General features: G+C 37.7%; 1 protein-coding gene across 1 annotated transcript; it reads left to right on the top strand.

Moving 5' to 3' along the window:
* The first annotated feature begins 22,323 nt into the window (after positions 1–22,323).
* Positions 22,324–136,475, top strand: EML5 (EMAP like 5). The gene is given in 45 exon segments (XM_075711926.1): positions 22,324–22,520; positions 43,713–43,872; positions 47,022–47,120; positions 47,685–47,753; positions 50,212–50,397; positions 57,952–58,087; positions 61,504–61,705; positions 62,803–62,940; positions 63,206–63,462; positions 66,489–66,701; positions 68,546–68,713; positions 70,566–70,672; positions 71,063–71,181; positions 81,675–81,861; positions 83,655–83,760; positions 85,039–85,132; positions 87,117–87,217; positions 89,114–89,316; positions 90,460–90,571; positions 91,607–91,734; positions 93,427–93,568; positions 95,376–95,528; positions 96,369–96,500; positions 97,538–97,626; positions 98,341–98,517; positions 99,459–99,660; positions 101,339–101,465; positions 103,047–103,061; positions 109,538–109,546; positions 115,765–115,843; positions 116,908–116,943; positions 116,945–117,038; positions 118,540–118,638; positions 120,768–120,788; positions 123,659–123,832; positions 125,410–125,618; positions 127,486–127,643; positions 129,803–129,917; positions 130,367–130,555; positions 130,754–130,926; positions 132,204–132,366; positions 133,283–133,386; positions 135,070–135,223; positions 136,008–136,108; positions 136,439–136,475. Coding segments are annotated over 45 exon segments (5,934 nt in total).
* The last annotated feature ends 2,635 nt before the right edge of the window (positions 136,476–139,110 follow it).

The raw sequence follows: 139,110 nt of genomic DNA, 5'->3' as shown, positions 1-139,110 counted from the left end.
AGCTATACTCAAGCACATGGAGGACAGGGAGGTTGATTCAAGACAGCCAGCACAGATTCACCAAGGGCAAGTCCTGCCTGACCAACCTAGTGGCTTTCTATGAAGGAGTGACTGCATCAGTGGACAAGGGAAAAGCAATGGATGTCATCTACTTGGACTTCTATAAAGCCTTTGACACAGTCCCCCACAACATCCTTCCATCTAAATTGCAGAGATATGGGTTTGATGGGTGAACTGTTCGGCGGATAAGGAATTGGCTGGATGGTCGCATCCAGAGGGTCGTGGTCAATGGCTCCATGTCCACATGGAGATGGCTGACAAGTGGAGTCCCTCAGGAGTCTGTACTCGGACCACTGCTGTTTAATATCTTCATCAATGACAGAGACAGTGGGGTTGAGTGCACCCTCAGCAAGTTTCCAGATGACACCAAGCTGAGTGGTGCGGTTAACACACCAGAAGGACGAGACGTCATCCAAAGGGACCTGGACAAGCTGGAGAGGTGGGCCTGTGTGAGCCTCATGAGGTTCAACAAGGCCAAATGCAAGGTCCTGCACCTGGGATGGGGCAACCCCCGATATCAATACAGGCTGGGGGATGAAGGGATTGAGAACAGCCCTGCCGAGAAGGACTTGGGGGTACTGGTGGATGAAAAGTTGGACACGAGCCAACAATGTGCACTTGCAGCCCAGAAAGCCAACTGAACCCTGGGCTGCATCAAAAGCAGCGTGGCCAGCAGGTCGAGGGAGGGGATTCTGCCCCTCTGCTCTGCTCTGGTGAGACCCCACCTGGAGTGCTGCGTCCAGCTCTGGGGCCCTCAGCACAAGAAGGACATGGACCTGTTGGAGCGGGTCCAGAGGAGGGCCACCAAAATGATCCGAGGGCTGGAGCACCTCTCCCACGAGGACAGGCTGAGAGAGTTGGGGTTGTTCAGCCTGGAGAAGAGAAGGCTGCAAGGAGACCTTATTGCGGCCTTTCAGTACTTAAGGGGGGCCTATAGGAAGGATGGGGAGAATCTTTTTAGCAAGGCCTGTTGTGACAGGACAAGGAGTAATGGTTTTAAACTAAAGGAGGGTAGATTTAGACTGGATATAAGGAAGACATTTTTTACAATGAGGGTGGTGAGGCACTGGAACGGGTTGCCCAGAGAGGCAGTGGAGGCCCCCTCCCTGGAAGCATTCAAGGTCAGGTTGGACGGGGCTCTGAGCACCCTGATCTGGTTAAAGCTGTCCCTGCTCACTGCAGGGGGGTTGGGCGAGATGACCTCCAAAGGTCCCTTCCAACCCAAAGCGTTCTATGATTCTATGTCATTGGCAATTTAACAGATCATTCTGGTTTTATGGCTTCTGTCTCACCTAAACTATCAGTTTGTCCAAGATCCATGAAATGGATATCCAGGCTGGCAAGATCAATGTTGGGTGGAAAGATGGAGAAACAGAAGTACCAGTCCCAGGACTATGGCTTATTCTAATACGGGAGTAAGTGGCTTGAACTGAAGTAGTGGCTATAGACAGCTGAGTTTTGGTTTTCCCATGGAGAGTGCACAGCTGTATTGCATTTGCAAGACAAGGTTTTTGTAGCAGGGAGGGCTACAGGGGTGACTTCTGTGAGAAGCAGCTAGAACCTTCCCCTATGTCTGATACAGCTAATGCCAGACGGCTCCAAGACAGACCCGCTGCTGGCCAAGGCTGAGCCCATCAGTGATGGTGGTAGCACCTCTGTGGTAACATATTTCAGAAGGGGAAAAACAACCTGCGCAACTGCAGCCAAAGAGAGCAGTGAGAATGTGTGAGAGGAATGTCTATGCAGACACCAAGGTCAGTGAAGCAGGAGGGGGAGGAGGTGCTGCAGGCACTGGAGCAGAGATTCACCTGCAGCCCCTGGTGCGGCAGCTGTGCCCCTGCAGCCCATGGAGGCCCACGAGGGAGCAGATATCCACCTGCAGCCCGGGGAGGCCCCCACACCAGAGCAGGTGGATGTGCCCGAAGGAGGCTGTGACCCCATGGGAAGCCCACGCTTCAGCAGGCTCCTGGCAGGACCTGTGGACCCATGGAGAGAGGAGCCCACACTGGAGCAGGTTTGGTGGCAGGACTTGTGACCCCGTGGGGGACCCACGCTGGAGCAGTCTGCTCCTGAAGGACTGCACCCCGTGGGAGGGACCCACACTGGAGCAGTTAATGAAGAACTGTAGCCCATGGGAAGGGCCCATGTTGGAGAAGTTCATGGAGGACTGTCTCCCATGGGAAAGACCCCACGCTGGAGCAGGGGAAGAGTGTGAGGAGCCCTCCCTGTGAGGAGGAAGGAGCGGCAGAGACAACGTGTGATGAACTGACCGCAACCCCCATTCCCCATCTCCCTGCACTGCTCAGGGGGAGGAGGTAGAGAAAACTGGGAGTGAAGTTGAGCCTGGGAAGAAGGGATGGGTAGGGGGAAGGTGTTTTAAGATTTAGTTTTCATTTGTCGTTACCCTACTCTGATTTGATTGGCAATAAATTAACCTAATTTCCCCAAGCTGAGTCTGTTTTGCCTGTGATGGTAATTGCCGAGTATCTCCCTATCCTTATTTCAACCCACGAGCCTTTCGGGTATATCTTCTCTCCCCTGTCCAGTTGAGAAGGGGAGTGATACAGTGGCTTTGGTGGGCACCTGATGTCCAGCCAAGGTCAACCCACCACAACAGGGAAACAATGATCCAAGTGAAGTCTTTTCTGGGACCCATGTCATCCCTAGTTAAGAAGGGTGGAAAGGAAATACTACAATAGTTTCTGTCCCTTCTCTGTTTTTAAGTCATCGTGGGAGTCTGTATGTGCTGCATTCCCACAAAACATATAGGAGACTTGCACAAGGAGACTCATTGTGTACCTCATGTTGGTCAGAGGAGTGAACAGTATTTCTTGTTGCTCTGTCAGACCATCTGCTGTGATACCGCTATGCAGTTGTAGTACTGTGGCTGAGTAACTATTGAGCTGTATGATATTATCCCATTTTGTTTACAAATTCTTTTAAATGGCAAATCCTTCAGCATGTTTTACGGTCAGGCTTAGCACGATGAGCAGGATGTGCTGTTCAGAGACATTGTGAACATTGATCAAAAACTACTACTTATTAAAAATACTAACTTGAAGTTCCTCCACTTTTGTGTACGTTTATGAGACAATCTGTTTTTAAATGCTTGCTGTTACCACGTTAGGTAATTCAGCATGTCTGGGCTGTTACTTTTTTATAGGACAGAATGTGAATGGCACTTTCAGTTTGTAGAGACACATTCTGAGGTCAGTGCATTAGCTGCCAAGTTGTTAGATTAAAATGCCAAACTGGTGTTAGTTGGTTTACTGAAGACAAATAATGCCAGAATGTTTTATACTTGCTGTTTTTAAAAGGCAGTTTTCTTTTGTCAGCAGCCTACCACATCAGTTAAACACATCATTTATCTGCACAGGAAAACAGAGGAGACCAATAGCTCCTAAATTTTACTGATTCCAACACTAACATCTTAAAAACCTCATAATTAAAGTGCTACATGTAATTTTTTTTTGTGAACACCTATTTTAAGCCTTAATATCTTAATGACTACTTCCAGACTACAAAGTAAATTAAATGTCTAAGGATGCTGAGAATGTTTGATTACAACAGTCTTTTTAATTATTTCCATTTTGAGATAGTGAATCAAAACAAAAACAGTGAAGCGGCGATTCTGGGCAGACACAACGGATTAAGGTTTCCAAGTACTCTGTCAACCTGGGAGCTGTGCATTCAGGGTAGCAAGTAGCAGATTAATCATAGATATCATCGACTATTCCATGCTCTGGCTCACCTGAGGGTGTTTCATTTGACAAGGAAACAGTGTTTTCTGTTTCCTGAGAAAAGAAAGGATCTTCAATGGATCTTTCCAGCAGAAAGTAGTGGAGACCCAGAAGGAGGCATTCTTTATATGGGGGATGAACTTGGTGTTCTTCTGATGAAAGCTGATGACTTTTCAGAAGTAAAAAATGAGATGAGGCTGTGTGACTAGAAACCAATGGGAACAAGCTGTGAATATAAATTGCCAGTATTTGGTCCCTGGTCATGGGAGGATGCCCCTGAAAGCAAGAAAACCAGTAAGCATTTTGAATAGCTCTCTTGGGAGGAGAGGTGGAAAATGAATGCTTTTCATATAAAAGAATTGCTGTATATTTAATCGGTAATACACGTATTACTGGGCTTCAGCCATAGTTTTATAGCACCAAGATTCTATCTATAACAAGAAAGGTCACAGTCTTCTAAAGTTAGCCTGTTAGATGCTGCCATATGGCTTCTCAGCAAAAGAAAGGGGAAGATGGTCCTGGAGCAATTTTTCTTTGTTACACTGTTGGGAAAGGTATTCATTGCAGTTAGTGATCAAGCTGAAGTAATGTTGTCCTATGGTAGCAATTAGATCAAGATGATCTTCAGGTTTTTTACAGTAAGGAGATTTTACAGTGTTGAGAATGACAGGAAAATTCTTTTTCCTTCTTTTCAAGCTGTAATGTGCAAGGGGTTTTTGCTCTCTGTTTGGCTGCAGATATGAGAAGGAGTTTTTTCAGTTTCTACATGATGGTATGCATCTAATTCAAATGTATGAAGCCAGAAAGAGTTGTCCTGGCAAGCCTAATTCATCCACCCATGGCAATGTGAACACTCAGAACTAAAAGCAAAAAGCAAAAAACTTTACCTTAGATCAAAGTTCAAAGAAAGATGAATCTATATAATAATTTGTCAGTAATACTTACATGAGCAAGAGCCTTTCATTATTTCCTTTTTATAGCTCCAAATGTAAAGCAACTGTGATTCTGGAATTTTAGCTTTTATCAAACTGTTTACTTTCATGGCCTACCTGCCAGCATATAGAATAGAAACACAATGTCAGTCTCCTCCTGCTTCCAGATCACATTGCAGTTTTGTCTGTGTTCCAGAAGCTGTGCATGGTGCATTGAACATGTCACTGATAAGTGCTCTAGACAGACCAGTTTGTGTAATGGTAGGAAAAATTAAAGATGCACAGAGAAAGGTGTGTCCACCCAAGTCAGCGGTTATGGTATGTGTAAGTCCCTGCTCATGTGTTGCTTCTCTGCGTGCACTATTCAGAGGATGAATACAGACTGGCAAATATCTATGTTTGTCCTCCATAAAATCTTAGAGAATGTCAATTCTCTAAACCGTGGCACTGTTTTATTCTCGGAAACAGCTGTCTAACTACTATGTCCTGATCCTGGAGGAACATTGCAAAGACGACTCAATCCAATACTGACAGATTTCTGTATGAGCAGAGCACTTACACATAAAATTACACATGATTCAATCTGTCCTACCTTTCAAGTAAGGCAAATCCCCTGGTGCAGACGCTATTTGCATCCCTGGAGTCCAGTCCTACCTCAGTAGCAGGCATAAAAATGCATTCTGTCCATCACAGCGGGCTGCTGCTACTAGGTGAGGCCAAATCCCCAAGTGTGCTGCTGGTGTGCCTTCTCGGCATGCTTATATCACAGCCTGTCTCTGGTATTGGCACAGAGATCATCCTATGTGTATCATCTTTGAAGTCTTTTGCACTGATAATGCTGGCTTTCACTTCCTGCATAGGGGAGTGTTCTGAGCTTTTTAATATGGGGACTCTCATTTGTCTTGATTATCGAAATCCCCAGATTTGAACCTTTTAACCAGCCTAGTACTTCCTCAAAATAGTAATGTCTGTGGGTAGCCAGATTCCACTTTTCTAACTTATTAAAATCCTGGAATAAGACACACAAAGTCCCTGTGTCTGTCTTCGTGTGCCTTGTAGAGCTCTGTATGGCAGTCCCCCTCCAGTGTAACTGCATGAAAGCTGAACAGCCAGGAATTATATTCAGGGCCTATGACCAGACTACCCTCAGGGAAAGAAAAAGACGTAATCCATTGCAGCTGAAGTTAGGTGACATACAAAATGGGGAGAAGTTTCATACCTGTTCAACTGAGGAACTCACCCTATCCATCTGCCTATGATATTTTTTTCCAAATAAATCTAGATCTGAATACTTATTTCTGGCATGTGTAGGGGCACTCTTGCACACTTGTGTAATTCTCAAACACAGCATAGAAGCCAGATGGGTAGTCCAGCGAGTATTTGTAATACTTGCCACCCGCTTTCTGGGACACTGATAACAGAATTTTGGAAGCCAGTACATGGCAACTAGTACATTAAGGAGTGTGTCAAATAGGAAAACTTTACTTGCAGGAATACAGAAATCCTTGAAGGCATGTGTAAACTCCCTGGATGACGTGGGATATAAACAAATCCTGATCATGGTTTAGGACTAACTGTAGGGCTGGTTGGTAGTGCTGATTAATTATCCTATGGCATATGAGAAAAAGAGGGGGAATTGGATTGATAGGGGGAGTAAAACAGGAGCTGAAAAACTGAGCCACTATAGCTCTGGCTGTCCTTTCCTGGACTCTGAGTTGCAGTCCTCCCAGACTAATACTGAGATGAGTAATGGAAAGAGACTACAGAGGAATTTTCATATCCTTTTTTCTATGTTTCTCCTAGTTAACAGCAACATTAACTTTTACAATAGGCCATCAGCATGGGCAGCCATGCACTTCAGTTAGCCTCAGCTCATTTTGCACAGTTCAAGCACAGGCTTGTAAATAGACTTTTCCATGTCACCTTCTGAGAAGCATAGATTAATTTAGAGTATTTCATGTCCAGCTACCTAATTAAGGTGGTTTAGAGCCCTGTTGTAAGGCCTCTACAGTAGAGAAAAACAAAACGTAGGTTATTTTTTGCTCTATTTTCTTGAGGGTCTGCTGCTGGCCTCCTGGCCTTTAAAGACCCTTGCTCTTTTTCATTCCCTTGAAGTCAGGTGAGCAGTATACCTTTTACACATGTATGCCTGGTTCAGAGCTGCTGTGTTTGCTCTGGCAATGTGGCCTTCCTGGATGCTAATGAGTCCAACCTGCCTGCTGAGGTATCTGGTTCCAGCCTCTATTGCAAATGCTGATGCTTATCCCAAAAAAGTGTACCGTATGCATTTGGCTGATGCCAACGGTAAAAGGAAAAAGCCCAGCAGTTGCCTTTCTGCAGAGTTGAGGTGTGTATAAAAGAGCGAGTACAGAAGGCCAGTAACAAAGCTGATCAGATGCTGGCCTAAAATGCAATCTCCTGCTCCTGCCACCACCTCTGGGCAGTTGCCACTGCTGTTTGGTGTGAACATGAAAAGGGAACTTGCTCCTCTCATTTCCCACAAAGACAAATTCCTGTCTAGCGCATAGTTGTGCAATGCACCACGTACCCCACTTTTCTAAAGCCATTCTCTATCTCAGAGTTGGACTGGGTAAGTCTGAGCCAAAGGTCAGTGGAAATTTGACTGCAAAAGTTTTCTATATTAAACGTTTTTGTTCTCAGGGCTTTGTGTGGTGGCAAGTCTGTACGCTAGTCCTTTGTACATATGCCTTTCTACGCATGAAGTGAGCCACTGGTGACTTGCGAGTTAATCATAGTCATTTAAGCTGTATATGCTAGATGTAAAAAGAATTCAACCAACTGGGCAGCAAATGAGTGTCCTGTGTCCCCTGTACATAGCCATGCTACACAACTGGCCTGTGAATAAAATGACTCTGCTGACAGAAGCCTGGAGAGCCTGTCTGGCTTCTCAGGAGTTTTCTCACACAGGGTGCAGTGCATGAAATAACTTCAATCGCACTCGGATGATATTTGTTGTTGTTGGGGGTGCACAGCCACAGCTTGGGAGACTGAACATGCTGGCCCTCCTCCACAAAAGCAAGAACACGGTATCTTTCAGACTGGCATTAAGAGCTGCAAGGTATTAAAGAGTGGTTTTCAGCTCGGGAGCATTTCCTTCATGACATCATTTATTCAAATGTATATCTGACACCCCATTTGAGAGCTGGAATTGTTATCTATCACAAGATAGCTGTTCAGTAGCTTATGGGAAATTAGTGGTTTGTTTCAGTAAAATTAGTAGTGCTTAAATCTCCATGTAATACTTCAGGAATTATCACTTCTGGCATACTTGTGTGTAGTGTGTGGAAAAAGAACAATTTTGAATGTGTGTGGAAACTGCTTAGTGTCTTTCCCATAGCTCAGGGCTAAGACACTGAGTAGCTTGCTAGAGCTATCTGCTTCTTTCACCCACTCTCTCCCAAAATGAAGATAATTCACTGTATGAAAGTTGGACAAAATAAATTTGGGGAATTATACTTCAGATGTACTTGACTTGTGGGAGAAGAACAAATTATAAATTTCCTGTTTAACATTCATAGAAAAAACCCGTAATTTAGTAACAGTGACATCCTGGGAGAGATTATCTAGGTGGAAGATGGGTTTCACTGTGTGAAGTGTTACAAGTAGTGTTTATGTGTGATATTATGAAAGGAGGAAGTTGCTTGGCTTGAGTGCAATATAGGCTTGTCTGCATGCTTTATTCAAAAGTTTTGTAGTCTAGTGGTTAGTCCCTTCCATTACTTTAAGTAGAAGTGCTTAACTTGGTCATAATATTCAACTGTCCTCCAACTATAATGAATCCAAGCTGAGTGGTGCAGTTCACGCGCCAGAAGGATGAGATGTCATCCAAAGGGACGTGGACAAGCTGGAGAGGTGGGCCTGTGTGAACTTCATGAGGTTCAACAAGGCCAAGTGCAAGGTCCTGCACCTGGGATGGGGCAACCCCTGATATCAATACAGGCTGGGGGATGAAGAGATTGAGAGCAGCCCTGCAGAGAAGGACCTGGGGGTACTGGTGGATGAAAAGCTGGACATGAGCCAGCAATGTGTGCTTGTGGCCCAGAAAGCCAACCGTATCCTGGGCCACACCAAAAGCAGCGTGGCCAGCAGGTCAAGGGAGGGGATTCGGCCCCTCTACTCTGCTCTGGTGAGACCCCACCTGGAGTACTGCGTCCAGCTCTGGGGCCCTCAGCACAAGAAGGACATGGACCTGCTGGAGCGGGTCCAGAGGAGGGCCACAAAAATGATCCGAGGGCTGGAGCACCTCTCCCACGAGGACAGGCTGAGAGAGTTGGGGTTGTTCAGCCTGGAGAAGAGAAGGCTGCAAGGAGACCTTATTGCGGCCTTTCAGTACTTAAAGGGGGCCTATAGGAAGGATGGGGGCAAATCTTTTTAGCAAGGCCTGTTGTAACAGGACAAGGAGTAATGGTTTTAAACTAAAGGAGGGTAGATTTAGACTGGATATAAGGAAGACATTTTTTACAATGAGGGTGGTGAGGCACTGGAACAGGTTGCCCAGAGAGGCAGTGGAGGCTCCACCCCTGGCAACATTCAAGGTCAGGTTGGACGGGGCTCTGAGCACCCTGATCTGGTTAAAGCTGTCCCTGCTCACTGCAGCGGGGTTGGGCGAGATGACCTCTAAAGGTCCCTTCCAACCCAAAGCATTCTATGATTCTATGAATCTCTCCATGTTCATTGTATCAATGCTATCTTGGGACAATGATAGGTATGTGATATAAGTATAGAAATCACCAGGGTTTATTAAAGAAAAGTCATGTGCTTGTCTTGTATAACTATGCACATTCATTGTATTAGAAGTGACCTGACCTTAGCTAGTATGTTTTGAGAGACTATTCTCATCATCTGTGAAAGGACAGGAAATTCAGTGGTGCTGCTTTATTTACAGCTGGAGTATTGTGATGATATCACTGTCTCATGGGTAATTTGAACCTTGCCTTCATTTATTTGAACCAAGAACAGAAAAATCAGGAATCAGAAGTAAGGGACAGTTTAATTCCTCTTCTGTCTATGGTTTATTCTTCATTTGCAAACTAGATGTCCCTGAGACAGGCTACAATAAGAACTCTTATTATAATTATTTCTAAATGGAAATATCAGGGAGCTCTACTGAATATCAGGAATCTGTTGTTATTTATCTTCATTCATAAAACACATGGGTTTGTATAATTGCTTTTTACAAAACGTAGGTTTTGCTGACACCTATATCTGTGTACTGGATTTCAGTTGTGTTTCAATTAATTGTTCAATTACTTGTCAAGACAAGTGTTGCTTAGAGATTTAAATCTGCTTTGCATTTTCACCTTTTATTTTAATAAAGTTTCTTTCTTTCTGCTGACAAGGGCACTTTAAACTGATACTGAATACTGGCTCTGAAAGGATTGAAGTATTTAATGTTTTTCTCCTTTATGTACTCCTCCAGAATAAACTATTGGTATGCCTAAAATGCTTTGCATTTTCCAAATGTTCTTATGATGTTTCTGCATCAGTCTCTTAACATTTAAACTATGAGTATGAGATAGATGAATTAGCTTCTTACAAAGTGTGTATGGAAGAGGAGAGTAGGACAGGACCCACTGACATCTAAGACCCCTTTAATTTTAAAAACATAGATGCTATAGGCTGACTTTGCCTTTCTCTGTAAGTCTCCCATGGGGGTCTTCTGTGCAACAAGCAATCATACTTGTTTCTTGAACTAGGAATGCTAATTCTCAGGCCTTATCTCTCATCAAGAACGCACATTTTTATGATAAAACAGGAACAGAACCTAAAAACAGTCCCTAAAATTCTGTTGGTATCTTAAAATTACTTATGCAACTCTGTGGAGAAACGTCCTGTATCCCTCAGTAGCTAAGTTATTCAGATGCAGGCTACTGCTTTTGTCAGTTACTCATCTCTCTCAAGATGTAAGAATACAGAACAAAGATGTAATTTGCTGCTCAATACAATTAATAAGGGCTTGAAAATGAACATTGATGTTACCACATGTCTACCTGCAGATTGCCTCAGCTAGAGACATCTGGCTTGCCTTTGAACAAGAGTTGGCATCATGAAAGATGACATGCAAAAAGGGTTCATTCTAATGATTCAGATACATTTGATGTTGTGAGAATTGACAGCAACAGAGTGGAGAGTGAGTTTTGTTTTGTGTGCTTTGAATGAACCTGAACAGGACTACAGATCGGGCCATGCCAAGTGCCTGCTTTTTGGGAAGGCATGTAGCTGTGGCAGGAGAGCACAAAGAGGAATTTCCCTCTTTACATGCTATTTTCAGCAAGGACACTGCCATTGGAAGTTGAGTTCACATAATACTTGCTTGTAGAACCCATTTCTAACTGACTGTAGAAAATTAGGAGTGGTCATGCAAGTGAAATTGCATTAAGAGCAGAGTTTTGTGCTGAGGCTTAGATTCAGCATTGGGGAAAGTAATTTGTAGTAACAGCTGCAGTTTTCATTCTATGACCAGCCAAGACAACAATATGCATCAATACCAACTATTGCTATGACAAATAAGAACACTGCTGCTTCTTGCTGATCATACGTGATACCCTAACCATGGTTGCCATAGTCTAGCTGAAACACGATCATCCAGCAGTTGATAACAGGACTTAGGTGGCAATACTGTTCAGGTCCCAAGCCATTGACCTTCATATGACTTTAGGTCTCGCCTGTTCTATTTACACATGGACTGAATACAATCTTTGTGATCAGATCCACACCTCCTTCAGTGTACAGGATGAACAGGATGTTTTTCAAGTGAGATTGTTACCTTTCTTTTTATCTTTAGTGTTTCATATGAGGCACTATTTCCTGTTTGATGCAGATGCTCTGTATGCTGTGCTGAATATAGGTTGGTGTTCATCACACTAGCAGGAATCAATGCAGCTATAAAAAAACCCAGTAGCCTATGAAAAAGGCTAGTACATTATTTCCATTTAAAGATAGGTTGCAAAAAATTGCAAAGGATCCACTGATGACCAGATGTTCAGCTTAAAAAAACCTCGCTTGACTCTTTTTCTTTCTTTTCAAGTTTAGAGCAGCTAGAGTAGCACACTTTTTTGCAGTGGATCCTAAATATCAAAGTAGGAACCCTTGTAATAATACTAAGTTAACAGTCATATCTGACAAGCTTGATGTAAATGGGTAGTTTGATGTAAATGGGTTTGCTCATGTATATAGATATGTATACACACATACACACAGTCACATATATATGAAAGCAGTGGAGAGAGAATACAGATCTCCTGATACTCAGTCTACTGTATTAATTACAAAGCCATTCCAGCATCATCATTTGTTACATACCTGTTAGTTGCCACAAAGAGTGATGTAGGTGCCCTACAAATCTACTTTCTTCCATTTAGCAGTATTAGTCTGTTTTGTTATTAATTTATCATTTTAGAGCAAAAATGTAGGGAAAAGATTTATTTTCCTACTGTGAGGAGTGGCTATGTTATAGAGAGGCTTGTGCACAGGAAGTTACTCTAACGAGTTATATCATGTAGCAGTCTCTTGCCCATATTTTCTTTTACAATTGGAATCACTTAAAATGAAGCATTTGCTGTCCTTAAAGCAGGCTTACTTTACTTCAGTCAGTAGACTGACTTAAGTGCAGTATGACTGTAGGAAACCAACCTACAGAACTGAGTATCTAAATCAGAGAATGATTTAAGTTGGAAGGGATCTTCGCAGGCTGTCTGCACCTGCATTCAACCTCCCACTCAAAACAGGTTTAACTTCAAAGTTGGATGAGGTTGCTCAGGGCCTTGTCCAGTTGAGATTAGAGAATCTCTGAGGATGGGGAATCCACAGCCTCTTTAGGCCACCTATTCCAGTCCTTAACCAATCCGTTCCAGTGCTTAGTCAAATCTGATAGTATGGAGTCATACAATGAAATGAATTAATTCAAGGTTTGCATTCCACTGCTGGATTAATAGTGCTATGCTATTTTTTAAGTTTCTCAGCATTATGAGAGTCAATACTGTTACTTTTTTCAATGTTTAAATATTTTATTTCCTTTGGTTCTTCTGAATATTTATATTATCACTGGTAAATGATGTCATATTTGATAAACCTGCATTATTGTATGTTGATTCTATGTAGTGACTTACAGCTAAGCTCTGTCATGATTCCTTTTGACAGCTAAGCTTTCTGAGAGCTTTTGCAAAGTCAGTCCTGTGCATTATATTTTGAAAACCTTGTCAACTACTGTGTAAAAAGATGTCATCTTGACCTGACAATTTTTAGTCTAATAATTAGCCAGCTGAAATATTAATTTGTCCCCCCCAAAATGTTAACAACATGCTTTGGGGCTGATCATCCTACACTATCCTAGTTGTAAAGAAAAAATTGAAAACAGGTAGAAAAATTACCACTGCATGAAAACAAGGTGTTGCTTCACATTGGTTTTGATCATATCATAAGATGGAGCCAGAGATAGCTGTCACATAAGCAGAATTTAAAATAAATGGCATACTATATTTAGTTTAGTCAACGGTTGAAATCAATTGATTTTGAGAGTTCAGAATCAGATTTCCATTATAAGTCTATTACTAGAAAATGCATTGAGATTTGGTCAGCCTCTCTTTATGTTTAGGTTGTCATATGTTTTATCAAGTGCTGGTGCTTGATGCAAGTTCTCAAATCACCTAGATTAATTACTTCAGTACACATATAATTGTGCATAAAATGCAAGCTGAAAAAAAGCTGTTTAGATCCAAGTGTGTCTGTGGTGATTAGACCCGTGTTGTATAAACACAATGTCATTGCTGAAAGAAACTGAGTGCTCCATTGAGTGGCTTCAGAATGCATTCTGGTGTCAGATTGTTGGCAGTCTGAATGCAGCAGTTTTTTCATTGTTTATAGAATAAAAAGAATTTATTTTAGTGAACTGTTCCCATGTGCTAACACAGATTTTAGGGCCAATTTTTAAAGTTTGTGATAGACATTTTAAGAAAGAATACAAATGCTAGTGCCTAACTTCTGAGACTAATAGTAAACATCATTTTACTACAGCAACTTCAAATCTGGAACTAAATGTACAACTTCTTTTCCATTTGTTTGGAAAAAAATAGGTGCTGTAATGGATATTCTTAGACTGATATTTTTGCCATTGAAATCATGGTAGAAACCCTTCTCTCAGTTTCAAAAGAGAGGATTTGAAATTTGGATTACAGGAGAGACCTTAAAACAAGATCTTTTGGTAAAAATGTCATGGCTAAGGAAGCCAGTACACTGTTTTCAGTTCCCTCTGCAGTTTCAGCTGGTATTGTTTACTGATGTACTTGTGTCGTGGCTTAACCCAGCTGGCAACTCAGCACCACACAGCCGCTCACTGTGAGAAGAGTAAAAGTGAGAAAACTCATGGGTCAAGATAAAGACAGTTGAATAAGTAAAGCAAAACCATGCACGCAAGCAAAGCAAAACAAGGAATTCATTCACTACTTCCCATTGGCAGGCAGGTGTTCAGCCATCTCCAGGAAAGCAGGGCTCCATCTTGTGTAGCAGTTACTTGGGAAGACAAACACCATAACTCCAAACATCCCCCCCTTCCTTCTTCTTCCCCCAGCTTTATATCTGAGCATGACGTCATATGGTATGGAATATCCCTTTGGTGTTGGGGTCAGCTGTCCCTGCTGTGTCCCTGCCCAACTTCTTGTGCACCCCCAGGCTACTCGCTGGTGGGGTGGGGTGAGAAGCAGGACAAGGCCTTGACACTGTGTAAGCCCTGCTCAGCAGTAACTAAAACATCTCTAAATTATCAACACTGTTTTCAGCACAAATCCAAAACACAGCCCCATACTAGCTACTGTGAAGAAAATTAACTCTATCCCAGCCAAAACCAGCACAACTTGCATCACTTGCTGTCCTAAACAGATTTATTTCCTGATTAGAATGTCCAGAAGAAGTTGCTGCTTTCTATACTAATGATGGGTTAATTTAATTTCAATAATGTTTGTATCTTGTCCATGCCTTTACCAGCCCTACGCTAGGAAACCATTGTGTGAGGACATTTCTAAATCAAATTTCCGTAAATAAATGTATTGCAGCCCTAGTTGCTGCCTGCATTGTAAAAATCACATGTTCATTGTCTTTTCAATAGGGTGCCTATTTCTTCCAGTGCCCAGAAGGAATGTTTACCGAATGAATACAATTCATAGAATCATAGAATGCTTTGGGTTGGAAGGGACCTTTAGAGGTCATCTAGCCCAACCCCCCTGCAGTGAGCAGGGACAGCTTTAACCAGATCAGGGTGCTCAGAGCCCCGTCCAACCTGACCTTGAATGCTTCCAGGGAGGGGGCCTCCACTACCTCTCTGGGCAACCTGTTCCAGTGCTTGACCACCCTCATTGTAAAAAATGTCTTCCTTATATCCAGTCTAATTCTACCCTCCTTTAGTTTAAAACCATTACTCCTTGTCCTGTCACAACAGGCCTTGCTAAAAAGATTCTCCCCATCCTTCCTACAGGCCCCCTTTAAGTACTGAAAGGCCGCAATAAGGTCTCCTTGCAGCCTTCTCTTCTCCAGGCTGAACAACCCCAACTCTCTCAGCCTGTCCTCGTGGGAGAGGTGCTCCAGCCCTCGGATCATTTTGGTGGCCCTCCTCTGGACCCGCTCCAGCAGGTCCATGTCCTTCTTGTGCTGAGGTCTCCAGAGCTGGACGCAGTGCTCCAGGTGAGGTCTCACCAGAGCAGAGTAGAGGGGCAGAATCACTTCCCTTGACCTGCTGGCCACGCTTCTTTTGGTGCAGGCCAGGATTCAGTTGGCCTTCTGGGCCGCAAGCGCACATTGCTGGCTCATGTCCAACTTTTCATCCACCAGTACCCCCAGGTCCTTCTCTGCAGGGCTGCTCTCAATCCCTTCATCCCCCAGCCTGTATTGATATCAGGCGTTGCCCCATCCCAGGTGCAGGACCTTGCATTTGGCCTTGTTGAACCTCACGAGGTTCACACAGGCCCACCTCTCCAGCTTGTCCAGGTCCCTTTGGATGACGTCTCGTCCTTCTGGCGTGTCAACTGCACCACTCAGCTTGGTGTCATCTGGAAACTTGCTGAGGGTGCACTCAACCCCACTGTCTCTGTCATTGATGAAGATATTAAATAGCAGTGGTCCGAGTACAGACTCCTGAGGGACTCCACTTGTCAGCCATCTCCATGTGGACATGGAGCCATTGACCACTACCCTCTGGATGCGACCATCCAACCAATTCCTTATCCACCGAACAGTTCACCCATCAAACCCATATCTCTCCAATTTAGAGAGAAGGATGTGTGGGGGACTGTGTCAAAGGCTTTACAGAAGTCCAAGTAGATGACATCTATTGCTTTTCCCTTGTCCACTGATGCAGTCACTCCTTCATAGAAAGCCACTAGGTTGGTCAGGTAGGACTTTGCCTTGGTGAATCCGTGCTGGCTCTCTCAAATCACCTCCCTGTCTTCCATGTGCTTGGGTATAGCTTCTAGGAGGATCTGTTCCGTGATCTTCCCAGGCACAGAGGTCAGGCTGACAGGTCAGTAGTGCCCAGTGTCCTCCTTTCTTCCCTTTTTAAAAATGGGCACAATGTTTCCCTTCTTCCAGTCAGCAGGGACTTCACCTGACTGCCATGACTTTTCAAATATCATGGAGAGTGGCTTGGCAACTACATCAGCCAATTCCCTCAGGACTCTGGGATGCATCTCATCAGGTCCCATAGACTTTATGTACATTCAGGTTCCTCAGGTAGTCTCGAACCTGATCTTCCCTTACAGTGGGAGGGGCTTTACCCCCTGGTCCCCATCTTGTGGTCAACTGACTCGGGAGGGGCGAGGAGAGAGGTTGCCGGTGAAGACTGAGGCAAAAAAGTTGTTGAGTACCTCTGCTTTCTCCTCATCCGTTGATACTAGGTCGCCATTCGTGTTCATCAGGGGCATACACTTTCTTTAATCTTCCTTTTCTGGCTGACATACCTGTAGAAGCCCTTCTTTACAGTTATTCTTTACATCCCTTGCCAAATTCAGCTCCAGCTGTGCCTTGGCCTTCCTGACCCCATCCCTACACAACCGGATAGCTTTCCTGTACTCTTCCCAGGATACTTGTCCCTGCTTCCGCTGCCTGTGCAGTTCCTTCTTGGTCTTTAGTTTGACCAGCATGTCTTGACTCAGCCATGCTGTTCTCTTCCCTTCCTTGCCTGATTTCTTACACCTAGGGACTGAGAGCTCTTGTGCTCTATGGAAGGTGTCCTTAAAGATCTGCCAGCTCTGTTCTGTTCCCCTGTCCCTGAGGACCGTTTCCCAGGAGGTCTTTCTGACTAACTCCTTGAAGAGCTGAAATTTTGCTCTCCTAAAATTTAGGGTCCTGACTATACTCCTCGCTTTTCCCATGTCCTTCAGGAGTGTGAACTCCACCAATGTGTGATCACTGGAGCCCAGGCTGCCTCCAGTCTTGGTGTCACTGATGAGCTCACTTGCACTGGTGACCATCAGGTCCAGTACTGCATCCCCTCGGGTAGGGGTGTCTATTACCTGGCTTAGGAAGTTATCCTCAATGCATTCTAGGAATCTCCTGGATTGCCTACAGCTAGCTGTGTTGCTATGATTATCAAGGTGTAATTTATCTTGCAGAAGCAGGACAAATTAATGTCTGTGCTATTTAATTTCATACACATATAACTGTTTTATTTTATTTCAACCATTGCATTTAGTTTATCAGTCAGTAGCAAAATTAAATATATGGTTTCATACTTACCAAGTTTGTAATAGAACTTGCTTTTAAAGTGGTTACAGTATTGGATGATGCTTCAGCATAGGACATGATTTTAAAGAGTAATTGCATTTTTCTCTTCAGAGCATGTCAGCTACAACATTTTGAAATGGTCAGAATTTTTGGACGTGCAGTATAATGTACTTGTGGCTTGTTGCTCTTTAGGTCCTCATTTGTCAGCACCTTGTTATAAAGATATCTCCTTCTGTGACCATACCGTATATGTGCTCCCATCTTGTATTTCCCAGACTCTTCTGTGTTGAGGAGAGATGTGAAGAAATCAATAACTATTTTTCTGTGCCATTTTCTTAACCTTAATTGGTTCCTTTGCTTCTTGATGATGCAGTAGACTTACTGATTATTTTCAAGGCTTCCTACTTCCAATGTTACTTTAAAAAAAATATATCTCCCTATTGTTAATTTAATAATATATCTTAGTCCTTTAAAATTTCTTAATAACTTGCAACTTATGTGTTGGCTGATATGGTATACAATCTCTCATTACATTTTCCATTTTCTGAAGGAAAATTAACTCAAACAGTGTTTGAGTTTGCAATGCTGTTTTTTTTCCTTGACTTCTTATTTTTATGTAGTAGTAAACAGGCCTTTGTGATCCTTAGTGTTTGCCTCAGTGCTATTAAATGGTAGCAGGTCATTCTCATTACTTTCTTTCTTAAATAGGTTTCTTAGTTTTGCAAAACGTTATTTTCAGACATCGTGTTCCCTTAATAGACTGAGACCTTTTCATCCCCAAGGATGTTGAAATTAATGTTGTCACTGTTGCTCATCTGTTTCATATTATATAATTACTACTTGAACCAGCTACTCTGTATTACCTCGGACTTAACAGAGAATAATCCCTCATCTTGTGTGCTCTGGAATTAGCTGTTCCAAGAGCATTTGTTTAAGAAATCACTTCTTTAAGCCTTGTTCCATTTAGCAGGACATGAGATGCATTGTAAATATATTTACAATATGCTAGGAAGTACATCTTCTTATAAGTACACTTTGTGAGACATTAAAATGCCACTTATTTGATTTTATTTAGAGAAGTGATGTACTTGTGTCACTGTATACTAATGAAACATGATTTGCAGTGATGTATCTGACATCATAGGAAAGACATAAAACCCATCATAGGCAGCTGAGGCAAAACAGCTAAACACCATGTTTCACTTGTAAAATGCCTTACTGGAAGCACATAAAATGTCTTATTTGGCTAAAAGCTCGCTTATTTCCCACTAAAACCATAGGGCTAATAAAACATACCTTTCCTCTCCCTGCGAATACCGCCGGGCCTCCTGGATCCTGCCTACCGGGGTCAGCACCGTGGACAGCGCCGTGCCCTCCGCCCTGCTCGGCTGCGACGACGGCGGCAGGATGGGGCTGGAGGGGACTCGTGGCTGCGAGAAGAGCTTGGAAAGGACGGGCCACGCTCAGCATGTCTATCTACCAAGAAAAAGAACGGAGAGGGACTGGTGTCAGAGTCCTAGGGTACATGTGCAATGCATACAAGGATGTAACGCTGACGGGGGGCTGTCCTGGGTCCCCGTGGTTCCTGAGGCGTTGACTGCCTGGTACCCGTGATACTGCGAGGAGACGCCCGGGCTGGTAGAGGCCAAAGGAATTATGTGTGTCAGAGCTGAGTGGGAACGCTAGACAGGCTAAGGGTAGAGGAAGAGGTTGCGATACTACACTGCTTCCTATTCCTGGCAAAAATAGATGCCGAGTGTGTAAAACTTCGCTTGCACCCCTCACGCGTAGGCGTAAGGTTAGCAAACTACAACAATGAATAGTTTTCCTCTCGGGATTTTCTCCCGGGCATTTCCTCATCTTATAGATGGTAGTCAATTCTGGAACAATCAAAAGGAAATAATGGCTCTTTGCGTGGTGTGTGACATGCAGCTCTTCCCGTCCTCCCTGCATTGCATATATGTAGTTTTTCTGACTACAGTTCTGGGTTCTCCTGTTCATTACGGGAAATACGACCTGCAACTTCCAGTTAGAGCCAATGTCATTACATATTAAAGTTTCTTCCTGATTGCCGTTTTCTCTTTTCAGTTTTAGTAACAGTGGTTTTGGAATGCGCGACTCAAAACAGCCTGTTCACTTTCACTAACCAAATATTCCCTTGTTCTAATTTCTGAGTTGCAAGTAAGACCACAAGATTAAAATTTTAGCTCCGTTGAAGTTAATACCACACATTAGTACTGATCTCAAGAGGTCCAGAATTTCACTCTAAGGAATAACCCAACAAAAGTATATATTTATATAGAGTGGAAGAAAGTAGTCACACCATAATTATGTATTTTTGTACATTTGTGTTTAAATATGAAATAAATGTCCAGTAAAGAGAAAATTAATATATTCTTAATTTATATCACAAAAATACTCCCACTTTCAAATGAGCTTTTACAACAGCAGAAGTCAAATATGTATCAAATGCCTGGGTCTGTTCATAATCCAATTAACATTTAAAAGCTTGAAACAAGTTATTTCAGTCATCATGTACATTCTGTATTTTTCAAACCTACTTTCTCATAAGCTTCAGCTTATGAAGGGAACAATCTTGCAGTCGTAATCTTATTTTTAGCCTCAATATATTTGTAACTTTATGGAACTGCACAAAGTCTTACTAGTAGTTTGATTAAATGTATCTCGACATTCAAAACATTCTGTGGAATTCAAGGGGAGAAATGCAAATTTTTTTTTGTTTTATTTTTCAAAAGGAAGCCAGTATTCATATCTTTCCCATATTGTTTCTGGAATGACAATAAGCATCATTGTTACAGACTTTTTCTGTAACTACCTTTCCCATGAAAAGAGCTGGGATAGCAACACAGAACAGCCATTGCAGAGTTAACATCAGACTAGAAAGAATAATACGTTTTGTACTTCTAAGACAAACTAGTTGGGAATTTTCCAGTCTGTTTCCCTGGCTAGTCTCCCATCTTGGGGACTCCTGAGAAACTGCAGCTACCCAAGTTGCAAGGTGCTCTGGCTGTTTCGTAAGCAAATAGAAGGGAAAACGGCTGCTTAATGATTTTTGTGGAAGTAACATTTGCTTTATCTGTTGGTGAATATGTATGACTTCTTGTCCTGATTAGGGATAAAAGCCATTTTCTTTCTTTCAAAAAATTTAAATTTTTCATGGAAGGGGAAGTTTCCTTGGCTGTATATTTAAGTCAAGTTTCAGGCTGCATGAATCTCTCTGCAGACTTCTGCTATGTGTCTTGTGTTCTTTTCAATAAATGTGTGGGACTGAAAGCTGCATCTGATCCTGGTGTCGTGAAAATCCTTATCATCAGAGCTTGAGAAAAGTATCATCTCTCGGTGTTCTAGACTGTGAAAATATGTTAATATAGAGCTAATTGACTAGAATGCTTAAATGCATGTTTTTACAAAATTATTTTTCTAAAACAATGAAAGTAATAATATAATATTAAGTTTACTCAATAAAGATTTAAGAGGAAAAACTCCCACTAATTAAAACGTAAATACAGTAGCACGGAAAAATGTCTCCAACATGAAGCAACTAGACAAAAGTAGATGTTTTGTGGAAGAAATGCCAATATGACTGACTAATGAAATAGTAGAAGAGAAAGAGAAATGAAAGAAATGGAGATTTAAAAAATAAATCCTGACAAAATACAGACACTTGGGAAACCAAATCTGTGCTGAAAGTAACAGGAAAATGGTTGGGTTTATTTTCAATTGTCAGACCAGGCTAGTTATCCCGGAGCTTTTCGAACAAGTATTTATAGTGCAAAACTGTTAGCATGATCATGTAACGTACATTTATTTAGCCAGCTAGGTACTCTATACTGCGACAAAGCTGGGAAGGAGCATGTTCTCCTGGCCAAAATTTTGGATGTGGCAGGGGGGTTCCCCTGCACTGCTGCCTCACGCAGCACAGAGAAGTCGCTTCCCCATCTGGGAGATCGGAAACCGGTGACTCTCCCGTGTAAAACGCTTTGAGATGTCAGGATGAAAAGTTGTGTCACGGGGAAATGAAGGCACGGATGGGGGAAGTGACTTTTGCGTGGCGTAAGAGGCAGGCGGAGGGGTTAAAGGGTTAAATATTGGTCATTAAAAATGACAGCTGACATTTGCTTCTTGGATGAAACGGAGCTGGCGTGCCGCTGGGCCCCAGTGAGAGCGGCGTGGGGGGTGGTTTCCACCCACGGCCGAGGCGCGGCTCACCCAGCCCCGGCGGCTGCCGAGAGCCGGGCGGCAGCGGGCCGACGGTGAGGCACGGAACCGGTGTGTTCCCCGAAGGGGCAGTGAAAATGCAAAACTACACCTGGGGAAGGGGGAGAAGACACAGCCTCGCCTAAAAAAGAAAAAAAAAGGGGGGAGAAAAAGACAGGTGTAAATAGAACAGCCCCCCCGAACCCCAGGAGGCGCGACGGCGAAGCCCGTCGCCACCTGCCCCCTCCCCGCGCCGCCATCTCCTCACCGCTCGCCTCGGCCCGCGCCCGTCCCGCCGCCGGCCGCGCAGGCCCGCCCCGCCGCCTGGCGGCGCTGCCCTGGGCGCAGGCGCAGGCGCAGGCCGGGGCGCGGGGGGGGGCCGGCGCGGCGCCGCGCCCTCGCTCCGCGGCCCGGGCGGTGTCTCAGTGCAGCCATGTCTGGCGGCGCGAGGCGGCGAGGCGGGCTCGGTCGGCGGCGCCCTCTGTGAGGCGGCGGCGGACGAGCGGCGGCGGCGGGCATTCATGTCGGCGGCTAGGGATTAGCGCGGCGGACACCGAGCCGAGCGGGGGGGGGGGGCGCGACCCGTCGCCCCCTTCCCGCGGGGTCTCCGGCCGGAGGGAGCCGTACCCGGCTGGCGGGGGGACATGGCTGACCGGAGCGCGCCGAGCTGCCACCTGCGGCTGGAGTGGGTCTACGGTTACCGGGGTCACCAGTGCCGCAACAACCTCTACTACACGGCGGCCAAGGAGATCGTCTACTTCGTGGCGGGGGTCGGCGTGGTCTACAGCCCCCGGGAGCACCGGCAGAAATTCTACCTGGGGCACCAGGACGACATCATCAGGTACCGCCGCCGCCGCGGGCCGCCGGGCCGCATCCCGCCGCCGGCCGCATCCCTCCGGGCGCCCCGGCCCCCAGCCCGGCTCGTCCCCCGCCCGCTCCTCCCGCCCCCCCTGGAGCGGGGCGCCAGTGTCGCCCCGCCGCCGCCTGCCCAGGTGCCGGCCCGGGCTGCGCCGGCAGTCCGCCTCCGGCGCCCGGTCAGCGCTGCGGGAGCCGATCGGAACACACCAAGGACGGGTAGCGCTTCCTCGCCCCCTCCGCCCCCCCCCCCCCCCCCCCCGCCCGGGCTTCGTCGTAGGTAGAAACGGCCTGCAAATGGCTTTTGGCTGTCGTGTTTAGCGGGCCGTGTCGTCGTCGTGCGTCCCCGTCGCTCCCCGCCAGCGGTGCGCGGTGCCGAAACTTGTACGGGCGCTTGTGCGGCGGGGGGCCGGCGCGGCACGGCACGGCACGGCACGGCACGGCACGGCAGCCTGCGGGTCGCTGCTCGGTCCCCGGCCGCCCCTGGATGGCAAAGGGCCGGCGGGAGGAGAAGGAGTAATCTCGTGTGTGCCCTGAAGTGCCGGGGCTGCGGAGGAGGTTAATCTGCAGCAGGTAGACCTTTGGCTCGCGTTTGAAAGGCGACGATTACGTGGGGAATTAGGGGCCTCCCTGTAACTCGTGCAACTTTTAGGGTAATCTTAAAAGATCAGACTTCCTCGCAAAATTGAGGCTTCTCCTGTAGCTCAATAGTTCGTTTGGCAGTGAATGTTATCAGGTGCTGAAGTTCATTAAAAAGCATTTCTAAACTGATGTTGCAGAAGAAATGTGCTGGTGTTATTTCTTAAATGTATTTTCACTCTGAGGATGCTTTTATAATCCTGGTGGTGTTGTGAGATCAATGAGAGAATTTGAGGAGTATGAAGGGCAGATATGAGCCTGAGTCATCAATCCAGTCCTTTCCCTTCCAGTAGGTGTCATTGCGGATGGATTTTGAATTCCGATTTCCTTTGCTCTTCCTGTTGGAGTAAGAGCTAGCAGTAGACGATTTTGTACGTAATTTGCAGCACAAAATTTGTTTTTATGATGCTTAGTGCTCCAAGGCATACCTTCAGTATACATTACTCGTATGAGCAATAGGTATTGCCTGTGGAGGGCAGAATAGATGCTATGTATTTCATTTAAGCTTTTAGACACACTAGGAAACTTGGTCATAATGGCCACTTTTTTTTCTTTGTTTAGATCTTCTTCTTGAAGAAACTTAATTAGTTTTGAAGTATGGCTGTGAATGTCCCTTAGAAGGGTGTCATGTCTATAGTGTATTTCTCCTTGGTGCTAAAAATGTGAAGAAAAAAGTAGGCAGACAACGTACCGTTATAGACCATTGTACTAGGGGTGTTGAATCACAGGTTTGAATCGCTGTTATTTGCATCACTTAATGCTTTAACATTCTCATTTTAATCCAGGAAAAAGTGTTTCTTAAGAGCTGCTAGCCATCTCTGATGTCAGGTGTTGCGGGAAATCCAGATCCGCAACTTCCCATTGTGTTAAGGAAGCGGTGGCTCGTTACTTGTTGTAATCTAAGGTCCAAGGTTGCCGTAGTGTAATATTACACATTTAATACCGCGTATTCGTGAATTCTTCCGAATGACACCATTCGTTTCCCTAGGACTTCTCATAGTATAAGAATTACGTGGTTTGAGCTACAGCTGGGGAAGTTGTTTATGTTTTCCTGTGGTAACAGTTTTTTGCTCACTCTCTCTCGGTTTTGGTACCATGTGCTACATTTGGCCAAAATGTGACAGAACTCATTATTCAGAATAGTACTAAAACAAAAAAATCTGTCAAAAGTCAGCAAAGCAGGGAGAAAGAATATAATGACTTTATCTGATTTGTATGGGGATGTACTTTGATTTGTATGGTACCACAACCCGGTATACTGGAGTTTCTCCTGCTTTGAATTGTACTGATGTTGAGACAATATAATTCTAAATGTGTTAAAGCATTACAGTTTTATGCAGTTAGAATTTTGCATGCTTCCTAAGTGCAAAAGCTATACAGAAATGTTAGTATGCTTAAAGAAGAATGCTTGATTTAAAAGCAGCATGGCTATTTCTAATAGTAAGATTAGACTTGCCGTGATCAGTGTTTCATTTGCTGCTTTTTCTAAAAGCAACATGGTACCACTTAAATGTCATCATCCTGTACTTTTCCGGACTAAACCTGGGTACCTAGACATGTTAGTTCTCAATATTTAAAGCAGTCATAGTAATCGGTGTTACTAGATTTTCTCTCCGAAGATAGCAAACTCAGCTGTTGTATTGCAAAAAAAATTTGTATGTTTTGTGTTTTAATAGCCTTGGCAAGTACTGTCTGAATGCTGAGGCATTTCTGATGTTTTAGTGAAAGCAATGGGAGGATTGAGTGTCTTTTTACAAGTATGGGATCTCATTTGTGAAAGCAGGTCTGGCATCTGAAAATCTTACATATTTAAAGAATCAAACTTTACAAACACAGCTCCATAGCTACAAAGACTAAGCAGTATATATTGCACGCTACATGGTGATATTATTAGTATTCTTCATTATAAGAACTTTTATATCATTAGCATGCTTTGGATGACATTATCATTTTAAGCATCTGTCGGGAAGAGAGGAATTGCAATTCTTAAGTCAGAGAGCAGTTCTTAGTCTTTAATAATAGAAAATGGTATTAGATTAATGGACAGCTAGAGGATATTTTCCTTTGGAAAATTTCTTTCTAGCACTAGCAGTTAGTTTGTTTTCTGCTCTGAAGTTTTACCTCCTTTTATTAAACAAAAACCTATAAACCTGCTGTAAGATTTTTTATATGATTTGATGTTTTAACATAATTTATTTCCAGTATAAATGTCTAATCTGAATTTTAATCACAGTGTCCACCCCCCTTCCCCCCCACCTCAGTTAACTGTGTACTGAAAATATGAGACCTCTCTTTCAGTGTTTTGTCCCTCAGTTCTATCGAATGGTCTTTTGGAATAGAGAGGGTAATTAGGATCACTTGGGGCCTCTTTTATCAGTCTGGTTTTTGAATTGAACAATCTCAGTCATTCAGCTTCAGTCTGTCTCTAAAAAGGACTTCTCTTGCTTTCTGGTGATCTTTTTTTTTATCTTTTGTTTTTTATCTCTTCTGAGAATTACTTTGTAGAAATCAACCCACTCTTCTGGAGGATAGAGAGTATCGTGTTTTCGATCTTATTTATCTCCCATTTCTTATGCATCTGCACATTTTTATTGTTGAGGTCCTGGGTGTGTGTGGACACTTGTGGAACACGTCACTTAGATGCAGAAGTGCTTTGGAAATTTGCATCTTTTGGGAGTCCTGATAACTGAGTTTTTTTCTTGCATTTTTAGGAATAAAAAATCTATTAAAAAAAATTAGGAGTAGGAAAATCTTGTACATGTAATCTTAGGTGACTTGCTTTGATAGTGCTATCCATTGCCCGCAGCATAACCTGGACGTCCACCATGTTTGCAGAAGACAAAATCCCCTATCCAGCCTGGGCTGTGTATGTGTAGGAGATACTAATTTTGAATGAACATGTGAATTATTCCTGCAAAGTTACTGATTTAAACTGTGTGTTCTGTAGGATTTCATAAATCACCAAACTAGCTTGTGAGGTGTAGATTGGTTTGCTTTACAGTAGAGGAAGAAGAAACAGTGTCTTGGTGTGTTCAGGTTAGATCTTTCCTTTGTTTTCTCTTTGTAATTTTAGTGGTTTAGAGGAGCACGGGTTATTTAGTGTAGGCTGTCCTTCCCTTGTCTGAGGTGGAGACCTTAGGGGGATCATATTTAATCCTGATCTGTATAAACATTTCAGAAGATGCCTCCTCAGAGTATTAACTTGTCATACTGGAAAGTGATGCTCATGTTGAGGCTCCTTATTTGTCTGGGCTAGCTAAAGTGTGTTTATGCACTTTACTTTCTCTGATGGAAAGTGAGAAAATGGGAAACCCTGAACTCATCCACCTTTTTAAATAGCTGTCTGCTGGCAAAAGCCTTTGATGTTACCAGGACTATTCTCTGTGCTGACATGCTCCAAGGAGACTGTTAGAATCATTTTTCCTTTTGATGCATTTTTGCCTTCTCCTCCACCCTTAATGCTAGCTCTGTGACTGTCTTTTTTGTGAGCTTCAGAGTATTGGAATTTTACTGGAAATTAACTTTTCACCTGGCATTGATGATGCTATTGAAAAGCAAAAGCAAAACCTGAGATTAAACCAGTGCATCTTTTTGCGATCTTTAGTAGACTTGGCAAAAATGCATATTTTGCTTTCCATGACATCTGTTCTTCAGCTCAAACTTTAGCATTCATTCATAAGTATGTCCTTGTGCGCCATTATCTCTATGCTGGTGCAAAACAACTGCACAACCATGCAGGTCAAAGAAAGAAGAGGAGCTATGTTTCGCTGTCAAAGGGAGACAAGTTAGGAAGAGTTGTTTATCCCTCTCCTACTTTTTCAATATCGATCATGTGAGTTAGCTGGCAAATAATAGTGCTGTTGTATATTCTTCCTAGAGCTTTATTGTGAGTAAACTGTGACTACTTAATTAATATGTCTGTGACATATGTCTGTGACACATTTAGGTTTTGTTGCTAAAGGTAGTAGCCGACGCATCTTACACTAGAAAAAATGCGTGAATTTCTGCTGATAATGCCATCTTTAGCTCTGCTGTAGAGCAACCATAGGTGTGTCTAATAAGTTCATTTCCCTTCTTGTCTAGAAATCTGTGTATTTTACCTTGTCTCGGACTAAGCTGGGGGAAAGAAATTATGCATCATATGCCATAGGATTCATGTGGAGTTCTGTTTTTAGGGCAGATATAACTTAAAAAATTGTTCAGAAAACATTAAAATTCTTTACTATTAGGAGTTCTAGTACCACAAACTAACAGATTCCCTGCTACAAAGACAAAGGAGAAAGAAATTGGTACTACCTTCAGTTTGGTTAAAAACAGCTGGTTCTTTCCCCCTTTGTGCCCCTCTGTATCCAAGACTGTAGAGAGGTAAATTGCATGCTTACAGAAAGCACAGGTAGAAAGAATGACAAAAGTGTTTCTTTGTATTCTGACAGAGATAGGGTTTGGCTGTTTTCAGCAAAATAGTTTACTTGTCTAAATCACAGCTTTTTTAAAGACAGTTTTTCTTATTTGTTGCTGTGAACTCTGTAGGAATAATCTTGAACTTTGTTTCACAAGGAACAAAAAGAAGCAGCCAAAACTCTGGCCATTCTGAACTGTGATCTTTCTGGGCACTTTATTTAAGACTGTCATCTTCTTATATTTCAGAATTTGGCTCAATCTCCAAGAGATTGTCCTGCCTGAGATTCTGTGATCTTGCTCCTGTATCCCAAGTCAAAATAAACCATTTCTTTCTAGTGTCAACATTTCTGAGGTTCTAGTGAAAATCAAAATCACTAAAATCATGCCTGCTCCCTGGTGTTAGTGCTGCCCACCAACTCTGTTTGAACGAGATTTTTCTACCTATTGATGCACCCTCAATGTTAGTCTAACCGTCAGCATCAAAGAAATTGTTGGACTCTGTCAGCTGCTTTCTAAGACTGCTACCAGATAATGCTCTCCAGGAGGCAGGTCCAGGCTTCCTCTGTGTGGCTGTCAGCTGTGGTTTGCAAACAGAAATTCTAGCAGTGCAGTGATTAGTCACATCCTAGTTTTGAATGACAACTCTGGTCTTTTCCTCATCCTCTCTTTTTGTTAACTGTGCATTGTTATGACTTTGTATGACTAGCTGTTGGACTTTTTCTGTAAGGATGCTGTGTATTTCTACCACCTTGTATCATTCTGCCTCTCTTTGTTCCCTTTTCATTAGAGCCATGTCATGAGAAAACCTTGTGAAAGAAGAGAGTATCTTTTCTCAGAAGAAGAGCCAAGCAGAAGGTTTCTCAAGAATGTAGAGGGAAATTATTTTATTTCCATCTTTTCTGTTCCTCCAGTAGATTGACACCGTAAGATCCATCCTAGTTTTCAAAAACCTCAACAAATAATTCATCAAGTAATTGAAAGTTAGGGTATCTGCTGTCAGGTTTATTGTCTTGTTCTTGTCTGGAATAGATGGTGTATGTCTCTGATCTAACTCCAGATAACAGTAAAGCACAAATGTTAAGCAGTAGATATTATGTACAGCTACAAAATTTTATCAGATGGAATTCTATCAATTGGTTTGGCAGCAGATCTATGAATTTTCACCAGGAATTTCATGATTAGTTGTGTATTTTGGATTCCAGGGAATGTAACTGAATGAATACCACAGTTGCCACAAGAGGAGAAATTTGTTAATTTTCCATTACATGTGCAACCTCTTCTGTCTTTTGAATTACTAATGTGGTGGAGGAAAAACAAGCTTCAGCATGTTCTGGTGAGGAATTCTTTGTATGCCCTTGAGTTCTATGCAGTCCAGATCTTTCTTTCTAGAAGAGAACTCTGTTGTTTGTTTATTTGCAGAAATGTAATCTCCCAAATTATTTTAACAGTTATAGCCTTTGAAGAAGGCCAGTCATCCCACCTTGGATCCTCTAATGACTTTACTGGAGGAAAACATGAGCAAAATCCATCTTACAGTTATGCCTCAAATGTGAAATGGGTCATGCATAGAAACACCTGTAAGTGTTGCTTGTATAGTACTGAGGAAAGCTACAAGGTGCATACTTTCTGGATTATTAGGGGTAGTCCTGGGAAACCACTCTTTGTTCCTAAGTCCCAAAGAAAGTCTTTGGTAGGAATCCTTGCCCTCTACTCGGCACTGGCCACACCTGGAGTACTGTGTCCAGTTCTGGGCTCCCCAGTGCAAGAGAGACATGATACTACTAGAGAAAGCCCAATGAAGGGCCACTAAGGTGATTAAAGAACTCTCCTGAGGAAAGGCTGAGAGAGCTGGGACCATTTAGGCTACAGGAAAGAAGGCTCAAAGGGGATCTTATTAATGTACATAAATACCTGAAGAGAATATGTAAAGAAGATGGCTCAGGCTCTTTCCAGTGGTGCTCAGTGACAGGTCAAGTGACTTCCCAACCAGAAATCAAAATTGGAGCCCCAAGCTGAACAGTGGGGGCTTCCAGAATTGGAAGTTCAGTTCCAAAGCTTCAGGATTTGGACTACAAACATCCATTTATGATCTTCTTCCCACATGCAAATTCAAATAAAAACAGTTTCCTGTAAGTCTATAGTTAAGGAAATTATTTTTTAAGTTATTGTTTCTTGAAGAAAATCGGACATTGAGAAGAGATTGTGCAATGGATGTTTACTGTGCAATGATTTCTGATGTTCTGATTTCTGAATGTTTACTGTGAAACCTAATAGCATTAATAGTTTGTTTTCTGCAAAGAAGAGCAAGCTTTGGAGTGTGTGCTGGTGCATCCCTGCTCAAACGTGACAACTGGGGTTCATTCTGCATTCGCACTGGATGAGGAAACTGTGTTCTTACTTTAAAGGATGAAAGCAATGTAATGCTGAAATAATGTAATGTGTACCATTCCGAGAGGTTTATTACAGCAACCAAACTGCTTGAATAGATTAATTCACCAAGCTAATGTACTTTTGTGAATAAGGCATTTTCCTTTTCTGAATACAGTATTTTGAGGGACTGTTGGGTTCCCCCCCCCCCCCCCAAAAGTTTAGATTTGCAACTTAAAAATCAAGTCTTCACCTTAGCTTATTCTTAGGCTTACATGGTGCCATGTTTGTTTTGCTTATACTAAAGAGAAATCCATCTGCTCTCACTTTGTCACCTCCAGATGTTCTTTAAGGGCATAATCAGTTTATGTCCCTCCGTTAAAGGACTCATGACTTAATGGGACGTAAATTATGTCATAAATAAACTAATCAGTCCTCCTATGAGCCTCTAGCTCAAGTATCTTTTGACTGTCTATCAGTCAAAATTGCATTTCTTACAGCAGAAGTAGTTGCTAGGACAAGGGGTGAGATAATTACTCTGCTGACTGCTTCATTTTATTCCATGGTTCACACAGACAAAGACTCAGTTAAGCTCTGTCCAGCTTTTCATGTTAAGTGATCTCAAATTGTCAAATATGTAAAAAGTCTGGTGGTAAGATTTGTGTTCATATCATAAACAGATTGGAGGGAGAGAGAAGAGGGAATGATCTGCTTTTTCCTTGAGGAAGACCAAGTTTTCTGGGTAGTTCTAGAGCTGTTCTGGAACACGCCTTGTACTGGGCTGGAAGATGTTCTTTGAGGGATTTATTGTTGAATCTTCATTACAAGTTTTGGTTTGGGTTTTTTTTTTTTTTTTTACTGAGAGCTTTGTGTGTTGTCTTTTTAAAATATCTTTTGCTTGCATTTGGTTTGATAAAATGAAAATATTTTTAGGAATACAGAATAAAATAATTGCTGGATTCAGTTTTGAAATGGAACTAGGGTGTGCCTGTTACTTAATGTGCCTGCATACCATTGAAAACTTTATTTTTCCTAATTAAAACTCCATGAATAGAAATACCAAAAATACCCAACCAGAATTGAACATCTGAAACACACTAGAAATTGATTAAAGTAGATCGACGCAGCAAAGAGCTACAGGCTTACAAGCTTGCCTTCGTGCATCATGTTTTTCATAGCCAGCAGTCTCATCACCTTCTGATCTGATTCTGTCAGCACTCAGAGGCAGGGTCAGGTCAGGTCAATACTTAAATGAGAAAACATCTTGGTGCTGTAGAAAATGCTTTTCTTGATTTGGTAGTTGGCTCTTTTTCTCAGAACTAATGCAACAACATGAGGCTCTAGGACAACGTCACAGAAGAACAGTAAATATAACCAAAGGCTTAGTAATGTTTGATCATTAAAAGTTTTAAAGGATTTTCTGCAGAAATTTTGAGGTCTGCCCTAATCTTTTAGCTTTTCCAAATTGCAGTCAAAGCAATTATGTTTCTGCTTAGTTATGTTTTCGATGTTTTAATTTGTTAGTCATCCTCTTGATATAGGTAGGAAAGTAGATCATGTTCCTGTCTGATTTTTTAACAGCATTATGAACTTAACTTATTATTGTGTTTACAATGTTATGATGGTGATAGCCAGTAGCTTAGCATGTTTGAATAAAATAATTCTTTTGAAGTGTTTGTCTGAAGTCAAATGCTTGGGTTTTTTTCATGCAAAATTTAAACTTTCAGTTAAGACATAAAATAAACTCCAGGGTTAAAAGTTAATTATTTAAGAGTTGATTTATTTTTTTTTCCCCCTCTAAGTGTGTTAGATTGAGAAACATAGTATCCTAGTTCTGTCTGACACATCAAAAAATGAGTTTAGATTTTGCTGTAGTTATTAACACAAGCACTGTAGGCTTTTTAAAAGACATACATCACTTGAAACAAAACCTGAAATAATTATAAAACCTCCCCCAAACAACAAAAAATATAAAAAGTTATTTCTGGTTTTATGTCATCTACAATTTTTGGTTTCTGAAACTTAAGCTGACATTGACATAAAGCTAAAAAAGCTGGATAATTTAGTTTTACATTTTATAATATCTTAAGGGTTTTATTTTCTTCTAAATGTAGTTTACCCAGTTTTTCAAAATACTGTTATATCACAGAGTTATGTTTGTGATTTAGGACAGAGCTTTTGTCTAGCATCTAGGACTAAAAGAAAAATAATTTATTGCTCATAAATGTGGCAAAGTGGTCTAATCTGGACTGACAAGGATCAGTCATATGCTCAATTTAAAATTTTGATTTCTTAAGATACACTTAGAATTATAATGCTGTTATAGTATTATCAAGGAAGTTGGTTTATTCACAATATTTGACTTGGAATAATCTGTTGCTTTTGGTACTTTCACGTGGTAGACAAAGTTACTGAGCACTTGAAATAATTTGAAAAGGAAAATAAAGTTATAATTTTCCTTGAACTTCTGTTGCAGAGTGTGAAAGTTCCCCTGACCATCTTAATAATTCAGTTGAATGTTTAACTTAGATGCTATTGAATGTTCTCTTCAAAATACATATAGTCAAGCTTTTTACATGGTGAGATTCTGGTGTGAGTGCCGTCTGGTGTAGTATGAATTTCCCCTGGTGCATCAGTGAAGCACCTTGCAGAATGTTACAGATACACATAAATTACTTGCATTAGGGAGCGGATTGCTCTGATTACTCCAGTGGCTACAAAAGACTTTCATTTCTACATGAAATAACCAATATTATTATTTGTATTGCTGTTGTAGCTATTATGATAGTAATAGACTTTCAAAATGCAGTGCTTGATTTGCACAAAAAAGGTCAGAATCAGCCAAGATTGCCTTAACTCTTGGTAGCAAAAGATATGATTGAATTTTTAAGCCAGGCTTATGATACCTATCAGTTATATATTGCAAAAGATAGAAGCCACAAAAAATTCCAGTGTGTGCACCATCTGATAACAAATCCCTGGAACATTTTTGGTGTTGACCACCTTTACTTTCATTTCAAGTTTTTGTCTTTCTGCTTCAATTTCGGTCATGAAAATGGCAAAAGTGATGTCAGCATTACTAAGAAGGAGGGCGAACTTTGATATCCATTAGTAGCTGATACCTGACTTGAGAGAAATCACTCTTGGAGACATCTTCATCAGCCTGTGAACATGAAGACAATCTGTCCTTTGAAGGCCCCATCCTGACATACCTATTACTTGGCGATAAGTGAGATGCTCCACTTCTACGCTGCATTTAAAGCAAGATGTCTTTGTGTGACCATTTCTGTTAGAAAATCAGTTTTCCTTGTTATTTTACCTAGCTTCTAGAGGATACCTGTATTATTAAGTCTCTGGAGAAATATTATATCTTTTCTTCAGAATAACTTTCCTCGGCCTAGTTGAAAAAGACTTTGCTTTAACTGGGAATCCTCATTACTGTTGAGAGGCTTCCTGGTAGACTCCTTTTCTTTTGAATAGGATCTGTAAGATGGTGCCTGATGCTTATCCTTCTACGAAAGCCCTGGGTATTCAGATACTACTTCAGAAGATAAAGTGGACAATCCTTCCAGCCATTTTTCAGAGTTTTCTAATTTCATGTCATTGCTTGATCTTCCAAGTTTTTTCAGGGGAGTTTTTGTTACAGTGCCTATTGCTTTGGCCTGCAGCAGGATGGATCAAGACCTGTATCTTTATGCCCAGATCAGTCTGATTCTTTTGCTTTGAAGACACATGTAATTTCCTCTCATTTTAGCCAACACCTCCTCCCCGCCTTTTAAATCCCATCCTAACAGCGACGTCCAACTTCTTATTGCTTAAATATTCATGGGGTCATCTTTGACAAATATTTTTGGGAGCTCACTTTTTTTGGAGGTATCTTGGTATCGTTTGCCTGTGGTTTAGCATTGTTTTTTTATCAGAATGATGCTCCTGTGATGAAAAGCAGTGGGTTCATACAACGGGAATAATAACTCCTCTTGAGCTGTGAATTGAAATGCCTCTTTTTCTGAGCTGAGGTAATCCAGTTTGTTCACAGGATTTTTTTTGCTTTAGGCTGTCCAAATATAAACAGAATTACTAGGTTTTAAGATAGGTATGTGGAAATAAAAGAATCTTAAACATATGCTTTAGATTAGTTCCAAGAGACTTCTCTGCATTCACTTCAGCTAGCAAACTGCTGGGATGCATATCCAGTCTCAGAACCAGGACCCTGTCTTCAGAAAATCCTCACCTACACATCCTTTTAGAACAGGCTGTGCCTAATCAGTGGATGGTGGGTATGGTTTGTGGCTGGCACAGGAGGACACCTGAGCAGACCCTAGCATTCTGTTCAGATTTGAAGTTTCCTCTTCACAAGGATTGCTGTGACTTGGAGTGGGTGTTTCTTGGGGGTTTGAATTCAAGCGTCAAGACAAATGTGTCCAAAGATTTAGTGCCGTAACTTTGGAGAAAATAATGTCATTTTGAACAAAGTGATCAGCTTTATAAGTATCACAAATGGTACTTCCACTGATGGTTTAGCCAGATCTGTGACATGCAGGGAAATTTTTCATTTGCTTTTTACATTGTGTTGACTATAGGATGTATTACAATTTAAACTTCCTTTGGCTTCATACAAGGTACATTGGTTAGATATTTGACATAAAATTATATGTTAATAAAATGCTTGATTCAGGTGAAGAGTTCAGCTGAACAGAAGACAAACAAAACTGAGGCAAAGGACCAGACCTAGTAATAAAGCAAATGTGTCCAAGCTGAAAATCATGTTTATAAAGTGCTCATAGTTATAGTAAAATCATTGTGTTCTCACTCGTGCTCACAGTTTTCACTCCTGCTTACGCATTGTATTTTTTCCTTACCAGAATTGGAGAATGAAACTTGTAGATACAACATAGTTTTATAACTATGTTCTAAAAGACAGATAGGAAAGACTTGTTTTACTGCTTTGCTTCTTTCTATTCATGTAGTACATTTCTTGTGACTAAATCTAGTTGGATATAATGTTAAAAATAACAGTAACCCTTCAATTTTCTGAATTATAGGGTAACTTATTTTAATAATAAAGCTCCTGAAAATGTCAGACTGTGATACAGGTGCATGCAAACATTATACATATATACAATTGGGGGGAAAAAACCCAGAACATACTTAAGGGTAGAAGTCACTTAGAAGCATTTATGCATTTTAGTAATTTAAGGTGGGTGGTGGTGAGATGTCTCCGTTTTATCAAGACAGCATGTACGCAGAATGAGTGGATTAATTCTATGTTTTGGTTAGCTGACAACTGTATAAACCTTCTCCTGACTTTTAGAACTGTGTTAATCCTCGTTCCCTGCTTATAATCCCTCTACAAGAGCAAGCAAGGTGAATGCTTTATCTTAGATCAAGACAAGGCATCTGACAGCATTTGGAAATTGCCTCAAGATTTATTGTGGTGAGTGTGACATTTTAAGCTAAATAGTCTTCCAGAGTACTTAGGGAAATAACAGGAAAATTTGAAGAACTGGTAAATGTTTGGTTTGGTGTTTTTTAGATTGAGGTTGCACTTTAGATGGTATTTGCATTTTTAGTTTCAGGTTCCTCTTTTAATTATTGCTTTATCAATTGCTGTTTCTTCTACCATAGAAATTAATACTGTAAAAATGAATAGCCTTTCGAACATTGTTTAGTAATAAATTGATTTATAAATAATTGTGATTTTTATCTTTTGCAAGTCATAGCATGTGCTTATGATAATGAGTATACATTACGTTACCTCATTGGGAATAGTCAACTGGATCAGTATTCTTGAGATAAACATAATTTTAGAGGAGAAGAGTTGTATTTTCTTGAAAGTGTTGCTCATGAATGCTCTTTAGTCATCTTCTCCTTTTTAGTTGTTTTTAGTAATTAAGTTCATGAGCCCACATGGGCAACAGCTTTAATTGTCTACCAAATACATTTTGACCTTGGAGTCCCTTTAGTATTCTTGCATTTTCCCATGCTTCTTTCCTGTTTTGTTATTGCTTCTGGTAAATGTGGGGGTTTTGTTTGTTTTAGCAGACAGTCTTTCATGTAAATACTTCTGTTCTGTGGCCTCCATCACATTTTTATAGTTTTTCTAAACGATGGTTCAGAGTTGTCCCAACTTTAAGTGGTATCCTGGCTCATTTCACCTTGCTGGATATGAAGTTAGATGTTGGGATGGTAAATTTGAGACAAGTGTTATAGATGTCCTTGGCTTTCCTTTTCTGTAGGAAAACACTTCTGACTAACACCTGCAGAACATCTGTAGGCCTGGTGTTTTCAAGAATTTGGGAAGAAATCTGGTATCTGCAGTCTCCAGGGCTGGCAAGATAAAGATTGTCTTAGTGCTCTCTTCTGCTCTAAAGCATCTTTGGTTGGTAATGAAATACAGTCCATTGAAGCACAGAATATTGTGCTTATCTCAGCTTATTTCACTAGCAGCTCTGCCACTGCCTTCTTCCCACCATTCCTTATTTTAAGCCAACTGCTAATTTTATCACGGTGACCTTTCTGTATAAAAGAAAAACCTTCTAAAAGTTGTCACTAATTATTCTGTGACTCCACTCTTGAATATTCAGATGATAATTTTTTCATAATATATCCCATAGGAGAGAAGACTGAATTGCTTTTTAATCTGCTTGTTCAGAAATATGAAAGAAAACTGTACAATCTGTGATTTTTTTTTTTCCTATGTAATACTAGAAGATCTAGTATAAATTTAAAAAATAATAGAAGGTAGATTAATCTAGTAGTTAAAAACTGTTGTAAATCTCTTATGGAGAAGAAGCAAACAGTAATGACTCGGTGAAGGGTTCTTTGAAGGGTGATAGTGAAAGACTGAGAAACAAGAAAATTTTGTACCTCAAGCAAGTTTATTTAGTTAACTTTTGAGGTCAGAAGCATCCAAAATAACCTTCTTTTGGAAAGAAATTTCTGAAATATTCCTGGCTGAAAGGTTTGGAATAAACACTGCTTTGACCTGAAATCATTTATTGTATATATTTCTAATTCACCAAACAGGCAATGAGTCTTCGTGCACTGAAATATGAGAGTGATTGTAACTGTGATAATTTTTGTCATTCAGTTTCCCTTTCTAGCCTGTATTTCATTGCAAACTTTATTTGAAATTAAATCTGTTCTGATTTTATAGCTGTACTTGTCTCAGTGTTCACATAATTAAGTGGCTACAGGAAGATAATCTTTACTTAAGCTAATTAAGTAGTTTCTTAGCCTGTAAACTGGTTAGAATGGGAAATTAGTATTTGCACTTTAATTTTAGGCTGCCTCAGTTTTTTAATCTATGATAATTTTGTAGGTTTGTATACTTTTCACAACTTGTATTCAGGAGTGAAGAACTGGTTTCTAACTTTGACAGATCGAAACCAAATCATTTAATAGTGGTTGCTGATTTGCTAAGGGATCTATCTCTTGGGACATCAAATGTAGTGACCCAGAGGAGCTGAATAGCTGGACTGCCTCCCTCTTAAGTTATTGACAGCTCATTGCAGTATCCCTCCTTTCCACAGATCATGCTCTTTTGTATTTTTCCCTTTGTTTTCCTTTTTTTTTTTTTTTTTTTTTTGGTTGCTGGTACTGGGGGGGGGGTATGTTTGACAGTTTATATCTAATAATGTTTTAAAGAATGAGTCTTAAGTCCTTGCGTTGTTACATGAGGAAAGAAGGAAGCTGGATGTTTTTTTAGGTGGGATTCCATTCTTTGGTTACCTTCAAACTTTAGTATGTCACTTTTACCACCAGTTGTTATAATCAGAATTGCTTCTTTCATGTGAATAGCTAGTAAAAGATAATAGGACAGTATCTTAGCAAATTTATGTCCAAATAATTTTGGAGTATATGATATCTCTGACTTTTCTGTGAGAAGATTATCTTGCTAGGAAAATGAAGTTGCTGCCTTCTTTTTTCAAGGGGCATGTTAGAAAAGAAACTTTCCTCAGATAGTAAAAACCTGGTGATGAAAGTGCCAAGATCATGTAGAATTTAGAAAAAGCCCATCAGCCCCGCTCAGTCAAAACATGAGTTCTCCTATTGGCACTGGCAAAATCATTCATATTTGAAAAGAGGGGGAATATCTTCATTTTTAGTCACTTTTCTAAAGATGGTAACTCTCTTACTAGAAAGCTTAAGCCAATCACTTCCTCAGCAGTGGAGGACATGACTGTGCAAGCCAACAATGGGCATCTGCATAAAGTGGCACACAGTTTCCAGAATCTTTTCCCTCAGTTTTCATATTTGATGAGTTGGGAGCTTTGCATCAGTGTTACTGTACTTGCTCTCTAACTCTTTCCTTCTCTTTGAAGTTCAGCTGGTCTCCCCACCTCCCCCTCTCTGAGTTTTGGAACGGATAGGAGCCCAAAGTGATTTTTAGGATTCTCTAGGTTGCTTATAAAAGTTTCTTGTTAATCTAAAAACATTCAGATCCAAGAGGGGAGAATATGTAATGGTAATTAGATAAACTGCAGCTGGGAATAATCAATGTTTTAGTCCACCCTTCCTGTTCAGACTCTCTTTGAAGTTGGATGCTTATACAATTTAAGAAATCTTCACAAAGCTGTATTTGACATTATTGGTGTTATGACAGTAACTATATGGAAGACCCAGTAGTGATGCTCCATGATGAGTACTGCTTTGTTTTGTCTATGGGAAGTAAGTGTGCTCTGGCTTGATCTATTTAAACTTTGATGAGAGATGTTTGCTGATTACAGCTCTTTCAGCTTTAACAACTTAAATAGTATGACAGAAATGCTTTGGAGTTTCTCCTGTCATTCTTTCTGGGGAAGTACAGATAAATGGCAGCAAATCAAAAAATATCCACAACTATATGTAAAATGTCTGTAAACATACAATGAAAATATTTTTCTGTATTTACTCATAGAAACAATTTCACACTTAAAATTAACTCTTAATTAATAGATATCTAAAATGCTGTTATTTTCCTGCAGTATTCTATTGTGCATTTTTACTGCTGCCCTAGTTTCAGGAAGCTCAGGAGTAGTCACATGAATATATTCTTGGATTTTCATCCAATATTGTTGCTAAGGAAACATCATCTTTAATACTGTATCCTTGTCTGCAGCTTGTCTGTATTAATCAATACCTGTTAATGCTCAGCACAAACCAAGTAAAGATGGAAAAATCTTAATTTCTTTTATAATAAAGTCGTTTATTATAGACTATCCTCCTTCAGGATCCCCTGCCACTACAAACCTCACACAAATTGGAGGGTCACGTCCATGTCTCTGGCCTCATCCCAAACAGACACAGTATGGATAGTTTTTATACCTTTTTTTCCATAGGCTGCCATTAATATTTAATATCACTAATCTAGCATAGGTATTGTACAGTGTATGGATCTGGTCAAATGGTGGGAATGCTTATATACTGCTTAAAAGGGAGAAAGAACCTTCGCTGTATGAAGTATAAAAGAGGAGCTTGAATGCACTAAATTGAGAAATACACCCTTTTTCAGTATATGGTTAGAATTGTAATACTGTATTTCAGCCTGCTTTGAGTATCTATCTAGGAAAAGACCTGTCAGTCAGAGACATCACTGGAAGTCTCGGTTCTCTACAGATTCAGCTATTTGGTTTTGTTGCAGTAGTGACAGGCAGATTTTTCAAATTTTCTTTTTCTGAACTCTTCTGAGAAGTATCACATTTTATAGCCAATTTAAAAATTAATTTGACTTAGCAGTTTGTTAGCCTAATTCCTGCTTTGTTTCGTGGTCACATTTGCCTTTTGGACGTTTTCCTTCATATCTGCCTCTTCAGAGACACTACGTTAGATCTAACATCTGTTCTTGAAAAGCCCAGGTCAGAACAGCCAGAGGCAAGCAAGAAGGCCTGAAGAACTTGTCTCATTAGGAATATTTGTTTTCTTTTTTTGGACAAGCAGCGATATCTCATTCATCAGCTTAGTCATCCTTCAAGGAAGAGGAAAGAAATCAGGCACAAGTTTACAGTCTAGCTGCGTGGGCTAGATGCAAGCACAGTTTCAGCAGTCTAACCTGGATAGGTCATCCCAGCTTTCATTACCAGGGTGGTAAAAGGAACATGAGTTCCCTCCTTCTGAGTGCAGAGCTTTGCATTCCACTAAGCAATCTCCTCCTTCTCCCTAGGAGGAAAAAATGGAAGAAAATCTGTGTGAGGGGTGAGTGTACTTAAATCCACAGAGCCCACACCAATAGATTTGGAAGCTGTCTTAAGAGCTGAGCCACACTTATGCTTTTCTGCCTGTCCTTGGGGACTGACTGGATGGATAGTAAGCAACTACTTCACATACCATCCCAATAGTTGTACACTGTTAACACCTTTGTAGAGGTGTCTTGGAGATCTTACGTGGGTTATCCGGAGACAACTTGCACTCATTGTTTGATCCTGTTAACTGTATCATGCCCATGAGTCAACGTAGTCTCTCTATAGCAAACGTTTATGGTTATCCATTTCTGGGCACCCATTCTAGTTATATATTTTCTTTCTGCACTAAGAAGCTATTTACAGTGCATTGCTCAGGACTGTTTTAATAATGAAAGTTTCTGAATATGTGAGTTATAGCAATGCTTTTACTCTAGAGGTCAGATCAAGATACCATATTTTTGTATTAATTGCTATGCCTGTAAGGATTGCTTAATCACTCACAGTCCAATGAAAGAACTGAAAAGGACCTCTATATTGCTTAAAACTGGAGTCTAATCCTTGAGTTTTGATGAGGACTCAGAATTTCAGACCTGGAATTCTGCATGGTGCCCCATGGGTGCAATAATAGCTAAGACTTGAATATTAAGGAAAAGCATCTTCTTATCATTCACAGTTCATGTGACAATCATATAAATAAGTGTGGCAGTTCCTTTTCTTAGTGTTGGTAATAGAAATAGCAGGCTCTTGACTCTTTCCATGATTCCTTTTTCCATCTGTCCTGAGAGCCAGTGAGATAATATACTTGCAAGTAGTACTTTAACCTATCCATCACTCCTTGGTCTGGAAGAAATGGTGAGGGAAGGTTCTTCAGCCTTCAACAGCACTGCTGTTCAGTTTCCCTGAAATCCCTGCGTATTGGCATTTTTAAAAAAAGCTTGCTGTTTTAAAATATTTATTGTATATTTATTTTCTTCTGCTTTCAATGACTGTCTAGAAAGGTTGTTATCAATTTACCATAGAGACTGAAGTGATAGGGGAAGGACATTGGTAATTCTACAGTGTTGTCCGTTCTGATTAAAATATGGGCTTTGGATCTTAATTTGTGCTGCATTATCCCATATCAAGGCAGAATTTGAGCTCAGTTGTTTAAGCCAGTATTTTATATCATGATAGAGAAAGAACTAATACTATGATATTGCTATTGGTTATTATTTGTTATTTATTAATTAGAGAGGAAACATTATCTATATTCACTTCATACGCTTCAAGTAGAATTAGTTGGCACACTTGGGCTTGGACAGTGTTTTCCTGGCCCTTGGTAGGGCCTTTACCGTTGTCCCTTCCATCTCTTGATGTGTTGCGTTTGTTGCTTCTGGTCTTCAGTTAAAAACATTGTAAGCTAGTAATTTTGCTGGAAAGTGTTTTTTAAGGTGTGGCATGGGGGTGCTTTTGCATGTATATGCCTCCAGGGCGGTGCCTGAGCATTTTTCAAAGTTGCAGTTGGGGGGTGGTTTTCACTTGCCTGAAAATGCACAATGTGCTAATAGCAGAGCCAAGTACAGCATTGAAGAGGTCTTGAATCAGTCATAAGACTGCTGTGTTTTTACTTTTTCTCTTAGTTTCAGTCTCTGTCCGTCCCCCTTCCCCCCCCCCCCCCCCCCCCGCCCCAGCTTAGTCTCTTCACTTCCTTCCTCTTCTTGAATTTCTTTATTGTCCATGTGGTCTTCTCTCTCCCTCTCTGTGATGTCATTGTAAAAATTAGATCATTTTGAATGCCGCATTTTCTCCCCTTCCAGATGCTTTTCCTTTTTCCCCATGCGTACACCATTTGCCTGTGTGTGCTTTGGGAGACGTGCAGGTGTTGGTCAGGATTAGGTGGCGGAACTGAAGTGAAATGTGGTAAGTTTTGCCTGCCAGCTCCTTTCTGCATCGTTTTTTAATTGTGAAGTTGCTCTGTCAAATAAAGAAGGAAGGGAAGAACCAGAGAAATAACTCTGGAACTGAAGAGAGGCAAAGTGGGGAAATGCTGGTTGCTTGGTCCCGCTGCTGAGGATGATGTGGAGTAGCAAAGAAGAGGAATTCCTGTAGAAAAGTTGGGAGGTCCAGGGGTTTTTTACCTTTTGTAGAAACTTTGAAGTTAAAGGTTCCTCTCAGAGTTGTGCATGTGGAATTTGTCGAGCAATATCAACCAACTGAAATGCTATATAAAAATAGAAAAAATATAAAAGCGTATTGCGTAGTGTAGCATGTCTTCATGAAATATTAAGCAACTTCTAACATGGTTTTCTCTTGTTCTTTTTGTATGTAGAAAATGTATATCTCTTTTGAGTTAGATGTTTTTTTCTGGTCATTTCCTGATTAGCTTTATCTTGGCTATTTCTTTTATGTTTACAGACTCCACTTGTCTCCACCCTTTGAACTTCATTTATCAAAATCTGTGTTCAGGTGTAAGATCATCTTACTGTTGCAAAGTACTCAACCCTTCTTCTTTCCAAGTGATGTTGAGAAGATAAATATATTTAGTATATATTGTTAGTGGTTCTGTCCACCAGTCACTCGATCGTTACTCTATGATTAGTTAGGGGAGGAAATTTTTTAGCCAAATTAAATAGCCAACTTTTGAAATTTTATCTTCTGACTCACGTGGTATTTCTCACATAATTTTGGACTGCTGTACCTAGTCTGTGTAGAATGTCATCAAGTAGCTTGTCTGGGTTTCTATTAGAATATATTCTTCCTTATGTTTCTGTATTATGAAATATGAATCTTCAGACCTCATGTCCTGCCTTGCAGCTTGCTTGCATAAACAAAACAAAAAGCTGTCTTGCTGACTAGCATGCTTTCAAGCTTGGTCCCAGATTTGACAAAACAGTTGTGACGATCCTCTGTGGATTTTGAAAGACTCTGAAATATGAACTATAAGCAAATTCTCTGCAGTGATAGAAATGTGAAAGCTTAACAATTGGGAATAGTTGATTTTGAATAATTATTCTATATTAAAATTAAGACATTTAAGATAATCTTCATCTCACTTCAGTTTAGTCATCTGAAGTCTAGTTATAATACCTAGTCTAAGCTAGCTGTGGTTTGGCTTGCTGAATGATCAGCGGAGAGATAACTTTAGAAGGCTATTCAATCCTTTCATAAAAAGGATGTAAAATAGTATGTGGAATTAAGTACTCCTGGAGACGCATATCTCTCTCCATTGATGATAGATGTGTAGATAGCTAAACACTAACTTTTGTTGTCCATCCTTTGTGTTTTTAAATGTTAACAAATAGAAAGAAAGCAAAAATGGGTATTTTTTTAGTGCATGAAAATCTGACGTAATTTAATAAACTCTGTATTTTGGAACAGAGGATTAATGACTATTCTACAGGTAGCTTAATTGGAGAAGGCTTGAAGGTTCAAATTAAAGAAAGGTGGTGGCATGTACTGTATTAAGGGAATTTTACAGCTATTGTGGAATCTGTGATGCAAAATGACTTGTTAATGTCCACTATCAATGGGAAAATATGGTAAAATAATTTTTAAGGAAAAACTTTAATGCAACCAACTAGGCAAATGTAAAAGTTTCAAGCAAAAATATTTTATATCTTTTTCTTTGGCAGCCTTGCTTTGCATCCTGAACGTGTGTTGGTGGCAACAGGTCAAGTTGGAAAAGAACCATACATCTGCGTGTGGGACTCGTACACTGTGCAAACTGTATCTGTTCTGAAAGACGTTCACACACATGGTATAGCTTGCTTGGCTTTTGATTTAGATGGTCAGGTATGTAATTAATATTCTTTTTTCAAACACTTAAATTGTTTGTCCATCAAATCTTTTGTAGCTTTTTCTTGTTTTAAGGAAGTGTACTGACTCAGGTTTTAGCTGCTTATTCTCAAGTTGAAAAAAAAAGTTAGCATTAGTAGTGACTGACAAATACTCACGTTCGGCAAAAAAAGTATAACTTCAAAAGAGTTTTGACTGAAGTTGAGGTGGTAGGGAGATTTTTGTGGTTTGTGGGCCACGGTTCAGGGTTACACACTTCTTCCCCTCCCACTTAGCCTTGCAATGTGATATTCAGATTTAGCTATATTCTCAGTTCCTTTTTCCTTACTCAAAAGGTCATTATCTGTTGCTTACTACTACCTTCTCAAGTGAGGTAGAGACCAGTTGCTGTCCTTATTAATGGAATATCAAATGGAGCTCTATTGAACACAAATAGAGGAAAGCCTGTCTGTAACTTGCTTCCGTTAAAAATGTTGTAGTTGTTGTGGGGAGGTTTTGAGTTTGTTGGAATGATCTACAGATTTTATCATTTAGGTTTCTCATTGTTTAGAGAGTCAACTTCTAGAGTCAGCTTCTTTCTAGAACATTTCTACTTGACAGTGATCCCTTTTCTCTATGTTGTTCTTGTCTGTGTAAACTCATGTCACTTCCTCACTTGAACAGCCTTAATAACTTAAGATCAAAATGTATCTAATTAGGATTGAAGTCCCCTAATTTTTTTAGAATGCAGTTATGCATACCCTGTATGTATTGGAGAGATTTGAATGTAGATGTGTGATTTGTTCTAGGAGTACCCAGTACTAATTCTCATGTTTAAAGCCATAAATGGTCAGAATTTAGGCTGTCTGCTTTTCTCAGCGTTTCTATATGATCACCTTTTTCATGGCATTTGTTAGAATTTTGCAGTCTCAAAGGAAAGCTGGATACAGGTTTTTCAAGATCTGCATCTCCAGAATTGTCTCCATATGGAAATACAGTAAAACACAAATCCAGTTCAGAAAGATCTGCAAAACATATTTGTTTACATCTTGCCTATCCTTTCAAATCCCAATTTGTCAGCATCGCTGACCAGATTCTTTCAGAGGGTTTCATGTTTGATATTAAACATACTTATTTGATATATTTGGTGTTATATGGGATTTTGATTTAGTAGAGTGATACAGCAATATACTGAAATCACAACACAAGCAATTGCAATATACAGATGAATCACAAGAAAAACGTGGTTCCTATTACTGGTCTCTATATGCACTGTCACAGTGCTGGGCATCTCCAGTCACTGGGAAGGAATATGTGGATTGAAGTGAGGTTAAGCCCATTCAAAGTTTGTTCTATTAGTTGTTCAGTTTTTATACTTCATGTTGGGCTGTGCCATATACACACCCTCCTCCCCACCCCCAACTGGTCAGGCTAGCTCAGGAAGATACTATTTATTCTTTATTTATTATCCTTTGTTAATTGTCTTGGGGAACCTGATGATTCAGTGGTGCAGCTGTGTTATCTAAAACCAAGGTTACCCTCCAGTCTCTCTGGTGTGGAGGGAAGTTCAGCTTGCTTTATGGTACATTCTTCCCCAAGCTTGCTGGTTTTTTTGCTCTTCTCTGAGCTCTACTCCACTGTGGGGGTGTGCTGATTGGTAACAAGATTTTCTAGTTCTTAGGAGAACTGAGAACATAATTTAATCTCCCTTTTTGAGAAGTCAGTGTATTGGCTTATGTCTGCAAAGGCATCACCCAAATTTTTTGTGATCGGTTTGCAGTAATTGTAAAACTAGTCTGCGTTTACGCCTCTCATTCTGCAGTAGGACTGAAATTGAATTGCTTGGAAGTGTAGCTGGAATGGAAATTGATGTTCCTTCCGAGAATGTTTTCAAAGATGGAGTAGAAAGGTTGGACTTTGCAGTATCTGAAAAATTGAAGTTGGCATTAATAAATAGGGAGCATGGATAGCAATTGTATTTAACTTGTTTCTTTTTCTTCTCATAATTTTGGAGCTTTTCAGACAGTAAAGAAATTATGTTATTGGGAATAGGTTTCTGACATTTGGGAAAAAATTTACTTAAGTTTGGGGTTTGCTTTTGCTATTACAAACTCACTTTGAGAATCTGTGTAGAAATTCAAACTAAATTTGTCTTTAATGTGTGTAGGTATTAACTGCTGAACAGTGAAAAAACTTTGTCCTAAGGATTTGCAAAGCTTTCATTTATCAAAATTAAGATGTCACAATTCATGCATAAACTCAACAAAAAGAATTGTCTTTAAAAACAAAACTCAAAATCAATCACTCTCTTTTTATCTGATCTTTAATACTGTTAGTCTTTCTGTTAAGAATTTCTATAGGAAAAATAACATTTTGACTGGTTAACAGATACAGTAAAAGTGGACTGTTGGCTAATATGGTCAATGATTTGTGTCAAGAAATCTGTGCAAAATGTCTTCACAGTTGAAGACAAGACAGGCTGCAGAGCATAGGAAGATCTCAAACTTCCATTTTTCTGTATTTTCTTGGAACAATCTTTTTGTCCTTCCTGGTTTTGTGGTTTAACTGGCTTCAGACTCTGAATATTAAAGACTTAATGAAATTTGTACATTCAGGGTTTTGTTGGATTCTGGTTTGAGAATGGAATCAGAAAGGAATAGTTACTCATACATGTTCTGAAGAATCAAGTAAAAGACTCTTAAAGTTTTTAACTGTTTTTAATCTTTTGTTTGTTTCCAAGAAGACTGAAGAAAATATTTTTTTTGTATCTCCTGAACTTGTAAAATAAATACTTAAATTCTGCAAGTTATGTGTAAACATGTGTAGTTTCATTAACTTCAGTGAGATTATTCCTTTTTGCAGATGTCTCCTGACTGCTGCTTGCCATGTGTGCTGTATATAATGATCTATATTAAACATTATAAATCAGAGATATGTTGTTATCTGAGAAGATCTTACTTCTTTATGATCATGATGTTGTAACTGAAAAGACGCATCCATGGAAGCTTTGGCATAAGATGTATCTTTAGTTTTCTTCTACGTCGAAATGTAGCTATTGCTTCTAATTCAAATGTGTTATGAATTTGTTATCATTCAAAATGATGACTCTAGCTTTCATTAATATATTGAGTTATTTTTATTTATTTATTTAATTTGGGCATTTTTAGCGTTTGGTCTCAGTTGGTTTGGATTCGAAAAACACAGTTTGTGTATGGGACTGGAGAAAAGGAAAATTGCTATCAATGGCTCCAGGTCATACAGACAGAGTAAGTATAACTAAAGAATTTGAGTGTCAGTGTAATTTTAGTTTGTGAAACCATGTCTGTGTATACATACTAGAGCTATGTCTGAACAAAAAACGTTTTATGTTTTAGAAATTGAATTTGCATAAAGCTTGGATATCTGTTAAGATATGCAAAGATATTTAGGATATGTACATTTATTTCTAAAATAAAATGCATAACTCACCATTTATTTGTGTATGGTTTATTGAGACTGTAAGCATGTAGGGTAAGTGCAAAATTAATGCACTTCCTGGGCCCTAATCCCCATATGGGAAATCAAAATGCAAACGATCTCTTAAATTTTTCTAGTCTGTAAATGAACCTTTATGTTGTTTTATCGTGTGTTGTAATTAGGGGAAAAAAAACCCCCAGAATATGGGCTATACATTGCAATTTCAGTATTTAATGAGGGCATGAAAAAGTCATTCCAATAGTTCCATTTAAAGCATTTCATACTCTCTGTTAGTTTGATACAAGTTTTTACTGTTTTAACTGTCCCTTGCTAGAAAGGCATCTCTGCTGACATCCTTGGGTTTTTTTATGCAGATATTTGATATTTCTTGGGATTTGTACCAGCCAAACAAGCTCGTCAGCTGTGGCGTAAAACACATCAAGGTAATGAAATAAATGTTAATTCATAAAATATTTAAGCTGCAGTAGTTTATAAAATACATAAAACCAGAATCTAAAAAGAATGTATAATTATAATATGAAAGGTCCTCTGTAAGAATAGTATTACTTCTTAGGAACTGCAATCATGGATCACACCTGACTACACTAGACATTTTATGAGATAGATATATATAGTGGAAAACAGACCATGTCTGCTCAAAAAAGTTCATGCCCCGACAGAAGGAATGCAAAAGGAATGACACAGTTATCGGTAGCATTGTACATAATGATCATATTATAATTTAGGTTGTCTAAAACATGCTGTTTGAAATCCCAAGTAGCATAAGGCATGATGCACACGTTTAAGGTGAGTGCAGGTACTCAAGTTTCTGATTCTAGAACAGTTAATGAATTGATACACCACAGAGGTAAAATGAGTTGTAAATGAAACACTCTGTTTCATTTGATCTATGTACCAACTGCCGTGCAAAACCAACTTCTTTTTCAGGTTTAAGTCTGTCAGCAGGATTATCAATGCTTGACTGCCGTCAAGTATGTTTCCTAAAGTCACTACCTTCTCCCATGCACTGTCTTCTGTGTTACCACATAACAGCAGTAGATGGCAGCTTGAAAGTTCTGTATTGCTTTTATGTGTAGGTTCCTGTGGTGGGAAAAATGTGTTGCTTTTTATACAACGAACTTTTAGATTAATATATATTAATGTTTTATTGGAAAAAGTGTTCAATGTGGTGGCTGGATTGCATACATCTTTGATTTAGCATAGTGTTTGGCATGTCATTTACAGATTTCCATGATCTTGATTAGTAGTCATCTTTTTGTCTACTTCAAGATCTAAAAGGACTGTTAGGCCAATAGTGAGCTAATATTTGCCAGCGGTGATTTAGTATAATTAAGGTAGCTTTATGATGTCAAAACATACCTATTTAGAATAAGCAAAAGTTTATTTGAGCAATTGTTAAGGCTCTATGAAGCCTTTTTAAATAACAATAGCATTTTAAAAATAATTGGTGTTTCCTTTGAGAAAACATTAACTAAAAATCTGAATCCTAGAGATTTATAGGCATTTGGATCAGGCAAGACATTTTTGTTGATGTGTATTTTTCTTAAACTATCTCTTGTTCTTGTTCTTCCAGATATCAATAATTACTTTCATGTTTGTAATACTACTGTATTTTTTCCTCACATGGTATTTTATGCAAATTGTAATACTACTTAATCAAGTTATGTAGATAATTCCAAGTGAACTGATATTGAGGAATTACTTTTCTTAGATATGTTACCTACTTCCATGTTGGAGCTAGGTGTTTGATTTATGCAGTGATTGTGCAGTTACTTCTCAAGCAGTAACATAACCTGTGGCCTGTGTGGTTTGGTTAAATAAATACTAGTTAAGATACAGGGATTTGTCTAATCAGTATATGGTTGTTTCTTAATTACAGTATTGCTGGTACAAAAATGTGTTCATTGTAACCCTTTACATTATCCTGTATTAATTGAAGTCTCTGCTCAGAATTTTGAATAGATTATTGATAACAGAGACTTGCTGTGAAATACAGTTTTGTAAACATGTATACAGGGAACATGCTGAAACAATATGAGTTAACCTGTCAGCAGTGATAAAATAAATGCTTTCACACTTTTCACTGGATTACTCCAGCAGCTTGTTGACTTTCTAATGCATATTTACGTGTTTGGACAGGAGGGTTTGGAGGGAATATGCAAGTGCTGCTTGTCTGCAGAGATCTTGGAAGCTAGAGTGTAGCTGGAGATTTGGTTGGCAAGTATTGTGCTCTGACAAGAGACTTTACATGTCTTTAGTTTAGGAGTCATTAGTACATGTTGGATCACCTAGGAGGAAATTCGCTCTCATGTGATTGCTGTAATCACATGCTAACAGTTTATTAGAAAGTTCTCAAAAATGTCCTCCTTAGATGGCTGCTTTGCATGATCAGTAATTCTGATGAGAAATTGTAAGTCTATCATAAAACCAGCTGCTTTCAAACAGAGCAAATGGCAACCTTATCAGAAATTTGTGCTTAGATTGCATCTCCAAATGCCTAAAGTAACATAAAGTACAAATGCAGCATTTGCAAAGTGGAAGTCTTACATCAAAGAAAGATCAGATAATTCTATTATGAAACGCTTTTCAAAAATGACTGAAAATACGACTGGATCACAAATTATAATTTGAAAGAATTTCTGTTTGATTTAATACTGATACCCTGAAACTCCTTCCCAGCCACTCTGCTATGCTGATTTTATGGAAAGATAAAGTTGGTTAATAACATAAAAAGTTGTTAACCAACTGGAGAACTAGAGCAGGGAAACGGGTATGAATGATGATGTCTTTTGGAGGTAAGGTACTTCTCTTTCAGATGTACATACTAAATTAGAGGATATTAGCAAAATATCCATCTTTTTGAATCGCTTTATGTTGCAGTTCTGGAGCTTATGTGGCAACTCATTGACACCAAAACGTGGTGTTTTTGGCAAAACTGGTGATCTCCAAACTATATTGTGCCTAGCCTGTGCAAGGGATGAAGTGACATATTCTGGTGCACTGAATGGAGATATATATGTATGGAAAGGAATCAACCTTGTACGGACAATACAGGGAGCACATGCTGTAAGTATATCTCTTTAAATTAATATAAACTGTTAAGTAGATTTCTGGAGAGCTGGAAAGGGCAGTGCAAGATCACCTGGTCTGTGTAGCTAAACAATTTCAATGATAGAGAGTCAGTATGTCTAATTTGAATATTTTGTTTTTCCCCCTCTTCTTTCTTTCTGTTGCTTAAGATTGCTGTTATGGTAGAAAGCAAATGCTAGATTGAGAAATACATTTAGGTGTCTATGTACTGTCTCCCGCTATCATTGATGGGGGACTTAGTAGTCAATAGAGCCTGGAATGCATTTAAGTTTACCCTTACATAGACATATACTACTCTGTTCAGTTACCCATGTGTGAGTATATATAGTGACATTTTATATACCAGAGTAATATTCTAGCTTGGCTCAATCACTCTTCTTTATCCTATGTTGCTGCCTTTTACTGTATTCATTCAGTGGTTTAAAACAGTATATAGCTTTGAAAGGTGAAGACATATCAGTGGAAGTTTAATAAAATTTTTCAAAAGTGCGTGGTAAGATTTACTTTTATCAAAATGCTCAATAAAGTGATTATGTATTTGCTGTGTAAATTCTCACTATATTTTGCATACTCTTTCAAAGCATATGGTTTTGTGATTAAAGTAGGCAGCAAAAAAACACTTAGTGGTTTGCAATCTAATTTGTGCATGCCAAACTATGAGAGTCCTCATTTCCTCTCATAATAGAGTCATATATGATAGTATAATGCAATATTCAACTTCTAACTTGTCCAAGAATCTCTTTAAAAAAGAAAAAAGCCAATCAATTTCTGGTTGTTTCAACCTATGAGGCATGGAACTGTTAAGGTAACTTCATAAAGCTGTATTATTTCCTTGTTGAAGGTTGATTTTCATTTTGGAAAGCATTGCACTTTCTGTATAATATTTGAAGTTCCCTTGCTAACAATTTAAAATAGTGTGAAACTACAAGCATATGAGTTCCTATATTGCAGCTTTGAAATTCTAGGTAAAAATCAGTAACGGTTAATTATTCTTTCTTATAAGTATGTGTTTGTTTTAACTGGCAGTATTGGACTGGATGGGATGATGTATGTAACAAGATTAAAATCACTCTTTATAAAAATCACTCTTTATAATTTGATCACTAGAATGGAGGGGACAAAAAGTGATGTGTATGTAAAAAAAAAAAAAGTGATGTGAACGTACTAGTGGTGTGGGGTTATAGTCCATCCAGCTGGCAGTGGTCTGCATTAATGCAGAAAGGTTCTTTTCAAAGGTTGGCTATCTTTGTTACAGTTACCCTAGCTGAAAACACATTTTTTATTTTAAGAGTAATTCAATGTGAGAAATAAAAAATGATATGTGTGTGGGAGAGGTTGCAGTCAGTCTGTAGTAAGGAGACTCTTGATTTACTGATTATTTAGAAATGTACATTCAGGACGGTTGCAGCTTGTTGAATTAACTAATAATTTAAAAGTGATTGGACTGCTTATTCAGAAAGCTGTATAATGATGGTGTATCTGATTATGAACAAAAAGGAAGTTATGAAGAACATAAGTGTGTGAAACATATTCTAGACTATATTTTGCAGTTGAGATTTCTTTATATGCATATAAGGTTATGTATATAAAAAAAAAAATATATATACACACACGCATACCCTCCTGTATGCATCTATCAAAATATTAAATGTCAGGAAGGCCCAAATTGTAAACCAACAAGTATGAGGGGATATTTTAGCCTTCAGATATTCCCTGATTCTTACTCTATACCTTCAGATCTGGTTTTAGGGTTCATATTTAGTGTTCAGTAGTGTTCTGTTCTATTCTATATTTTCCTAAGGTGATGTGGACATTTACTTTTTGTCGTTGAAGTTAGTGAAATGAAATTTTTAAAATGTTTGTATTGCATATGCAGACCTGAATTCCCAGAGGAAAGAGTGCACTTTGTCTCCTATCCAAAACTGATCAGGAAAATATCTTCCCATCCTGTTCGGTGCTGTAGGTGACACCTGTCCTGTATATTCATATATTTGTTACTTTGAGTATTTAGAATTGCAAGAGTTTATTTCTCAGAATAATGCAGTGCTTTTCAGCTGTTTCAGTATGAAATGACCCAACTGATAAACGTAGGATGGTGAGAGCCTGTTGCTCCATTACCTTATGTGCTGTGTCAGTTCTTTGTTGACCACAAGATCAAATTTGAAGTGCTCTGCTCCTTATCTTCAGTAGTGTCAGTGGATAGAGCTCAGGTGACCTTGGAATAGGTCTCATCAAGCCTTCTGTTTTTGGCTCTGTCCTTTAGGCTCAATGGAATTGTACTTTGCAGTACTGAAAATTAACTAGGGGCACTAGTCCATGGCTTTGGAATTCATTTTCACAAGAGATTAGAGTCACTACAAATCTCAGCAATTTCAGGGGAAAACACCCCAGTAAAATCTCTTCTGGAAGCTTACTTTCCAACAAAATGAAACCTTGTTTTTCAATAAAATACTACCTTAAAGGATGATATTGTCAGACTATTGTAAGCACGAAATATAGCAGCTTGGAATGAGTGCTTCTTCAGCCATACTAAACTATTACCATCATATTTTACAGTTATTTTGTACTTAATTTTATTAATCATGTCTTTCTTGTCCATTCTTTTAAAAGAAAATGCAAGTGTAAATTATCACATTTGTGATGTGCATATGTTGTTAAAAGCACAGTGAGAGCATAGTAGGGAATGGATATAAATTTCCGTTCAGTATGGTAGTGTTGGAATTGTCATCCCTGCATGCCTGTTTATCATCACGCATCATTACTCCTCAACAGGCTTGAATTAAACTGAAAATTTATTCAAGGAAAACATGTCTCATTATTTGCATGAAGTACCGTGTATTCCTTTCTTGCAGCATAAACAGTAGGTATCTGAGATGCAGGAAAACATTTTCTGAAACGTATTAGTGATGTGGGGTTATAGTCCATCCAGCTGGCAGTGGTCTGCATTAATGCAGAAAACAGGTTCTTTTCAAAGGTTGGCTATCTTTGTTACAGTTACCCTAGCTGAAAAAACATTTTTTATTTTAAGAGTAATTCAATGTGAGAAATAAATCATGCTGTCTCAGTATAAGCAACCGAGGAAACAGACAGCAACTTTAACACTAGCAAGCAAAATAAGAATTCGCAGCTAAGCCAGATGATCTCTTTTGTCACAGCGATACTAAGACCTGTAGACAGATGAAAGAAGAGTTTCCAGCAGATTCTTAGCTGACTTTGAGTAGAAATGAAAAGTTGAAGGCAAATAGGTTGGGATGACTGGAGAATTAGTTGGAAGAGGACTGGAGAGTTCACTTAATGTAGAAGTAGGAATGAAAAGTAGGCAAAGATGGAAACGAGCAGGCATAGAGTAAAGGCACAGAGTTCATGTGCAGGGAACGCTGGATGACAATGGGGAACTCAAATCCTAGTTTTACTGATCTCTCCTAAATAATAATACTAATAATGCAATTTTCAAAAGGGAGAAAGAAAACAGAGCAACATGAAAACATGTAAGCTCATTGGCACTGGTAGTACTTCAGGAGGTTATTTGTAGGCAGTGCATCTGATTCTAGAAAGTTAATATACACCTTGATTTAAAAAAAAAAAAAGTCTTTTATTAGATGTCTCATTTTTGTACCAGTGCAAAGAACAGACTGTAGATTCCTCTATTTTCTCTTCTTACGTGTTCTAAATTCCAGATAGTCCCTGACTATTAAGATATATATATACACACAAGATGTTGCTCAGGTATTAAAACAGTATGTTTATTTAAAAATACTGTACGTTTTAAAGATTCTTGTGTGCTATGCCTTTGCCTTGCATAGTAAATGTACATAAGATGCTTTCTCAGCAGCTGAATAATTTATTTTGAGATAGTCTTTCAGAGGTGCACATTAAAGTTGTGTGGATTGATGTCAGAAAATGAGGTTAAATAACAGGCTTGAGGTTAAATAACAGGCACTCTGTCAAAACTATTGCACGCCTATGTCAGTTGGCTGAATGCTAATTAAATATAGATGGAAACAATATAATGAACTTAAATGAATGGTTTTAAGCTGGTATCATGTACCAACACATTAAGTCATGCAGTATTTTTCTCCTACTGCTTAGACTAGTCATGGATTTGAAGGGTAACTGTCCACTTATTTCAGCCAATGAGAGGCGTATTGGCACGTATTTAATTTTTTTTATAGTAATATGCCTGTTTTTTAACTGTTTTATAGATGATTTGTTAGATAGGAAGATTAAATTTCACAGCAGTGGCTCTCCGCTGTAAACTTACTGACACCGACCTTAAATGTTTGCAATCCATTTCCTTGCTATGCAGTATATATTGGGAGAGACAGTATCTTAGAATAAGTGCCCAACATATGTGTTGCTTTAGACGTTAGCATCTATGTCCTGAATTGTATCTAGGAGTAAAAAGAAGGCACTGGAGTTCTTATTGAACTGGTATAATGTCTCTGTTCTCCATATTGCTCAGTAGTAGTCAGTTACTTCTGAAGTTCCCATATGATCTTTCAAGCTTGGTCCTAATTACAGCTAACTGCAGTCGTGTTTTAGGAATTGCATACTCAGAGTGGTGGATTTTCTGTAAACAACTGCATTTAGATAAATTAATGCTTGATTTTTGTCCACTGGAGGCAAGATAGGTCCATCAGCAATAGAAACCTGAGACTACTTCACTATTGGAAGCTTCTTGGATACAAGCAGTGGCAAAATATTCATGCAGTAGAGACCGTCTTTGCCAAGTTCTTCTTGCACTTCTCCAGCTTTGAGCTATGATTTCTGGTAGATCTGGGCATTTATTTCTTTGTTTGCTCTCATTCACCTCTTTTTTTTTGAATTTGAAGGAACACAGATGTGATACCAGCTGGTTATATTGGAAAAATAGGAAATATTCTGCATTCTGAGAAAACTGCTGATCAGTTTGAGATGTTATTTCCAGAATTTTCTCATTCATTAGGAAGTGTAATGAAAAATTTGTAACAGAAGAATTCAGTCTGTATGTCAAACTTTGTAACTTTTAAGATGGAAGACTTTGATCTACACCTTTTATTTTGATTCAGGAGCACAGTCAATCTTTGTTGCTCATATTCAGTTGGATCACACAAAGTCAATGCAATTGTTTGCCTCTCATTACTGCTAGAAGGCTGTTGACCATCAAGAATCAAATTATGCTAATGACAATTTCAGGCTGAAGCATTAAGAGAAGCATGAAGACTCCAAAGCTGATTTGCATTAACGTTCTTGACAGTTTCTAAAAGGAAAGATTTAGTGGAAGAATTATGACTGGCCAAACTACCAGAATAAAGAATCTGTCTTTTCCCTCAGCTTTTTCCATTAGGTACTTACAGTACCCATTAACAAGGGACCTTTTTCCTAGTTTTCATCTAATTCTTCTATTCCAGTGGCACATAGGCTGAAACGAGAGTGTCCTATTGCATTTCAAGAGATTGAACCAGCACAACATCTGCCAAATCTCCTTGACAACTAGTATGTCCTTTTCAAGATACGGATATTCTGTGAAATGGAAAACAGATTAATCCTGGATCCACTTGATCTTCAGAACATTCAGCCAGCTTCCCACATCGCCAAATGTCTGATTCTTTTTTTAATACTGACTAATTAAATCATGGATTTCGGAAGGAGTTAATTAGAGAAAAGAGAATAATTCTGTTATCAAGGTTGCATTCTAAAAAGAGCTTTAAAAGATTTAAATATGCCAGAACTTGGGGAGAATGCAGTATATGGTACAAAATGAGGCAAAATTCCTCTAGCCTTTTATTTGCTCAATGACACTAAGAGGTTAATGCAGTAAAACAGACAGACACACAGAGAAACAAATATCGTTTGGATTGTATTTTCAAAAATCTCTAGGGTGCTAAAGAAGCAGAAGGAGGATTTTCAGGACATTAGAGATAATGGGAGTTAGCCTTCTAATCTGCTTATGACTTAAAAATTCCACTAAAAATTCCACTGTTTAGGCATGTACTACTCCTGAAAATATGGCTTGTCTTAAAAGTCTGTATCCTGAGGATGAACATGACACATCAAAAAATTTTGAGTTCTGTCACCCTAGTCTTTCAGTTTTGATTGTCATTTGACATGCTAGTAATAATATGCTTTTTTTGTGAAAGCTGAGAGATTTCTTTTTTCTCAACTTGAAAAATTATATCCTTGTTACCTGATGCTAGAGAAGCAAACACAGTCCGTATTTCATTATGATTAGTCCATTATGATATTTTCCTTAGTTATAATTTGAGAAGAAAAAACAGCTTGGTAGGAGAGAATAGTCATGAGTACCTGGGAATTCTCACAAGCCACAACACTGGATGCTAATTTGTTCTGTAAGTGTACAGCTGTTTTCCCCCAAAAGCCAATCTCTCCTTCGCAAATTGCTTTCACTTTTGGGGTTAATGTGCTTCATTACTGTAAAATCCAGACCCCCCAACCAAAGAAACTACTGGAACTTTACATTTACTCCTTCACAAAACTGAAATTTCAAAACCATATTATAGAAGATGTATGTCTGTTATTGGCTGTTCTACTTCTTTTGGACAGGAGTTAGAGAGGCAAATTTTCCCTTCCATTGTTTTTAAGGCTCTCCTGTTTTGTCATAGCTGAATATTAAATATTTTAAATAAATATAGAACTTTTTTTTTAACTTCTCATAGGCTTATTACCCAAAGTTGTCCTTTTGGTAGCTTTGCTTACTGAAATGCTTGAGCTAAGGTTATAAGAAAATAAGAAAATAAGGCTAGGTGAGTTGTGTAGGTACTTTTAAAAAAAAGTGTGTATGCTATTTAGATAATGCATCTTGTTTACATCAACTATAGTGTCTATGTGGATACAGTATCTTTATTTTAATAATAGATATATCATCCTTGCCTTTTAGTTATCCTGAAGAAAACATGTATCAAGTGAGTTAAAGAAAATGTGTTAGGTTTTGTTTCCTGATGTCCACCTTTAAAATAAGAGCTTATATTATGTATTTTTAAATGGTGTAAAGTGATCACTGTTTTTCCTCTATTTTACTTTCTAAACTTAAATTTTGAATCAGTCTTCCTTGGCTTAAAATGTAAAAAAATCCCAGATGTTTTTTGCCTGGTTGCATAGGAGCTGAGTAAAAGCCACAAAGGCCCTGAACCAAGCCTAACAGAGATCAGTGGAAATCTTCCTGCTGACATTTGTGAGAGTTGGACCAGGCTCTAACAGAAGAGGATATGAAACTAAATTCTTTCTAAGGATAAGAAGCAGCATCACTATTATTATCATCATCATCATCAGGATGAAAGAAGTATTGCAACAATTCTCCTATCTTACTGTTTGTCACTGAATGTGAATTCTGCTTGTTTTGAGTTTGTTTCCATTTCTGACTCTTTCAAATTTAAAGCTTGTATTAGTTGCATATGTTTATGCTATTTTCAACAATGTAACAGATAGGAAGACAGGAAGAAAATCAATACCGGCATGGACAAGAGTTCCACTTTTGACATTGGTATCTCTAATCCGTGTATATTGTTAAAAATAACTTTCTTCTCTCTTTAGGCAGGAATTTTCAGCATGAATGCGTGCGAAGAGGGGTTTGCCACTGGTGGCAGGGATGGCTGTGTTCGCTTGTGGGACTTAAATTTTAAACCAATTACTGTGATTGATCTCAGGGAAACAGACCAGGGATATAAAGGTAAAAAGAAGTTTTTCGCTTTTGATATACCAGTAAGATAGGAAATTTACTGGTGTTTTGAACACGAAAAGACTTTAAAAAAGCAAAAAGGTTGTTTCACATATGTTACTATGAACTATTTACTAGAAAAGAAATTTGATCATGCCCACTAGCATGAAGGTCACATAGTCCTTCAAAGTTACTGTGAAACATATTATGAAGTTACAGACACAGAGATTTAAATTTTTTTCTTTTAAACCAATAAAATGCACATTTTTTTTCCTATAGCACAGCAGTTTTTAATGAGGAACAGTAATGCTTTAAGGGAACGTAGAAGAGACAGTAAGATCTACAATGTGAAATAGCGGAGTACAGAAATTGCATTTGCTAGTTACCCAAATGTTCATAAAAACTATTTCGAAGTAATCTACAGTTTTGTAGATGCTGCTTACATATATCTATGACTTCAGTTACGGTTTATGTCATGCTAAAATTTTACATCTAGCAGTCTATAGCATATTTTGACAGTGTTGTAGATATTGCTGCTGTAGTGATTCAGGAAAAGAATACAAACTTACACTGAAGCACTAATGTCACTTACAGTATTGCTTTTGTTGGCATTTGGTTTTCTTTGCCCCCAGTCACTTTGTTATTTTCTAATATCTTGCCAAGAGTTTGACAGTGTGGTAGGATATCTGATGGCAATCAGATATTCAGGGTCAAGAAATAACTGATTAAAAGTTAAATCTTTATATTCTGTAATTGACTTGGCATTCCCACCAAGACTGTGAAATACTGCAGCAAGATGGAATACATTCCATTTTAAATGCCCTGTGGTACAGTGACGATGTCTTACAAATTTAATTTTATATGTACTAGTAGTCGAATTGTTTTTCAAAATATCTCCCTCCACGATAAGAAGTTCCAAATTACTAAAAGGATCATAGAATCATAGAATGCTTTGGGTTGGAAGGGACCTTTAGAGGTCATCTAGCCCAACCCCCCTGCAGTGAGCAGGGACAGCTTTAACCAGATCAGGGTGCTCAGAGCCCCGTCCAACCTGACCTTGAATGTTGCCAGGGATGGGGCCTCCACTACCTCTCTGGGCAACCTGTTCCAGTGCTTGACCACCCTCATTGTAAAAAATTTCTTTCTTATGTCTAGTCTAAATCTATTCTTCTTTAGTTTAAAACCATTATTCCTTGTCCTGTCACAACAGACCTTGCTAAAAAGATTGTCCCCATCCTTCCTATAGGCCCCCTTTAAGTACTGAAAGGCCGCAATAAGGTCTCCCCACAGCCTTCTCTTCTCCAGGCTGAACAACCCCAACTCTCTCAGCCTGGCCTCATAGGAGAGGTGCTCCAGCCCTCGGATCATTTTGGTGGCCCTCCTCTGGACCCGCTCCAGCAGGTCCATGTCCTTCTTGTGCTGAGGGCCCCAGAGCTGGACGCAGTGCTCCAGGTGGGGTCTCACCAGAGCAGAGTAGAGGGGCAGAATCCCCTCCCTTGACCTGCTGGCCACGCTGCTTTTGGTGCAGCCCAGGGTTCGGTTGGCTTTCTGGGCCATGAGTGCACATTGCTGGCTCGTGTCCAGCTTTTCATCTACCAGTACCCCCAAGTCCTTCTCTGCAGGGCTGCTCTCAATTTCTTCATCCCCCAGCCTGTATTGATATCGGGGTTTGCCCCATCCCAGGTGCAGGACCTTGCATTTGGCCTTGTTGAACCTCACGAGGTTCACACAGGCCCACCTCTCCAGCTTGTCCAGGTCCCTTTGGATGACATCTCGTCCTTCTGGCGTGTGAACGGCACCACTCAGCTTGGTGTTGTCTGCAAGATGATTAAGATGTCTTAATCATCCTTCATCAAAGATTCTGTTTGTTTGTTTCTTTATTTTTTAATCACTGTAGACAATATAGCCATATAATGTTTAAATTGTAGGGCTGAATGGTAAGGTGGTTATATTTACCAGTGCAAATGGAACAAATCTGTAAAGCAAAACAGTTGTTTGGAGGGTTGGAGTAGCACAACATATATGCATTTTGAGGGGTGTCTGAGGGGCGTTAGCTGTAGTTTGGTTCAGTGGACTGAACATTGTATTGCAAGTGGAGTGCACTGAGTACACTCCTGGAGCACATCATTCAGTTCTGTTTCATATGAAGGGAGTCTTATTTGTGCATTGGAACGCTATTTTGTAACGCAAAGCATGGTAAGTAGGCACCATAGGAGCTTTGCTTTGAAAGCTAGCTTTGTCAGAATTAAAACATCAGTGCAGATGCACCAGACTGGCCTGCTAACCCACCCATTCGCTATTTCCAAGTCTTGCAATTTTTTTCCAATGTAAATTTACTAACATAAGGCTCTTTTTCCCTCTACATAGTTAAGAATATTGTTCAGAAGCACATCAGCTCATACTGTTACAGTATTCCTTTCTCTCATCTGATAGATACAATTTTCTCTCACAGATTAATCCAGAGTAGTTTTTCAAAGATCATTCTTGAGCTACTCTCCACAAAAGTCAGTGTTTAGGCAAAGTGAATTAAGTTAGGCATTGCTACCATCTGGTTATCTACACCTGAAATTGGCAAAAATGAGTTGCACTATCATAATGTAATAAATACAGCCTGTTTTAAAAGGTGCATATTCCTAAAATTGGGCACCTAAGAGTGGGTTCTCAGCGTACAACTGTCCTCTAACTTCCATTTTATTATTGCCAACCTTATCTACAAACAAGTGCAGCCTGTGAGTGCTCACCTCCACTGTAAGCCTGGAAACTAATTCAGTTGTTAGAAATGCTTGTTAATGCATGTTTAATTCCATCATAAAGCCTTTTCATCTCTTTATATGTTTTTTTCCAGTTTGATTTATTTTTATTTTTTATTTAGTGGGAAAAATAATTCCAGATACAATTAAGATGTTACAAAGATTTGCTTTAGGGGGAGCATTTCAGAAACAAGCTGGGGAGAATTGGGCTCTCTGACTGTCTTACATATAATGCATCTTCCACAGATGCTTCTGTCACTTACCTAATTTAGGTTCATCTAGCTAGTACTAAAGTCCATGGTTTGATCAGAAATTGTAGTTTATATTGTCTGCTACCTTTGTTGAAATTTAAAGACGTTAAATGCTTAATTTCAGATGCAAATGACAGTATTATCTTTCCCTGTCAGAGATCTTGTAGTATAAGAATTGGCTACATGTCCTTTATTAAAATAAGTCTCACATTTTCTTTTAGAATTTTTGTAATGCTAGGCTTGAAAAGTTAATGTTCCAAGGGCTGTATGTGTTATATGGAATAGATAAAAGGAATAAATGGAGGAGTAAGAGAAGGTATATGGATATTTCTTGACATTTTCTTGCTTTTATGTTTTGTCATGTGCTACGTTACCTTTGTTGCACAAATTCTCAGGATATATGTCTCAGTAACAATCTCTTCTACAGGTCTGTCTGTAAGGAGTGTTTGCTGGAGAGGAGACCACATACTTGTCGGGACACAAGATAGTGAAATTTTTGAAATTGTGGTGCATGAGCGTAATAAGCCTTTCCTGATAATGCAGGGGCACTGTGAAGGAGAGCTGTGGGCTTTGGCTGTCCATCCTACAAAACCGCTAGCAATGACTGGAAGTGATGATCGATCAGTCAGGTTAAATCTTGTTCGTTTTTTTGTTTAACTGCATACAGTTTTATACAAACAGCTCATTTTGTAGATACCCTAATTGAAATGTATACATTTTAAAGGTATTAAAAGGTGGCATTGAAGTGCTTCTGAACCAGTTAAGTTATGCATGAAATTGGTGCTCTGCAGTAATAAAATATAGTGGAAATGTATATTTCACAAAAATGAAATGTACAAAATTTGAACAAATTTCATTTAGCCTAACACTAAGCACTCATACACAAGTGTCCTGTAAATGTTTCCTTTTCAGGAGTTATGTTAGGCATTCAGAGGGTTACAGTGAAAAAAATTGTAATAGAAACTTACAATTTTTACTCTTACCATATTTACTTTTTCACATGCTGCAATTAACTTCTAGCTTTGGACTTTCATCAAACAATGCATGCATAGTAAATAGAACCTATATTCTGAGAAAACCCAGTAATTACTCCCTTTTACAAGTTCATTTTTTTGTGAAAACCACCTATTCTCTTCTTAGAAGTTAAATGTGTTGGCATTTTTGTTAAATATCTTAAGTGTAACGCAAAAATATCTGAAGTGTAAGCAAAGCAGTAGTTGAATTATGAATATTGAAATAATGCTCTAGAATTCCAGATATATCTTGTAGTAAAAACTTACATGTTATAATATTATCTAGTTATATGTAAGGAGTTAAGAATAATAATTTGTTAATAGGAAAGGATATGTTTACTGAGCAAAGTCTTTAATTGTTCTTTAATGTTATTCTTGGCTAAAATGATTAACAAAATAGTGAAATTTTCACAGAGTGGTCTAAAAGTATATATTGTCATATGTTGTCACTCTTCTTATATTCAGAAAGTCAAACAAAGTTAAAATTAATCTGCTCCTGCATTTCTCATTGGATATTTTCTCACTATTTTAAATATAGGAATATTCTTTGCTGTATTCAAAATTCACACTTTTGTCTTAGATTTGCCTTGTGGAAAATTATGTTAAAATAGGACATTACCACGTCCAGCGTTCTGCAGACATTGCAGGCTTCAAGCTAGCTATGACATAGCTACAAACCACTCCTTACATTTGTAATTATTACTTTATTTTAGAATTTGGAGTCTAATAGACCATGCTCTGATTGCCCGGTGCAATATGGAGGAACCCATTCGCTGTGCTGCGGTTAGTACTGATGGAATCCATCTTGCTCTTGGAATGAAGGATGGCTCTTTCACTGTGCTTCGAGTCAGGTATGTTACAAAAATTAAAAATAGATACATTATTAACTCTTTCAAGCATTTTATCTAATTGTTTTCACTGTTCCCTTCTCTTTTTGGCCATGAAGCCCTACTCAACTCTAAAAATAGCAGTGTTGTATTTGTTGTATATGATAGTAAAGTTCACGTAATAATTTCACAATTTTCTCCGTTTTTTTAAAACTGGGAACTTGACAGTATGATAAGGCTCTTCTATACTTATATATATACTTATGACATGCTTTCTTTCATACTGCAGAGATATGACTGAGGTTGTTCATATCAAAGACAGGAAAGAAGCTATTCATGAACTGAAATATTCACCAGATGGGAATTTCCTAGCCGTTGGTTCCAATGACAGCTCTGTGGATATATATGGTGTTGTTCAGCGATACAAGAAGGTTGGGGAGTGTGTTGGATCTTTAAGTTTCATCACCCATATGGATTGGTCTTCGGACAGTAAATACTTACAGACTAATGATGGCAATGGGAAGAGACTTTTTTACAGGATGCCAAGTAAGATTCTGAGTTGCCTTTATGATATTTGTTACTTATGACAGAAAGAATGTATAGTAGTTTTGTGAAAAGTAGTGTTCAAAAAATGTGTAGACCTGGCACTTTGGGACATGATTTAGTAAGCATGGTGGTTTTGGGTTGACGATTGAACTGATGATCTTAGAGGTCCATTCCAACCTTAATGATTCTATTCTAGTTTTACTTTCATTAAAAAACAATGCAGCCACCAAGCCAGGTAACATGAAATTAATTAGTACTCTACCCTTAATTGGTTTAGTGGTGGACTTGGTAGTGTTAGGTTAATGGTTGGACTTGATGATCTCAAAGGTCTTCTCAACCTAAACGATTCTATGATTCTATGAAAAACAGCCAAATATAGATCCTGGTTCAAAACACTGGGTTATATAGAAATTTCTTTCTAAGTTTGTATAAATATTTGCTGTATTTGAATAAGTACAGCATTTTCTGGCAAAGTTACTTAGATATTTTTATCCTTATATGTTTACTCTTCTTTATAATGCATCTTTTGATAGTAGAGATGCTGTCTTACAATTTATTTTATTTCTCAAAACTAAATCTTTGCTCCCACTTTTTTAGAAAAAGAAAAATACTGTGTTGAAATTCAGTTTTGCAATAGCTTAATAGCTTTGTACTTACTGAGCTTGGGCATTAAATGGATTATCATTTGCTTGCCCTGTATGTGTTTTAAAATGTGTGGAAAAGTCAATATGTTGCATCTTGGAAGAGTCATCTGGTTTTCTAGAACTGTTTGCAGCAGAACCAAGGAATTTAACTTAAAAGAGCTTTTATAGTGAGAAATTTGTAATAGATAGAAACAATTGGAATGCAAATGAATTTGGAAGTATAATGGGATTAGGTAACTATAGAGAAAATAAGAGTACCTGATATAAGGATGCCAGACTGTTAGGAATTACTCACTGGAAACAAAAGAAATATTGAACCTGTGATACATACATGATTCAATCATGCAACCTTTACAATGAATAAAAATATAAAAATCAAATTTAGCTGGGCAGTCTACTGATAATGCAAATTCAGATGTGTCTTTTCTCTTTTATGGCAGGGGACCATTAAAGAAAATCAGTACATTACATAATATTAAACTATAGTTTTCAGTTCAAAGTTTGTGACAACCCTATTATTGTAAATATTTTAAAGATAATACTATCTTGAAAACTTGAGTGAACTGTCCCATACTCTTGAAACAGTTTTCATCAAGATGATTCTCTCTGCAGAGGACATGTGCACATAGTACGTATATCTTAAAGCTTCAAATTTAAGTAGTCCTGATTACAATATGTCAAGGGCAGTGTTTGTCACAAGGTTTGACTTGTTTCTTCTGTGTGTATACACTTGTTACATAATATCATTCTATATTTTTCTCACTCATTGTACTTGTAGTAAGTATTTATTATCATCCCCACTTACTATATTGTACCTTCATTTGTTATACAGTATCTACCCTTTGCACTGCACATTCATAGTTCCATTGAGCTTTTTGTGAGACTTTTTGCTGAAGCATCTAATTCATTCTATGCACAAGTTTGATTTTGTGCACTGAATGAGGCAGAAGATATGTAAGAAAAGATGGTAAGTGAAAATTTAATTAGACTGTAACAGATACGTACACACAGGAGGAGCAATTTTAACTTATATAGGCAGCTTTCAGCCTGGAGTTTCTTGATATATTAGAATGTGGGATTGTGAGAGCTTGTTTCTGAAAAAAGTTTAACAAAGTCAGTGAAGTTAGAGGAATCTCCTAAATATTTTTAAATAATGATTGGAATCATATAACACTTGAAATTCCACTATAAATGAGTAAGGAACTTAGAGTTGCCTAACACAAGATCTGTAGGACTTAGTCATGAATATAACCAGTATTAGTAGTCATGGATTTACATGGGTTAGTGATTGAAAGAGATTACAAGATAAACCTTGTCAAAGGGTGCAGTTATTTCATCAGAGCTGAAGGTTCTTCAAACAGGGCACTTGAGTTCCTTTCGAGTTCTTGGAGGTGTATATAGTAGTTGAACTTTTCCTTGAATGTGGTTTCTGTGGGGTTTTTTTTTTTGTTTGGGTTTTTTTTTTTTTTTTACATCGTCCTTTCTGATTTATTTACCATTTTGCTTTATCTTTTCTTTATGGCTGTTCTTTGCTCTGTTTATTCTAGTCCACTTGGGTTCTCCCTTGCCCTATCCCTCTGTTGAAAACTTACCGCCTTACAGTACCCGAGGCTGCTCCCCACTACATCCCATCCCCTCCACTCCCACTAGTCAGAATCCTATTAAGAAAACAGGAAAAAACCCAGCCCAGTTGCCTTCAATTTTGATACCACTGAAGACTGAGAGGTGAATTGTTGGCAGTGTCCTGCTCGTGTTCTGCAGTTGCGTACTCAGTCCGACTCGCAACTTTTACATTTGCTTGCATTGTTCTTGTGTTGCTCCTGCACTCTGCTTCTGGCCATTCCTGAAGACACAGTATTTATTAAATGGGCTTTTGGTGTGACTCAGTACTTAAGCTCTTACATGAACCTTTGTGGGATTGGAACAATGTTGTTACAGATAGAGCTGATGTGAAATAATGTAACAAGGATGTAAGCATAAAATCGGGATTTTCAGTAATTTACAGTGGCCACATCTAAATGAGTTCTTCAGTTTTTCCTCTAAATAATCCAGGTTTCTAGAATAGCTCAGCAACAGAATTTATCTTAGAATGGCTACATGTATTTTTTCATAAACATTTAAAAATAACACAGCCTCAAGCAGATATCAAGAATAATAAAAACTGTAAAGTACCAAAGCTATGATCTTCTGTTAAGTAGTGCTGAGAAGCCTTCTACTGATACTGTTGGTCATAACAGAGAATATTAGATCAGGTCAGTTTTAGAAGTCAGTTTTTAATTCTGTCTCACTTGGATTTGACTTTTGGAAAATTTTTAAAGATTTTAAATTCTTTAAAATTGCATAACTGAATGTTGGAAAATAGCTCTCTATTTTTGTTCTTAGGTGGAAAAGAAGTAACAAACAAGGAGGAATTAAAAGGCGTTCAGTGGGCGTCATGGACCTGTGTTTCTGGCCTTGAAGTTAATGGAATTTGGCCCAAATATTCAGATATAAATGATATAAATTCTGTGGATGCAAATTTTATTGGGCAAGTTATGGTTACAGCTGATGATTATGGAATAGTAAAGCTCTTCCGATACCCATGTCTAAGAAAAGGTAGTACCTTTAAGTTCCATTATAAATGTATATTTTTGAATTTTGTTTTTTCAAGTAAAAGGTTTTAGAAAACTGGTGTTTTGAAAATTATATAAGTAGCCAGTATTTATTCTTAGAGGTTTAGTTTGAGCCCAAAGGTAGAAAACAATAATAGGCTGGTGTGTTGACAGCTGTCACAGTAACAGTATTTTATTTACATTTTGAATAGGATAGCCAAAAGTTTTACATATATTTTATTTTGTAAAATAGTTCTCCTGGGGTTTTTTTGGTAGAATTTCATGAGGTGATGCAATATCTACCCTTTTATGATATATATATCTTTAAGTATTACACCTGGGTCTTCAAGTAGTTTTCTTCCTTTCTCTGGATTTGTGATGGAGATTTGGGCTATGAACTAGAAAAAATAACTTTACTAAATAATTAGAAGCAATAAATAAGTGACCAGCAAATTGGTCCTGTAATCACAGTATGCCACTGTATGCTATTTAAAGTTTAAAAACTTTTCCAACATGCTTTTCCTCAAAATTGTATAGCAATAAGGACAAATGTCATGTGAAATTTCTAAAACAGAAGCCTAAAGTGAGGTATATAATTTTAAAGTTTACTGTTCAGGACTGAGTGAACAGAGGGGAGATGTCTATCTTTTTAGATGAGAAAGGCTTCACATTTTCAGAGCTGTTTGAAGAACTCCGTTCTAGACACCATTCAAGTTGAACTGCGACAAATTATCAATAGCAGAGATCTCTGTTCTTCAAGTTGGTAACGTGATGATGATCAGAGAAGGCCTGTGAAATGTTCCCTTGCTTTTAAGCAGAGTCCTCTTAACCATAAAAGTTTCCTGGGACTAGATCAAATCTCTTAAGTTTTGAAAGGGGAAACAAAAAGTTGCACCATTGCATCGCTGTAATTTGCAGCACTGCATGTTTAGTGCTGTCTACAACCGCATGATCTTTGTGATGGTGCTTAGGATATGCCTCCAAGCAATATGTGCTTAAAGAATTTTTTTTTTTTTTAAATTACTGATATTCCCCTGTATTTTTTCAACTCTTTGTAAAAGGTGATATAAAAAACCATTTCATTTCAGTCTTTCCAGTTTTATTTTTAAAGTGATAAGGCTTTTCTTGGTACTTGAGGTAATCCAAAAATATGTTCCTGAAAACAGTCTGCTGTCCATTTGAAGGAGACTAAATTTATTCCCTTTTTGTCCCCTCTTTTGCACTAGAATTATAAAACCAAAGAAAAGGCACAAGAATCTGTATAATGGAATGCTGTTAGGAACTTCTTTTTAGTAACTGATCCAGTCATTGTGTTGTAATTACATAGTAGTCAGTGAAAACGTTAATTTGATGTATTTATGCTACTACTACTAAAGGTGTGAGGCTATGAATTGCTAGAAGTGCTTAGCACTCAAATTGCACACAGTGGGAACCAGTGCTACAAGCACACATATGGGGGTGTTTTCACAGAGCTCAATATAAATCATATAAAACATTTAAATAACTGCATCTTTTCAATGTAGAAATAGTAACTGGCAAAATCTTGGTTTGTAAAAAATATAATTAATACAATAAAATTTTAAAAAATCTTCCTTTAGTATACCTCATACAGTGCTATCATGTCTTCTCTCTTTGTGTTTGACTTGTAATTTAAAAATTTATCATAAAGACAGATAAAAATTTGGGAATACTGCAAAAAGTTGCTGCTATTAATTAAAATATCACTAGTAATTAGAACGTTTTAATTAAACTATTACTTTTTATAAGGGTTCCTTGATTTGTTTTACTAAGGTGCTTCTGAAACATTTATTCCACGTGTATTGAAAGAGATTTTTATTCCTGTTCTAGGAGCAAAGTTTAAGAAGTATCTTGGTCATTCTGCTCATGTGACAAACGTTAGATGGTCGCATGATCACCAGTGGGTTGTTTCCATTGGGGGAGCTGATCATTCTGTCTTCCAGTGGAAATTTGTTCCTGACCGGAAGTTGAAGGATGCACTTCATATAGCACCCCAAGGTAAGTAACTTATTAGAAAAAGGGTGGGAGGAGGGGAGGCTAAAAGAGAAGTAAAATTCTTTGGTGCAAGTATAGAAATAATTATTCAGAATTGTCAGTCTGCACAAAATAGTTGTTCTGCAAACTTCGCAGCTTCCTGAAGTACCTGATAGTGTTGCCCAATACTTGCCTGTACCTTGTATGCTCAGTCTAGCAAGACTGTGAAAAAATTTTACCACTGCGTTCCCTGTGCAAAGGGAAAATTTAAAAGTTCAGATCATAGATATGAATTTATGAATTATGTACATATTGTCCTTTACTAAATTGACAACAAATGGATGCCCAGGTGTCATTGGAAAAAAAAAAGATGTATATACTCATTTGATTAAAATTTTGAAGTATTTAGATGATAATTTAAGCATTGTAATTGATTTTTTTTTTTTTTAAAGCAGACTATAGGTGTTTAATATTTGGAAAAAAATGTAGATCATATTTCCACCAGTGACTAATACAGCAATTATTCTCATGACTGAGTTTCGCCAAATCAAACAATTAACTGAGTGCCTCACTTGGAAATTCCTAAAGGAATTTAGAGAGTCCTTTGGGGAAATAAATATATAGAGTTACAATGAAATAGGCTGTTTCACCCTTTAATTGCTAAGATCAGATGAAGATGTATCAGTGTGGACCCAGCTAATAGGTAAATGAATGCTGATTCAGTGCTGGCCTTGTCAGTGCCAGCTGCAGAAAGAAGCAATAATTCTCTTCATTTCCTTGATGAAGCCTCCAAAAAGCCTTTAACTGGTTTGATCGTTCATGGTATAAATTAATTTTCAACTAATTATTTCCCATTACCCAAATTTCTCATTAGCTACTGTTTCCCAAGATAAAATTTCTATATATTAAGTGTTATTTAGATTCCTTGTTCCTGGATATATAACCTTACTTCTGGCTATCTGACACTATGTGCAACATACATCTAGTTTGTCACACTACTGATAATTGTTCTGTTAATGGCTTTTCTAACTCTGTAATCTGCTACCTTTATTGGTAGCAATATTGTTTTTCTCTAGATCACTGATAATAATGCTAAGTAGTATAGCTCCAAAGATTGTTCTTTATTGCATATTTCTAGAAAAATTTCTGAGTGGTGATTCTCTCTTTGCAATTACATTTTGAGATCTTTTAAAAACCATTTGTGTTCTAGACTGATTTTGTGTCTGGTTTCTTAACCAAAAAATGTGCAACACTCAGTCAAAGGTTGCAGAAAGATCCAAATATATTATTTATCAGCCAGGACATTCTTACCAGTTTCTGTTGGAATGAAACTCTGTGCTACAACATTATCTGGCTTTCCCCAGATACAAAACAGAAACATTAAATGAAATGACTACTCTTTTTCTCCACAGTCACCGAAAATTTTACCACTTCCTTCCCATATATGATTCTTTTTCCCCCAATCTACCTGAAGAATTGCTGCTTACATCAATGGCTCACCTAACCATAAGTTGCTCTTCGGAGCCCTTTACTTCTCTTGTTAGTTTTCTGCAAGTCTTAGTTTCTGCTTTATACTCATTACTTTATTCTCTTCTTTCTTCCTTTCCTCCTAAGATTAATGTTGATGAAATAATTTTAATGAATGAAAAATAACTTGCTCCCAAAACCAAACAAAAAATTATCATACTTTACAAGTTGACTTATTTCTACTGTATCAGCAGAATTGATCCTGTCAGCCTGTCAATTATTAGCAGTTTATGTTGAAGTTAATATAAGCATTGATTATCAAATCATAAACATTAAGCAGTTACTTTAAACACTTTCTGGTTTGTAATCTAGGTTGCTTCATTTTCTGTTTCTGTTTTCTTGTTGGCAGAGAGTCTGGTTGATTCTAATAGTGATGAATCAGATTCAGATCAGTCTGATGTTCCAGAGCTAGACTCTGAAATTGAACAAGAGACACAGATCACCTATCGTCGACAGGTAAAGATTTTAGTTTTAATGGCAGTTGGAATGCTTCCCAGGGTTTAAGTTGGTCTTTTTATGACGACCTGGTGAAATCTGAAAACTGGGGAGACAGAGCTGAGCAGGAACTGACCAAAACCTTTAGAATTATTATTATCAGAGGTATTCAAAACGTTAAGATACAACAGAGGGAAAAAAAGTGATTACCTGTATTCCTAGTATGTTCTATTAGAGTTTTGGTTGTAATTTAAAAACAAGTTACACTATACAATAACCAGCTACAGTTATTGGAGATTTTTTCCCCATGATGTCAGTATAACATTTTTGTGGGTGATAACTGTGGCTGAATTCTCAGAAACTTGTTTTTCTTATGAATATCTTAATTTATAAGTGTGCTCTCTCTTAAAGGTTTACAAAGAAGATCTACCTCAGCTTAAAGAGCAATGCAAAGAAAAAAGAAAAAGTGCAGCTTCTAAGAGACGAGAGCGGGCTCCAGGGAACAGTATAAGATTACATTTTGTTCATGGGTATGAAAACTAGGATTCTTTGAAATATACAAGGAGACTGTGTTTTGTAGATTGGTGTTTATAATTTAATAATCAGATGAAATACTTCTGGGTCAGTTGCTTTGTGATTTACTGTTTTTATTTATTTCTGTAAAAATAAACTTATGCTAAATTAATAGAAAGCTTTGATGCCAAGCTAGACTAATTCTGAACGTGAATTCTGAAGTGAATTTGCACTGAAACTTTAGCTGATACTTATTATTTGAATAGAGGTGACTAAATATACTATTTGGCTATCACCCACATTTTTCAGTGTCTGGAAAGTAATGGTTCTCTTTGGTATATTATTTTGGAAGCTACGACAGAAACTTGGTGTAGTTGAAGATGACTGGGTTCTGTACTAAGTAGTGTTTCTATCAGTGTTTTATTAAAAAAGTATAAATTGTTTGTACCTAACCTGAAACAACTTATATGTTCCTGTTTTAGTTTAGGAATTAAATTTAATTCTTAATAGGTCCTGGAAGTGTGTTAAAATTCAGTTTCATTCTCTTTTTGGTGCTAATTTGAGTAACAAAATGACTTTCAGATGCATCCTTGAAATCTTATGATTTCGTCTTTAGGATTGGTAGTCTCCCATAACTGAAGACTTTTTTCATCAGGACAAAGATGTGGTGTTTTAAAGCAAACTGGCAGTAGATGTTACTACATTAGAATAATGATCAGAAATATAAATTCCCTTGATACAAAGCAAAACCAAAGCCTTTATTAAATTAAGGCATTGGAAATCAGGTAATACCGTGTTTTCCTTTCAAAAGATACCTCTTTGCAGGAATACAACTTCTTTTTAGAGATAACTAAATGCCCAGATAAGTTACTGATACTGTCTATCTTTATAATGACACTTAAACAATTTTAGAAGGGCTCCACATGGAATGCTTAATAAATTAATTGGGTAAGCATAGTTAATTATTCAACTCAGCAATTTCGTCTGTAGAAGACATGGAGTCTGAGGAATAGCTTTGGAAATAATGACAACTGGGAAGCTTGGTGCAGAGTTGGTTTTTTATTTCTATTTTTGACGCTCCAGAATTCTCAGTTGAAATTTTTATATCTGTGCAGAAAATGCATTGAAGTGGGTAGCTGTACGTAGTCTTTAAAATTTGGCCTAAGCATCAAACCAAATGATCCTGAAGAAGATGTAGCACAAGCAAGGGCCCTAGATCTTTGGGATTATTGTTATTTCCTTCACAACAGAAGTGAAGCTTGACCAGAATATCCAGGAATGACCAGAAGTAGAATGTCCAGTTGAGTTCTGTCTGGTTACCCAGTGGGCATCAAGGAAACTAATGAAGAATCCATGCTGAACAACAGATTTTTCTCAATGTCCAAGCTGTTAACTTTAAAGTGACCCACATCCAAGTGAGTAATAGGCATATTCTCTGATTCAGGAAGTCTGCTTTGCTTCATCTTTCTTTAGCTGCAATGGAAATGTCTTGGATGTTCCTTGAAAGTGTAAAAAGTGGTGCTTTTTTTAACTAGGGTAATAGGAAGCTCTTTTTCCTTTCTTTGTTTTTGAGCACGTTGGTTTTGTGTTTTGAATTTGTCAACTGCCATGAAAGATGAACTTTTAAAAAGCTCTTCATATCCTGTAAGAAATCTTTTAAACCTCTGGTTACTTTTTGAAGGGAATAAAAACAATAATGCTGAGTATGTGAGCTAGCCACTGACTAATACAGATGATAAAGCCATTTCTATTAACAGGTTAATCTTTTAAGTGCATCTTTAAGAGATCTGATGCAATCATGATCAGAAACATGTTATTAAAGTGGTGTACTAGTTTGGCCTCTTTTTGACTATTCCTGTATTGTCTTTCTGCCATGTCTTTGACAGTGGTGGTGGTTCAGAAACATAAAAAGGATACATCTTTTGAGATATTCAGAGGAATCCCTTTCTCAGACTCAATGCTTATAATACTTTGTTTTTGCTGGCAGGGAATAAGGATGCAAATATAATACTTATATCCTGTATTCTCTCAAAGCTATGCTGCTGATCTCACAAGAATGATTTTTTTTATTTTTTTTTATTTTTTTTTTTAAATATTCAAAGGATTTAAGCAGAGTGTAGTTTGAGTTTCAGGATACTCATAGGACTGACCTTATCATAAGATGAAATTTGGTTATGGTTTCAAGATGACATGGGATTTCTCATGCTCTTAAATGAGAGTCTTATGACACCTTGCATGGATTCCTACCAGAGGGCTACAAACCTACAAATAGCATCTGAAGGGAGTAAGCGATGAGTGGATCCTGTTGAGAAAATACTATTGCCATACAAAAGTATTTTAAAACAGAAAAATATCTCTACCTTTGTGCTAAAGGTTCTGACCTCAACCATGTTTATTTTGACATTTGTTTCTTCTGGAGATTTTTGGGGGAGGATTGCACTACGCTTGGAAATTTCCCATATGTACTTTGAAGAGTAACATACAAATTTTGAAACGCTTACAGCATCAGACAAACTATGGACATTGACTCTTTTCCCAGAGAGGACACTACTTGTGAAGTTGCCCCTTAGTTGGCAATAGATGTGTAACTTGCAGCAGTGGGTAGGATCCAGCTTCAGGTTAAAGGATTTACAATTGTGTGCCTGAAAGTAAGTGGTTTTATGTGTGTATCTAAGTGTCCGTCACAGTCGGTGGAAATCCAGTCAGTAGTCAGTGGAGCATAAGGAATGATTTGGCTCAGGTAAAATTAAATGCTGACTGGTTGGTCAGCTGAATAGCTCTGCAGGTTCCATTGACTCTATCGACTAGAACACTGTTCATTAAAATATAGGTGTTAATATATCTAACACATATGTGAACACCTATGTTTACATGTCTTAATTTCAAACTGAATCCAGTCTGTGCTCTTCATGACCTTGGTAATGGCAAAGTTTTTTTCCTACATAGAGTTGAGGTAGCTATCTTTTCCTCTGAAAGTTACTGTCATATTAACTTGAATCAGTCCTGGACTGATGGTTTGATTACCTGTTGCTGAAGACTACTTGAAAGCATCAACTACTGCAGAATGCAGTGTTACGTTTGTTGTGCCTTGTTATATATTATCCAGCAACTGTGATGCAAAGCTTGCTTTCATTATTATTTGGTTTCTAGTTGCTAATCGAGATGCCTTGTAAATTACTTCCGTGGTGTTTTTTCCTGCATGTGAAGAAATTATTTCTCTTCATGCTTTTTCTGAGATTAGCTAATAATCTCAGTTCTAAATTGGTTTAATAATATGGAGATGTAAGTATTTTGGAGCTGTGTAGCATATTCTCAGGGAATGATCTTCTGCACTGAAACATGCTTCTTTTAATCTCTGCTTGGACTGTCTAAGCCCATCGCTTTATCCTTCTGGTGAAAAGTACCTATATAGTCAGGGAGTTAGTAAACTGGCATGTGGGAAAGACCACCTATTTTTTTATAACTGGAGGAAGTGAACTAAAATCCAAACTTCTGATCATAAAAAGTTGTAGATATGAATAATAAGAACTATTTTCCTGCATCCTAGATACATTTTGGATGTTTTGGTGAAATACGGCATTAACGTACTCAGTTTCACTATGATTAACTTACAGTATATAGACAATTGTTATGACAAGGGCTGCAAGAATTCTGAATTTCTGGGTTGCAGCTAGAAGGATCTGAGACCCTTTTGCTGTCTTAATGCTTTTTACTTTTATTAAGTGACTGCTAAGCTTTTAAGAAATTGCTCAATGTCCAGTATTTCTAAAGCATTGTTTCTTTCAGCATACATATTTTCGTAGCTGCTTTTTAAAATATTCTCATTTAGGGTGCATATTTTTATTATTCTGTGCTTGCAAAGGAAATCCAGTATTTTTAATAGATCACAGTGCAGAGTCAGCGAAGCACAGGCAAATGACGTCTGAGTGGCAGTAGGTACAGGTATCTTCTTTGGCACTGTGCCTGCCTTGCCCCCCACTGAATGTTGTCATGTCCTTAAACTGTTGATGTTGCATAGTGTGATAGGTTATTTTTGTTTTCTTTCTTCATAGTTACTGTAGGTCATTGTATATTATGTCCCTTTAAAAATGAGTGGCTGGACATCAAAGAAGGGTGCAGCACAGCCAGGCAGGGCAAGCAGGCAGCACGTTGGGTCAGGCAGAAATCAGCTTCAAAACACCTATGCATGTTGCTGCTGGGGGAAGTTGTTAGTGAAAGATATGGATGGAGGGAGGGAGTGTGAAACATGACTGAAGAGTCTGCACCTGTATTAAGAGTCTAAATTGTTGGTCACTGAGAAGAGCAGGGAGCAGATGTATAGCTGAGCCTCAGACCTAATGGAAAGAGAGATTTTTCTAGAGACCTTGAAGGAAGAGTAACTCAGGAGACACTGAAAAGTTGCTGGATTGGGACCAAACCTGAAGTTAAGAACCTGCCTGTGAGTACCAGTCTAAACAGTGGGTTGGAGGGAGACTTACTTCAAAGCTTTTATTTCTGTGCTATCACAGGTTTTGCTGCTTTAAGAAGTTCACTTTGCTTGTTCGTGATCTAATAAGACCCAGCTTTGGACTTCACAGTATCACAGACAGTACAAAACTGGGAGGACTGGCCAGTAGACCGGGTGGCTGTGCTGCCATTGAGAGGGACCTGGACAGGCTAGAGAACTGGGCAGGGAGGAATCTTATGAACTTCAAAAAGGGGAAATGCAGTGTTCTGCATCTGGGGAGGACTGGGCCTCGACCATCTGCTGGTCTGTTTAAAAAGTTTGTGAGATGATTTTAGAAATTTTTCTCTAATCACGTATGATCTGACATAAGTACCATTGTGTGTAGTGTAGGTGAGCCAACAGAAATAGTGTGTTCAAACCTGCTCCAGATACGTGCTGTGGTGTTTTCCAGTAATGAGCAGGTCTAGTATTTGTGAACATGGATCCATGGCTGGAGCTTTCAGAATAGTATTAATTAAGCTAAAGTTGGTCAACAATCTTAAAGATTCATTACTTGACCAGTGCGTGTGGTTGCACAATGCACACAAGGAACGCTATATATAATTTTATGAAAGACTTTTCTACCTGGACTGCGTAATTTCTGTGTCATTTAAACCTTTAAGTGTCTCATATGCAGAAATTGCCTTAATGCTATCCAATTCATTTTGTGTATGACACTTACTGGTATGTATCTTTGTCTGATACAATAATTTAAAGACCTGCACTGTTGCAAAAAGATCCTGCATTTGTTTTCTCTCTTAAAAATAATGTAATTTGTTCTGATGATACATGCTTTTAATTAAGCAAAGAAGTTAATACCATGAGAAGTATAACATAGACGTTAGAGATTTCTGTTAATTTGCACTTGCTGATGGTGAAAGTTTAGTTATTTTGTTTGCCAGGAATGACTTGCTGACCATTCTCAGGGCTTTTTTCCAACTAGTTCAATTAGAAGCTGGATGCAAAAATACTTACATAGAGCCTTATGATCCCTAAATAAAGATCATTCATGGCCAATTCAAACACATTCAAGTGTCATTCCCTTCCTGTAAATTTAACTATATATTTAGAAATGTAGGCAGATTTTGCCTGCATCTTTGTGAAATAATTAAAACATTGATTTAGGGAAGATCTGTAAGAACAGAAGAAGGAAGAGGAAGACATTAGCTGGGGAATTAATAGCATAGAAACAGGATGTGTCACCTGTATATGGAGTATTGTTTATACCAGAAGAAAGGAAGGAATGAATTTACGTTTCGCATTTTTAAATGTTATCTCCATTGACTGCATTATTAAAAACACTAATTGAGGACTTGCTTGTTTGTTTAACGTTTTTTAGGTTTCTGAGCCTCTTAAATTACTTCTGAAAGTAGGACCCTAGCCTTTTTGAAAATGCCACCTTTGGTTTTTATGGGGTACTGAATCTTAATCACACCTAGGAAGAAATGTGCATACTGTGATAGTGCATACAGAACTCAGTTGGGAATTGGCCTACTCATGCCAGTTGCTGTATCGGTACAGAAAGGAGACAGGTTTTTCCTTCAAAAAAGAAACTAATCTGGAAGAAGATTGATGTATTTGTTTTCTGTTAGCAAGTTTCCAGAAACTTTCAGTTTTATGATATCTGTGTGTTGTGGTTTAACCCAGCAGGCAGCTAAACACCACACAGCCATTTGCTCACTCCCCCACCCCCTGCAGTAGGATGAGAGAATCAGGAAAAAAAAAAAAAAAAAAAAGTACAATTTGTGGGTTGAGATAAAGACAGCTTAATAGGACAGAAAACAAAGGGAAAACAATAATAATAATAACAAATAATAATAACAACGATAAAAGAATATACAAAATAAGTGATGCACAATGCAGTTGTTCACCACCCCACTGACTGATGCCCAGCCAGTCTCCAAGCAGCGGTTGCCACCCCCCGGCCAGCTCCCCTCAGTTTACATACTGAGCTTGGCATCATATGGTATGGAATATCCCTTTGGCCAGTTCGGGTCACCTGTCCTGCCTGTGCCCCCTCCCAGATTCTCACTGGCAGAGCATGGGAAGCTGAAAAGTCCTTTTTACTAGTGTCAGCACTACTTAGCAACAACTAAAACATCAGTGTGTTATCAACATTATTCTCATACTAAATCCAAAACACAGCACTATGCCAGCTACTAGGAAAAAAAAATTAACTCTGTCACAGCCAAAACCAGGACGGTATCCACCCCTTATTCTATACCATCTACGTCATGCCCAGGTCCCACACTTTCCAATACGTTCCAATTAATCACCACCACTTTTCCTATCTTTTGGTATGTACACACAGATATCATTCCCTTAGTCTATGGGCCCTCCCTCTAAAATGTCCATTGAGTTCATGTAGTCCATGACTTTGGGCTCCATCTGTCATAACAGTCTTTCAGGGCAGGAGAGATGGTGTGTGGTGTTGGACTGTTGCATGCTGAAGCCAGTTCTGGTTCCATCACCTTTGCTCTTTTCCTGTTCTACCATCGCTGCACTTTGCTCAGTTTCATCAAGGTTCGTTCTTCATTAATCTGTGCAATTCTTACTGTAGTACCATTGATATGGCATATAACCACCATAAAACTGATGACATACAGTATTATACAGCAATTAACATCATACATGTGATATACCCACTCAATGCCATGCTCTTTGTCCCAGGTGTCTATGAGGTTGTTTCGGAAATGAGTCCTGTTGTCTGACTCAGTTCTTTCTGGGGTGGCTTTTCAAGGCCCAGGCTAGTGTTCCAGGTGGTGGCATGGGGCACGGGATATGTTTCCAGCCATGCGGTGGTTGCTTCCACCATTGTAAGCACATGGCACTTGCCTTGGCGGGTTTGTGAGAGTGTGATATAATCAATCTGCCAGGCCTCCCCATATTTATATTTCAGCCATCTCCCTCCACACCAGAGAGGCTATAACTGCTTGGCTTGTTTGATCGCAGCGCATGTTTCACATTCATGGATAAGCTGTGCAATAGTGTCCATGGTCAAGTCCACGCCTTGATCACGAGCCCATCTATATGTTGCATCTCTTCCTTGATGGCCTGAGGTGTCATGGGCCCAACCGAGCTATAAATAATGCACACTTATGTTGCCAGTCCAGATCTACCTGAGCCGCTTCAATCTTAGCAGCTGATCCACCTGCTGGTTGTTTTGATGTTCTTCAGTGGCCTGACTCTTGGGTACGTGAACATCTACGTGATGTACTTTTACAACCAAGTTCTCTACCCGGGCAGCAATATCTTGCCACAACGCAGCAGCCCAGATGGGTTTGCCTCTGCGCTGCTGTGCTTCCGCTGGTGCAACCACCCCACAGGGCATTTGCCAGCATCCGTGAGTCAGTAGTGAGATAAAGTACTGGCCATTTTTCTTGTCAGCAATGTCTAAAACTAGCTGGATGGCTTTCACCTCTGCAAACTGACTCGATTCACTTTCTCCTTCAGCTCTTTCTGTGAATAGTTGTATAGGGCTCCATACAGCAGCCTTCCACCTCCGATGCTTTCCCACAATACGACAGGACCTATCGACAGGGTCCTCTCCCACAATATGACAGAGCATGTTGCTTCTCATTTTCTCACAGTTTATTATAGTGGGACATCTTCAGCACGTGTCATCTCTTCCTCTGGTGATATTCCGAAATCTTTGCCTTCTGGCCAGTCCACGATCACTTCCAAGATTCCTGAGCGACTGGGGTTTCCTGTTCGAGCTTGTTGCGTGATTAGTGCAACCCACTTACTCCACGTAGGATCAGTTGCATGATGTGTGCAGGGGACCCTCCCTTAGAACATCCAGCCCAGAGCACTGGCAGTCAGGGTGCCAGGAGGAGCTGTGCTTCAGTACCAATCACTTCTGAAGCAGCTCAAACTCCTTCATACGCTGCCAATATCTCTTGGAGTACAGCAGGCCTGGGATCCTCTGTATCCCCAACTCGAAAACCCTAGGGGTCGACCTCACATCTCCCCTGGTGCTTTCTGCCAGAGGCTCCAGGTAGGGCCATTCTCCTTGGCTGCAGTGTAGAGCACATTTTTTTTACATCCTGCCCTGCCCGGACTGGCCCAAGGTCTACAGCATGAACTATTCCCCTGTTTAACATTTTCAAAGGCTTGTCGTTGCTCAGGACCCCATGTGAAAGCATTCTTCTTCCGGGTCACTCGATAGAGAGGGCTTACGATCTGACTGTAATTTGGAATATGCATTCTCAAAAAACCCACAATGCCCAAGAAAGCTTCTGTTTTCTTTTTGTTAGTTGGTGGAGACATGACTGTTATTTTGTTGATCACATCCATTGGGATCTGATGATGTCCATCTTGCCATTTTATTCCTAAAAACTGGATGTCCAGTGCAGGTCCCTTGACCTTGCTTTGTTTGATGGTGAAACCGGCCTTCAGAAGGATTTGGACTATTTTCTTCTCTTTCTCAAAAATGTCTTCTGCTGTGTTGCCCCACACAATGATGTCATCAGTATACTGCAGATGTTCTGGAGCTTCACCCTGTTCTGGATCAGTCCATGGCAAATGGTGGGGCTGTGTTTCCATCCGTGGGGCTGTTGATTCCAAGTGAACACCCCTCCAAGTGAAAGCAAGCTGTGGCCTGCACTCTGCTGCCAAAGGGATTGAGAAAAACGCATTAGCGATGTCAGTTGTGGCATACCACTTGGCTGCCTTTGACTCCAGTTCGTATTGAAGTTCTAGCATGTCTGGCATGGCAGCACTCAGCGGTGGTGTAACTTCGTTCAGGCCACGATAGCCCACTGTTAGTCTCCACTCCCCATTAGACTTTCGCACTGGCCATATGGGACTGTTAAAGGGTGAGCGAGTCTTGCTGATCACTCCCTGGCTCTCCAGTCGACGAATCAGGTTATGGATGGGAATCCGGGAGTCTCGGTTGGTGCGATATTGCTGCCGGTGCAGTTGTGGTAGCGATTGGCACCCGTTGTTCATTGACGCTCAGCAACCCCACAACAGACGGGTCCTCTGACAGACCGGGCAAGGTGGACAGCTGTTTAATTTCCTCTGTCTCCAAAGCAGCTATACCAAAAGCCCACCAGTACCCTTTTGGGTCCTTGAAATACCCTCTCCTGAGGTAGTATATGCCAAGGATGCACGGAGCCTCTGGGCCAGTCACAATGGGGTGCCTCTGCCACTCATTCCCGGTGAGGCTCTCTTCGGCCTCCAATACTGGAGCTGTTGGGATCCCCCTGTCACTCCAGAAATACAAATGGGTTCTGCCCCTGTATAACTTGATGGCATTAGGGTGCACTGTGCACCGGTGTCCACTAGAGCCTTCTACTCCTGTGCGTCTGATGTTCCAGGCCATGGAATCCACGCAGTCCAGTAAACCCGGTTGTCCCCTTCCTCCAGCTGGCTGCAGGCAGGGCCCCTCTAACACTGGTCATACTATTTGTGGTTCACTTCTTGTAAATGTGAATCAAAAGTCCCTTGATTAAGATTGGAAGTAAAATCAGCCCTTCTGCTCTGTCTGGGGAACTGCTCACTGGAAACTGGAGCAGTAATTTTCCTGGAAGAACCCTTTTTTGTGATTGTTTTTCCTTGCCGCTCACGTACCCGTGCCTCTGGGGTTGAGGTCCGCATTCTTGTGGAACCTTTTGCTGCCTGATTTTTGAGCAGTAAGAGATAGAAAATGTCCAAAGCATTAGTTTTGGCTATTTCATTTAATTACATGTTGCATGCCTGAATTCTCCACGTGGTCTGGTAATTACTGGTCTAGTAAGTACTAGTTATTACTTCCTTTTCTAAACTAGCTGTGGACAGTAACTATTAAATAGCAGCCACTTTCAAACTAATGCTAGTAGTACTGATATCTGAATAATAAATGGAATTGATAAATTGGTATTCCTTTGGGAAAATATGTTAATGATCTTAAAACACCAAAATGGTAATTGGTAAGTAATCTTGAGTCTTTACATGTGCAGAATGCATCTTGCATAATTTTGTCTCAAAGTTTCAGTATATATGGTAATGACCTTGATGAACAAACTTTTTTTCTTTAATTAGTTACAGAGGTTACGACTGTCGAAGCAATTTATTTTACACTCAGACGGGTGAAATTGTATACCATGTTGCAGCAGTGGGAGTGGTGTACAATCGACAGCAGAACATACAGCGCTTTTATCTAGGTCATGATGATGACATTCTTTGCCTTGCTATTCATCCCTTAAAGGACTATGTGGCAACAGGCCAGGTAGGATGTGTGCTTATCTGCAATAAGAAACTGAAGTTGTTACTACTGAATTTAGAAAAGCCTATTTTGGAGGAAGGAAGTCCAGTCTACATTTATTCAGGTGAAGGAATGCATTTCTGTTGCAGATGGAATCGTGTTAAAAAACTGCAACATAAGTGGTTTTTCTAGTTCTTTATGTTAATTCTGGTAAGAGTCTTTAGTTGATAGGTTTTTTGAACTTTTTTATTTAAGAATAGATTCATATTTTTTATTCAGCATTATGTTGCTTTTTCATGATAACAAGTGGAGGAAATGTGCAATTAAAATTTTTTTAGTATCTTAGTTTTGAAGTTAGCTATGTTATTATTACATTCATGTATTACATAACATGAAGTTAGCAGTTATTACATTCTGGCATTTCAGTTTCATGCATTATGTTTTTGGTTATCACCTGTAGCCAAACTGTTTGCTGTTTGTACATGCAACACAGGTATGTATGTTGCTAAAGTATTTATAGTAGTTCATTTTATCTTTTGCCAGACAGTAATTCAGGTAAATTTTTTTCACTCAAGTTTTCTGACAAACATCTCTTCCCATAAATGTTTATACAGCAGGACTTGAAGGTTTAATTTGATATTCCAAGCTTTTTTAATTATTATCAATATTATTGTCGTTATCGTTGTTGTTGTTATATAATAAATTGGAGAACGTGAACTGAAATTTTTAATAGAAATAAATTTTGCTTCTAATGCCCTTAATTTGTGTAAAAATGTTTGAGATGAACATAAATTTGCAGGTCAGTTTAGAGATTAAAGCCCTAAATGTGAGAATTGATTCTATTTAATTTTGGAGTAGTAAAGACTATAAATAAAAATGTGCCTGGATTTACTATATTTTAAAATACCTTATGCTATCAACAGAAAGATACACTCCATTATATACTGGTTTATATGTACACCAGTTTATGTTGTTGTGTACTACATTACCTGCAGAAATTAGGTAGTACAGTAATAAAATTCCCCATGCAACACTGGTTCTGCAAGTCTGCAAACAGATTTTCTTGATAACTGACGTTATGAAAAGCTTTGCAAACATCACATATTAAATTTGTGGCAAAACCAGAGACAGATCCTAGTTTTCTTGAGTTCTGCCCCTGGCCTTAAACGCAGGAGAGTGTTCCTCTAGTTTGGCAGCCCTTTTTTGTGTCCTGAGGTGCAAAACCTTTGGAATAGCAAATAATCTTGTACATATTGACTAACAATGCTTGTACATAGTTGAATAAGCTATATTCCATTTCTTACCAAGTTCTAGTTACCTGCATTAGTGCCATTCTAGTGGAGACTACTGCACAGGTATCAGTGCATTAGAATCTGATTTATAGGGACTTGTAATGACACCAGAAAGCAACAGAAGTCACCTTGATTTCTCAAACATAGAGTAGCTTACATACTAGCAATAAAAATAACCTTTTATTTTTAGACAGGGAATGCTTGAATTGAAATGATTGATGGAATAAATATGCCACAGTGCAATCAATGAAGGGTTTTCCCCCCACCCAAGAGGACTCTAGTTAATTGTGATTAATATGCCTAAGTTCTTTGGAGGGAAGAAGGAGCCAGCTGGGCAGTGGTATTTGTAAAGCCAGAGAAGGAATAATATACTGCCAGCCAGGCAGAAGTAATACTAGGCAAATTTTATCACTGTAAATTTTTTCAAATACTTTTTAAAGTATTTGTCAATATTATACTTCTAAACAACTGTGTGAAGTAACTGAGAAATGAAAAAAAAATGGTTATAAATATGTATACTTTCAGGTTGGTCGAGATTCCTCAATACACATTTGGGATACAGAAACAATAAAACCACTCTCAGTATTAAAGGGCTATCACCAGTACGGTGTTTGTGCTGTTGATTTTTCAGGTAATAAGTGTTTATGTATGTATTTATTTATTTATTTATATACTATTTTCCTTTTGTGGAAAATACAGAAAATCAGTTCTAATGAGCAAGTGGGAATTCCTTTACAGTGAAGATACTGTATTAAAAATATTCTTCAGTGATCAATGTCGAATGGGAGAGGCTGTCTTCAAGCGATCATTCTTTAAAAAGAGCTCCTGTGGAGTCTTGCACATCAGGAAATGCAAGAACAGGTTCTGTGTCATTTAATAGCTGAGCTGATTACTTTGGAATTTCTTTTGGTTGTATGAGGCAGGAGCATGGATATTGACTGTTGTGTCTGCAGTACAACTGTGTAAGAGAATTTTTGAGCAAATTGATCAGGTCTGCACTTTTTTTTTTCTTTTTAATTAAATCCTGCAAGCCAATTGAGTAGCACACTGATAAATTCAGAAAATCCAGTTATGGAGTTCTGGGCAGAAACCCAGCCCTTCTCTCCACCCTATACTAACATAAGAGACTGTCAGTTAAATTTTTTGAGGTTTTTGCACCCCACACATTGAATTCCTGTACCAATGTTAAATTTCCCTTTCTCCACTGGCTTCTATTCATTCTTTAATGGTTTGGATTTCCTAGATAGGATGTCTAACCTCACAGTGAAGATGTGTGATCACAGAGATGAGTAGTTTGGGGTCTTTGATGGTTCTTACCCGTCTTTGGTTCACCTTTTTCAAGATGTGAATCTCATTTCCCAAATTCTGGCATGGATGCATAGCAATTTCAAAGATGGATACATGTCAGAAAGTTGTTGATCACAAGTGAGCACAAATAACTTTTTTCTTGGAGGTTAATGTGGGATACGTGTCAGAGCTGCTCAAAGACTTCACACTATTACTAAGTTTAAGGATATTACATAAACTTCATGGTATTGCTTCAGTGCTTTCCTTTCCCTGAACAGGGATTTTCAGAGTGAACAGAAAATTCTCACAGTACAACCTGTGATGAAGGTTTTTGTGCAACTATGTCAGCAGCTAGATGAACAAAGGATTTGCTACAAACACAGAGGATCTAAGTGCAATTTTTAGACAGGGTAACTTGAAGTCCTAAACTCCATCCAACTGACCACTCAAGTTAAAAGCAAACAGATGACAGATGTGCCTCTAGGCACATGTCATACAGTTATTTACCTGTTTGTACATTATTATAATATTTGTGAAGCTATAATATTCTTTAGTATGGTTTCTTATTATTGCAACATAATATTATCTATGTACTCTCTTAATCATAAATTTATTTTTCTAGCGGATGGGAAACGATTGGCTTCTGTTGGAATAGATGACAATCACACTATTGTACTCTGGGATTGGAAGAAAGGAGAAAAGCTTTCAGCAGTAAGGTAGGAATTTAACTTTGTTTTAAAATTTGTACCTGGGTTTACTCTCAAATGACAGTAAGCAAAATATATTCTTTAAAGAATAATAGTTCTCTAATAAATTAGCAGTTTCTATCACTTAAGTGATGCAGGCGATAACATCTAGCACAGCCTTAAAACTTTCTTTGGAAGAAAAAACTGAAGCTCTGATAGAGTCAACAAGAATTCTTACAGTGACAGCTCAACTGGTGAAGAAAGAAGACATAGAAGACAGAGCTGATTTTTGTTTATTTATGTGATGTGTTCCAAAATAATTTCTTTAAAATTCACTCCATGCACTTCTGTTGGCCCTCCCAGAGATGTATGCTCTGCTTTTCAGATCTTTTTCATCAGAGGTCATGTCTTCCTTGGGATAGTTGTTTGCAGCTGTTTTACTCAGTTCTCTTTTCTTCAAGGTTCTTTCCTTTTCCTTTCTGAGTCCTGAGCAGCCTAATCTAACTTTGAAGTTAGTCTGCTTTGAACAGGAAGTTGGACTAAATAACCTCCAAAGGTTAAATATTTTTGAAGTTTCTTTGACTCTGCACGATTATTTCATACACGTTTATTAAATAGCGTTTTAATCTACAAGATAGAATCTGATTTCTGATGCTGAGTCATGTTTTTGAAACGTTTGACTTTGTTGTTTCTCAGGATCTACTACTTCAAATAGAGCAGTAATGTGAGTGGGCTTTTCCCCTCTCTGCCTGGATTCAGTATCTGTACTCTAAATATTGTTCTGCGTAGGTTTGAAAGGGATTTTTTCTCTGCAGATACAATTTTTAAAGTATCAACTTCCTTTTTATCCATTGAGTATTGCTCTTCAATGACATTTACTCTCATTTTCTTTTTAAACACGCTCTGAATTTCTTATCCACCAAGGCATGAAAATCCTGAATATTTGTCACTGTTATTTGTCAGAAGCCCGGTTAGCTTGGCTTCTCTGAAGATACTGGTTTAGGCCTTTCACTTGTCTGCCTTTCAAGTGTGTTTTGGTTTTTGGTTTTGTTTTTTGGTTTTTTTTTTTTAATTCCCTCTACTCTCTGAACCCACCAATCTCACTTAATTCTTTTTTTTTTTAATCAAACTTTAACCAGTTTAAACTGGATTTAGTTTCTGGAGTGCTTTTCCTTCTACCTACTCAGAGGAACTGAATACAATTTTTGAGAGCAGCACCTATACTTGGAAGATTATGGTGTGAGTTTGGAAAGAAACTGGCTCATGCTTTTTGTTACTAGTTCATTTAGTGGTCTGAAAATCACAGAAGGTAAAAGGTTATTGCCACTCTTAAACAGGGAGCAAAAATTAAGGATTAGAAGCTCTTCTGCACTTTAAAGAAAAGAAAACCCTACTATAAGCTACTCTTTCCTTGCACAGGTAGCAAACATAGTTGAAAGCTGGTTTTCAAACTATAGGACTGAAGCAAAACATTGGTTCTATAGAAGCATAGTAAGAAATCTAAAACACACAAGTTTTGATGTTTTCTAAAAACTGAAATCTCCATTTAAAATTTATATAGCAGCATATGTTTTAGTCTAGCAAGAAAAATAAAAAAAACAATTAAAAGGTGGATGAGAATGGCAATTTATTTTCAAAACGAGAGACTTTTAAGTAAGATTTACAACTTTACACCTTTCAGTTTCATTATGAGCTGTCAGAGGTCTAAATGCCATATACCTAAACTTAATGCAAATACATACTCTTTTTCAAAGAAAATGCCACTTAGTGGATTTCTGAAGTAACATAATTACTCACCTGCTTTGGAAACTGAAGGGTAATGAAAATAGGACAGGACTTGGCATGTTAGTTCTTTGGCTTTCCTCCTCCTCATAATAAATTATTGTTAATGATTTGGAAGTAAATGTTCGCAAGATAAAGAAGGTATACATTAGCCAAAAAATCCCAAACCAAAACCTGTTTAAAAATATGAATAGTTATATTTTTATTTAAAATATTTTGCTTTGCATTTCAGGGGAAGCAAAGATAAGATTTTTGTTGTTAAGATTAATCCTTATATGCCTGATAAATTGATTACAGTTGGAATTAAACACATGAAATTCTGGCGTAGAGCAGGTAAGGCAACTTTTCAGAATTACAGCGTTTTCTGTTACTTAAAGTATAAATATTGCATCTCTTACAGTATGTTTCATGCATAAAAGGCAAGTGCTTTCTCTGTGTATCTCTCTAAGTTAGCTTTGACCTAGTAGAAATAATATTAATTGGCATTATGGCAGTAGTGGGAATTCATTTTAAGATAAGTTTGCCATGGAGCTATAGCTACGCAAGTAGAAAGGACCCTGGATTTCCTACTGTCTGATTTTATATCTAATAATAACGTAGCACATCTGACAATGTTAGAGTTGCTCTAAAATTGTAGAACAGTTTTTGGAAGTAGAACAGTTTTTAGAACATGTATGTTATAAAGAGGCACAAATATAAATAAATTTAAGGTTATAAAAATCCACATAGAAAAATTCAGACAAAGTACTTGAAGGGGATACATGTGCCAGTTGAGACCTGTTTGTTTAGATACCTCTGTTGAACTTGACAATTAAAAACCAAGGTAAAGCAGCTTGCTTTATCTGCTTGAAAAATTTTGAAGAGTGAAAAATCCATTCCCTGGTATTAGTATGAACTTCATTGCTTCAAACCTCAAAACGTATATAAAGACATGTGCTACAGAAAGCTAGCTTATCTGCTAAGAATGTTCTAATTATTCATGTAGAATTTGTGCACATCAACTCACCTGAGTCCTTGATAGAGATTAATTGTGGAGAGAAAAGTCTGTGATTAAAAAAATGACACTAGTTTTCTCAGTTCTGGCTCCAACAGAAATTAATCAAGGTTGCCTGAGAGCAAGCTGTTGAAATCTATATAAATTATTAATTTTAACAATTGTGCTTGCTATCTATAGAAAGAACAAAGTGTGTCAGAATATTTACTGAACGAATTACTATGAATTCTTTAGAAAGAAATCTTAACTATGATAAAAGCCTGGAGATGGTGATTTTGAATAAAGAAATGAAATTGTTTAAAATGCCTCTTTTCTCTCTGGCATTGCTCAGTGAGCAGGAATCAAATTTCTCTAATGCTGCAGCCCATCTGTGTGAAACTGCAATGGCACACTGGCAAGGCAGTCACCGCGAAACACACTCAGCAGTGTTAATGTGAGGACTAGAGTATCAGTGCACCTTAACAAATGCCAAGTGTCTGAAATCTGCACTAGAGCAGGTGCACTTGATGTGAGAAGTGACACCAAAGTCTATGCTTTGGACTATATTTTCATCAGTGCCAAGTGATGGCAGAGAGGTTCAGAGACCTTGCCTCTGTAAGTACGAGAACAGTATGAAGTGTCAGATCCTGAGGGGCTTCTGTATTATACCACATGAAGTTTCTCTGAGGACTGTGAAAATATAAATCTGATTTTCTAGTCAGAAGTTACCGTGCGTTAGACCTGTCAAATGATTTTAGATGTGGTATTTTAAAGAATTTGAAAATGTATATAGCTGTAACGTTTCTGTTATCCAGAGGCCAATATAGCAAACCTCTAAAATAAAATTAGAAATCCTCTCACTCAAAACATATCGTGAAAAGCATGGGATATCAAGATTTAAACTTTTTTTTTTTCTTTCAAGTTAATTTCATTAGGAATTTCTATGAACTGTGTGGTGAATGTTAAGTTTTGTGTTTACGTGTGAGTTTACAAATGCACTTCCTCTTTGCACGTCTGTGTGGGTATATGTATATTCAAATCCAGATTCAAGTACTAAGTTAAAAGTAAGTTGTTTTTCTTGAAAGAAGCCAAATAGTACAAAAAATTTATTTTGTGAGAACTCTTCTCAGGCTCAATTTTTTGGGGAGCATGCGTGAACCAGAAGAAAAGGACTTGTTGCTCTGGGTAAGCCTGTATAGTTTTTGAAAAATAGTTCTAAGCAAACATCTGATGACTTGTTTTTTGGTTTGAACCAGGCGGAGGACTAATTGGGAGAAAGGGCTGCATAGGTGCATTGGGAAGAACCGATACAATGATGTGTGCAGTATATGGCTGGACTGAAGAGATGGCGTTCTCTGGAACTTCCACAGGGGATGTTTGTATTTGGAGAGATGTGTTTCTCATAAAAACTGTTAAAGCACATGATGGTCCTGTGTTCAGCATGCATGCATTGGAAAAAGTAAATAAACTGCTCATTGTTCTTTGATGTCTGAACAAAAAAGTCTATTAAGTTAGGCCTTTCCCAAACTCAGGAATCCATGGCTTTATTTCCATTACAGAAGAGCCTTGTGAGGTGCAGATTCAAAACAGTGAATCTGCATGTCTCTAATTCTTGTTATGTAGCATGCTGTTTCTCAGACCCTTGTGGTCCAGTGACATCTTATTCAGTAATTTTTTCATGACCTCCTTACTAAAGAAATAATATTAACTTATGATAAATAAAAGTACTTTTTGATTTAAGTATCCGTAAGTTTAATGGAATATGTGAGCTTCTGAGAGAGGAAGAAGATCATACTCTCACTGTTTTGTGCTGTAATTACCATCTACTAGTAGAAGCATTCAATACGTAGATCACAAAGTACTCTCTCCTGATTCTGAACTTCTTTTGACTCAGTAAAGCCTTTAAGCATGTGCTTAAATGTGAATGGGTGTTCCAGTTAGATTACTTGTATGTTTGAAGTTCTGTATATGTATGTGTTCTGCTAGGCTAGACCAAGTTATTCCACCTTCTAATATTTGAGTTTCAGTATAGTAGCTTTGGACAAAGCATGTGTTAGTCATATTGCAAGAACTAAGTTCTCCAAAGGAAAGTACAAATTATTTCAGTATTAAGTATACCTGTTGCTTCATTAAATAGCTTTAAACAATTTTTGAAGACAGAATGTCACAAATATGCATATATTTGAACAATTTAAGCATTAATCATTTTTTTGTGAGTGGTATTAAGTTTGACTTGGAGTAATGAGGTGAAATGCCAAAGGGATATTTAGGCTAAATATCAAGAAAAACATTTCAGTATGTCAGTTAAATTATTTTTCTAGTATGGTAGAAGTTTATTGGTTAGAACTTTTAAATCCAGCCTGTGTACATGGACTGTACAGAGCTGTGCTGCCTTTGTCAGGAGGAGAATTCTATCATTTTGTTGCTCCTGATCTTTTCATCTCTAACATCTGTGGTTCTGTGCATTGCAGTGTTGTATATAATCCATTTTCAGTATGGGCAGAAATGACTGAAAAATTAAGGAAAGATAATAATTGATTATAACTTGTGATTTTTTTTTTTTTTTTTAATTTTTTTTCCCCCTTTTCCTCCCCCGTCCCAGGGATTTGTCACTGGAGGAAAGGATGGAGTAGTAGCTCTCTGGGACGATACCTTTGAACGTTGTCTCAAAACCTATGCCATCAAAAGGGCTGCTTTGGCCCCTGGGTCTAAAGGTAACATGGGCTTTACTCTATTTTTTTATTCTATTTAAAATACTTTCTTCAGAAAACTCTTTCTGTGGAATTGCTTTCCCCAATAGGAGGAAATCCACATTTGACATAACAAATACTAAAAATGATTTTTTTTTTTAAAGCTTTATTGATTCTAAATAAGTCATTTTTCTGTTGGGAGGGGAATGGTATGTTGTAGTGTCTGCACATTTGGTGGATGCAGATCATAATATTTACCTTATTATATGCCTGAATTAATGAATGTAACCTTGAGTCTCTTACCACCCAGGTGATTACTTTTTTTTTTTTTTAAAGTGGCAACCAAAAAGCCATATTTCTAATCATGAAGTATCTTGTCTGATCTTTTTTGTTTTGGAGGAGAAATGGAATTCAGAATTGTAGTTAGTTTTGTAAGGTATTAGTACATTTTATGACTTTATTTTCTGTAAATGCGTATGTCTTTTGAAATTACTTAAGAACATTTTCATTCCTATTATTCCTATTTCTTCCATTTATTCTTGATCTTAGTGCTGATTTACAGTTTTCCTTATTTGACATTCTGGATAGCCTTTTCTTCCCACCCCCGGCCTTAAAGTTACATTTGCTGTGTTCTAAGGTATATGGTTTGACTTTTCAAAAATCATGACTGGAAACACCCATTAACTAAAACACTCTACTACAGAGTATCTCATTCTCATATCTGTTTAATAAAAAGCTAGATTTTAAGGTACCATAAATGCTGGCAGTATAGTAGTATATACTTCACATGCACATTTTTTCACTAAAATTGCCAATGAGTCAGGCTGATTAAACTTCAGAGATACTCAGCTGAGAAGAAAGATTAGTGTCAGTTGGGTAATTGCTAAATACTCCTAAATGAATCCAAACATGTAAGTTCTTCCATGCAGGAGTATGTTTTTACTTGTTTGCTACTGAGTATTTTTTTTCTACAGCGAGAATGTAATGTGCATATGTGTGAAAAATCCTCTTTAAGGTATACTTGAGAATCTTCTGTCTTCTAACATTTTAATGTTGCAGGTCTCCTCTTAGAAGATAATCCTTCTATACGTGCCATATCTTTAGGACATGGTCATATTTTAGTGGGCACAAAGAATGGTGAAATATTGGAGGTGGATAAAAGTGGACCAATAACTCTGCTGGTTCAGGTACATGTTAACTGTTCACTTCAGATTTTTAATGCCAGGCTAGACCATTATGACTCTTTAATAAGCAAAACAGATCACAGAATTTCATGTACAAAATTGTTCAACAAATTCATCCTTTCAAACAGACGAAGATCATATTTCTGTTTAAAAATAAAAAAAAGAAAAAAAGCATGTGAAACAGTGGATCCTCCACCAAATTCCTTATTAACTTTTTCTGAGTACTAATTACCCTTAGTATTTTTAAAAGTTCTTCTTGAGGTTTATTTTCAGATTTTCTTTGTATTTATGTAAAAAAAATTCAGTTTTCTTTGCCATACCAAACAGACTGCATTTCTTAAGCCTTAACTACAAAACAGGCTTTTTACATCGTATCATTGTATTATTTTCTTTCATACTTAAATAAAAATCTGTGGATCTTCAATTCACACTTCTGAGTGGCCAATGCAATGTGTAAAGAACTAGATTTTTTTAAAGAATATATTAGAACCTAAGGTAAAGAAAAAAATCTAGATCATAGAATAGTTTGGGTTGGATGGGACCTTTAGAGGTCATCTAGTCCAACCCCCCTGCAGGGAGCAGGGACATCTTCAACTAAATCAGGTTGCTCAGAGCCCCATCCAACCTGACCCTGAATGTTTCCAGGAATGGGGCATCTACCACCTCTCTGGGCAACCTCTCCCAGTGTTTCACCACCCTCATTGTAAAAAATGTCTTCCTTATATCCAGTCTAAATCTACTCTCTGTTAGTTTAAAACCATTACTCCTTGTTCTGTCACAACAGGCTTGCTAAAAAGATTGTCCCCATCTTTCTTACAGGCCCCCTTTAAGTACTGAAAGGCTGCAATAAGGTCTCTCCACAGCCTTCTCTTCTCCAGGCTGAACAACGCCAACTCTCTCAGCCTGTCCTCGTAGGAGAGGTGCTCCAGCCCTCGGATCATTTTGGTGGCCCTCCTCTGGACCCGCTCCAACAGGTCCATGTCCTTCTTGTGCTGAGGGCCCCAGAGCTGGACGCAGTGCTCCAGGTGGGGTCTCACCAGAGCAGAGCAGAGGGGCAGAATCCCCTCCCTTGACCTGCTGGCCACGCTGCTTTTGGTGCAGCCCAGGGTTCGGTTGGCTTTCTGGGCCATGAGTGCACATTGCTGGCTCGTGTCCAGCTTTTCATCTACCAGTACCCCCAAGTCCTTCTCTGCAGGGCTGCTCTCAATTTCTTCATCCCCCAGCCTGTATTGATATCGGGGCTTGCCCTGTCCCAGGTGCAGGACCTTGCATTTGGCCTTGTTGAACCTCACGAGGTTCACACAGGCCCACCTCTCCAGCTTGTCCAGGTCCCTTTGGATGACATCTCGTCCTTCTGGCGTGTGAACGGCACCACTCAGCTTGGTGTCATCTGGAAACTTGCTGAGGGTGCACTCGATCCCACTGTCTGTGTCATTGACATAGATGTGTGTGAGGATTATTTCTCAGGGAAAAGTTTTCTCTAGCACTAATCACTATAATTTGCACTTTTACTTTAATTAGCAGGGTGAGGTTTTTTCCAGGTGTTCTGTGTTTCTATTCAGATATTTCTTTATTATGCTCTAAAGATATGCATGTTCTCACTCTGTTTTTTTTTTTTTTTTTAACTTCCTTGAATGTATTATTTCATATTTCAGTTTAGAATACAAAGTCATCTGATTCATTGTGTTTTTTCAGGGTCACATGGAGGGGGAAGTTTGGGGTCTAGCTACTCATCCTCATTTACCTATTTGTGCCACTGTAAGTGATGACAAAACCTTAAGAATATGGGATTTATCTCCTAGCCATTGTATGTTAGCTGTTCGCAAATTGAAGAAGGGTAAGATGCTTAGTATGTAAAAATGTTTAACTAAATTCAGTTGACATTTGCTAGCATTATGAATCTTTCAAAAGCAAGACTGAATAAATTCCTTTCTTTGCTCAAATTATTGATGTGATGTTCACGAGTTATGTAGCCCTTAAGCTAATGAATCTGTAAGAAAGATTTCTGTGTAATACTGTTCTTAATATGTTACAATTGCAAATAATCTTGAAGTTGGTGAATTTACAATAAAAGTTGGGCAATTACATAAATCTGCCATGTTGCTTATATTATTGCAAGCTTTTTTGAACAGTGGAGGACTTCCAATCTAGAAATTTTTGGAAGAAATCTTAGAACTAATGTTGAATTTCTCTTCTTTGTGAACTTTAGAAGAATCTGGAATGTCAAGGAAAGAGGGTAGTCATAAAATTCTGACTCGTTGTACGATATAACTAAATCCTATTTTGACAGATGGAAAATCTGTTGTAAGTGACATCATATAAGGAGACTTTTTTTAGGATTAGACCAAACTGGCCTTAACAAGCTTTTAGTGATATATATGCTTTGCTAGACAAAGGAATACAATAGGCTTTATCTGTTTGGCGTTCAGTAAAGCATTTTGATCCAAACCTTACAGGAAGCTTAGCTGAAGATGATTTGGATTGATAAAGTAAATATAAGAAGAGTCATGAGCTGGCACAAGCAGGGATTAAACAAGAAAGTTTCAAGTTGGTGAAGTCTGCTCAAGTCTTAAAGCTGATATTAATATTATTAAGAGTAGTTTTGGCAGAAAAATAAGGACTGTGATGACTTAATGCTGATGAGACACATTTTGAGGTGCTTTGGCTATCTTAAAAACCACCTGTGTACTGTATAGAAAGAGCTGGATACTTCTGCAGACTGCAGTAATGGAAATGAGATAATATTTGGTAATTAATAAAGGCAAGACTCAATAATTGTAAGAAAAATATCTCTTATCTGAGGAGTAACTGAGGAGCAGAAGCCTCAGGATGTTCTAGCTGGTCACAGGATGACAATTATATGTGATAGTGAGGTATTTTGCCCAGAACATATTGAAGTATTCATGTAATTTACAAGAGACTAATCAGAATATTTTTGGTGTAAACTTCTCATCTGTGTCCAGCTGAATGAAATTAAACTGAAAGTTGAGTATGGAGAAAGACGAGCTACAGGGTAATGAATGGGAAGCTTTGTGGTGGAGTCAGCCAAATAAAGGATGACTGTCTACAAGTTAATCAGAGGAATAAATAGTGGGGAAAAATATTTACAGTAATGGAAAATTCTGGCATGGAAACAAATCTATATAAGCTGACCATAAATAAACTCAGATTGGAAGTTAAACTGTTTTTCAAATGAAACTTCATGTGTTTATTAAAAGGATTGTATGACATAGTGACCATGATAGCAAACAACTGGATTCTGTGAGTCCAAAAGGTCTTTTCCAGCTGTATTCTCTTTACCAGAGCAAATGGTAACAAACAACAGGCACCAGATATTAAGAAGGAGAGCAAATTAAAAAATATAGACAATAATGATTAATCTGTATTACAAACGTAGAACATATGTCAACTAACATGCAAATAAATTTAATCTAAGATTCTGGGGTTGTGTACTTGTCGATTTGCCAATAGCTTCTGTGTGCTATCACAGATGTAGAGCTTGGAAATTATCTTGGCAGCACCTAAAAAATGTCATTAGACTATATACTATAAGAATAGCTTTCCATTACTACTGGAAAAATAAATCCAAAAGAGGGATTATGCACTGTAAATGTACCTGAAAGCCATTTCTGTCTTCCTCATAGGAGGTAGATGTTGCTGCTTTTCTCCTGATGGAAAAGCATTAGCTGTTGGTCTCAACGATGGAAGTTTTTTGATAGTTAATGCAGATACCCTGGAGGATCTAGTCTCTTTCCAGCACAGGAAAGATGTTATTTCAGAGATCCGATTTTCTCCTGGTAAGTGATTTAAAATGCAGATTTTTGTATCAAGGTTGTTCAAGCAAGCTAACCTTTAAAAGATAAAAGAAGTACGAGATTTGTAGTACTCTTTTACATGTAACAAATAAGTCAGCAAGACTAATATTAACATTTTGAAAAATATTAGGTGTGAAGTCCTATATTGCTCATTTAAGGATGAGATTATTGGAATAAGTTTGCTCATATAGTAACCTCCTGAATGCAACAGTCAATCTTAAATCATGAACATAGAGCAGCCTCCCTAGGTCTCTAGGGTTCCACTTCATAAACTGCGTAAGTTTGGCTCTTCACTGAGGTTAGTGTTAGCTAATGAGAATGCTTGAAACTGATGTGTTGGAAAGTTCTGGTGGTGTCTTTTTTTCTTCTTTTTCCCCCTACAGTGGTTAGCACTCCCAGTGAGGACAGTTTTTTTTCACACAGTGTAGCTCTTACTTAGGAACTCAAATGTGTGGCCTAAACTAATACTACTACTTCAGTGAAAATACTCTTCTGTAGGAGAAATTTGATGCAAATTACTGATACCAGTTCTCATGCAACTTTCTGGTTACCGAAGCCATACCACTCTCCAAGTGCAATAAGTGCTTAAAATTTCATCAAATGTTTTTTTTTTATTTATGAAGATGTAATGTTGTAATGGTTGTCTACTTCATACTGATTTTGATTATGTGATACGAACATTGGTCTGTCGGGGACGATGTATAAATTAGCAAGCTCTAACCAAAGAAATCTGAGTTGCTAAATTCCAAAATGTACTTGTGTTTAATATACAGGGCACTACAATTTTTGCAAACATCTTGTCTTTCTACTGATGTGTTTTAGGGGCTGGAAAATACTTAGCTGTGGCATCCTGTGACAACTTTGTAGATATTTACAATGTAATGAGCAGTAAACGAGTAGGAATCTGCAAGGGAGCCTCCAGCTATATCACACACATGGACTGGGATGTAAGAGGTAAGCAGCATTCATTCTAAATCTCTACTGGAAGGTTGATTACATTATAGACTAAACACAGTACATCTACAGTATGAATTTATGGTATCACTGACAGATTCGTTTCTTCAATTTATGAATATGCTCACAGCATCTGAATAAATATAAAGCCATGATTTTTACTACTATGCATGTATTTAGAAGTTGTGCGATTTGAAGTAAAATAGATTGTCTCTACAGATTGGTTTGTTTGGGGTTTTTTTTACATCTTCTGTGTTTATTGTTTGACTTCTACTCCTTGAATAATATACTGCATAATGCAGTTGCATCTCTAGCTCAGGAAAACATATCGCTGTTGTCAAAAGTAGCAGAAAGACTGGATTTCCTATCTTCCTGGGTCTAAATATGTGATTAATTTGAATACTAACTTTAGTCCTTTTTCATAGAAAAACAAGGCAGTGCAGTTGTTCAATCTGTTAGTTCCTGCTCTTACTCCTCTACATAATCACTTTTGAAACAGTCCAGTTTAATTTGAAAGAGTGTTACAAGTTAGCTGCTTCTGAGAATTTTGAAAACAGGAAGAAAACAGAAACATTAATGAGAATTTCCCTCAGAAAAGAAGTAGTATAAAGGCAAGCAGAAGTCAGCTGCTTGGAAGCAGCCATTGGCCGGGCAGTCTATGTGCTTCTCAGTCCCAAGAGCACATGCAAACTGGTCAGCCAGTTGCCACAAACAAACTCTGAATTAGACCCAGTACATTTTGTCTACCATCTGATGGGACAACCATAAACAGCAGAGAAAAGTGATGCATTATTATAGTTTTCAAAGAGAGGAGGGACTGTGAATTTAAGGGGTCAAAGGACTCTGATCTTCAGAAGCCCATACTTCCAGTTCCACTGTTTATGTATGCAACTTTTTCCAATAGAAACAAATAATTTGTGTAATGCTGTTAACAACAAAAATTTTAAAATAACCTTTTTTCTTCTTTTTTTTTTTTTTTTTGGTAAAATGGAATCTTCTATGTGATGTGAATGTACAATATGTAACATGTTTTATAGGGAAGCTGTTGCAAGTCAACACTGGTGCTAAAGAGCAGTTGTTTTTTGAAGCTCCTCGTGGGAAAAAACAGACAATTCCTAGTTTGGAGGTGAGGAAACAGACTGCCTTCTTAACTTGTTTGCAAATTAGAGTTGTGATACAACTGTCTGTATCCCCCCGAGAATGATAAAATACATAGGGCATATCACATTTGTCTCTTCTGTTAAGAAATGGACATTTGACTGACTGTTAAACACTCATGAAAATCTCAGTGGACTTCCTTATGCCTCTTTTGATACCATTTAGGTACCTTTGAAAACCTATTGCAGATAGCCCTTCCACAGCCCCAACCTTGCTGTGGAAGACCTCATGTCTATCTTTACATAACAATGCAATATAGTATACATAATATACATAGGCAAATGTAGTATATTGTAGCTATAATATTGATTTGTTTTCTCAGGCATAAAGCATTGGCATAGGGCAGAGAGTGAAAATGGATAATTTTCAAATAGTATTTTCTATGAGATTAAAAGGCAGTGTTGAAAAACATAATTTGTTTTCTCTAGCCTGTGGAAGGGCAGGTAAGGTCAAAAATTTTTTAAATACTTTTAGAGGTTTTGGAACTGGAGGTTAATATAGGTAAAATTAAGGGTCTTTAATGAAATCCTGAATTGTCAGAAAATAAGCGGTTAATGTGTTAAAATATTAATCTTTTAGATGTGACTTATCTTTCAGAGTAAGGACTTTTTCTTGTAATCAAATATGGAAGAAAACTGCCTGGGAAGAAGTATCCTCTGTCTCAAACAGGTTGTTTTTGTAGGTAGAAAAGATTGGCTGGGCGTCATGGACAAGTGTTTTGGGCTCTTGCTGTGAAGGAATCTGGCCAATAATTGGTGAAGTCACAGATGTAACTGCTTCATGTCTCACTAGTGATAGTAAAGTATTAGCCACAGGAGATGACTTTGGATTTGTGAAACTCTTTCGATACCCTGCTAAAGTAAGTAATTTTCAGCTGTTCATGGAGAAGATTGATTAATAAAACTGCGTTTTCAAAACTGTAAAAATTCATCACTCAGAACAAAATAGTGCTTTTATACTTTTGTCCTTATGATCAAAGAAGACATTCAATATTACACTGCAATTTGCAATGCATTAAACTTGCAATTAGTAAGAATGACCGTTCCAGGTCAGACTAAAGAGACATCTCATGTAGTGTCCTATCGCTGACAGTGGCAAATGCATATGAAAAACTGTAAGAATGGGAATGGGACAGGCGCTGTCTAATAGTATCTTAAGCATTAACATCCTCAGTGTGGTTTTTATCAGTGTTGTTTTTAGCCTGTTAAGCTATTGTTTTGGAAGACAATGAACATTTGTCCCTCACCTTCATTTCACTCATGATTTCACAGATCTTCTTTCTGTCCAACCTTGGTCATTTTTCTCTGAGATGAAGAGCTTTAATATTGAATTTAATCATGCATTGTAGAAAAGCCATTCCAGAAGCACATTATATTTTTACTGCTCTTCTAGAACCTTTCTAGTTTTCCTGTATATTTATCAGTAAATAAGTCTTCAGTTTTGAATATTTTGCCATGCTAGGGTTGGTAACAATGCACAAGTATGTACTCAAAATACTCTATGTGCATTTTATTCTTAATGTGTTAGATTATTTTCTCTCTTAGGAAAAATGATACAGTGTTTATTGCTGGAATCTGTTTATAAACACATTCTTGCACGCTTGGTATGGAAATATGGTTAATGTTTCATGAAGTTGCTATAGGAGAGGAACTTGGCAAATCATGTGATACATACAAATGCAAAACAGCTGAAGCATAAACTGTAAAGAAGTTAAGAACATGTTGTACACTGGCAATTCATTTCAGTTTTATCTAGCAGACTGGTTAAATTTGATCGGTGCCTTTTATTCTCCCTTCTTAGGGAAAGTTTGGAAAATTTAAGAGATATGTTGCTCACAGTACCCATGTAACAAATGTCCGTTGGACCTATGATGACAGTTTGTTGGTCACTGTTGGAGGAGCAGACACTTCTTTAATGTTGTGGACTTATGAGATGGAAGGACATCGGGATAGCAGGCAGTGTGACAGTGAAGAGTCTGATCTAGATTCTGAAGAAGATGGAGGTCAGTAATAATTTATAAAACTACCTGGATTATGCTCTCTCAGGATGACTTTATTAATAGAAAACTGCTAATTTAGAAACAATCAAGTTTTATATTTGATTGTTTTAATCTTAAATAGTGAAGATGCTTCAAAAACGTTAAGTAAAATTTCAGGGAAAGGACTGATAAACTGTTGTGAAGAAAATGATAATGAAGTTTTTGACTTACTGCTTTGAGTCAGAGTATATAAAAAGACTCTTGACATCTTTTAAATGAAAAAATATTAAGTGCCAATTATAGGTAACTTCCAAAAATCTATACAGAAAAATACATGAATCACATTTTAGATTTGGGCACTAATTCTAATGGAATTATGTTGAAATCTGTATAGTGTGAGATCATAGTTATCTTGATGTTATAGCATCTGTTTCCATAACATGAAAGCATAGTAGACTGAGGTAGACTGATGTTCATATATGGAACAATCTATTGCAAGATCATAATATCAATAATTATAAAGTGTTAATGACATTTCGTAGAACTAATTTCTGTTGGTTTTGCCATACTTAACGTTTTCCTTTTCACATTGTAATTCCAAAGGTTCATGAGCCTCCAAACTTGTTCTCTCTGCTCCCAAGTGCAATTTTTCTTCCTTGTCAATTCCTTAGTCTTCAAGCATTTTTAAACTATCACTGCTACTCTTTAAATAGTTCTGTGTAACAAAGAACTTCAGTTTTCACTAAAATCTGCTAAATAACCAAGGAAACACTTTAAATATTAGAGGCATATTAAACATCCATTGGAAAAGAATTTTTATGCCCTGTCTTTCTGCTTAAAAATATTTAAGACTATATCCGCAAAGTAACTTAATTGCCTACAGGGACACTTGGTCAACTTTAGCTTCCTGAATCAAAAATTGCAATCTTCAGATCTTTTGTTCAGCTTCTGCCTGTGACCTGTTAGCACATCTTTGCCCAATAACCTTCCCTAAGCTCTGGTGCTTTACGCAGAACCCTCTTAAGCTATGTGTTCAAAAATACTCTAAAAGAAAGAGAGTTCTGTTCAGCTTTACAAGAAAAGACATTGACATCTTTTTCCACAAAAGTTTCTCTTCATCAGGTCCTATTGATTTAAGTTAGAGTTAAGAACTAAGTTGGCATTAGTAGTCTCGTTTTTTGAAAAAAAACGGAGGGTAAGTAACAACCCTATCACTATTTAGCCTTTTTTCCATGTTTACTATAGTAAACATCATCTTGATGTGCCTGACTGTCCCTAAGCATTGTGTAAGAATCCTATGCGGACCTATAGATTCCATCCTAACGGATGCATCCTGAAATTGAGAACAACTTGGCCCAAAATCTTCCAGAACTTAACAGCAGGTGTTATGTAGCAAGGTCCTTTGTTAGTGACCCTGAGTTACGGTCAACCAAGCAGAAATGGGATAGCTTTGAATGTCCCTTGAATCTTTGTTAATCATTTTTTCCACAAAGATATTGTAGAGAATTTTTTTCTTAGAATGTCTTTTATTAACAGTGTTCATTATTCCCAGCTATTTTCCTTCTGTTGTGTATTTATGTTACTAGTAATACATGGTATAATTGTTCTTGTAGTTCAGTACATTGTTGAAAGCTGCACAAATTATGATTTAATTTTTTTTTCTGGTATCTTATTTTGATACTGTTCATTCTAATTTTGTTAGGTTATGATAGTGATGTGACAAGGGAAAATGAAATTAATTACACCATCAAAGCCTTATCAACAAACATTAGACCAATGTTTGGAATTAAGCCTCATCTGCAACAAAAGGAGCCAACCTTAGATGAAAGGTAATTGCTAAATTACAATTCTAGCCAAGAAAGCAATCTGAAAAGATGATTAATAGTAAAACTTAATTATATTGGAATAATATATGCATCTTAAAAGGGTATATATAAAAAGAGTGGAAATATTTCTTTGGGAAAAAAAAAACCTGAAGAGGAGTCTTGCCTAAGGACTAGGCTGTATCTCTTTTTCAGAGAGCACAAAAGACTACAAATGATGTATGTGTATTATTATGTTTGGGGAGTTTCTTGAGATAATTGCTATTTGCTGGTGTTTGATAATATGTTCCTTTTGAAACTTAAATACCAAGTGGCATCTAGTGATGGCATTATAGGCATGAACCTGTATAATTGTTTTATTGAAAGACATCTCTCAATTTTTTGTTTTCACCAACAAACTAATCTGATTAATTCAGCTGTAATTTCTCCTTGCATTGTTTCTGTCTCCAGGTAACTTCTACCTTTCTTTGAAAAATTCTGTCCACAGTGGTTCTGCAGTTTCTATTAATGAGTCTTGGAAAATGAAGTTGATTGCTTTGCAGTGTTGGTTGTATTGCTTGGTTCACTGTCATATGCTTTAGAAGAGAAGGGGGTGGGGAGCAGAGTAGAATAAGACCAGCAGGTAAAGTAGATGTGAAATAAGAAAAATATTTTATAACCACTAGAACATAATCTGTTGTAGAATCTGCAGCTGAGCACAGGACCCTGAAAGTTGTTGGTTGTTGTCAGCAAAATCAATGTGGACAGTGTATGTGAGGGAGAAGGAAAGAGAGATTCCTAATACGATACAGTGGCAATTGAGGAACACTAGTATTAAAGAGAGAGAAGTGAGGAAAACACAACACAGTATAATTAGGAGTAAGGATATAGAGAAAGAGCAGACTGGAAACTTCCTGCCGGAATGTGAGGAGTTCTGTTATGATGCATATGCCTCTTTCTGCAGTGAAGCTGACAGATCTGTGATGCCCTTGTTGAGAAATGCAACCTGACGTTTGTGGGAGTTTTGGTGTGGTGTCTTCTGTTTTCAAGCTGTGTTGCTGAAGGAGAGAACATATAAAGCTGTGGATTCCTGTCTTGCATTGAAAATGCAATTCTGTTTATTAATTAGATGTATTTGATGTGGAAATCGAAAAGAAATAATGTGCATGGTATCAACATTTTGGATTTATATTTAGTCTTGTTAATGAAAGCTGTGATTAAAGAATTTTTTTTTTCGATGAAATTATAAACCTCTTGTATTTCTTCCAATAATTGTTTCTGGAAGCTGAGTGAGTTCGTTTTTCAGTTTCAAATAAAATATTAAATAAAATTAATTGTGTAATAAGGTAACTAGGTTCTGATTCAAAATGCATGAAAGTTCATGAAAGGATTCCATTGTCTGCATTGTTTGAAAGTTTGGGGCCCTAAAACTTCAAATAAAAGTTTTTGTGAAGAGTAAAACCAGAATATGGTTACTGTATGCATTTTAACTTCTGTTCTGCTGAAGTTAATATTGTGTAAGACTGGTAAATGTTTTAGTAAGTCTACTTTCATAGGTACTAATTTTTATTTTATTTTTGTTTCCTTTCCCTTTTGCTTCCTGTGAAGGCAGGGGGTAGTGAGGTAAGTTCATTTACAGAAAGTCCAGGATCAAATGCATTTTAATAATTTAAGCTGCTTGGGAAAGCAGTTATACTTTAAAATAGAAGTGAAGGCTTTAACTCTTTAGTATTAAATAGTAGCTTGTTAATGGGTAGAAAAGGGATAAGGTACAAAAAATAAGCCCAGTTCTCAGTCTGAATAGACGTGAGTGGGTGCTAAATAGAGTATTTGGGGGAGGTGATCAAATCTCATCCTCTTTTCCTCAATACTTTGGATTGGCTAAGGAACAGCTTGACTTACATAGCTATAGTCAGAGAGCTCACCTGTTTGTGGACTTCTGTAAGGCTATATCACAGTGTTAGTGCAGAGGTCCAACATGGAATAAAAAGTGCAGGGAGCATGTTGCAGAGATGCCTGAAGTGGCTATACGAGCAGTATCACCACATCTGCACCACTGTGTTTGGAGTTAATAAAGCTTCAGGGACAAGAGGAGCATTATTGACTTGGCTGCAGCATTTTACCAATGTACCTATACTACTTAAGGAGCTGAGCTACTACTCCACGTAACATTAATATGATATGCAGAGTCGCTAGCTTAGGTGCCTGCATTAGGTAATGAGTTTTTGCACATACTCTATTTAGAATACATGCATACTCAAAACCATATGTTTTTGTATGCATACAAATGCTCTTACATTTGTAGTGCAACAAATCCTTGGGCTGTAGGCCATCCTTCAGACTTGTAGACTGAGCTGCCAGGACTCTTGGACCTACACTGGTTAAGAAAGGAGAACCCCTCTCATACCTACCCAGACCCTGTTTTCACGATGAAATCATATCCCTGTGGTGACAGATGATAGAATTGTGTTAATCTCTGTGTATCCTTCTGCAGACAACTTGACATAATCAAGAAAGCTACTGTCTTCATCTGAATTTTAGATCATACCACTAACAACTTTTATCAAATTAATTCTGTTTTTTGGCTTTTAAAAAACGTATATCTGAAAAGTCAATGTTTCTGTATATGTTACACAGAGTGTGTATAACTTATAATAGGCTTTTCTTCTGTGTTTGTTCATTTACAGGGTGTTTGGGTGTACTGCTCAGAGTGTGGGTAGTACATCTGTGGCATTCCATGTTATGCGTAGGCTTGTCATATTGACTGCCAAACATTAGAAGAGATACGTTTCTTGTAGTATCACTTTATTGGAATCCGTGTATTCTCAGGATCACAGGTACACACCAGTGTAGAATGTGCTTCTGAGAATGTCTTTCAAGTAATTTTGACTCTGTGTATGAAGGAGATTCCTTATCAGAAAGTATCTAAATCTCTTTTACTATTGAGTGTAGGAAGAGTTTAATTCCCTGTGGGAGAAGACAGAGATAACTCCAATAAAGACTTTAAAGACCATACAGAAAATGCAGTTGGTACTTAGGAGTGTTGTACCTGACAGCTGAAATGGAATTCATAAACACTAGCTGAGTAGCGAAGTTCCCTCTATATAGAAGGAATACGATTTTTAGAAAGGTTAAGTTGATCTCACCTTTTATGTTGTAAGTAGTAGGATGATGTAGGAAATCAGAGTTATAGGCCAATTAGTCCATCAAAAATTCAAATACACATCACCAGGTGGGTCAAAAGAGTGTCACTCCTTTTTGCTAACGCTCTGCAGAAAGGAATGAAAGAATCCCTAGGGTCAGAAAGGGAGAATAAGCAAAAGAGGCTGCAAAACACTGCAGTCTGGTGGGTAGGTAACTTCTTTGTGAAGTATGGAACATGGGATTCTGCTTTTGGTGTAGCATTATCATTTTCTTCCAGTGACCCTTAATTGAAAATGTAAATGCAATTCCCAGAAGGTGAATCTGATCAAAGGATTATTTTTGCTCTCCAACAGAGGTAGTGTTCTGTTCTCAATTTCGGTTTTTGCTCATAAATTACTTTTTCTCCTTGCAAAAGCAGAAGTTAAAAAAAAAATGTTTTCCCCTTCACAAAAGCACAGTTTTACTAGGAGCAACAGACATTTCTGTGTCTTAACCATTTTTATGGCTAACACATTAGCTTGAGATACGAGTTGCATCAACTCGTACTTCTAGGCAGCACTGCCTTTATTTTTTCCTTCAAGACAAACATGATTTTCCCCATTTTTTCTGGGACGCCTTTTTTTGGTAACAGTCTTATCTAAGCAATTCAGTATTTGAAAGAAAATAATAAGGTAAATATTTTTGAAGCCTTAAATGTTTAGGTCTGTTCTATCTACTGCTTGAGACAGTTGAAGAAGAAAACAATACATGTCATAAATAAGTATTTAGAGGTGAATGGAAGAAATAGTTTGCTGCACACCGAGCCTGAGCTTTCAGGCATAACCGTTTGCAGTTTTATTGCACAGTTCCCATAATTAAAAGGCAACTGGGTTAGTGGGCTCTAGTACTAGAGAGCACACATGACCAGAAGATGCAAGCTATAAAAGAATACAGCTGGCAGTAAGTCATTGTAATATGGCCCACTGATGCTGAGAACGAAGCGAAATGGTAGCATGGCAGTGGTAGTGTTTGGTCTTTGTTTTGGGACAGTAAGGAAAAATGTAGATGGAAGACCTACAAGACTGTGTTAGCTTCAAAGCTATTTCAGCTTGCTTTTGATTGTGTATTTGAAAACCATTATTTTTCTTTGCTCTTCTAGGTACCCATACAGGAATGTTCACTTTATTGGAAGTTTTGAAATTTAAAAAGTTGCTTTAGAGACTTTCTTTCCAAGTCTTAAATCAGCATTACTTCATTATATGATACAATGATTTGAAAAAATCAGCAGACTGTTGGCTAGAGTTGATAAGTCTGAAAGTTAGTTTTAGCTTTCTTTTAGAAGTTAGCGGGACAGGTATTTTTTGAAGAGATGCTAGTGCTGTAAAAGTTGGTATGTTGAATAGGAATATGTTAAACAAATTTCAGGCACGTTTTTCGAACAACTTATGGATGCTAGAACTCAAGATTTCATTCAGATTCAATTGGTTTAAGGTCTGCTTGCAGTGTCGTTTAAGGCTACCTCTACTAATGATATGCCATTCTCTAGTCGTAGAATTACCGTAATATATCATTGACATTGGAATACTTATTTTAACTTCTATTGAAAACACAAAATGGCATTTGCTGTGAGGCAGCACTTATGTCTATAATTTGAATTATATATAATCTCTGAATAGTACTATTACAAGATAGTATTTTTATGTGAAAAGATGTCTACTGTGTGTCTAAAGTGGCTCTATCCTTTACTGAAAGTTCTCTCCTAGTATGTTTTTGTGCTAGGTAGATTGCTCAGAAGAAAAATCCATCATGGATGGTTAGTTTTGAAAACACTTCTGGCTTAGCTACTCCCTGAACTTTAAATCACTGGAGGTTGGGAGAAGAATCTGGAAGCTATCACTCTATTGTTATTCTGTTCTTATACTCCCTGAAGTGTTCATTATTTGTCACTGTCAAAGGGAGGATGCTGTGATTAATGTACCTTAGATCAGAATGACTGGACCAAGAGATCTCAAAACTAAACAACCAGGAATTCTGGTTTAATTTTTCACCATAAATTTACCATACTAAAGATTTGCAACTTTTGCAACTAAAGATTTTGCAACTAAAACCTCTGAAAGAGTTTGTCTCTCATAGTCATCACTATCCTGTTTTCTTAATACGTATCATTACTCAGACCACATGCTGAGATCCCAGTGTTTTCTATCTTTTGAAAATTCTTTAGATGCTCTGCATCCACTCCCAGATGCAATTCAAAAACAGGCATTGTGGCAAAATTGCTTCCAAATGTTTTTTTAAATTTTTTTTTGTCTTGAGGATTTTGTTTGTGAGTGGAAGGAATATGCAAAAATACATAACCTATTTTAGATCCTTGTATATTCATAATGGGAAGGGAACTAATAAATATTTACAAACTAGTCCTTTACTGATCCAGAAGTGTGGTGTGTTTTTTTTTTTTTTACCTGATACAGACAGCAACTAAATCTAAATTATATTTCCAAGGGGGTGAGAGAGGGAGGAAGCGACTGAAATGAGTCTTCCTGTATCTGAACCTCACAATTATCACCTTGTAATTGCCACTGAAATTCAGAGATTTTTATACAAACATCTTCCATATGTTTTGGATAAATGGATGGAATGCAATTAGATTTTTCTGCTTGCCAGTCTAGTGACTTGTGATATGAATGTAAATAGCACAAATTCCAAAGTTCTTTTTGTAAAAAATCAGCTTTATCCTCTCTTTTCGCTCTGTCAAGCTGTGTGATTTGGGAAGGGAGAAGCCAGGAATCAAAAATTATAGCAAGGGACTTTCTATTAGCAGCTTTTTCCCTCTCTCTTTTCACCCTGTTTGCAGAATAAATTAGATTACAGGAAAGTTTAAATTTAATTTAACTTTTTTTTTAACGGTTTTAGAAAGAAGGCAGGGCTTTTTGAAGCTAACCTTTCTGTGAATCAATTTCTGCACATCGGCATGTACATTATTGCAGGGCATTAACCTTGAGATTGAAAACGCTGAAATTTCTAGAGATTTCATTCTTCACAAGGAAGAATCATTAGTTACTTGTATTACTGTGTCTCTGAGCACTAGCGATAGACTAGAACAACATTATGGAAAGGAATGGTCTACCTTTACCAGTTTGAGGTAATTATTTTTTCCTCCCAAAGCTGAGCTAACTCATGTCTTTGAGGAAATCAAAAAGCCAGTTACCAAAGTATCAAGGTTTACCAAATCATCTCCAGTTTTGAATGGAAGGGAAAAAAACTATTAATTTTGCAACTAAAATAATCAGGTATGACCAGGAAAGAAGCGTCTAGAGGAACAACAGCATGGCCCAGTGATGAGGGTTGCAAGATTTGTATTCGGGTTATGATCTGTGTAGACTGACTTTATCAACAGAACCTAAGAAGTTATGTGAACAATATGCATTTATTGAAGACCTCAAGAAAAGGATAACTGAAACACAGGCGTATTGGTAGATAAGTTGAGTACAGCTCCAAATACATCTCACATAGTTCAGTGATGAAGAGAGCACCTAAGTCTTTTATGAAATCTGCCTTGTACCAATTAGACATTCTATCATATCTCCATATATGTAAATATTTACCAGCTAATAATTAGATATGTCACATGCAGTCCATGTGGAAAATCTTGTTCCATACTTAAATCATGAGATTGCAAAAGTGGAACTGCAGATTAAAGAATTGAAACTGCCAAATGAAAGCTAAAATTTTTCCTCTGACTGTGTGAAAGTTTGGTTCAGTGTACACAGGAAAATTGTGAGAGAACTGTGATCCATTCTTGGAGAAACTCGCATTTCCCCTGCATAGTGCTTATTCTGAAAAATACCTGAAGGTATTTGAATTCTGTAGTCCTTGAAGAATTGCATGTTATTGACTGTAAAACCTGTTCAAGATGTATTTGAATTTTATTGGGAGAAATGGTTTAGCTGTTTCATGTATGAAGAAATAGTGCATCAGTCTTGCGTTGCAGAATAAAGTTGGAACTAATTAGAAGAGATTCAGTAAAACAGATTTATTTTCATTTGGGGAAAAAAAAAAATCCATTTGTAAGTTGGTAACACTGTTTTCTTAATTTTTTGGAAAGTTTCCCCTAACAGATGAGAGAGAAATTGTTTTTGCTTCACCTATAAGTGAAAAAGACTGATAACTAGTGTCTTTGCTGCAGTGGAATTGCTTGGTATTTCTTAAAAGAAAAGCAAATCAAAACAAAGGAAGTGTACCCGCTAATCAGACTGATGAAAAGTGCCCATGCACAGTGCAGATATCAGGAAATAATCTGTACATGCCCATATATTCTGATGGTTAATAATGATTTTTTGCTAGTCAAAGTATAGGAGTATGTGTCATGCGTGACTGAGAAAACCCATCCAGTGCAACAAATTTGTGAAACAGACGCCCAAATATCTTCAGTCACCATAAACTGAATTAAATTATCATGAAAAAACAGTATATATCAGCAGTGCTCAGTACCCCACACATTTTGACTAGCTGAGATAATTGTATTTTAGTATAACAATGTATTTTTATGAGTGAACTTGAACATCTGTTCATAATAGTGAGTTGACTTCTATCCATCAGCTCATTTTGGGAAGCTAAACCTGCAAAACCTTTCTTTGAGTAATTCAGGTGTTTGCCAACTCTTTAAACACTTGATATACTTCAGAGGTTTTTGGGTCTGCTTCTGCTTTCTTTCTCTGTTTACAGTAGGAATCATTGCTAAGAATTGTATTCTCATGCCAACACATGTTCATAATTCTGGTTTAAGTGAATGGGAGTTTTCTGTGCAAATAATAGATTTACATAACCTATGAAGTTGTGAATAATCCCCTTGTTGTAAAAAGAAGTAAACAAACCAGAAAGTCAATAATAATTCTTTCCATGAATGATTCACTGACACCTAGCTTTCAGCAAAACTTGTATAAGTAATCCTTTTCTCTTTCCCACCTGCTGCTGAAAAGAGGTTCCAGGTAATGCTTTTATTTTGCTATCTAGTCCATGTTTTACAATCATCTCCCATTTTCCTTAAAAAGCCATCTGTCATGTTGGGTGCTATACCATGCACCTATCACTCTTCAGAATACTGCTGTATTACGAATTTTAAATGTATATGTATTCGTTGTAGTTCTGTTCCATACAATAAGCTAGATATTTATTTGCCTACCAATATAAAATTAACTACATGGACCATTAAACTTACCTATGTTTTACAAATAATATTTTTCAATATTTATTAAAATATGGAGATTAGCACTCTCTCCAGTCCCTAGTGGGCAGCTATCCACCTCAAAGGTGGATTGTTTTACATTTGATGCGACAGTCTCACCTGAGATGTCAGGGTGTCCATGTTGCTAAATTTGCATACACATTGGTCCATACAAAGTGGCACTTACTACTCATAGGACATATTAAAATAATTACGGCTAATCATTGTCAAGAAGCAGTATTTAAAAACTACCAGGTTTCATTATCTTGTAATGGAAATCAGAACTCTAAAGTTTCACAAGTGACTTTGAAAATCTTACCAAGAGTGAATGGAAAGAACTCCTCCTTACTTTTAAAATTAATTCTCTACTTCATGCTTGCCAGCACCTTTTGGGGAGGGCAATGAAAGTTGCTTCATGCTGAAGGCTAGTGCAAAATCAACCGCTAAGTTCTCTGCAAGTCCCCAAAGTACAAGGTGCAGCTACGGTGACCCTCACAGGAGGGGACTTCTTTTTTTGTACAAACAGCTCTAATTTGCTCTATGAAATCATGCCCAAAATAACACTTGGATTTTTAAAACAGAAATAAATATTGTAATTGAAATTGTCATAAGTTACCATGGAACTCAAAGAATTCATGGCAGTTTATATTAACCACAGAAGACCCTGCCTTGTTGTGTTAATAACTTCAGAAACTCAGTGTCAGTAATAAAAATAGGGAGTGAAATACCCATGTTGTCTTCTATGATGTTGTTGTATCAGTATCAGATATTGCAACTATGTCTAAACCATGAGAAAGGGATTTCTTTGTTTCACAAACTACTTCACAATGCTTGTATTCCATTTTTATAGTCTCATAGCAAGTAATATTAAAATATATATACTGATTCTATTTTCATGTTGAAAAATAAAGTACCAATATTAAGATATTTATTTCCCCAGTGATAGATGGCTGGAACTCTCCTTGCACATGTTCAAACTGACCCCATCCATATATGCATTCACCCCAAAATGTTATTCATGCTCTCTTTCCCATCTTTTGCGCACAGTTTTTGAGCATGCAGCCAGTTAGAGATGCAGGTGTATGACCACTGTGTGTTATATATGCCATTAGTCACTTTCCTGCACATTAAATAGCAAATGAAAAATATCTTTAGCTTTTGCACCTTTAAAAAAAGCACTAGGAAAATGTATTCTGGTGTCCTTCAACATTCCTGCTTTTAAATGCACAAGTTGTCATCTTGAAACTTAATTGGGAAAAAATACATATGTGCTTGTAATTTGCATGCAGTTCCACTGCTCTGAATCAGTATAGAATTAGTCTTTCATAGATGAGCACTTCTATAAATTGTTTAGGTGACCTGTGAGATAACATAGCTGAGTATAAATTGTCAAGTTTTATTGGCCAATGTACAATTACTTTATTCTTTTATATGGTAATGTACAAATGTAAATGTACTCTAATGATAGGCTAAGGATGGATTTCAACCTGTATTTGTATCTGTTTATCTGTACAGCCTTTAAGTATAGATGGTTGTTTCAAGCAGTTGTAATGTGAGATTGTTTTACCTCTTCTCCCATTCTATCACAAGGGATTAGCAGACAGCAGATGTTACAAAAATGCCACATTCTAGATCCAAGCAGCAGAGAAATCTTCACTTCCAGTCAGTTCAGTTCCAGTAACATAAACCTGTGCCAGCACCGTGTCCTTTCAGTTTTTACTGCTTTCATGAAACTAGATATGCTCTCCTGCTCTATTTAATTTTTCTGCTTTTTTTCTCTAACTCACTTTTCCCTCCATCTTTCAGGTACATAAATGAAATGGGGGGGGGAGAAATGAGCTTGAGTGCTCTGTGTCAAATGTGAGTGTGATGAGTGGAAGAAGGGGGGCTCTTTATGCTGTGTTTTATCAATTTCTAGAGCAACAGTAATAAGACTAGCTGGATTGTCCATGACAAATCTGAAATTAAAAATACAACATATTTGGAAGCATGCTGGAGTGAGCAGGAGGTGGATTGGGCAGTTTTGCTCAATCTTCCCCTACCCCCATCTGTAAAGCTGGACCGACTTCCAGCGATGGAGCCTGCAGCCCTTGCATGCTGCCTGCCAGCTCAGCACCAGCATTGTCACTCACTTCTACTCCAGACCTGTCTGGATGACCCAGGGTCATCAAGTTTGCTACTGCTATTAAGATGGTTTGGTTTTGTGGGGGCTGTGTGTGTGTGTCCTGCCCCAGGGAAAAACCTGTTGAACCTACTTTTCATTTTCTTTACCTCAAATACATAATTACAGGGGTTTCCTCTGCTATTTTAGATGTATCCTTTTTATTTCATTGAATCTCCCCTGACCTATGCAGTCTTCCCTCAGTCTCTGATTTTTATGTATCTTTACAACAACAGTCAAACAGCACTGGCCTCTGACAACTGATAAACGTACACTGTTCATCCTAAATAATAGCGTTTCTGGGAATGCCATTTTTCTTCCTAGAAGCTCTAAATGGAGATGGGCATAAAAATATTTTTATGGATAGATTGTTAAGAATTGTCCTAAGAAAATTGGACTCAGTTCCCTACAGTTTGGACTTCTTGCTTCAGATCAGGTTGGGTTTTTTGGTGGTAACTACTACATAGTAGTCCCCTGTCTTTGATCTGAAATCTTCATTTGCTCTTGTGCTACTTTTCATAGATTTCTTTATTTTTTTAAAGAGTGGCATTAATTACTGGTATGCTTCTTAGTCTGCTGTTCAAAGTAGTAGAGAAATTCAAGATTACTAGTTCTAGAATCTGACATTCTTGTTCCATGTGCTGGCTGCACTGTAATCTAAAGGAAGGTACATTTAAAAATTTCCTTGCTGTCTGAAAAGCAACAGAAATTATGCTTCTCTCTCAGCTAGGAAGGCTCTCTGGAACGGTAAGAGGAGTGTATCTTTTTCTACTTTCTTCAAGAAGGTTTGGATTTTTTTCTGCTGGTATGTGTGTAGGCTGTCAGTCATGTCTTGGGGTTGATGCTTCACAGCTGAATAAGGTGGCATTGTGATTTTCTTTTTAGTCCTTAATGTCATTGACAGCTGGATTTGTTTTTCTCCGGAAGCCTTTTTGAGTTCTACAACATGCCAGTAGAGGCAGCATGCACAACAAACAGCATGCCAGTCTCACATTTCTGCAATACCTGCAATACTCCCTACAGTACTTGCTGTTTGATTTTATAGCTGCTACATGGGATAAGAGAAGGTAACATGATAGTGGAAAACTAGTGAACATTGATACTATTTATTATAGGTTGCTCTCTTTCTCCCCCTTTCTGATTCTTGGGGAAACTAATGGTTAGGACCAACAGAATCACTGTTGGTATACAATTTTTCAATTTTCAGTACTTCAGCATTGTTCCTGATTTCCATGTTTGAAAAGAGAAAGGTACATGTTGTGTTTGCTTAATTTAAAAAAGGATTTAAAGTCGACATTATGTAAGTGTTTTTTAAGGAACCACTTTTGTATAAGTGTTTTTTAAGGAACTTCTTGCATTCATGAGTGTGCTCCTAGTTACCTAATAAATGAGCAGCAATTACAGAGGTATCAAAGGAATTAAGGAGCTTTAGTTATAATTCAAAGTAATAAAATGTAGGTAGGAAAAAAATTGATTAGCAACTCTTAATATCATTAACCTGTTACACAAATCGGGTATTATATATATTTCAATAACTATAATTCTTAGCCATAAAATAACAGGAAATGTATAATCATGGGTACGTGCAATTCATTTAACTTGTTAACCATGTTCATTCTTTTGATTGCACAGGCAGAGAACTGGTTATTATATTGCCATATAACTTCAGAGATTGTAAGCACTAGGATTTGTTCAGTTTTAAGCAGTACTTATATTCGTATGCAAAAAAACCCCACCACTCCAAAACCCAAACAAAGCTTTATTTGTTAATATTTTGGGAGGTCAGTGTGACCATTTCAAAAAAGACACTGGAAAAAAAAGTTGTTCTTTACGAGAGAAGAGGGAATCTTAACATAAATTTACCTCAGATGTTTGATGAAGCTGTCTGATTTCCCCGCTGTCCCTCCAGCAAATTTTAATTGGACCTGGGCTGTATTAGTTTCTGTCTCTTCGTTTACTTGCATGAATAAGGGCAGGTATTTATTCTCTGTATCACTGAAGTGCTTTCAGAAAGTCTGTTTTCCACGAGTGATAAATTTGGAGTAGCAAAAACCAAGTGTTAGACTACCATTGTTTGTGAAATTATAAAAGTCTTTCTCAATACTTCAGCTAGTGTTCTCTGTTTTAATTTGCATTTATTTATGAATGAATATGAACTATGAGCCTTAGTTATTTTTCTTCATGCCTTGAATTTTCTTTCTAACTTGAAATTATTTCATACTTTGCTATGATAAGAATTTGTTTAATACAGCCCATATTCCCTCCCTGTGAAAAGACTCATTGTGTTAACTATCCAGTGTAAAGTAGCAATATTTATTTTTAGATCTGGATTTGGATTTTCTATTGTAAAGATTTTACATTTAATAAAATCTAAATTTATGATGCAGTATTAAACATTTGAAGTACCTACCTCTGGCCCTATCTAACACAATAGCCAGTTCTATTAAACTTGATCATGTTTGGGTGATCCAGGCATCTGACAGACTTCTTTACCAGACAGATTTTTCTTTTGTAATTTTTTTTTTCCATAGGTACTTTACAGGCTTCTAAGCATAAAGGAAGTAACTGAAGTGTCTCAGAACACAGTTTATACTTGCAGTATAATTTGCATTATAGTATGTACAAATCTCTTGATTGGTGATACGACATCAATCTATAAATTGTACTAAAATTAGGCAGGGAAAATGGAGGAATAAAGCTCAGAAAATGGTATTTTATTTGAATAACTGAAAAAAGTACTTTTTGAATGTAGTTCAAAATATACACTGTACGAACAAGTCATAGTCTGTTGTTCTTAGAAAAGACACGGTGATTATTTTGCATCAGAGTCATCATTCAAGAGCAGAGATGGAATTAAAAGTACTTCATACTAAAAAGGGAGTAGGAAAGAGAGCTGACCTGTTGCTTTGTATGGTATTAGTTTGTCACACTGCCCACTGGATTAAATCATCTGCATTTCATTGAATCTATTCGTAGAATTTATTTTTAAATGAATTGTACCTCTTCAGGTTCAAACTTATGGGTTTCTTTTTGTGGCCACATATGCTGTATATATAGAATCAATAACCAATGCTTCTGCACATTACTAGAAATAAATGCCTAATTTTGATAGATAAAATTTATTTGCTTTTATGTTTCTTTGTATATGAACAGTTGAACATAATCTGAAAGCTATGTTACAAATATTTCTCGTTAAGATTTCTTAATTAAATCTGGACTATTCAGAACAGTGGAACATAAGTTATGGCTAATATTCATGCATTTGCATGGTGATGGTTTACTTCCAACTAAGCCTTGATACTTCCAGCTAAACTTGTTTCTGTTGATGTAAGAGTGAATGGGCAGGAGTGCCTGGGGTTCTTTACAAACTATTATAAAAATAAGAAAAGTTAGGGCCTACTGAAGGCATGTGGGGACAGGAATTATTATCTCAAGTATTTAGATTAATCCTGTAAGCCTTAAAGTTTATCCAGTAAAAATTGAGGCAGAGAAGATGGAAGTACCGTAACAATATAGCATGAAAAAGCTCAGAATATTATATTAGTGATCATTCATTGTAAAACAAGCTTTTGCATTAAACTCGTGGATTGTTGAAGAATTGTCAGAAAACCTAGCATGTTAAACAAAGGTGGGTTTGGTTTCCGCCCTCCCCCCCCCCCCCCCCCCCCCGACAGAGGTATTTCTTTTAAAGATGAATACAAATATCAGTTAAGCAGGATAGGGCTATAAGTTTTCCATACGCAGTAGCAGGTTGGAAGGTACTGTGTTAGTATGGAATGGGTGACGGACAGCCTTCTCTTATTCACAGTTCTTTATTTCAGACCACCAGTTAGTAGGGCATTGCCACAGCCTGAAAAACTTCAGACAAATAATGTTGGGAAAAAAAAGAGACCTATAGAGGTAAGAAAAACACTGATCTCCTCCTGTTCTTCCTCTCCTTTTAGGATATTTTTTTTGCCATGAACTGACATATTTGTGGGTACACTAAATGTTTGTTTCATTTAAAATATATCGGAGAAAGAATATTCAATAGTGAGTAAATAGCAAAAAAATGGGGGAGAATTTTTTTTTTTGTAAATCCAAAAAAGCTGATATTACTTTTTCCTGCAAACAAAATGGAGCACAACTTAATTCTTAATAACAATAAAACCTTTTAAATGCAGTGGTGTGGGAAAGCAATATGTCCTGTTTAGATAACTGGATTGTTAATGGGTGTATCATCACTAATAAAAAACTAAGCATCTTTTACTGCAAAATTTTTTAAAATTTATTTTAAGCCTTTGTTTAAAATTCATCATTGTTAACAGTTTTAAAAATAAAATAATTTAAAAAAAAAAATCTATTAATCATGCCTTTAGCTCAGGTAGCTGGTTTTTTTTATTACATGGCCAAAGCAAATAAATATACCCACTTTGATTAATCTGAAGTGGAAATTTCATTTAACCCTGAAAAAGACAGTTCTTCAGTCAGCTGAAATATTTTTTAGTACATGAAACAAAACGTTTGGTGGAGCATAACAAATGGCTGTTTGCCGTCAGTGTTCTAGAAGTTTTAGGCTGTGATTCAGCTTTCTTAATTGCCAGCTGGAATTAAATTGTGGACTAATGTGGTATCTTCTGCATGAAAAGAGCTGTGTTCTTCTTGGATCACTGTAATATATTTATTTAAATACATGTGTATGAGTATCTCTGTGTGTATATATGTGTGGTGTATACACATATAAATATTCTACAGCATCCACCAAACAGAGCTGATAGGATGATTATGACTGTGTATGGCAAGAGTGAGCACCAACGTAAGCTGACAGGGTAGGTAGGATCTCCGTTTCTGTTGGTTTGAGACATTGTTTAAACTGCTTTTACTGCGTAAAGACATAGTTGAAAAATAATATCCTGGAAAAGATTGTGAAGTTCATAACTGCTTTAAGGTTTTGAGTATCTAATAGATGTAAATATCTTTTTTAGGACCTAATTTTGGAGCTGGTATTTGGGTACCGAGGCTAAGGACTGCAGAAACAATGTGCACTATTTGAACGATGGTGCTGATGTAATATATCATACTGCGTCTATTGGGATCTTGTATAATGTGGCAACAGGTAGGAGAAAAACCCACTTGAAGAAAAATGTTTATTCACATACGTGGAGTTACAGTTTATGAAGTTACTGGTATGCTTTAAATCTTATATAAGTATATGAGAAAATTATTATTACTTGTTGCTGAAAATTCAGTCTGTAGAGATGATTCGTAATAGCTGCGTAAGCAAACTAAATATATGGAAATCTTTCTGCTGACTATTTTGAAGAAAGTAAAGATTTGATTATTTTGGTATTAGCTTTCTGAAATTTGCTTTTTAAATTATCACAGAAACTAAAACAGCTGACCAGTGGGTCATTGTAGTTGTTTAGTGTTTTTTCTAAGAATAAGTTAATTATTTTTTTTATTTGGTTTGCCTTGCAGTCCTCTGTATCGCATACATTCATTCCCGATAACCAGTTTAGTTTAGATAACTTAGACCTTTTAAAGAATAACACAATGCCATTTGTTTCCGTGATATTTAAGCAACTTGATGTAGAAAACTTGAGGGGAATAGTTCACAGTTCTTTGTCGCAAATATGATTTTTTTTTTTACGTGGCTTTGGTTTAGCAGCAATTTAAGATTTATTAATATTTTTGAGATAGATCACAAAATTAGGTTGTGTAATTCTTAGCAACACTTAAACATCAGCCCAATTTAAAAGAGCAATTCGATGGAATTTGTTACGGTCGGAATAGCGACTTAGCTAAAGATTCGAGAATGGCAAGGATCGCCGAAAACTTACAGCAGGGTTGCACACACAGATGAGGTTTTAAATCAAATCACGCACAGACTGACTGACAAACAGCTCTAAATCAAATCACATAGACACTCAGGACAGACAGACAGTTCTGAGTCGAATTGCACACACACACGCACACCCACCAAGTTTAAACTATGATTAAAATTTCCCTTTTTGTGAGTTTCATGAATACTTGCTTTTACGTGCTGGCAGTCATCAACCTCATGAAATCAGACCTTTGAGTCCCTCATGAAATTGTCGAGCGGACGATCCTTCAGTCCTCGCAAAACCTACCCTGAGAGGGCGTCCCGGCTCAGGGGGAGATGCTGGGTCGCACAGCCGCTGCGGTCCCGCAGAGCTTGCAAGGTCTCCCCTTTTGGATCGCTATTATAGGACCTCGAGATGATTGGCTTTGGTCAGTATTTTACATTCCGGCCACAATTCATGCTGAGTCAGTCTGGTATACCATTCAGGCAGCAGATGGCCCAGGTGGGGACAGGGAGCGTCTGACCCCCAAGTCGCTGCACTTGTGACCAAGATAACAGCACAGCAGGGCTTATCCTGGGATCTCAGAGTGGCCTGGGGGGCACCACCACACTATTGAGTGCTATGTACTAAAATCCAGATAAAAGATTAGGAGTCTCTGTTTCCTGGCTTTAAGCTCCAAACTGCAACATCACCGTAATGCTGCTTTCTTACAAATACTATAAAACTTTCAAACATTAACCACGTCTGGGTGTGTATGAAAGTTTTAATTAAAGTTGGACCTTTTTTTTTCAGGCTCTCAGTCTTTTTACCAGGAACACAATGATGATATTTTGTGCCTCACTGTAAATCAGCACCCCAAGTTTACCAACATAGTGGCAACTGGGCAAGTAGGTATGTTTGTATTTTTGTAAAAAGAAATTAACCTAAGAGCATGCAATTAGGGCTTTGTGAGTTCATGAGAAATCACAAAAATAGTTGATTATGCTATCTCCGTTTGTATGAGTGTTACTCAGTTACCTGTCCTCTTTATATGTTTCTTTGAGTGTAATTTAATAAAGTTGAACAAAAAGCATTGAGGCATGAAAGAAGATTGAGCTTATCTTTTGTTTGGATTGTTATAAAAAATATTTTTTTAGAAATCTTAAGCCCCATGAAATTAGTCGGGTTTTATTTAACTGTCAGCTTGCATTACGCCTTCCAAAGAGTCATAGCCGTTCCAAAGAAGCTTAACTGAGCTATCCTTCATTTCTGTATGGACTAAAACCAGAATTCTTAAAATAGATGTCACTTTATGTAGGTTTTATCTCATTAGGGAGATTTATAATACCTGCGTGGTGTTTTGATAATACATAGTTGTAATATTCTAGGCAGAACCAAAACCCTAATGGGTTTCCCTACAGATAGGTTTAGATTTAGTGGGAAAATCTGTGTGTTTCATAGTAACATTAAAATTGATCTATGAACTAACCAGTTTTTTTTTTAAAAAAAAAAAAAAAAAAGAAAAAACCCACTGTGCATCTATATAGTTGAACTAATACTGCTGTTTCTAACTTTTGCAGAATAGTGTAATTTTTGTAGTCCTACAACCCAGCTGCACTTTTCATACCTTCGGTTGTCTCTCAGCAGATTGAAAACCACCTTGTTTTCCCTAGTGCATAGAATACAAAAACCCCTTAGTTTGTTTTAGCCAGAATAGCTTTTTTTTTTTTTTCTTCCCTCTGCAGGTTTGTTTTAGATGTTTCATCTACATTTGGTCAGTTTGTCAGAGTTTATTACCTGCTTCTCTCCGTCTTTTGGATTTTTAGGTGCATGTCTCATTAAAATTGACTTACTGATAGTAGTAAATGCTAGCTAAAATAGCTTCATTTCTTGGTGAGTTTGTTGCCTCACATCCATTTACAGAAATCATTAATGGAAATTATTTAAATGGAAAAAATTATCAGCAGATTTTTGCCTATGGTTGATTGCAAAGAACATTTGCAGGAATTACAGACCTTTTATTGTCTTTAAGAATTTGGTTTTTTGGTGTATTTCTTATCTGGCCCTGTTTGCCTTTCCATATGACAGAATGTATGGGAAGAAAGTAGGCATAATGTGAAAATTTGTTCTTTGCATGGATTTTCTTCAGTGTTTGTCTTACCCAAGAAGAAACACAGGACGCTTAATGCTTTTTTTATTTCATAATCATTTCTACGTGAACTAGCAGTAGAACAATTTTAACTGTTTTGTAATCTGGATTAAGGCATACAAATCAGGAGCAGATGACACTTAAAAACTAAACTACAAAACACGCTATTTTTAAGGAGAGAATTAAATCTGAAAAATGAGCTGGAAGCAAAATATCTTTAAACAACACTTATTTTTAGATTCTGAACAGATGTTAAGGAGTGCATACTCCATGAAGAACATACTTAACTACTCCTACTTTTCCTACTGGTATGACTGGCACAAACATAGCTTGACCATCATGATTTAAATCTTCAAAAGATTTACAGAAACACTATTTTCAAGTATTTTTAAACTGTAATGCTGTTATGCAGAGTCTCGGTAATATTTGCCAGTACCTGAACCTTTATAATCCTGATTTCTTAATGCTCCTCTAGCAGAACATTGGGTGTATTTGCCACTTGTCAAGATCAGACGTAAACATCACCTCTTAGCAGAATAGCAATCAGCACTTTTTTTTCCACTTAATTTGTTAAAATATCGGTAACCTGTAAAATACCTTTTTTATTTGGTTTGGCAAAGAGACACCTAACATACACCAAAACTAGATTTTTGTGTTGCAACTCAAAATGGAAATCAAAGTATATTCATTCTACGAATTTTTATTTCTGATGTGACCGCCTTTTATCAGTAATTGTTCATCTTGAACGCTAAAAGCAGTATTGGTGCTGCTGCAATGCAAAGAGATGACATCAAGGTGTGTGTTAAGAAATTACACTAAATGTGGCATATATTTTCTTTAGCACTTATCGTATTTCTGGTCTAATTATTTTTCTGCTGCTTTTCCATTACAGGAGACTCAGCAGATATGTCAGGTAAGGGAAATAAAATTTTAACATCTTCAGGTGTAGTTAGCCTATCTAGTAGCTGTCTACAGCTTTATAGAGCTATAAGTGACGTGAATTCATTTTTAGTTTATCAGTCATATTACTGTCAGCACTGAATATAAACCACAACAGCTCAGCAAAGTGTAAATATAGAAACAATTAAAATGTTAGAACACTCTTAAAAACTACTTCTGTTGTAACATATTCCCTTCTTGCTGCCCAGTGATTAGTGAGTTCTAATACATACTGCTACTGTAGCATTCCTATGTACGCTTGCAGGTTTTATAGACGTGTTGGGGCTGACAATTAGCATTTGTTTTAGACACTCAATTGAGTATAATTTTAAAGATGCATTTCAAAAGTAAATTCCATTGAGGAGGCCTAGGTGACTGAGTGAAAAAAACAATCACCTTTCACATTTATGTATGATTGTCATGCAGTTATTACCACTGATCCAAAATGCTTGTTATGATGTCAGTTTAATTTTTTCTGTATCATTTTGGGTCTTTGACAGTTTGACAGTCTTGACTGAGCTATTTTTATTAGTATGTTGTTTTTTCAACTGTAATCTTAAAAAGTCATCACCATCATGTGTGAGTGAGTTCATTGTTGAGCAGCCATAATTGTCTCGTGACACATCTTCAGAGATGCATAAATGTGTGTTTATGTGTACATAGAACGTATAATAATCTTCATGTGGATCTAAAGCTTGTTCTGTGAAGAACAAATGTACAATGGCATTTTTAATGTGTGTTGACTTCTTTTAAATATGCCAAATTGTGCTTGCTCTAAGGATGGGAGGAAGAATATAGGTACCTTTTCCCACACTTTTAAACTGTATGAAAGAAGCAGTGATGATATGGTTGTTTATATGAAAGAACATCTCTAGCCCTGCATATAATGCTTGGAGACTTTCCCTCTCTCACTTGCCGCCTTCCTACTGCAACTTTAGTTTGAGCTTGTGTATATTACTAAATTCTGTTGTCACTGCCTGAAACCAGCACTCTTATTTTTTTTCTTCTTTGTGGAACCATTAGTCTGGAATCCAAGCTGCTGCCTGCCTTCATTAGAAACTTGCATAGTTTCACTTAAAATTTATTGATGGCTATTTGGCACCTTTCTTACCGACAACTTTTGCTTTTCTAGTTCCGATTTTCTGTTGTCTACAGTGATGCAGGGGTTCTTGAAGCAGTAATGTTTATAATAGGCTGGAATGGCAAATTAAGCTTCATAATGATTTGGTATAGATTTGCTTCATCTTACTGAAGATATTTTTTGTCCTGCCCAGCCCATGGTAGTTTTATGTAACTTCTCCCAGGAGGAGATGACACCTTACAAAATCTCTCTTGTGAGAGCAGATGTTGAGCAGCTGGAGTATTCCATAAGCAGGATGCAAGGTCAGGACGGAGACTTTCAGAAGAACACCGTCAAGCAGAAGGACTCAGGAGTCAGTGTTCTCTGTCCTGCAAATCTTGCTCTGAAAGATTTTGTCAGTTCCTGTTCATGAAATCTAGAAGGTTTCTGTCTGCCAGGCACAAGAAAAATTTGGTCCAAGGTTATAGGTGAGGTGCACAGGTCAAGGGCAATACTGAATTTTACCAAGGGGAGTGCTGAAGAGGAAAAAACAGTTCAGAGCTGTGATAAAGCTTTCCTTTCCCTCAACTTTCCATAAGGACAGTAAGGAGTCTGCTGAAAATTTTGAGACATGACAGTTGTTGCCAAACCCTGCCCTTTCTGTTTTAATGGCATGTCTATACTATGCTGTAGTACCTCTCAAAAGGTGATGATAATGGTATGTTGGTGCCATGAGAGGAAATTCCAATGGGAAGCAGAAGAAATTAAGAAGATAGTCCTAAAGACTGTTTTGGAACAGCTGTGGAATTGTGCTCAAAAACTTAGTTTCATGTGGCTAACATTTTACCTAGGTCCCTGTGCCTACTGTTTCCCATCATATGTGTGCCTTTGAGGGACTAGATGTAGCTGATTAGAAACACAAAGCATGGAGCTGAAATAGAATTTAGTTTATGTGAATCTGGGTCTACGACAATAACCAGTAACCTCCAGAGTCTGCAATCAGATTTACTAGGGATCAGAAGTAAAGAAGTTTGAGAGAGAATCTTACTGTCCTGGAAATGCCTTAGGTGCTATTCAGAAATTGCAAACTCTACATGAATTGCAAGATCTTTGGAGAAGGCATTGCATTTGGAAAAAAACCAAATGTCATCATAATAGAAATAATCACGTACATGAGTAGCGTGGAAAGGCAGTTCTTACTGCAAAGGGCTTGCAGTGCAAACTAAATTAAATACCCTAGTTCTTCTACATCAGCAAGCAAGCTGATTATTCAGCTGACATTCTCCTAAGAGAGCATGCATTTCAGACAGATGGCCATTTTGTAGAAAAGGAGATTTTGGCCTTGCACTGTAAACTAATTTCTCTGTAGCTATCAGTTGTCCAAAAGCCCCATGTAGAAATTGCATTCTTGATGATCTACTCAATATTTATGAAGGTTTTTTAGTTAGCATGCTGAGCTAAGTTTTACTAGGAGAAAAACAGGAGAAGACAGCTTGCTTTCAGAGCTTCTGCTGTGCTTCAGAAGTCCAGTAACAGCTTAAGCAAAGTTTTCATCTCCAGTAGTGTCATGAGGCCAACTTCTCAGTTCTACATAATGATCCTGTTTGCCGTAAATTGGTTTCCAAAGGGAGGCCAAAATCTCCTTTCTTTTCTTTCTTTTTTTTTTTCCTCTGTCTGACCAGAACACTTTTACTTGTCATATTAAAAAATATTAACTGCTTCAATAAGCACGTCATTAGACGTTTTCAAAATGTATACTAATTGCATGTTTTATATTTGTGTAGCTACAGCTCCTTCTATTCATGTGTGGGACGCAATGAACAAACAGACGCTGTCGGTGCTGCGGTGCTACCATTCAAAGGGCGTTTGCTCAGTCAGTTTCAGTGCCACTGGCAAACTGCTGCTCTCCATAGGGCTGGATCCCGAACATACCATTACCATTTGGAAGTGGCAGGAAGGTAGGAAAGTGATTGTTTTTGTAGAGGGTGTTTATTTTGTTAGAGGTATGCGGGCTTGAGTCAAGAGCAATTGTAACATAAAAATATCAGCAGATCGAAAATTATTGCAATAAATGCTGTGCAATTGCAATAAATATTGCAATAAATACAAGAAGAGGTAAAATAAATGTACTTAGCCATTCTAGTAACTGCTAAATATATCTCCTTTGGAACTGTTGCATAAAGATCAAGATAGTTCACTGATTTCCAGTCAGAATAATTAAAGAAAATTGTAGTCTTCATTAATTTTTTATTTCAGTCATTTCTTTGCTGTTTAGTAAAAACTCTTTATAAAATCCTTTTTGCTCCAAGAAGAAATTTTCTACTCTTCTCTCTTCTTATTCTTCTTTAAAGTCTGATTGCTGACTAAGTTGTTCTACTCCTAAAATTATCCCCCAAAAATTGCAAATTGCAGAAATGGTGATGCCAGTACAGCTCCTCTGTGCAGCTTTGTAATTGGTGTCTTAAGCTATACTACATGCTTTCAGATTGGCTTTGATCTGAGTTCAGGATTTAGGCTAAAGTGATTTGGTCAGCTCCTTTCCTCATCTCCTTTCTGTCTGGCAAAGCCATGCCCAGATTATGAAGCTGATTCTTTAGTCTTAGAGGTTTATTTCCTCTCCCTTTGGAGATTTCCATTGATCAACTAGTATCTCTCAGAAGTTCAAAGATCAGCTATCAAGTTAATAAAAAGTGATCCTTCGCAGCTTGTCCGCTAGATCCTGTGGAGCTGGATGCAATGTCAAATGTGTATTTATGAAGGATGTGTGGTAAAAGCTCATGCAGCAATTCACTGCTGTTTCAGTCGGGACGTGCCTGTGCTCATTCTTAAGAGTTGATACAGATTCAACGTGGCAGCTAAGGATCCAGATCAAGGAATCTTCCTATGGGTCAAAATGTCTGATTTTAACATGTCTGAAGAGACTGGAAAAGCATTACCTTTGAATCTAAGACCGTAGGTAACGAAGTCAGTTTCTGCATTTTCTGCAGAAAGAAGAAAGTTTTCTAATTTTGGACAAAATTTGCAGGGAAGTCATTCATTAGTCTCTTGTAATTTGTCCAGAGTTTGGGATTTTCAGAGGAGTTGTAGGAATTTCAGAGGAGATGAAAACTTACTTGGATCTGAGCTTCTAACTCTTTTATACTCCTGAGGAAATTGAAAATTGTAATTAGATGGCACCTTCAGTAGGTGCTGCACTTTGCTACTGGGTCTTATTAAATAATTTTTTTTTAAATCTGAATCTTAATTTAGTTTTCATTTAGGAGCAGTTAGTGCTTTTCTTCACAACCTGCACGGTCTTGGATGACTCATCATTCTCCATAATTTTTATATTTTTTTAACTTTAATATAAATTAAATTTAAATTAAACTTTATTAAACTAATTTAAATTTAAATTAAACTTTAACTTTAATTTATATAATTTTAAATTAATTTTAATATATTTAAAAATACAAATTTTATATTTTAAATTATATTTTTAATTTTAAAATGTATATTTTTCTCAGCTAGTTCAAAATGTCCATTTTCTCTCTGCCAGGTGCCAAAATTGCTAGCCGAGCTGGTCATAACCAGCGTATATTTGTAGCAGAATTCAGACCAGATTCAGATACCCAGTTTGTTTCTGTGGGAGTAAAACACGTGAGGTTCTGGACACTGGCTGGAAGAGCCCTTCTCAGTAAAAAAGGGCTGCTGAGCTCCATAGAAGATGCCCGAATGCAAACAATGCTATCTGTAGCTTTTGGAGCGGTATGTACCTTAACAAACTATTTTAAAATGCATACAAACAAAAATTTTTTTACTCTTCTGCCTTTATTCAGTTCAATGAGACTTTTCTGACCTGCTTATGAGTATGTCAGTTGTTTTATTAAACTCAGTTTAGCATTTCTAATACTTGTCTGCTAGTTAGAACTAATACTAGCTTTCTTTAGACCAGAAAAGAAAAAAGATTGTGGATTTGTGTGTTTTCAAAAGAAACAAACATAGGTGCTTTGGACTGATAATATGCTGCTTGGTATTTAATCCAGGTAAACCAAAGCTGACTCTAGACTGCAGGAACCAAACAGTAGAAATGAGGCTAATTTTATGCCCACCGGGGGGTGATTGCATTATAATCTGTATGCATTATTAGTCAAGGGTGATCTGAGAGCAGCATTGTCCTGGGGCATTTGTTAACATCTATGACTGTTTAGAAGATCACAGTAGGGTTTTGTTTTGCTTTGAATTGTTTTTGACAGATGAGGGCTTTGTTGTGAAGTTCCACCTCTTTGCCATTTCAGGAGTTGCTCTGTATGAGCAGCACTCATCTCTTCAGCTGGGCAGATAGCCATAGACTTCTTGTGTGAAGTGGTGTTTCTATTTTATTGCGTGCATTACTGTCCTGCTTGCTGATCTGCCTGTTGGGTCCAGACTGAATTTATACTATTGATTTTGATTTTTGAGACTCTAACTGGCCTGTGGTTTCATTTCTCACAAGACTGTCTCTTTTCTGGAGTGGTGTCTCTCTCTCTCAGGTACCTCTGATTTAAGAGAGAGTCCTACAAAGCAATAAGGTATCTTCCAAAAGGTAACTGTTAGAGACGCACAGCCCAGGCATTAGTCTGGGGTTTGAAAAACCTCTGTGAACTTTCTTATGGAGGGACAGATTCTTAGCATGAAAATCAGGCTGTATGCTGAATGTCCTGCAGTATGGTATGAGGTTGTTTGAGGATGCAAAGCTTGCAGGGGTTTTGTAAAAAGCTGTGCAAACTGAATAAAGCCAAACCTGGTGTGTTCTCCATAGGGAGCAGTTCTGGGAGTGCTTTTCTTCCTTGATTTTCTCTCAGAAGGAGCTAGTTCAGGTGCTCCTAAAGAGGGATTGGAAACAGCCCAACAGTTATGCTGTGAGGACAATCTCGGATCTGCTCCCAAGTTCATTTCCAGTCCTCTTTTATTTACTCATGCTGGTACTCTAAAATACTACACATAGTATGTAATTTGAGAATTGTTCACATAAGTTACCAAAACAGTTTTGCTCAATAACCAGTTCCTGTTGGTTTTAATTGTATCCTAATAAATTGCCCTTAAATTTCAGAGGTAGTTAAATTTATTTCTGTTACCTTTCAAAAACAGGAAGCAGAAGTAAAGAAGAACAGGCAGCTTTTAGTTCTGAGCTAAGTCAGATTGTTTTCTTTGTACACTAATGGTTACTGTAATCCAGTGAGTACCTTCACCTAACAACAAAAATGAATGCAACCATAACGTATGTAGCAAGGGGGTGCAAATTGCCTGTTTGTGTGAAATGTCAAAAGTATTCTTGGTTTTCTACTTTTTTACCACAGTTGGCACACCTGATAGGCTGAAAACATAGCCTATGGCTGAAGCTTAAGTCATTGCATTTCTTCTTGCAGTGCAAAGCCTATTAGCTACAAGAAAGCATCTTTCAGACTTCAAGAAAGAATATAGTAGCTTATTGTTTTGTCCCTACAGGTTCTTATTACCCCTTCCACAACTTGCTCTTCTACAGCAGCAAATAAAAGCAATGTAGCCTAAAAGCAAATGATGATCATTATTTCTGAATGTTTTTCTTCCTGCCTTACTCAGAATCAGATGATGAGTATGTTTTTCCCCTTTTCAGAATAACTTGACATTTACAGGTACTATCAGTGGAGATGTTTGTGTTTGGAAAGATCATGTGTTGATACGAATTGTGGCCAAAGCTCACAATGGACCTGTTTTCACAATGTATACCACATTAAGAGATGGTTTGATTGTTACAGGAGGCAAAGAAAGGCCGTGAGTCGTCTTTTTTCTTTTTTCTCCCTGCACATGTATACTTTAAAAATGGTTTGGATTCATCCCATCTAACACTAGGCAGTTGAGACATCAAAGCTAGGAGAGTAGTCACTTTCAGATCCCTGAATAGTTGGTAGGGAAAAAAGTAGCCACCACCTCCAAAGTCCAGGTAAGCCCACATGAGGTTCAAGTACCTATTTTTTTCTGTTGATTATTAGAGAAAGCCTAGAGTGGCTAGGATCCTGACCTGGATGCCTTGCTCATATACCTAAAGCCAAGGGGGAAGAATCAGAATCTAAATGGTATACAAGTAGTTCTTCATAATTTTAACTTCTAGATAACAGTCATCTTTCTAAAGCACATGGGCAAGCTTCTTCAGGCATTTTATGATGACTTTACATTACTTTGGTTAAAAATAATAGGCAAGTGTAAAATAAATTATGTGAATGGATTATCAATTATATTGCATTATCAGTTATACTGCATTACATCAGTCAGGTAATGTTTCCAAGTACAAATACACGAATTGTAAAAGAGATGACACAGTTCTCCCTCCTTAAGCTGAAAAGGGCTGAACTATTATAATCAAAAGTAGCCTTGAAATCACTTTATCATTTTACTAAATGGTTCAGTGGTATTTATCACAACAGTATTATTTTTGAGAGAAGGCAAAAACATTTAGTTTGAAATATAACTTTAAGCATTAAAAAGTTACCTAGTCCTTGGTGGGTTACGTCTTTTTCTGAAGTTGAACTGAGGTTGTTAGTCCAAGTAATTTGCCCAACTGTGATTAAATAAATGAATGATACATATTAAAACAGCATAATGCACAGCTTCTATTAAAGGAAGGATCTGTTTAGTTATGATGGCAAACTGTCTTCTCTCAAATCTAAGGTACAGCAGCATCCTTTGTTTCTGGGGTTGTAAGCAAAATATCTCTTCAAGCATTTTAATTTTTTCTTAGCACCTTGCTAATGATAAAAGAAAAATGCTTCAGCTGTAACACAGTCCATCTGATGGCATGATAGTGCCCCATTGTACTGGACACAGGCCAGTCACTACCTTTTCCTTAAATACTCTTTAAAGATCCTGGTTGATATTCAGACCCAGCTGAAAACTTATTCCTGTGCTTGAAATACTTTCTTCTAGTATTTATAAAACATCACTGTGATTTTATTTGGAGAATGTTCTCTCTACCACTTAGCTTCAAGTCTCTTAATAATTACTATTTGACCTGAAAGAAACAGTAATGAGTAATGGTAAGAAACAATAATTTGTCTCCTGTGGGAAAATGGAGTATTGAAAGTATACAAAACAAATTCTACATTTAGGAAAATTATATGTTTGCTTCTGCCTTGGCATTCTTAATTGCAATTCACCAGCCTCTTTTGATAAAATCTTTTTGCTGAGTATGATGACCAATCATATGTCAAAACAGTGCTATTGGGAAGCAAAGAATATTATATTACAAGGACTAGCAATTTATAATTCATTACAGTTCTTTTAGTAATAATAGTACAAAAGCAGTAATTGTGATTAAACATTCTGGAGTTCTTTGTCAGGGTTCATTCAATAACCAAATTTGTAACACTGGCAGCTCAGTACTGTGGAACATTATATTTTCTCTGGGGGAGATGCTTTTCTCTTTGAAGACAGGTAAAACTTACAACCCAGCTCAACTGGAATCTTTGTCATTTATTTCACAGCAGTGAAAATAGTGACACTTTCACAAAAGTGAAAATCTTGTGTAATTTATTTCACAGTAGTAAAATACATCTCTTTTCTGTTTCCCTCAACTAGATTTTGATAATCTCTGCCTGTCTTAATAATAAGATGGCAGTTTGTTCACACACTTAACTGTTCCTTTGACTAGACAGATTCCCTAAGAGCTACTAATTCAGACTAAGCTTAGCAGCAACCGTCTTTCAACTTGTTCTGTAAAGTAGTAGACGAGGACTTTGAATCAGTATTTCTTGCTTAGCTAGGAGGTTCAGTATATTAACATCACCTGTTATGTAAAAACAAATGGAATCTTTAATGATTTAAAACTAAATTCCTCAGTTTCGATACGTTACACTGAATGATATAGTTCTTTCACGCATTAATTGCCTTTTTTGTGTCAGCCATTATACTCATTGTTATTCCTGATTTCTTGATAGATCAAAGGAAGGAGGAGCAGTTAAGCTATGGGATCAAGAGCTGAAACGATGTCGTGCCTTCAGACTAGAGACAGGACAAATGACGGACTGTGTTCGCTCTGTTTGTAGAGGCAAGGTAAAAATAAAGCCTATAATTTGTGGGTTGATCTATAGAATTAAATATATGATAAATTGTTTACTTCCTCTTTCTCTTATAATAGTATTTGAAATTAAAGGTTGAGCTAGAAGGTGTCTACAACTGATTTTACAGCAGAAAAAAGTCTACTTTGTGAGATCTTAGGATAATATTCTGTATGTATTTTTATTAAAGACTAACTAAGGATTTCTTTTCACACTTCAAATATCTGACTTACAAGCAATAACTCAACTAGCATCATGATTTATATACAGTTTTGTACTCAAATCATAGAGGAGTTGAAAAAATAAATTGTCTTTGATTATTTGTTTACTTGATTTCAGCGAACCTTCTTGGCAGAACTATAGCTTTGAATTATATCTTTACTACTGTTCATAATGAGTAGTTAATGTATTGTATCAGAGATAATTCTTTCAATGTTTTTCAAGGGGAAAATTCTCGTTGGGACAAGAAATGCTGAAATAATTGAAGTTGGAGAGAAAAATGCTGCATGTAACATTCTAATTAATGGTCATATGGATGGACCAATCTGGGGCCTAGCAACGCATCCTTCCAGAGATTTTTTCCTTTCTGCTGCAGAAGATGGCACAGTAAGACTCTGGGATATTGCTGAAAAGGTAGGTGTTGGAGAAAAGTTGTTGTTCAGGGAGGAAAAAAAAAATCCTAGACTTATGGTGGTGTTGAGGACTTGAAACTTGTTTGTTAATGTAGTCTGAGAATAATCCATCTGATAGTGGCAAACCGTTAGCATAAGGTATTTTTTGAATATGAACAAATAGAAACATTTACTCTTCTGGGTTTTTATTTCTTCACAGAAGATGCTGAACAAAGTCAGCTTAGGACATGCAGCTCGTACTGTTTGTTACAGCCCAGAAGGTGATATGGTAGCTATTGGCATGAAAAATGGAGAATTTATTATCTTGCTTGTGACTTCTCTAAAAATCTGGGGGAAAAAAAGGGACAGAAGATCAGCTATTCAAGATATCAGGTCAGAAAATACAATGCCTTTGTCTTTTGTAGTACTCTAGAAATCTGTATTATTTTGATTTTTTAAAAATACAATTTTATGTTCTGAGGAGCATTGCAATGATATTTCAGCGATCTGGAATCAATGAGTGAATTGTGGAGATTGTGGGACTACTCTGATATTAGGAATAAAAAGGAAGGGGGAGGTACATGAAGATAAGAGATAGCAATCAGTCAAAAACCAGGCAGTACCATAGGGGGGGTGTCAGATGATAATATTGCCAAGGGTTAGTTAAAATGAAGGGTGAATGGGGAAGTAAATGTACAATAGGAACAGACCACTCTTATCAGGGGGCAGATGAGAATGTGTGAAAAGGAGCAGGATGAGATGATGTGTAGGTGGTAAAATGAGATCAGAAGTTTACAGATGCAGACTGGATTGTGAGAGATAATGGAAATGTCTGTCTATCAGTTTGATCTTTAATGTGTTTTATTAGAAAGGAGTTAGCAGAAGTAAAATTTTGCTTCTGTTTCCTGAATGGGGGACGAGGCTGTTCCTCCTGTGAGATAAATTGATCGTGATCAGCTCAGGGAAGCTTCTGGAAAGCAAAGTGGGGTGAGTGGGACAAATACAAGTGAACAGGGACCTTGCTGCAGAAGGGCAGGAGAGCCCTGCTCAGAGTTAGGGGGTTGCTGGAATCAGAAAGCTGTCCCACGGTATGTCTTGGAGATAAGAGAAATAAAGAAAGTTCCCTAGTAACAAAAGGGGCTGTAAAGAATTTGTTCAGCTCAGGAAGCTACTGAGTTTTAAGACTAGAAAGGAAAACTGGAGGAAAGAAACCACCATGCAAAGATACATTGGGCAGATCAAAGCTTTGATTTCACATCTTTTTATTCAGTACATTTAATCTAGAAGGTCTGGCTTTTCTTCATTTACAGCATTTCATTTTTCTAGTTTGTAGCCTTGTAAGTACAGTGTTAGAGAGTCAAACTCATCAGGGGCATGTCACAAAGTTGTGAGAGTAATGAGATCAGATAATGAACAGTTATTCCAGAGATGTTCGCAGTTCACTTCTATGTGACAGCTGTACCAAAATTATTGCCACCTTCTACTGCATATACTTTCCCTTAAAATTTTATTTGTTTCAAAAGTTACTTTGCTTAGCAGACAAAATACTCTACCTCCCTCTTTAGTTCTGGATAGCAGATACTGGAAATGCAAATTCACCTGTGCCACTCAAATATTAGAATCTGTTGTAAGTGCCAACCTGTGTTCATAAAACCCTTTTATCTGTTCAGGTTTAGCCCAGATTCTCGTTACCTAGCAGTTGGTTCCAGTGAGAATGCAGTGGATTTTTATGATCTGACTTTGGGTCCCACACTAAATCGAGTCAGCTATTGCAAAGACATCCCAAGTTTTGTGATCCAGATGGACTTCTCTGCAGATAGCTCTTCTCTCCAGGTATCAGTCATTAGTTGTTCAAGATATTAAATAGAAAAGGTACTCAAGATAGATACTCTGCAAGTATTCTCCTTTGACAACTGCTAAGTTTTGTAATGAAATGTAGTAGGTTACTGTCACTAGACTAGTACTTTGTTGTAGTGATAAATGGATGATGAAAATAGTTATCCTAGATATTAAATACAAGAAATAAGCATAGAAAGGAGAAACAGATTTCAAAATTACTGTAATGTGTCTCCTGCCTTTTTATCTCCATGATGTTGATGGGTTATCTTCAAAGAGGAAGGAGTACAGTCTATCATTCTGTAAGCCCCAGGGACCTGTGAATTCTTCATATCCCTGACCAGAATGGTAGCGTTACACGTCGTTTCAGTGCTAGCCTTCGTGGAGCAGCACCAAAATCATGGTGTTAGAACTCCCAGCCACAGGACTGGAAATTTAATTTTAAGAAATTAAAATCAAAATAAAGCAGGCATACTTTGCTTTCTATATTTTGTTCACGTCTGAGAGGTGGAATAAGCTTCTCTCACTATCAAATCAACGTCTGCAGGCTGAGAGAAATACCTTTCTGTCAGTTTTAAAGATATGAGTTTATTTTGCCTTATTTATACACACACATATACTAACATACAATATATAGAGAGAGAATTAGTATTATGTGCAGAATACAAGATGTTTCAGTTATTTTTTTATTAATTAGACATTTTAAAATTGAAGATTTTTTTATGCTTTCTCACTGTTGCTTTACACTTGTATAGATTTTTCAGAATTTTCAAATCATTGAGCAAGTTTTATTAATAGATAAGTTACAGAGTAAGAGGTAACTATCAAGAAAATGCTTTTCAAAGCCCTTTAGAACATCTTTATCTTTTCAAACAAGTTCATGTATTTAAAATTCTCTGTGGTCGTCTCAAAGGTCTCTACTGGGTCTTACAAAAGGCAAGTCTATGAAGTGCCTTCAGGAAAACAGCTTGTGGACCAGGCTGTGATTGACAGGATAACGTGGGCTACTTGGACAAGGTAAATGTTACACATTTACACCTGAAAACACTTGTAACTTCCAGGAGAAGCACAGAAGCACTTACTGTTTAAAAACATATTTCATCCCTTCATTCAGTCAGATATTTTCTTTTAATGCACCCATGTGCTCTGGCAACAGATCAGGTAAGTACAGTACAGCAAAAGAAAGTACCTAGCACATTCCCTCAGTAGAACATGAGCTGTTTGACCAGTGAGGATATCCGATAAAAACTGATCTCTTTACTGTGTGCCTTTCTATTTGTTGTGTATATCTAGCTTCCTTTGATACATCTCTAGCAGCCTCAGTAGTTTTTCATTGCACTGTGCAAATTACCTGGAATACTGCAGTATTTACTTCAAAATAGCGATTTGGGGATAAGAGTACAAGGAAAATTAAAACATATCAAAACATGAAAAGACAATACAAGACTGTGATAATTCAAGTTTTATTTACAGTATTACACTAATTGTATCTGTATTTTAAAGTTGCTATTAACATTTGCATATTAAAAGGTATACAAAAGTACTTTTAAATACATTGAAGCTATTATATTGAATTCAAAATAGACTTAGAAATTACATGGAGAATGATACAAGATTTTAGTTTTATTTCACATTTAAATAGTTTGTTTTATATTCTGTGCAAATCTGATTTCCTGTGCCTTATTTCAGGCTCCTTTGCCTGCTTTCAATTAGGACCCTCAGACAAAAATTGAGAATAAATACTTGAAAATTTTCCACATATGAACCACTTTAAATAATAGTAATCCTGACCATTTTGCTTCAAGACGTAACTAAAACTACAAGCTTTTCAGAGGGCTCTGAAAATCATTTTGCTAGCTTTCTGTTTTCTGCTTGGCTAATCTATTTTTGTCACCTCTTTTATATGAAAACAAGAAACCTGTGTTTTCTGACCCAGTTCAGTATGTCTGAAGTAAATAATTCCTTTTTGAATGTAGTGTGCTGTGCTCTGATTTTGGGGGAAAGAATCCCAGAAAAATTCCCAAATCATTCACCTATTAACAAATGAAGAAGTGCTTGTTTCTGTGCATTCTTAGAAGTATGCATATACATTGTAAGCACAGCTGAATAAAAAGCAACTTTTCACAAGGCTTTACAAAGGATATCTTCTATGTCTGTCTGTTTTGGAGTCTTAAGATAATTATGTTTTCTGTTTAGGACGATTTCTCTCTTGATTTTAATGAAGAATCTTCACTGGACTCAAGGAAACTTTTCATCTAATTGATATGAAAATGTTACAGAATCAACAAAACATAGTTATAATGAGAATATACATATTTTTATATTCCAACAGCTGACACTTACTCACCTAATGCTTATGCTATGGCATTCTATTTTTAATTGTCCTTTCTTCGTTCATTGTTTTTGGCAAATGCCTCACTGGACAATATTAGTACTATTGATTTCACCTTGGCTTCTTAGTGTTGTCATGAGCCACGTTATTTTGGGAATTATATCACTGAATCAATTTCAGAAGCAATTACAGAATACTATAAAAAATTAACTACAGAGTAAAACCTATACAAGATGTGTGTATTTAAGAATAAAATGTAAAAATTACTTTTTTATAAAACCAGTTACAATATGAGAGCTGCTTACTATATCCTTACTCTATTGTTTTTGCTATGGTTTTCAAAACAATCTCTTGCTTTTCTGTTTCAGTGTTCTTGGGGATGAAGTAATTGGAATCTGGTCCAGGCATGCTGAAAAAGCTGATGTAAACTGTGCCTGTGTCTCTCACTCGGGAATCAATCTTGTAACAGGAGATGATTTTGGCATGGTCAAACTGTTTGACTTTCCATGTCCTGAAAAATTTGTAAGAACTTGTTTTTGCATTGTTAAAGCAAAAAGTACTGTTCGTGTTATGGTCTTGTATTGTTTCTCTAGAAGATGTATGATGGAAATATCTCCTACTCTAAATTTGTAGCTTTTTAATGCATCTATGTAACTTTAGCTCTATACTCTCATAAGTATGCTTCACCTCAAAGTTTTCCTAGCATTTTGTGCAATAGCTCTTGTTATAAGCTATTGTAGGTGTTAATGTTGTCTGCCAGTCTGCGTTAGCATAGTGCCTTCATACTGAAAGTCTCAAAGCCCTTAGTTTTATTTATCCACATCTCCAATCTCCGTTTGACAGATAAGGAAGACCGCTGGTAATTTTAGTCTCATCTGTGTATTTCCATGGATGAAGAGTTTACAGCTTTTTTGCTAACACTAGCACTGTTAATTTTCAGGATTTGAGACTGCACAATGTAAACTGCTCGCACACTTAAAATGAAAATAATTTTTTCAGTGTTAGGAATTTTATACAAAATTTAGAGGTTAATCATGTGACAAGATATATTTCGTTTTATTGTCTTAGCTTGAGCATTGTTCCCAATTTGCAGGTGCCGTCTCATTTGGTGACAATTTAATCTGTGTTGCAGCTCAATAGTAGTTCTCCTTCAGGAGATCTTTCACGTTTGAAAACCTATATAACATTCTGAATTATATAAATATGTGATGCAATAAAAAGGTAGATAAAAACATGCATATCTCGTTTGATTTAGGAGGACACAGAGTATTTAGACTCTCATTTTATTGTTGGGGTTTTTTTTCAGGCAAAACACAAACGGTTCTTAGGTCACTCTGCCCACTTGACTAATATTCGATTTACAAGTGGAGATAGATACGTGGTCAGTGCTGGAGGGGATGACTGCAGGTATGTATCCTTTCCATTATTGTCAAAAAGTACACAGCAGTGGACGTGGACAGTCCATAATAGTATAAAGCTCAGATTCAGAGTCTTCATCTTTTTATCTGTGTGCTTGCTCTTCTGTTTGTATATAAAGAAATAGATATTTGCAACAAAATAAATAGCCCTGATGTTAATATGAACAGTTAAGGTTTAAATATATTAAGATACATTTTCATCTGTATTCAGAGCATCATACTTTTAACTGGAATTTTTCTTTTGACTGTTACTAGCCATTTCTTTTAACAACATTGTAGTCTTTTATATGTCGTATTTAATATCTTTTTAAAAATGCAGCTTATTTGTTTGGAAATGTGTGCATATGCCTCATTGAGAGAGACATGGAGACTTGCAAAGAGGACACTGCATGAAGTACCAGGCATGAAATACCCAGGATTGCAATGTGACATTCTACTGTGCCCTGCATGTGTTAGAAATGGTGGTGCTGATCCAAGACACAGAGCAGTCTGTCTCTGAAAGACAAGTATCTAGAGTCTGTCAGAAAGATGGACGGTAACAGCTACGCTGAGGCCATTAGATTTGCTTCAGCGTCGGATAGTCTGGGTTTGTATTTCACTCACTGCCAGATGTTGAAAAGGGAAAAGTGAATTGTTAATCAATGTACAGATTCACAGTAAGATCCTGGGGTTTTAATCAAGAGATGTTATTTCTGACCTAGTGCTGTACATTGATCAATTTTCAGCATGAATGTTTCTCCTTTAAGTTTTGGGGTCTGAATGTCATTGAAAAAAAAAAAAAAAGAGTATTCCATATTTTATTACTGAAAGAAACCATATATTAACTCTTAAATATATAGTATTTTAATAAATGTTTAATTATTATAATGGAAACAATATTGCTATGACTGGTCAAAAGGAAACATCATCTGGTGAAGCAGAAAATAAGAGAGCTGATTCCTTAGGATTTAAATATTTCTGTACTTAGAGGCCTGGGTCACAGTCATGTCTGGTAAAAGCTGTTGGATATGCATGATCTTCATGGCTAATTTAGTGTTTTTGTTGCACTTAAACATTAAATTAGTTCTGTGAGCACGAACAGATTTGCTCACTTTGCGAGTGCCTTGCCCACAACCTAAAAGTCTAACTCCAATTTTTGCCTTGTGAATAAAAGTATTCTCAGTGGAAGAGAGATTATTGCTGTGTTATGTGACTGGGCTTTTAGCCTCTCTGCTGGAAATGTGGACTAGGGTAAGGATTTTATAGTCTTCATAATTGATAAAGCTTTGGATGTCACCAGTTGCAAAAATAGAATTTCATAGCAATATGAATTGATTTTATTTTCTCAGCATCATAGGGGGGGATTCAGAGAGAATATTAACTTTCCAAACATTATATTTTGTACATTTGAACTTTTTAACAGAGTTAGGACTAGCTGGGAGAGGTTTCTACTCAGATTCCTCTCCCGATTGTAAAAAAATGTCCAATCATGTGCTTCTTTAAATGGACCTGCTGTCACCTCTAGCATAAGTGCATTTATTCTATCGTGCAACATAACCGAGACTCTAAGTTGAAAAAAACATTTCAGTGATAATGAAAACCTGAACAAAGCTATGTTTTGGGTACAAGTGAGGAAGATTTCATCAGCTGTTTCTCTAAATCATGTCATAGAGATACATTAGACTGAACCTGGGTTTTAATCAGTGCAGCTAATTTGCATGCAACATGAAGGGAACAAAAGTAACTAATTATCAGCCCTGCTCTCATAATGACATTCTGCTGTGAATGTAAAGCTTTTTTTCTCTGTGTAAACCAGCATTGCTTTAACAATAGCATTCCTTTAGGTCAGTCAGTAGGCTTTGATATTACTCACATCTTGCATTCTCTTATGCCAGATAAAAGTAAAAAAGAAATAAACCCCATCTCTTTTTGTAAGCATCTCGTGTGGTAACCATGGTGGTTATAGAGGGAATGGAGGGCTTGCATATAGAAGAGAAGGGAGAAAAAAGTTAATGAGCCAGACTTCCGTACTCTCTTAGGTCCAAAAGTGCTTGTTATGTGCTACACAAAGCGAGTTACCCAATGGTCTTAGATAATGTATTTTATTTATCAAGCTATAACAAATATTTATTTTAAAGAAGTTGATGAGTAGTTTATATTACCAGGTTTCTCGGCATGATGGCTCTTAGCAAAGTCTTGCCAGTTATGCAGCTGCTATTCTACAGGAGCAAAAACTGTGGATTTGGTCATGAGTGTACAGGGAGATCTTGCCGGCAACGTTTTTGACTTTAGGGGAATTACATATGAGAACTGAGATTAGACTTGATCTGTCTCATAACCTTGTTGCCTGCCTGCCTGTTTATATGAAAACCAGTGTCTGGCATTTAAATCTTACCTGTGCCAGAGGAATCACTTGCAGTATGCTATAGCTATGATTCTATCCCTTATTAAACACATCTGCACAGGACTTCTTGACTTGAAGTAAGATTTGTCCTGCCTCTATTTTAGAGTTGCTTTTCATTGGTTCAAGCCGGATGGCTGTTAAGAGCTCCCTTAGAGTCTGTCCTACGCAGACTGCCAGATTGAAGTCCAGATTTTTCTGCCTCCTTGAGTTTTCCCCTCAAAATCCTAGGCTTAGTGTCTCCCAGCCTCATGACCTTCTGTAGGCCTTCACCCAATGAAAGAGGTATGTGGGCTATCAAGGGGTTTGTTCCTCGGATCCCCATCACTGGTCATGTCCTCCTCCCTCTCCCCACCCCCTTCATTAATGCTGTGCCTCTCCACTGATAATTCCTCCATCGGTGCTTTTGCCCTGAGGAATCTCAAATGCCACGCCAGCGGTGCAGTACCAGTGAGAAGCTGACGGGCGAATTGCAGCAGGGCTGCCCTCAGCGGTGCAAGGCTGATAGCTGCAGTGTGAAAGTCTGAGCCTCCACATCTCCCGGCTTCTTCACTCTCTTCCAAACCTCACCGCTACTGTAAAGGGCTGGGATGGGAGCTGGAAGTTGAGGA

The sequence above is a fragment of the Pelecanus crispus genome, chromosome 6, assembly GCF_030463565.1.
Source record: "Pelecanus crispus isolate bPelCri1 chromosome 6, bPelCri1.pri, whole genome shotgun sequence".
NCBI lineage: Eukaryota > Metazoa > Chordata > Aves > Pelecaniformes > Pelecanidae > Pelecanus > Pelecanus crispus.
The sequence above is the reverse complement of the archived record's forward strand: the minus strand, read 5'-3'. Positions and strand labels throughout refer to the sequence as shown.